Below are 144,179 nucleotides of genomic sequence, written 5' to 3' on the forward strand. Positions count from 1 at the left end.
ACTTTTTTTTTTTTTTTTTTTTGGCCATGCTGCACAGCATGGAGGATCTTAGTTCCCCAACCAGGAATCAAACTCAAGCCTCCTGTGGTGAAAGTGCAGAGCCCTAACCCCCGGACCACCAGGGAATTCCCTCACGTGTGACTTTTGAAGGAAGGAAACCAAGTCCTAAATTTGCACTGCTTGACATTTGCCAAGAAAGGTGAAGGCCAGCTGTCTGAAGGAGGAAAATTCCCAAGAAGGGCAGCAAGAAGATGCCAGGAATTGACGGACAGAGGGACCAAAACCCCTCATTTTCCCTGGACCACAGTGTATAAAGCCGGGGGGACAATATGGAGGGGCCCCCCACTCCCAGAACATGGGAAAAAGTTGTCCCCAAGTGCTCTGCTGGCAAGTCTATGTTCCATGTAAGAGGTTAGTCATCTGGTTAATCCAAGAGACTGTTGAAATGTGATCAGAAACACCCAAAACGCCAATCCAAGAGGACCTGAGAAGTATCACAGGAGGCCAACTTGGGGGTGTGACTGTAATTAGCCAATCAGGAGAATTAGTCAATTATATTGAACCCTACCTGGAGAAATGGTGAGCTTGAAAGCACAGCCAACTTCACACACACAACAAGGAAATGTGAAGATGTGCTGGGGGGTGGTACTCACACAAACTCTCGTAAAGGGAGTGGATAAAGCCACGCACAGACCCCAGCACTACAACTGGACTTGAAACCCAATGTCACTCCTCTGTCCAAGGGATTTCCCAGGCAAAAATACTGGAGTGGGATGCCATTTCCTTCTCCAGGGGATTGAACCTGTGTCTCCTGCGCCTCCTGCATTCTTTACCACTGAGCTGCCAGGGAAGCCCACTTTCTAAAGCTACCCAGAGGGGAGGGTCAAGTAAAGAGTTGGAAAGATAAATTCACAAACTTAGAAGAGTATAATTTTCTATTTACACAAAGAAAGAGGGGGTGTTTTTGTATGTACACGTGTCTGTTTTTCAGACAATGTTGTAAGACGATAGTGATCCTGAACGGATACCTCAGGATAAAGGAAGAAGTCCCAGACAAGAAGGAAATCTGCCTGAGGATGGGACTCAGGAGGAAAGGGATGCAAACATACAACCCCAGGTGTGGACTGGGGGATAACAAACCTGGGCCAACAAGAACCGGAAGAGGTTTAGCCGAGGGGCCTGCCTCTATCTGCAGCCCCCAAGGAGGACGACTCAGACCAGGACAGTACAGAAGCCTTTGCCGGACACTGTCCTGGGCTGTGCGCTGAAGACAAACTTGGTCTGAGAAGGACGAAGGAACACAAGATTGCACAACACAGTTCAGCTGTGTGAGCTTCCTTCTCCTACCAAGAAGTTGTCCGGATGCTCTTCACCATTGATCCTGCCTGTTAATAAGTACATGCATGTCTGGAAGTCCCTAGCCTTTGCCTCTTGGTCTATAAGTAAAGAATAACATTATTCACCATGGAGGAGCGTCGTGGGGATTTAATGTCATTGCAGATGTGAAGGACTTAACAGGGGATGTTTCTGACATGGGTCTTTAGGAAATACTTGTTCTTTCCCCAGACCTCCATATTTCTATTCTTTAATACAGATACACTATATTTTTTTCTACGTTTTATTTTGTATTGGACTATAGCCAATTAAAAAAATTGGAGGGTAGCCAACTGATGTTGAAGCTGAAGCTCCAATACTTTGCCCCCTTGACGTGAAAAACTGACTCATTGGAAAAGACCCTGATGCTGGGAAAGACTGAAGGCAGGAGAAGGGGACGACAGAGGATGAGATGGTTGGATGGCATCACCAACTCGATGGACATGAGTTTGAGCAAACTCTGGGAGTTAGTGATGGACAGGGAAACCTAGGGTCCTGCAGTCCATGGGGTCGCAAAGAGTCACGAACACTGAGCGACTGAACTGAACTGAACTTATAGCCAATTAACAATGTTGTGACAGTTTCAGGTAAACAGTGAAGGGATTCAGCCAAGCATATACATGCATCAATTCTCAATCAATGTCACTTGACATTGAAGCAGAGTTCCCTGTGTTATCCAGTAGGTCCTTGTTGGTTAGATACACTATATTTTTATGAAGAATTTTTGTGGTTAGGAAACTCTCCAGGTATCTAATCCGCCAAAAGTGATGTGACAATAGGTTTTCTTTAATATATATATGTATGTGTATATATATATATGTATATTTAATGGGATTTTTATTGAGCTGTAATTCATAGAAAATATTATATTAGTTTCAAGTGTACAACATAGTGATTAGATATTTGTATATATTGCTGAAGGATCAGCAGAGTAAGTCTAATTAACATCTATCACCTCACATAGTTACAAATATTTTTTTCTTGTAATGAGAACTTTTAAGATCTTCTTTCTTAGCAACTTTTAAATATAAATACAGTCTCATTTACTATTATCACCAAGTTGTACATTAATGTCCTGGATTTATTTATTTTATAACAGCAAGTTTGTACCTTTTGACCACCTTTTCCAATTTCGCCCACTCCCTACCCCCTGCTTCTATCAACTCCTTATTTCCCTAGACTCCATATTTTTAAACTAACAAAAAAAAGTATGTCCCCATCTGACAGAAAAGGAACCTGATGCTGGAAAGTCACAAAGCCGGTAGATATTGGAGCCAAAATGCAAAGACTAATTTTCTGATTATAAATCTCGCCTTCTTCCCACTAAACCATTAAAATCTTGCATTTCAATTCCCATACTTTTAGACAATTAAAAGCAGAGTGCTACAGGAGTGTGTGAAGCACTCTGAATCACAGTTCACAGATAACATTTTGGAAAAGTTTAATTGGAGTGATTTCTGAGGTATCTCTTTGGCGGTAGGAAGGAAAAGAAGTACTTATGCAGAAATGTGTACATGTGGTCCCCAAATATAGTGGATTTTGATTGTTTTACTGAGAAGCAAGGAATAAGTAAAAACAGCGATTCTTCGAGTTCACAGATGAACCTCAGTCCATATGTAATTAATCACAAGCTTTTTCTTATGCAAATACTTCAATGTGAAATCATATCCATAAGTACAACTGTGAAATCCTTGAGGAAATTGAAACAGAACACAGTTCAACTGTTGCAAGGGTGCCTTACTCTCCAGATTATTCTTTTTTTTTTGGCTGCACCAACAGCCTACAAGACCTTAGTTCCCCAACCAGGGATCAAACCCATGCCCCCTGCCTTGAAAGGGGGAATCTTAACCACTAGAGAGCCACGAAAGTTTCTAGCTATATTTGTATACAATGTTAAATGATTTCTGAAAAGAGAGTTGACTTTTCAAAGATATTTTCTGAGTGACTTTTATTACAGATTTGAAGATATTCTCCCATTTTTTTCGACTAATGCACATATTTTCAGTCACAGACTATGTCACAGTATGAATGACACTGTTAACCACCGTCCGAAAAAAGCACACGCCTGACCTATTTTATAATTAAAGCCAAGAAACACAGAATGTGGCTTTGTAACAGTGACTGTCCTACTATAAAGATTCTATGGATGGCTGCAAGAGTGGCTACCGTCATCATTTGCTAGCTAAGTGACCTTAAGTTTCTTAATCTCTTTTTTTTTCTACCTGGGGTAAAATTGCTTTACAATGTTGTATTCATTTCTGCTGTACAACAAAGTGAATCAGCTATAAGTATACACATATCACCTCCCTCTTGAGCCTCCCTCCCACCCCCTCAGCCCACCTCTCTAGGTCATCACAGAGCACTGAGCTGAGCTCCATGTGCTATAGAGCAGCTTCCCACTAGCTAGCTATTTCACACGTGGCGGTGTATATAGGTCAATGCTACTGTCTCAGTTTATCCCATTTTTAATTTTTTAATGTGTATTTATTTGACTGCATCTCATTTTAGTTGAGGTGCACATGCTTAGTTGCCCCATGGCATGTGGGGTTCCACTTCCCTGATCAGGGCTTGAACCCACATCCCCTGCATTGGAAGGAAGGCTCTTAATCACTGGACCACCAGGGAAGTCCCCACTTAAACTCTTTTAAGGCTTCATTTCCTTAACTGTAAAATGGGGATGGGCTTTCCTGGTGGCTCAGTTGGTAAAGAACCTGCCTGCATTGCAGGAGACCTGGATTTGATCTCTGGGTTAGGAGGGTCCCTTGGAGAAGGGAATGGCAACCCACTCCAGTATTCTGGAGAATCCCATGGACAGAGGAGCCTGAGGGGCTATAGTCCATGGCGTTGCAAAGAGTTGGACATGACTGAAGTGACTTAGCACAAATCTTTAGAAGAAGAAACATGTTAAAGAGGGAAGGAGGGAGACAACAACCAAACTATGACACCCTTGTCTTTTTTTAAAATCGGACAACCTAAGCACTTGCCTGGTAGTTCAGTGGTTAAAAAATCTGCCTTCAAATGCAGGGAATGTGGATTCAATACCTGGTCAGAGAACTAAGATCCTATGTGCCCATGTGCTATAACAAAGACCAAGCCCAGTCAAAGATTAAAAAAATAATAATCTATTTTTTAAAAAGGACAGAACAGTTAGGTTGACCACAGTAGGGAGGACCCAATACCTGAGTGCTGAGTACAGACTCAGCAAAAATGAAGGCAAGGAAGTGTTTCCCCACTGTGTGTTTCCCTCCCCTCACCCCAAGCCTGAGGATGCTCAAAATCTCTTGGGTTATAAGGCTGGAGTGAGATCAGAGATCATGAGGGAACAACATGGAGCAACAGACAAACATGGAAACAGCAATGCCACCACTTACACGGCCAAGAAAGGAGCCCAGAGTTACAGGACACAGAGGATGAATTCTGACTCCAGGGTTAAGAGTTCAGCCCAGAAGACCAGACAGTGAGTGTGAGCAGACTTTTGGAGGAGGAAGAGAGAACATTATTTAAATATTATTATTTTAAGTCTTTATTGAATTCGTTACAATATCACTTCTGTCGCTTCTGTTCTGGGTTTTTTTTGTTTTTTGTTTTTTGTTTTACCATGAGGCATGTGGGATCTCAGCTCCCAGACCAGGGATTGAAGCCTCACCCCTTGCATTGGAAGGCAAAGTCTTAGGCACTGGATCACCAAAGAAGTGTCTCTAAATCTTATTGTTGTCATTGTTGTTATTTTTCAGTCAGCAAGTCGTGTCCAACTCTCTGTGACCCCATGGACTGTAGCACGCCAGACTTCCCTGTCCTTCATCATCTTCTTGGAGTTTGCTCAAACTCAAGTCCATTGAGTCATTGATGCCATCCAACCACCTCATCCTCTGCCGCCTCTTCTCCTCCTGCCCTCAATCTTTCCCAGCATCAGGGTCTTTTCCAATCAGTCAGCTCTTCACATCAGGTGGCCAAAGTATTGGAGCTTCAGCTTCAGGATCAGTCCTTCCAGTGAATATTCAGGGTTGATTTCCTTTAGGATTGACTGGTTTGATTTTTTGCTGTCCAAGGGACTCTCAAGAGTCTTCTCCAGCACACAGTTCCAAAACATCAATTCTTTGGCGTTCAACCTTCTTCATGGTTCAACTCTCACATCTGTACATGACTACTGGAAAAAACTATAGCTTTGACTAGATGGGCCTTCAGTCTTTTTAAACTGTATTTAATGGTGGATATTGTTATATTGTTTAGAATATGTGACTGCTTCCACCAGCACCATGTGCTTTCTGCTTTGGAAAGGCACCCCACTCGTGGTATGTGGCCAGTCTGTCCAGTTTCCAGGGCTGGGGAGCGGAGTGAATGAATAATCACTGCTCTTTGTTCAACCCTTCATTCCCGAGACCTGGATAGACTCTTCCAAAGACAGCCTTTGAGGAACGGGGGATTAGATCCAATCTCCCCTGGCAGACGCAGGTGATGGAGCTCACAGACTAGGCTGGGGTAACATTCCAGGGCAGATTAAGAAGGAAACTCATCACTCCAGTTGAAAGCCAGGGGCAAGGGAGAGTGTGCCCTGCCCCCATGCTAGGAGACAGACACATAGGATTTCTTCCAGTGTTATTAGCAAATGGAGTCCTCAGAATTTAAAAGAATGATTTGAGGGAGTTGCATTGTTAACAGGAAAGAAAAACAAAAACCAAGAATACTCAGTCGTAGGGAAGGACTGATGCTGAAGCTGAAGCTCCAGTACTTTGGCCACCTGATGGGAAGAGCTAACTCACAGGAAAAGACCCTGATGCTGGGAAAGATTGAGGGCAGGAAGAGAGGGGCATGACAGAGGATGAGACGGTTGGATGGCATCAGCAATTCAGTGGACATGAGTTTGTACGAGCTCCGGGAGATAGTGAAGGACAGGAAAGCCTGGCGTGCTGCAGTCCATGGGGTTACAAAGAGTCTGACATGACTGAGCGACTGAACAAAAAATAAGTGAAGGAGGCCCCACAATTTCTCAGTTTCTAAACCACTCCCAAAGCCCAAGTATTTGCACCAACAGAAAGTGGGCTGCTTTGAACACACACATCATGTGCCTCCACGATAGGGTTGGAAGGGCACTGGACACGGGCACCCAGCAGTCAGGACCTGCTCAGGACCTCCAGACCCACTGAGCAGAGAACTCACACCACCACCAGCATGGAGGTGGCACTGATGTTCCTGAGACTCTGAGATCCTCTTATTTAGAGATAGAAGGCACAGGCTCTGGACTCTTTACCGGTGAAGGCTCTTCTTTTTCTGTGTTCTAAGTGGGAGGTTTTTTATTGAGGCTATTCCAATCTTGGGGCTTCCCTGGTGCCGTGGTAAAGAATCCGCCAGCCAATGCAGGAGATGCGGATTTGATGCCCGGGTCCAGAAGATCCCCTGGAGGAGGAAATGGCAACCCACTCCTATACTCTTGTCTGGGAAATCCCATGGACAGAGAAGCCTGGCGGGCTATGGTCCACGGGGTCGCAAAGAGTCAGATGCAACTTAGCAACGAAATAACAACAAAGTCCCATCTTCCCTCCTCCATTTTGTGCCAGATGCGTGCTCACTTCAGCCAGGCTCTCACCTGAATGGAGGAAACAAAACTGGACAATTTGACCGTGGCCATGCCCACACTTCCAATGTGGAGAATGAAAAGCAGCATAAACCAGTCGACAGAGAAAGGGATGAGCAAGAATGTAGACCAGCAAGGGCCAGTACAGACTGACCCTCGATGGACTCCATTCTCTTGTACCCACCCAAGTCCCAGGTTGCAGCCCTGCCCTTTGATTTCCCTCACCCTGAAAACAAAATCTCCTGTTGCCCAGGCTAGCTCTAATCAGTTTTTATGATTTTCAAGCAAGAGTCCTAAGTAACAAAGAGCTTCATTCCGGAATTTGAGACATTCCTTTTTTTGTAGAAACAAGCTCCATTTTGAGACTTTTAAGGCTACAGGAATGATTAGAAGGGCTTCCCTGGTAGCTCAGTGGTTAGAAAAAATCCATCTGCAGTGCAGGACACCTGGGTTCGATCCCTGGAGAAGGAAATGGCAACCCACTCCAGTATTCTTGCCAGGAAAATTCCATGGACAGAGGAGCCTGGTGGACTACAGTCCATGGGGTCACAAGGAGTCAGACACGACTGAAGCCATTCAGCATGATTAGAAACAGACTCACTAAAACGACAGGCGGAGCATGTTAGATCACTAATTAGGTCATAATCTCACTCTGACCATCTTTATCCCAACCTGTTTGTGTCATGGAACTACAATTTCCTCACTCGGTCACACCTTAAAAGCTGGTCTCAGTTTTCACCATGACTACCCTCCTCAGTGCTGACATAAAGAAAGGGTGGGATTTGGGGGTGGGGGGTGGGGTTGATGATTGGGAACAGACAGTGTGGGTCCCACAGAGTCATGAGCCTAGTTCCGCTCTTCGTTGATGTCCTGAGCAAGTCTGCCTGCTTCAGAATTGGATTTGAAGAGCTCCAAATCTCACAGGAAGAAGCAGTGAGGGAGAGTCATCCCTGAAAGCTGCAGATGTGATCTGTGAGGCAGCGTGGAACACAGGGACCCAGGGCAGTACCTAACGCCCCCAAAGACACGCAAGGCAGAGAGATGCTCTGATTGGAAGGGGTTTCATTTCTCTGAAGCAAAGGGAGACTTTGAACAGGTAAATTACAGCGAGTCAGGAGGAAGAAGAGTACAATTGCACAGGATTGAGGAGCAGCCCAACGCACCTCTCTACAGGAAGCATTCACTCCGTGTATCCCAAGGAGCGTTCAGAGGCGCGTTCATTCACGTGTGTAAAGTGTCATTCTTTTTCCCATCCTTAGAGCTCAGGGACCAATTCAAACGAGAAAAATGTAAGGAATTCCCCTGCCCTAGCTTATAAGGTCAGCATCTGTTTACTGCCTAACTTAGCAGAAAACCCTGCTTGATCTTTATCAAGTGATGAGATAAACATTTGTATAGAATGCATATGTTTCCTCTTTAAATACTTTAAATGTGGTACTTTAAGAACTAGTGAAGCTGAATTATTGACGTCCAGAGGTCCCTTCACCCCAATAATCTTGATTTGGTTATCATGTATTTGGGAAATTGATGGAGTATAAATGTTGAAGTGTCAAGTTCTTAGTTCAAAGTAAGAATGAATTAAATAAATAGGAGTCAGAATTCATCAAGGGAATTAAAATTAGATCTGTTTTTAAACAGAATATTATAAAACTGAAATTTAAATATAAGTGTACATGAACCTTCAAACTTATTACCACCTACCTACCTGATAAATACTGATTCAAGAAATTGCTGTGCTGAATCAAATCGATTCTCTTCAGGTCATCCAGTGACGGTTTAATTATCTTGGCATAGCTCTGGCTTTTAAGTGCAAACACTCCACTCATTTTCCCCACACATGGTACAAAACGTGACTTACTAGAAAGCTACTTGCAAAGGAGGTCCGTAGAATGAAGACTTCTCAGACATCTGTGATGACACTTTTGCCCCTGCTGTTAAAACATATTTTGTAGATTTAAAATGTATTCATAGAACCAAAACTTCTGAGTTTTCATCTTCGATGACTGGATTTCTGAAGGTGCCAAGTTTTTTTTCAAGTTGCTCATTTTAGTAAACCCTGCGTTCTCCAAGAAATGACACCTGCCCATCTGTTCATCTGTCGTCTGTCTTCTTGGTAAGTCCCCTGCTGTGTTGCCAAGGCAACACTACCTGCTACATCACCGCAAGGAATGGCTATCTCTTTGCTGGACTTCTGATATCAAATACAACACTTGACTTTCAAAACCATGGCTTTTCATCCTTAGGGTAAAGGTTTCTTCCATGGGAGGTGAGGCAACAGGCATTCTCAGGGGTTACCTCAACTATTCTCTTAGTCAAGAGCTCCTTCCACAATCAGGAAGCCAAGACCCCTAAGCCCACAGCCTCCTGTCTTTCACCCTACCAGACTCCATCTCCCACAAAGGCATCTGAAAGTGCTGGGGATAGGAAATCTCTGGCAGGAAGACTGACAGAAGCAGTTTTCAATATTCAGCATGACTCAGAATAGACCCTGACTCTTTGGAAAAGATCCTGATGCTGGGAAAATTGGAGGCAGGAAGAGAAGGAGACGACAGAGGATGAGATGGTTGGATGGCATCACAGACTCGATAGACATGAGTTTAAGCAAGCTCCAGGAGCTGGTGAGGGACAGGGAGGCCTGGCGTGCTGCAGTCCATGGGGTCACAAAGAGTCGGACACAACTGAGAGACTGAATAGCAACAGAATAGACCACAGGTTGCACAGTAACAATACAGCATCTGGACTCAACCCTTCCTTGCTTCTGACTCAGTGGCTGTGAAGTGGAATCCAAGCCTCTTCTCAACCAGCTCCTGGGCAGATGTACAATAGAGTCTGAGGAAGAGTGACCTAGATTTCCTCATCCGGGGACCAAGTTAGACAGTATTTTTGTACACATGGGACCTGGGTTTCCTGCATCTGCTCTGCTGGAATACTGGATTGAAAATACAGATTCCTGGGTCCCGTCTCCTGACTCAGAATCTGAGCACAGGATCCTGAGGTCTGAAATTTAACAAACATGCGGAAGAGGTCATAATGACACTAGAGACCAAACAGACCAGGAACCAAATCTCAGCTCTGCCGCCTAAGCAGCCAAGTGTGCATGCTGAGTGGCTCAATCATGTCCAAATCGTTGCAACCCCGTGGACTTCAGCCCACCAGGCTCCTCTGTCCATGGGATATTCCAGGCAAGAATACTGGAGTGGGTTGCCATTTCATCCTCCAGGGGGTTGTCTGGATCCAGGGATGAAATCCTCATCTCCTCCACTGCAGTCAGATTCTTTTCCATTGAGCCATCTGGGAAGCTGCTGCTGCTACTGCTGCTAAGTCGCTTCAGTCGTGTCCGACTCTGTGCGACCCCATAGACGGCAGCCCACCAGGCTCCCCTGTCCCTGGGATTCTAGAGGCAAGAATACTGGAGTGGGTTGCCATTTCCTTCTCCAATGCATGAAGGTGAAAAGTGAAAGTGAAGTCGCTCAGTCCTGTCCTGACTCTGAGCAACCCCATGGACTGCAGCCTACCGGGCTCCTCCATCCATGGGATTTTCCAGGCAAGAGTACTGGAGTGGGGTGCCATCGCCTTCTCCGATCTGGGAAGCTAAGCTATCGTAAATATAAAAAGCAGAGACATTACTTTGGCAACAAATGTCCGTCTAGTCAAGGCTGTGGTTTTTCCAGTAGTCATGTATGGATGTGAGAGTTGGACTGTGAAGAAAACTGAGCACCGAAGAATTGATGCTTTTGAACTGTGGTATTGGAGAAGACTCTTGAGAGTCCCTTGGACTGCAAGGAGATCCAACCAGTCCATCCTAAAGGAGATCAGTCCTGGGTGTTCATTGGAAGGACTGATGCTGAAGCTGAAACTCCAATACTTTGGCCACCTCAAGTGAAGAGTTGACTCATTGAAAGAGATGTAATGCTGGGAGGGATTGGGAGCAGGAGGAGAAGGGGATGACAGAGGATGAGATGGTTGGATGGCATCACCGACTCCATGGACATGAGTTTGGGTGAACTCCAGGAGTTGGTGATGAACAGGGAGGCCTGGTGTGCTGTGATTCATGGGGTCGCAAAGAGTCGGACACGATTGAGCGACTGAACTGAACTGAACTGAAACACATTTAAAGACAATTTCTCTGTGTCTGTGTCATCTGTAAAAATGAGAGTGATGCTGTTCACCTCTTGAAGGGATTGTGCCCATTACATCACAGAATCCACGCATTAGGGGCTGTTTCTGACCCAGCCCTGGTGCTCTCAGCTGGCAGGGACGGCCTATAGCATTAAGCAAAGTACACCATCTAGCCTGGTCATCATTTCTGAGTAATGGTGGATTCTTTAAAGGACAGATAAACAGGGGATAACTTCTTCCAACCAAAAGTCCAACATGCTTTATTTTTTGATGTGGACCATTTTTTAAACCTTTATTTAATTTGTTACAATATTGTTTCTGCTTTGTGTTTCCATTTTTAGACCTCAAGGCATGAGGGATCTTAGTTCCCTGACCAGGGATTGAACCCACACCCCCTGCACTGGAAGGCAGGGTCTTGATCATTGGACCACCAGGAAAGGCTCTCAACACACTTCTGAGAGACAGAGTAAGAAAGCTCCAGAAGTGAAGATACGATTGCAATCATTTCAAAAATCAATCAATCCATGAAGTATTTCTGAATTTCATAAAAAATCTGGACACTAGGGAATGCCTTGTATATATGTAATTCCAGAAGGGAGACAGGTAACAGAACCGCTGCCTTGGAGAATGGTGCTTGGACACCTGGGTCATTCCCTGTGCGGGCTATTTCCTGAACTTAAGAGCGAGGACATTTCTCCCTACCAGACTCTTGTTTCCTGAGCTTGGTCAAGTTAAAACTCTTGCTCCAGCTGTCACTGACCTTCCAGGCTCCCACGGCACTTCCACAGTGCCGTTCTAGTGATGCATCTGTAATCGGGAGTGAAGTTACTGCTTATAAATTTGCAATGACCATCTCATAGTTCGGGGTGTGCCGTCAAGGTGATGGGCTAGCCTGTCTGAAGTTAGTGTAGAAGCAAAGCACAACCGTCTGATTCCTCTGTTTCCAATGTCAGCATGGCAGTCAAAGGCTGCTGTTCATTTCTAAATGGTCCTCTGAAAGTAAACAACTCACAGGGAAAAAAAAAAAAAAAGCTCCTCAGAAGTGGCAGGGGTGACCTTCAACACCTATAACCCTTCACACTGATCAGCCCCCCTCCACTTGAGGTGTGCGGAGAACACAAAGCCTGACGTTGAGAGTAACACTAGGAAGACAATTGAATAATTGGAAAATAAAACCTTTGGGGAAGGGCTAAAGGAAATAAGATATTTAGCCTGGAGAAGAGAAGGCTGAGCAATGACCTAATTAGAGGCTTCAAGTACATGAAGAATTAATCTACAGCAGATGGTGACCAGCTGTTTTCAATTCCCATTGAATACAGTACAACAGAAAATTGGCTTAGAGGGTAATATAAAGGATTTGGGATAGATAAAAGAAGGAATTTACTGGTTTTTGAGGGTCACAAAGGTTAAGAGGAGATAGGCTCTATTACTTAGGGAGATGACAGCCACTCTGTCCCTGAGGTTTCCTGGTTTGGATGGGTTTGTTGAAGTGCATTGAGGGGTAAAGAGAGCTTTGTTCTGCTGTGAAGGCCGACCCCGCTCTGCGGCTGTTCATCACACCTGTGCCCTTGATTCATATAGCTTCTCATGGCTTTATTTTTGTTTTCACTAAGTCATCGCGATCACACCCAGTGATTTATCAAGTCCCAAGTATGTGCCGGGCATGGTGAAAGAAAACTACATAGATTCCACCTTTTAACCTTCAAAGCTTTGCCATTTGACGATTATAAGCATTGACTGGGTACCCCCAAGTGCCAGGCACTGTTTCAGGAATAGGGGACTATTCAGACGCATAAGACATGATTGTTTTCAAAAACAGCAGTGTGTGTATGTATAAGTGTGTGTGTGTGTGTGTGTGTGTGTGCATGCACACCCATGCCAGTGCTGGGGAAGTAGCAAGAGAACTATGTTATAATCAGGAACTTTACACATATAACAAACAACAAGGTCCTACTGTGTAGCACAGGGAGCTATATTCAATATCCTGTGATCAACCATAATGGAAAAGAATATGAAAAAGAATGTATGTATTTGTATAACTGCATCACTTTGCTGTGAGCATAATTAACACAACTTTGTAATCAACTATATAAAATAAAATACACGTACCTACCCCAATCCCTCCAGAGACTGATATGCCTTTCAGTTCAGTTAAGTCACTCAGTCATGTCCAACTCTTTGCAACCCCATGGACTGGAGCATGCCAGGCTTCCCTGTTCATCACCAGTTCCCAGAGCTTGCCCAAACTCATGTCCATCGAGTCAATGATATCATCCAACCATCTCATCCTCTGTCGTCCCCTTCTCCTCCTGCCTTCGATCTTTTCCAGCATCAGGGTCTTTTCTAACGAGTCAGCTCTTCGCATCAGGTGACCAAAGTATTGGAGTTTCAGCTTCAGCATCAGTCCTTCCAATGAATATTCAGGACTGATTTCCTTTAGGATTGACTGGTTGGATCTCCTTGCAGTCCAAGGGACTCGATATTTTCCCGATACGATCCACCAAATCATAATCTTCACCTGCAAGTTGAGAACCCCCATTTATTACTACAAAATATAATAAGAAACACATTGTGAATACACTCACACACACACTCAGGTGGCTCAGTGGTAAAGAACCCACCTGCCAATGCAGGAGACCTAAGAGACATGGGTTTGAACCCTAGTCTCCTGGCTTGCACGTGGATTCTTTACCACTGAGCTACCAGGGAAGCCTAGGGCTCTGCCTGGAAGCAATTTTTATGGTGGTGTCCCGTGGGAATTTAGGGTCTGTCATGGATGGCAGCAGCGTGGAACCTGGCTTCCTAATTTCAAGAGAATAAAGATGAGCCACAAATGTCTGAAGCTTGGAGGTGTCGATTCCCAAGGCTGGGGAGTAATAGCTGGTCCTGGGGGTGACGGATATAGCCAGTGCTTCCGGATGAATCATCTGCGTCTGGATGGAGGCAGTGTTTAGACAGGGAATGATCTTTCTCCATAACTCACAGAGCTTATGATTTCAACAACATGTTGATTTCAACAACAACCAGGCTCTGAGAAGAGCGTGGGGGTGAGAGGGGTGAACCAGAAGGCAGTGTTGGAATAGTCACATTAAGGGGAAAATAGGAATATCTTTCCTGGGACTTCCCTCATGGTCTGGTGACTAAGACTCAGCGCTCCCAGTGCAGGGGCCTTGGGTTCAATCCCTGGTCAGGAAACTAGATCCCACATGCCTCAACTGATTTTAGTTTGCATGCCACAAGAAGGATGCAGTGCAGTCAAACAAATAAATAAGTAAATACAAATAAATATTTTGACTGTAGCCCACCAGGCTCCTCTGTCCATGGGGTTCTTCAGGCAAGAATGCTGGACTGGGTTGTCATTTCCTCCTCCAGGGGATCTTCCTGACCCAGGGATTGAACTCATGTCTCCTGTGTCTCCTGCATTGCAGGTGGATTCTTTACCACTGAGCCAGAGGGGAAGCCCACAAATAAATATTAAAAAAAAAAAGACTGTCTTCAACTCCCAGGCTTATTACCCATGAATCACAGCAGTTGGCAGTGAAAAATTATTAATCACAAGAACAATGTTTAAAAGAAGCACTCAGTGGAAGACAGGGCTCAGAAGAAATGAACTTGTATGAGTCGTGAATGAACAACATTATCACTGGAAATATAACATATCTGAAGCAATGATTGCTCAGACCCATAAGTGGGGAAAACAGCTGATGAGCAAGTAAGATGTAAAGTAAATAATTCTTAAGATTTTTAGAGTTCATGAATTAATCTTTCACTGATAAAGTGTTTGAGAATGGAGTGTACTTTAGAGGGTAAAAATGATTCAACAGATGACTCACAAGTCCATGAACCTGTGGCTTCACCAGTATTGAGAAAGTTTCTATCATAAGAGATCTTTGTTGGTTGATTGGTTAGTTGGTTGTTTTGGGGGTTTTTTGTTTGTTGGTTGGTTTTTCTTGGTGGTGGTTTTGGTTTTTTTTGGCTGAATCTTGTGGAATGTGGAAACTTAGTTCCCCAACCAGGGATCAAACCCATGCCACCTACATAGGAAGGCAGAGTTTTATCCACTGAGTCGCTGGGGAGGTCCCACATTTGGGGGGTTTTTTAATCAGAAAAATCCAAGGACCCATATTTTCCAGTTGTCATGTATTTTCTTATATGTCATATACATGTCTATGCATATAACTGCTCAATCAATTCAAAGATGAAATTCAAAGAATATATTGACAAAATCCTCAATATAAATGTTTGAGCATATGCTATGGATTGGGATACTTTCAGAGAAGACTGTAGTTAGGAGGAATTTGGAGTCAAATCTGGGTTGTTTCTCAGTTCTGCCTCTTAACTCACTGTGTGGCTTCAGGTAGGTTCCTTACTCCATCTGAGCCTATTTATTCTTCTGTAAAGGGAGACAACAAGTGACCTTATCACACGGGATTATCACAGATATTAAGTGAGTAATGTGTGTCACGTGGTTAGTACCGAGCCTAGAAAACAGTATCTGTTCCCCAAACAGTAGCTGCTACCATTGTTGTGTTGTGTTGTTGTTGTTACATTAACAGCTAATTCTAAACCACCTTTCCCCGCCCCCTCCCAAAGAAAGGGGGACATTCCTACTCATGCTTCGAGTAAAAAGTGTTTTTTAACTTTTCAGAGGGATTGTGCCTGAATCGAATCAAATCAAAACAATGATTAGTTGAGGATCCCAGTTCTCCCTTTTATTTGCTTTTCCTCCAGTGGTTGAGCAAAAGGAAGCTTGAACACAGGGTTCTTTTCAAACAATAGATCCACCTTAAACCCAGCATAGAATCAGAAAACCCAACTGCCACCCAGGGTCTCTAATTCATGATCAGTGACGGGCAGTTCGCGGTCATGTGCCCTGTGTGGGAGACAAGGGGGAGCCCCTCCCCACAGCTATACCAGTTGCACGTTGTGTGATGCAGAGGCCCCCTCCATCCTTCTGAGGGCTGAACACCCCCACCTGACTTCTGATGACCCCTGTGTCTCTCCGTTCATACCCTCTAGATCGATTGGAAGGAGATCTGCATTACTTCTGCACCATGAGTCACTCTTTGCCCCAATCCTTTTAGCACTAAAAACCTTATGACATCACAGAACATGGATTATTGGTACATAAACCCGTATCGATAATAATTTTTAGAGGGGTTTATGACAGTCTCAGCAGGATCACATGCCATTTCTGTCATCATTTTGCTGTTTTTACTATGTCCTTTCCAGCAAACCACAAAGCTACCCGGAGTGCATGAGAATTAATGACTTGTCCTAGGCAGTAAGTTCATTAGTGTTGAGCCAGGAGTAGACTCACGAAATTGAACTTCTGGAACAATGTTCTTCTTTTTTTAATTATTCTCCAGTTTTATTGACAAATAAAATTGTAAGATATTTTAAGTGTACATCAAAACCTGATGTATTTACATTGTGAAAAGATTTCTCCCACCTAATTAATGAACATATCCATCACCTCATATACATACTTATATATTATTTTTCTTTTTCTGGAAGACAGTATGAACATTTAAGATCTACTCTGTAGCAAAGTTCAGTTATACAATATGGTATTATCAACCATAATCATGATGGTATATATTAGATCCTCAGACCTTATTTAGAACAATATACTTTCCACTATACTTAATTAATATATTTATTCAACAGGCACACACATAATCTGTACCTTATGTCTGACTCTGTACTGGGTGCCCAGGATTTAAAAGTGAATAATTAATTCCCAATTTGATAGGAAATTATTTGCCATTTGTTTCCTGCTACCCGTGTAAATCCCATGGACAGAGGAGCCTGGCAGGCTATAGTCCATGGGGTTGCAAAGAGTCGGACACAACTGAGCGACTAAATCACCACCACCACCACAAATGTGAATAAATATGTGCAAAAAAATATTTCAGGTGATATGATCAAAGGAAGACTGGAAACGTTTGGTTTTACCTGAAAATATTAGAAAAGGCTTGATGGCAAAGATGATTCGTGAGTCTTGTGAGATGAGTGAAATGTATTTTGTGTGAACAGAGAGCACATTCTAGGTAGATGAATCAGGTTAACAGTATCACAAAAATGCCAAGAACAGCCTTGTGTGCTTTGGTAGCTGCAAACGGCTGGGCACAGCACAAGCCTGAGAGGGAAGGGAGGCATTACCCTAAAGGGGAGCAGGGCTAAAGGAAGAGGGCAGATATTACGTCATCCTGGGCATTGAGGCTTTATCCTGTGGGCTGTAGAAGCAATTAAAGGGTTTAACTGTGGTCAGATTTGATTTTAGAAAATGGATCTGGCAAAACAGGGGAGATTGGATCGGGAGGGTAGGGGATGAGTAGGGGGTAGAGTTAATTACAACTGCCCAGGCTCCAGAGGTTTGGGGGTTCAGACCATGGCAATGGCAGTGGGGTGGAAAGATGGGGAAGATACAAAAGGTACTAAGGAAGTAGAGAAGCGGGAGGAAGGGTTTCAAAAGGACTCCCAGGTTCTTCCTTTAAATGAACAGATACATGTTAGTGTCCTTCACTGAAATAATGTTACAGGGACTTCCCTGGTGGTCCAGTGGCTAAGACTCCATGCTCTCAGTGTAGGGGGCCCGTGTTCGATCCTTGATCAGGTAACTACATCTCACGTGCCACAACAAAGATGGAAGATTTCAGGTGCTGCAACGAAGACCCAGTGTGGACAAATACATAAATAAGTAAAAATAAATATTAAAAATAAAGTGAAATTGTCAATTGAAAAGATGTTATAGGGGAAATATGAAAGTAGTCATCTCATAGACAACATTAGAGACAGGAGAATTGATGAGATCCTCCAGAAAGAGTATGCAGAGCAGTGTTTCTCAAATGTGACTCTCTCGCCATATGCATGAGAATCAACTAAGGAGACTGTGAAAATGCACATTTTCAGGCCCATCCCAGACTTACTGAAGCCAAACTGAGAGAGAGGGACTCACTGCATCTTTGGTATTATGAGAAAGACACCTTCCGTGAGTCTAACACACCTGGAATTTGAGATCCCCTGCTGTTGGTTCAGGCTGTCCAGAGAAAGGGAAAATCCCCTGGAGAAGGAAATGGAGAGGGAAAGCAGAACCAGTAGGCTTAATCCCTGGGTTGGGAAGATCCCCTGGAGAAGGACATGGCAACCCACTCCAGTATTCTTGCTTGGAAAATTCCAGGCTGCAGTCCATCGGGTCATGAAGAGTCAGACACCACTGAGTGACTAACCACACACGCATAGATAATCGATAGATATATAGCTATAATTTGGCTCAACCTCTTGTGGGACAAATAAACATCCACAAGCCACAGTGTATGCATGCTAAGTCACTTTAGTCGTGTCCAACTCTTTGCGACCCTGTGGACTGTAGCCTGCCAGGCTTCTGTGTCCTTGGGATTCTCCAGGCAGGAATATTGGAGTGGGTTGCCATGTCCTCCTCCAAGGGATCGTCCTGACCCAAGGATTGAGCCCACGTCTCTTACATCTCCTGCATTGGCAGTCAGGTTCTTTAACACTGCCTGTTCTCATGGGCTTGGTTGTTTAGGAGAAAGTTATTAGAAAGAGATTCAGTTCAAGGACAGGGCTTTTTTGGTTTATTTGTTTCGTTTTTTATTTTAAAAGGAGGCTTTGCTGTCAAGAAAGAATGAGAATAAGATGCCCATGCAGTCAAGGGCTGACATGATGCTCCTTGGGAGACAGTCATGGAGCAGGACTGGGAGTAAGCCTCAGTTCTGTTCAAAAGCCTCAATGACTCAGCTCCCTCTAAACAATGCTTTCCACCATGCCGCCCCAGATTTCTGTTGAGTTGTTTTGCTTGGTGCCCACCTGCATATGCTCTGTGCTCTAGCCAAAGGTTTCATCATCCCCAACCGCAGCCTGAACTCCTGTTCCATGCCTTACTTGTGTTCCTTCCACCTGGAATCCTCCCCCCATCCCTCTTGCTTCTCAGATGAGAAGCAGCGGTTAATTCCCTGCACAGGGCAGCAATCCTGTATCTCTGTGACACAGTCACCTGGCTCACTGCTCGGTTGTCTGGACTCCTCCCTGCCTCATTCATCTTGACTTCCTAGGCTCTTCATATGCTACACAGGATGGAACATGGTGCCTTACCGACATTTGCCAGATTTCACTGAAGATGACCTTAGACGGAGGGTACCAAACTGTGTCACGTAGCCACTAGATATCCAATGTTTACATTAAATAGAATCATTGGTTAAAAGGGATGGAACCAATAGAAAAGCAAAACCTCTCTATTTTTCTACTCCTTGCAGCCAAAACCATCCTGCCACAATGCAATGATGTGACATGTATGTGTAATGCAATCATACACATGCATGTATATGTAAGTCAAGAATACTTAGAAGCTACATAACAGAAAAGCACAAGGATATAGAAAATTTGCCAAGAGTCAAATAATATTTATATTTTGTCTTATTGATGTAATTTTATTTATTTTTATTTTCACCTGTGCTGGGTCTTCATTGCTGTGCGGGCTTTTCTCTGGTTGTGGTGGGCCTCTCTGTAGTGGCGGTGCATGGGCTTCTCATTGAGGTGGCTTCTCTTGTTGTACAGCACAGGCTCTAGGGTGCGGGCTTCAGTAGTTGGGGAGTATGGGCTTAGAAGTTGCAGTTCCCGGGCTCACTGGTTTTGGCGCACAGGCTTAGTTGCCCGTCAGCATGTGGGATCTTCCCAGACTAGGGATCAAACACATGTCTCCTGCATTGGCAGGCAGACTCTCTACCTCTGGGTCACCAGGGAAGCCCCCTTTATTTTTTGTCTTGAATGGTATTAGTAGGATTTCATCAGGCAGGGAAGTCAGGGAAGCATAATGCAAATAATCTAGGCTGTGTAAAAAGGCTAATTAGATGAAGAAGATGGACTGTTTGGGGATCAGTGAAAAGTTGAATATCACTGAAGCATTGTCCAGAAGCAGGAGCAGTCAGGGAAGGGAGGCTGAGAATGGGGCAAGACTGATCAACAGTAGAAGCTTGTAAATGTAGTTTCAGATCTGACTCTGATAGGTTTCATGGACCATGATAAGGAATCTAAACTCTCATATAGGTAATATGTAGGAGTTATAGATTATTTTACTGTTATAAAATATACATAACATGAAAGTTATAATTTAACCAGCAGTCAGATTTTAAATCACTTGTTCAAATCTGATAAAATAGTAAATGAATGTCAAGATAATTTTTGTTAAAACATAAATGCCAATAAGGTATAATTTTAAGTCAAAAAATAAAAATGCCACAAATGAATAGCTCAGATGTGTGGTAGACGTGGAGATGTGCTGCCAAGTGCAGGAAGGACGAGCTGCCAGCTGTGGGGTGTGCAGATAGCAGATAACACCCCTTGTCGGGCACTTTGGGGCTGGTCTCAGCTGCAGAGAGAACCCTGCCTGAGGACAGGTGTTTCCTGGGTGTATTAGAGTTCTCTAGAGTAACAGAGTCAATAGGTTATAGAGATAGAAAAAGATTGTTGTTTTTGTTCAATCGCTAAGTTGTGTCTGACTCTTTTGGGACCCTCCTCTGTCCATGGGGATTCTCCAGGAAAGAATACAAGAATACTGGAGTGGGTTGCCATTTCCTTCTTCAGAGGATCTTCCCAGACCAGGAATCAAACCCGCGTCTCCTGCATTAGCAGGCAGATTCTTTACCACTGAGCCACCAGAAAAGCCCTGAAAAAGACAGAAATTACACAGAGAGAGATTGACTTATTACAAGACATTGGCTCACATGATGAGAACCCCATGATCTGCCATCTGCAAGCAGGAAAAACAGCGGTGTCAATTCTAGTCCAAATCACAAGGTCTGGGAACCAGAAGAGGTGATGATGTAAGTCCCAGTCCAAGTACGCAAGACCAATATCCCAGCTTCACCACCAGGCAGAGACCTCAAATCCACCCCTCACCCACACCTTTGCTCTATTCGGGTCCTCAATTGATGGGACGATGCCCACCCACATGGGGAAGGCAATCTGCTTCACTTACTCTACCAGTTCAAACGCTAATGTCATCCAGAAACACCCCCACAGACACATCCCGAAATAACATTTAGCCAAGTATGCGAGCTCCCCATGTCCCCATCAAGTTGACAAAATTAACTATCACGTGGGGGCAACACGCATCCTGTGCCTGCGTAAGGCAGAAGTATCAGGTCCAGTCTTCCAGCCAGAAGGACGGCACACAGTGTGCACTACGTGTAAGCTGCTACATGGTCCTGATGCCTGCACTTATAGGCACTGATCCCTATCAAATATACCCCAAACTTGTCCTCCATGTCAGCCTTTGAAGACATGTGCCAGACCTCCCTGATGACCCAGTGGTGAAGAATCAGCCTGCCAAAGCAGGGGACACAGGTTTGGTCCCTGGTCTGGGAAGATCCCGCCTGCCTCGGGGCAACTAAGCCCGCACACCGCAACTACTGAGCCCACACATAAACCCCAGCTAGAGAGTAGCCCTGCTCAGCACGAGAAGCCATGGGAACAGAGCCCATGCCAATCTCAATTTGCTTTCTCATCTGTAAAACATGAATAAAATCTACATACCTTGCAGGGTTGTCCTACACATTAGAAAAGAATGTATGTGATATCCTGGAATGAGAAGCACTTGATAAATGCAGCTAATGTCTTTTGGTGCATCAAAATTCAAGGATCACACGTTAAGTTCTCCAAATAAATTTTGAAATCCTTCTCCCTTGGCTTGAGATGAGAGGGAACACAGAATACCTACAATTATCCTCGAAATAGTGTGGTGGGAGGTGACCAGCTACAGGACTTCTGCAGGGCTTCCCTGGTGGCTCAGCTGGTAAAGAATCTGCCTACAGTGCAGGAAACACAGCAGGAATCCATGCATGCATGTGCTTCAGCAAATCATTTCAATTGCATTTAAGGTTCTGTTCCACAATAATTGGCATATACATATATACATGATTGCAAACAATGATGAGTCCTACGAAGGAAAGTTTCACTGTATGTGGCAGACTTCCGCCCCCAGTGAACCGAACTTTGTGCAGACTTCTTCCATGTTGACATTGGTATGGCCACATAATTAACTGTGACTGTTGGGACATTATATACATGGAACCAGCAGGGGTTTGATGAGTACTTGCTCAATGGGACTGGGCCTCTTAGAATGCACTTTCTTAGAATCCAGTTGCCATTCTGGAAATGCACGGTCCCTACGGAGGATCACCAAGGGCCTTGATCAACAACTCCAACTGAGCTCCCAGCTGGTGTCCAGCGTGATAGGCCGGCCTCGGGACCTTCCAGCTATCTCTGCACTACAGTCAAAGTGTCATAAAGCAGAAGAACCACCGGATCAACCCAAAGAATCATGGGAAATAATAGCCTGTGAGTATTTAAACCACTGAATGTAGTCGTGGTTTAAATACTCATGCGAGGCTATGAGAACAAAAACAGAAGCTCCTCCTAGTCTGGAAAATCAGAAGGACTTCCCAGAGGAACTGATCATTCACGTGGACTCTGAAAGAAAAATAAGGGTTCTCTTCCAGACAGGGAGGTCAGGCTGCAGCGTGCACAAAGACTTCTGTTTGAAGGAAAGAAGATGCCTTCAAAATGGGAATGCTATACTTACAGCTGATTCATGTTGTTGTACAGCAGAAACCAGTGTAACATTGTAAAGCAATTATCCTCCAATTAAAAATAAAATGGAACCAAGGTCATTTTCCTATGCATCTTCACCTGATTATGAAACATATAGAGGGAATTCCTTGGCGTTCCAGTAGATATACTCAGAGCTTTCACTGCTGTGGCGTGGCTTCAACCCCTGCTCAGAAAGTTAAACATACGTGTGCCATTTACCTGGCTTTTATAAAAGGATGCTACTCAGGAACAGCCGGATGAAAAAGGGGCACTCTCTCCATGCCCTACCCTCCCAGCATCTTCATGTGTTCACCAACCCAGAAGCTCATCAATGTCTCATTGTTCAAAAGGTTGGGATTGACATATATATACTATTACTAATACTATGTCGGAGAAGGTAATGGCACCCCACTCCAGTACTCTTGCCTGGAAAATCCCATGGACGGAGGAGCCTGGTGGGCTGCAGTCCATGGGGTCGCGAAAGAGTCAGACATGACTGAGCAACTTCACTTTCACTTTCATGCATTGGAGAAGGAAATGGCAACCCACTCCAGTGTTCTTGCCTGGAGAATCCCAGGGATGGGGAGCCTGGTGGGCTTCCGTCTATGGGGTCGCACACAGTTGGACACGACTGAAGCAACTTAGTAGCAGCAGCAGCAGCAACTACTACTATGTATAAAATCTCCCCTGGTGGCTCAGCTGGTAAAGAATCTGCCTGCAATGCAGGAGACCTGGGTTTGATCCTTGGGTTGGGAAGATCCCCTTGAAAAGAGAAAGGCTACCCACTCCAGTATTCTGGCCTGGAGAATTCCATGGACTGTATAGTCCACGGGGTCACAAAAGTCAGACACAACTGAGCGATTTTCACTTCACTTCACTTCAGGTATAAAATAAATGACTAATCAGAGTCTACTATATAGCACAGTGATCTCTACTCAATGTTCTGTGGTGCCCTAAATGGGAAGGAGACCCCAAAAAAAGTGGATATATGTATGCTTCCCAGGTGGCACATTGGTAAAGAATGCACCTGCCAATGCAGGAAATGCAAGAGATATGGGTTCAATCCCTGGGCTGGGAAGATCCCTGGAGAATGAAATGGCAACCCACTCCAGTATTCTTGCCTGGGAAATCCCATGGCGGGGCTACAGTCCATGGGGTTGCAAAGACTGAGCGACTGAGCACATGCACACGTACCTGTATGCATACAGCTGATTCACTTTGCTGCACAGCAGAAACTAATACAACTTTGTAAAGCAATCTCTATTCCAAAGAAAATTAACAACAACAACAAAAATTTATATAGAACTTAATCTGCAGCATCCCCTCCCTTTCCTAGAGATTTGTGAGTGGGCCTGAAAGTTCCAACCATTCTAACCACTCAGTCTTTCTGGTGACCAGCCCAATTCTGAAGCTATGTAGGGACACAGCTTTAAGTCATCGCATTAGCTTAAAATCCCAGGGGATCAAAAAAGGAGTTCTTTATGAATAACAACAGCTTCCCTGGTGGCTCTGATGGTAAAAAATCTGCCTGCAATGCAGGAGACCTGGGTTCAATCCTTGTTGGGAAGATCCCCTGGAGGAGGGCATGGCAACCCACTCTGGTATTCTTGCCTGGAGAATCCCCATGGACAAAGGAGCCTGGCAGGCTGCAGTCCATGGGGTGGCAAAGAGTGTGTGCGTGACTAAACACACACACACACACACACACATGAATAACAAAGGACTCTCTGATCACTCAGGAAATTCCAAGGGTTTTAGGAGCTATGTGCCACGAATGGAGACAAACCAAAAGTATTTATTATACCACAGCTCCATAAGAAGCCAGTGACATTCAAGGGTGGTATCTACAGCAGTATTTCTTAGCTCAAGCACAATGGTATCTGGGGCTGGGCAACTCTTTGCAGAACTGTCCCAGGCATCTTGGGGTGTTCTGCACCCCTAACTTCCTCTTGCAGTTGTTCTAGCAACCTAAAATGCCCCACACACTCCTGAATGTCAAAGCTCTGCTTGAGCAACTGGTTCAGAGGGAGCACGGTGCTTCCTGTGAATGACTGTTCAGGAACTCACCCAGTGGTTGGTAAGCCAATGGAATGGAATTTCTCTGCCACAGGGCATGGTCCAGGAATAAGTATGCAGTTTGGGTCAATGAAGTGTAAACGGAGGTTTGCTAGGGAGCTCTCTGGAGAGAGTACATCTGGAAGAAATAGATTTTTTTACCCTGGAAATTTTCATGTAGAACTTTTTGCTCCTCTCTGGAGTTTTTCTGTTGAGCGAGGGCTATAAATCACCTGTATTCCTTAAGTCAATAATAAATCTCAAAATGTTGGATTTTCTGTTGTTTACCACAGCAAGTAACCTACCTGATATAATATCTTTCTTAGGCTCTTAGGTCCTGCTGTCTCTCTGTAAAGAACATGCCCCTTGGATGAGGGGATCTTTATTTGTATTAACTGTAGTTGAAATTCAACATTTTATTCAGTTATGATTGTTGCCAACACTATGGTATATTAGCAGTATCTATGGCTTTGTCACTAACAGGAATATGCATGTTGTCATCTAACAGTACAATCGATACAAATATCTTGTATCATTTACATACATCCCAACTGCTGAATTATGGTCATTATTAGATCTCTTCTTAGATCTTGGTTTTTAATATAGTCATAAAGAAGTGCACATATTACTCTAACGGAAATTTATTTGGGGAATATTTTAATATAATTCTAATATAATTTTTTTCTGTAATCCTTATTTTTTTTGTACCTTTTAAAGATTTATTCTGAGCAGTTATCCACAAACTCTACTTGAATACTAATGGGATCTACTGCTAAAAGAAAAATGAAAACACCAAAACACCATGTTTCCTAATTTTAAAAATCTTTCTGATTACTGCTTTTCTGTTCAGTTTTGAAGCTCAAGTTACAGAGCCCACTGTGCCATTTTTTTCTTAGCATCAGAACTACATATGACTGACATTACAACCATTGGGTTTTACAGCAAGGATTCACCTAAGAACTTAGGTGTAAGTTTGTGCCCTGAGAATTAATGTTAACGATTCAACATGTTAACAATGATGACAACCATGCGGTGATAACACACAGGTAGTTTCACATGAACAAGGCACTGCGCGGTCACCCTATGACTCTGATACTATTTTTCCCATTCTACAGACTAAGGAACTCAAGCAGAGACGGGATCATGTCTTTGGTAGGTCAGATGGCAGGTAATTAATGAGTTGGGGGCTTAATATACTGCAAAAGGAAGTTACAGGAGAGACTTAAAAATACAGGTTGAATCCTGGGGACAGAACTTGATGATAATTTGATTGAATTGGCTAAGTCCATCAGAAGGAGGATTAGTCAGTCTTAGAGGCTCAAAAAATGAAAATCTTGGAGACAAAAATTGATATTCTCTGTTGAAATATTATAGCTTCCCTGGTGGCTCAGAAGATAAAGAATCTGCCTTCAGTACAGGAGACCCAGGTTTGATCCCTCGGTTGGGAAGATCCCCTGCAGAAGGGAATGGCAACCCACTCCAGTATTCTCACCTGGAGAATTCCATGGACAGAGGAGCCTGGAGGGCTACAGTCCATGGGGTGGCAAAGAGTCAGACACGACTGAGCAACTACACTTTCACTTTCACTGAAACGTTACTTAGGGGAGTTTTTTACTCATCTAAGTATTTGGTACTTGAGTAAGGCCATTAGGGTTGAAAAGAGTTGGACACAACTGAGAGACTGAGCACCCAGGCAAAAGGCCATTGGACCAGGTTTACAAATGCTTTTGGAGGCCAAACAGATACAGCTTTCCGATCAGAATGAGACATCAGGGTATAGTCGGGCTGATGAAATGAGTGAGGGAATGAAAGGCACTAGGAGTCACAGATTCTTGTCCCCAGAAAGGCCATCCCAAATATAAGATGAATGTTTGATGTTCCCTCTGCTTAAAGTCATCAAATATTTCCATACATTTCACTCTTTGTCTAGGATAAGAAAAAATTAGTGGCATTAATTTTATGTATTCCCATCTCTGGGAGAGTGATTTCTCGTTGCAATTGACATTCTACTTTTAAAAATCAGATTCATAAACTAGGTTAATGTGAGCCATTTCTGAAAGATGGATTCACTCTTGATGTGCAGAGAAATCAGGTTTCTAAGCCTGATTTACTATATATACCATCCTGTGAGTTCTCTTGGGACAGTGAATATAACCCTTTTTCATGGACATAAAGCTTTCATCAATTCCTTGTGGAGGACAAATATGTTTTTCTTACGTGTTATATGCTAATGACTTCTAAATTTGTATGCGGAGGTCAGAACTCTCATTAGACCCACACAAGCAGCTTCCCCCAGCACTGTCACTTACTAGCTATCATGATATGAGAAATTACTTAGTCTCTTTAAGCCTCAGTCTCTTTTTCTATCAAAAAATTTTTTTCTCTGTATATTTATTTTGTATTTTTTAGCTATATTATCAGAACTTTGAAATTTAGGTTAAAGAGTTTGTATATATTAAAGCATTATGATACTCATTTCACTATCTTTGTAAAAATCAATTTTCCCTTTCAAGTTTTACAAAAGAATTCTCACTTTCTCACATTTTTTTCATTTCTGATTATTATTGTTTTTCTTTAAATAAATATTTAAATAAAAAAATAGTATCAGTGGGATTAACATATACATACTACTATGTGTAAAACAGATAACCAACAAGGAACTATTTAGAACAGGGAACTATATTAATATTTGTAATAACTTGTAAGGAAAAAGAATCTGAAAAAGAACATATGTATGTATAACTGAACCACTTTGCTGCACACCAAGAACTAACACAACATTGAAAGTCAATTATACTCCAATTTAAAATAAAACTCTCAGGGTAAAATGCAAAAAATAAAAATACGTAAATTAAAAGCTACCAGATTTGTTAAGATTAGATGATTTGGGTGGTTTGTTACACATTTTCAATTGCATTAGATGTATGTGAAGTTTAACAATAATTGTCAGATACTTAATAGATACACAGAGTATACATATAGATAACATATAATAGAAGACCTGGTTCTCTTCTAACATCATCGTCACCTTCCTCGGCATGAACTAGCTAACTTGGATCTGCCTGGGAGAAACCACCACCATCCACCAACATGGTGAACTTCACAGTAAACCAGATCCGGCCCATCATGGACAAGAAGGCCAACATCAGGAACATGGCCTTCATCACCCACGTGAACCATGCCAAGTCCACTCTGACGGACTTCCTGATGTGCAAGGCGGGTGTCATCGCCTCTGCCCGGCCTGGGGAGACCTGTTTCACTAACACCCAGAAGGATGAGCAGGAGCGTTGCATCAGCATCAAGTCAATGGCCATCTTCCTTTTCTACAAGCCTTCAGAGAACAACTTGAATTTCATCAAGCAGAGCAGGGATGGCTCTGGCTTCCTCATTAACCTCATCAACTCCCCTGGGCATGTAGACTTCTCCTCAGAGGTGACAGCTGCGCTCCATGTCACCGACAGCACCTTGGTGATGGTGGACTGCATGTCGGGCATGTGTGTGCAAACACAGATGGTGCTGTGCCAGGCTGTCACCAAGGGCGTCAAGCCGGTGCTGATGATGAACAAGATGGACCGGGCCCTGCTGAACTGCAGCAGGAGCCCAAGGAGCAGTACGAGCCCTTCCAGCACATTGCGGAGAACATCAACGTCATTGTCTCCACCTATGGCAAGGGCGAGAGTGGCCCCATGGGCAGTGTCATAATCAACCCTGTCCTCAGTACTGTTGGCTTCGGGTCTGGTCTCCACAGTTGGGCCTTTACCCTGAAGTAGTTTGCAGAGTTGTATGTGGCCAAGTTTGTTGCCAAGGGCGAAGGCCAGCTGGGGCCTGCTGAGTGGGCCAAGAAAGTGGAGGACATAATGAAAAAGCTGTGGGGAGACCGGTACTTTGATCCACCCACCAGCAAGTTCAGCAAGTCAGCCAACAACCCAATGACAAGAAGCTGCTGCTAACATTCTACCAGCTCATCCTGGACCCCATCTTCAAGGTGTCTGATGCAATCATGAACTTCAAGAAAGAGGAGACGGCAAAACTAATTGAAAAACTGGACATCAAGTGGGACAGTGAAGATAAGGATAAGGACGGCAAATCACTTCTGAAGGTTGCGATGCGCCGCTGGCTGTCTGCTGGGGACACCCTGCTGCAAATGATCACCATCCATCTGCCCTCCCCTGTGATGGCCCAGAAGTACCACTGTGAGCTCCTGTATGAGGGGCCCCCAGGTGAGGAGGCAGCCATGGGCACTAAAAGCTGTGATCCCAAAGGCCCTCTCATGATATACCTTCCAAAATGGTGTCAACCTCTGACAAAGGTCAGTTCTATGCCTTTGGCCAGGTCTTCTCAGGGGTGGTGTACACTGGCCTGACGGTCTGCATCATGGGACCCAACTCCATGGAGAAGGAGGACCTGTACCTGAAGCCAATCCAGAGGACAATCCTGATGATGGGCTGTTATGTGGAGCCCGTTGAGGATGTGCCTTGTGGCAACATCATGGGCCTGGTGGGCGTGGACCAGTTCCTGGTGAAGACCGACACCATCACCACCTTTGAGCATAGCCACAACACACGGGTGATGAAGTTCAGTGTGAGCCCTGTTGTCAGGGTCATTGTGGAGGCAAAGAACCCAGCAGACCTGCCCAAGCTGGTGGAGGGCCTGAAGCAGCTGGCCAAGTCGGACCCCATGATGCAGTGTATCATTGAGGAGTCCAGGGAGCACATCATCATTGGGGGCTGGGGAATTGCACTTGGAAATCTGCCTCAAGGACGGGGAGGAGGATCATGCCTGCATCCCCATCAAGAGAAATCTGACCCAGTTGTCTCGTACTAGGAGACTGTCAGCAAGGAGTCAAACGTGCTCTGCCTGTCCAAGTTCCCCAACAAGCACAATAGGCTTTATATGAAGGCACAGCCCTTCCCTGATGGCCTAGCTGAGGACATCAACAAGGTCTGCCCACCAGTAGCTCAAGCAGGGGGCCCGCTACCTGGCCGAGAATTATAAGTGGGATGTGGCCAAACCCGCAAGACCTGGTGCTTTGGCCCTGATGGCATGGGCACCAGCATCCTCACGGACATCACCAGGGGCATGCAATACCTCAATGAAATCAAGGATAGTGTGGTGGCTGGCTTCCGGTGGGCCACCAAGGAGGGGGCGCTGTGTGAGAAGTACATGTGGGGCGTGTGCTTTGACGTTCATGATGTGACACTGCATACCAATGTCACCCACTGTGGGGGTGACCAGAGCATCCCCATGGCCCGGCACTGCCTGTACGCCCGTGTGCTGACCGCCCAGCCCCGGCTCGTGGAGCCCATCTACCTTGTGGAGATCCAGTGTCCAGAACAAGTGTAAGAATTGATGCTTTTGAACTTTGGTGTTGGAGAAGACTCTTGAGAGTCCCTTGGACTGCAAGGAGATCCAATCAGTCCATTCTGAAGGAGACCAGCCCTGGGATTTCTTTGGAAGGAATGATGCTAAAGCTGAAACTCCAATACTTTGGCCACCTCATGCGAAGAGTTGACTCATTGGAAAAAACTCTGATGCTGGGAGGGATTGGGGGCAAGAGGAGAAGGGGACGACAGAGGATGAGATGGCTGGATGGCATCACTGACTCAATGGACGTTAGTCTGAGTGAACTCCGGGAGTTGGTGATGAACAGGGAGGCCTGGCGTGCTGCGATTCATGGGGTCGCAAGAGTTGGACACGACTGAGCGACTGATCTGATCTGATCTGATGGTGTCCTGAACAGGAAGCTGGGCCACGTCTTCGAGGAGACCCAGCTGGCTGGCACCCCCATGTTTGTCGTGAAGGCCTACCTGCCTGTTAATGAGTCCTTTGGCTTCACTACTGACCGGAGGTCCAACATGGGCGGCCAGGCCTTCCCCCAGTGTGTGTTCTGGGGGACCCCTTCAACAACACCAGCTGCCCCAGTCAAGTGGTGGTGGAGACGCGCAAGCACAAACGCCTGAAGGAAGGCATCCCAGCCCTGGATAACTTCCTGGACAGGTTGCAGGCGGCCTCCGCGCAGCCAGCCGTCTGGTGGGACTCGGCGCGGCCCCCGCGCCCAGGGACAGGTGACCACAGCAACAAGCCCCCACATTCTCCACGCCACCTCGAGGCTGTCCAGACCTGGTAACGCTCTGCATCACAGGTTTCTGGGGCCCACTTTGTGCCATCACTCAACTTGAAGACTTGATGCCATTTCTTTCGATATTTATTTCCAGATTTCAGGGGCAACAGAAGTGCCCTTGCAGCAGGGACTGATCTGGCCAGTGGGGATGGGGGAGGGGATGGGACAACCAATACTTTTTTTTTTTTTATTCTTCCAATTTTATTTTATTTTTAAACTTTACATAATTGTATTAGTTTTGCCAAATATCAAAATGAACCCGCCACAGGTATACATGTGTTCCCCATCCCGAACCCTCCTCCTCCTCCCTCCCCATACCATCCCTCTGGGCCGTCCCAGTGCACCAGCCCCAAGCATCCAGCATCATGCATCGAACCTGGACTGGCAACTCGTTTCCTACATGATATTTTACATGTTTCATTGCCATTCTCCCACATCTTCCCACCCTCTCCCTCTCCCACAGAGTCCATAAGACTGTTCTATACATCAGTGTCTCTTTGCTGTCTCGTACACCGGGTTATTGTTACCATCTTTCTAAATTCCATATATGCGTTAGTATACTGTATTTATGTTTTCCTTCTGGCTTACTTCACTCTGTATAATAGGCTCCAGTTTCATCCTCCTCATTAGAACTGATTCAAATGTATTCTTTTTAGTGGCTGAGTAATACTCCATTGTGTATATGTACCACAGCTTTCTTATCCATTCATCTGCTGATGGACATCTAGGTTGCTTCCACGTCTTGGCTATTATAAACAGTGCTGCGATGAACATTGGGGTACACGTGTCTCTTTCCTTCTGGTTTCCTCAGTGTGTATGCCCAGCAGTGGGGTTGCTGGATCATAAGGCAGTTCTATTTCCAGTTTTTAAGGAATCTCCACACTGTTCTCCATAGTGGCTGTACTAGTTTGCATTCCCACCAACAGTGTAAGAGGGTTCCCTTTTCTCCACACCCTCTCCAGCATTTATTATTTGTAGACTTTTGGATCGCAGCCATTCTGACTGGTGTGAAATGGTACCTCATAGTGGTTTTGATTTGCATTTCTCTGATAATGAGTGATGTTGAGCATCTTTTCATGTGTTTGTTAGCCATCTGTATGTCTTCTTTGGAGAAATGTCTATTTAGTTCTTTGCCCATTTTTTGATTGGGTCGTTTATTTTCTGGAGTTGAGCTGTAGGAGTTGCTTGTATATTTTGAGATTAGTTGTTTGTCGGTTGCTTCATTTGCTATTATTTTCTCCCATTCTGAAGGCTGTCTTTTCACCTTGCTAATAGTTTCCTTTGATGTGCAGAAGCTTTTAAGGTTAATTAGGTCCCATTTGTTTATTTTTGCTTTTATTTCCAATATTCTGGGAGGTGGGTCATAGAGGATCCTGCTGTGATGTATGTCGGAGAGTGTTTTGCCTATGTTCTCCTCTAGGAGTTTTATAGTTTCTGGTCTTACGTTTAGATCTTTAATCCATTTTGAGTTTATTTTTGTGTATGGTGTTAGAAAGTGGTCCAGTTTCATTCTTTTACAAGTGGTTGACCAGATTTCCCAGCACCACTTGTTAAAGAGATTGTCTTTAATCCATTGTATATTCTTGCCTCCTTTGTCGAAGATAAGGTGTCCATATGTGCGTGGATTTATCTCTGGGCTTTCTATTTTATTCCATTGATCAATATTTCTGTCTTTGTGCCAGTACCATACTGTCTTGATAACTGTGGCTTTGTAGTAGAGCCTGAAGTCAGGTAAGTTGATTCCTCCAGTTCCATTCTTCTTTCTCAAGATCGCTTTGGCTATTCGAGGTTTTTGTATTTCCATACAAATTGTGAAATTATTTGTTCTAGCTCTGTGAAGAATACTGTTGGTAGCTTGATAGGGATTGCGTTGAATCTATAAATTGCTTTGGGTAGTATACCATTTTCACTATATTGATTCTTCCAATCCATGAACATGGTATATTTCTCCATCTATTAGTGTCCTCTTTGATTTCTTTCACCAGTGTTTTATAGTTTTCTATATATAGGTCTTTAGTTTCTTTAGGTAGATATATTCCTAAGTATTTTATTCTTTCCGTTGCAATGGTGAATGGAATTGTTTCCTTAATTTCTTTCTGTTTTCTCATTATTAGTGTATAGGAATGCAAGGGATTTCTGTGTGTTGATTTTATATCCTGCAACTTTACTGTAGTCATTGATTATTTCTAGTAATTTTCTGGTGGACTCTTTAGGGTTTTCTATGTAGAGGATCATGTCATCTGCAAATAGTGAGAGTTTTACTTCTTCTTTTCCAATTTGATTCCTTTTATTTCTTTTTCTGCCTGATTGCTGTGGCCAAAACTTCCAAAACTATGTTGAATAGTAATGGTGAAAGTGGGCACCCTTGTCTTGTTCCTGACTTTAGAGGAAATGCTTTCAATTTTTCACCATTGAGGATAATGTTTGCAGTGGGTTTGTCATATATAGCTTTTATTATGTTGAGGTATGTTCCTTCTATTCCTGCTTTCTGAGAGTTTTTATCATAAATGGATGTTGAATTTTGTCAAAGGCTTTTCTGCATCTATTGAGATAATCATATGGTTTTTATTTTCAATTTGTTAATGTGGTGTATTACATTGATTGATTTGCAGATATTGAAGAATCCTTGCATCCCTGGGATAAAGCCCACTTGATCATGGTGTATGATCTTTTTAATGTGTTGTTGGATTCTGATTGCTAGAATTTTGTTAAGGATTTTTGCATCTATGTTCATCAGTGATATTGGCCTGTAATTTTCTTTTTTTGTGGAATCTTTGTCAGGTTTTGGTATTAGGGTGATGGTGGCCTCATAGAATGAGTTTGGAAGTTTACCTTCCTCTGCAATTTCTGGAAGAGTTTGAGCAGGATAGGTGTTAGCTCTTCTCTAAATTTTGGTAGAATTCAGCTGTGAAGCCGTCTGGACGGGGCTTTTGTTTGCTGGAAGATTTTTGATTACAGTTTCAATTTCATGCTTGTGATGGGTCTGTTAAGATTTCTATTTCTTCCTGGTCAGTTTTGGAAAGTTGTACTTTTCTAAGAATTTGTCCATTTCTTCCACGTTGTCCATTTTATTGGCATATAATTGTTGATAGTAGTCTCTTATGATCCTTTGTATTTCTGTGTTGTCTGTTGTGATCTCTCCATTTTCGTTTCTAATTTTGTTGATTTGATTTTCTCCCTTTGTTTCTTGATGAGTCTGGCTAATGGTTTGTCAATTTTATTTATCCTTTCAAAGAACCAGCTTTTGGTTTGTTGATTTTTGCTATGGTCTCTTTTGTTTCTTTTGCATTTATTTCTGCTCTAATTTTTAAGATTTCTTTCCTTCTACTAACCCTGGGGTTCTTCATTTCTTCCTTTTCTAGTTGCTTTAGGTGTAGAGTTAGGTTATTTATTTGACTTTTTTCTTGTTTCTTGAGGTGTGCCTGTATTGCTATGAACTTTCCCCTTAGGACTGCTTTTACTGTGTCCCACAGGTTTTGGGTTGTTGTGTTTTCATTTTCATTCGTTTCTATGCAAATTTTGATTTCTTTTTTTATTTCTTCTGTGATTTGTTGGTTATTCAGCAGCGTGTTGTTCAGCCTCCATATGTTGGAATTTTTAATAGTTTTCTCCTGTAATTGAGATCTAATCTTACTGCATTGTGGTCAGAAAAAATGCTTGGAATGATTTCTATTTTTTTGAATTTACCAAGGCTAGCTTTATGGCCCAGGATGTGATCTATCCTGGAGAAGGTTCCATGTGCGCTTGAGAAAAGGTGAAATTCATTGTTTTGGGATGAAATGACCTATAGATATCAATTAGGTCTAACTGGTCTATTGTATCGTTTAAAGTTTGTGTTTCCTTGTTAATTTTCTGTTTAGTTGATCTATCCATAGGTGTAAGTGGGGTATTAAAGTCTCCCACTATTATTGTGTTATTGTTAATTTCTCCTTTCATACTTGTTAGCATTTGTCTTACGTACTGTGGTGCTCCCGTGTTGGGTGCATATATGTTTATAATTGTTATATCTTCTTCTTGGATTGATCCTTTGATCATTATGTAGTGACCTTCTTTGTCTCTTTTCACCGCCTTTGTTTTAAAGTCTATTTTATTTGATATGAGTATTGCTACTCCTGCTTTCTTTTGGTCCCTATTTGCATGGAAAATCTTTTTCCAGCCCTTCACTTTCAGTCTGTATGTGTCCCTGTTTTGAGGTGGGTCTCTTGTAGACAACATATGTAGGGTCTTGTTTTTGTATCCATTCAGCCAGTCTTTGTCTTTTGTTGGGGCATTCAACCCATTTACATTTAAGGTAATTACTGATAAGTATGTTCCCGTTGCCATTTACTTTATTGTTTTGGGTTCGAGTTTATACACCGTTTTGTGTTTCCTGTCTAGAGAATATCCTTTAGTATTTGTTGGAGAGCTGGTTTGGTGGTGCAGAATTCTCTCAGCTTTTGCTTGTCTGAAAAGCTTTTGATTTCTCCTTCATACTTGAATGAGATCCTTGCTGGGTACAATAATCTGGGCTGTAGGTTATTTTCTTTCATCATTTTAAGTATGTCTTGCCATTCCCTCCTGGCTTGAAGAGCTTCTATTGAAAGATCAGCTGTTATCCTTATGGGAATTCCCTTGTGTGTTATTTGTTGTTTTTCCCTTGCTGCTTTTAATATTTGTTCTTTGTGTTTGATCTTTGTTAATTTGATTAATATGTGTCTTGGGGTGTTTCTCCTTGGGTTTATCCTGTTTGGTACTCTCTGGGTTTCTTGGACTTGGTGATTATTTCCTTCCCCATTTTAGGGAAGTTTTCCACTATTATCTCCTCAAGTATTTTCTCATGGTCTTTCTTTTTGTCTTCTTCTTCTGGAACCCCTATGATTCGAATGTTGTAGCGTTTAATATTGTCCTGGAGGTCTCTGAGATTGTCCTCATTTCTTTTAATTCGTTTTCTTTATCCTCTCTGATTCATTTATTTCTACCATTCTATCTTCTAATTCACTAATCCTGTCTTCTGCCTCTGTTATTCTACTATTTGTTGCCTCCAGAGTGTTTTAATTTCACTTATTGCATTATTCATTATATATTGACTCTTTTTTATTTCTTCTAGGTCCTTGTTAAACCTTTCTTGCATCTTCTCAATCCTTGTCTCAGGCTATTTATCTGTGATTCCATTTAGTTTCAAGATTTTGGATCAATTTCACTATCATTATTCGGAATTCTTTATCAGGTAGATTCCTATCTCTTCCTCTTTGTTTGGTTTGGTGGGCATTTATCCTGTTCCTTTATCTGCTGAGTATTCCTCTGTCTCTTCATCTTGTTTAAATTGCTGAGTTTGGGTGTCCTTTCTGTATTCTGGCAGTTTGTGGAGTTCTCTTTATTATGGCGTTTCCTCACTGTGTGGGTTTGTACAGGTGGCTTGTCAAGGTTTCTGGTTAGGGAAGCTTGTGTCGGTGTTCTGGTGGGTTGAGCTGTATTTCTTCTCTCTGGAGTGCAATGAAATGTCCAGTAATGAGTTATGAGATGTCTATAGTTTTGGGGTGACTTTGGGCAGCCTGTATCTTGAAGCTCAGGACTGTGTTCCTTTGTTGCTGGAGAATTTGCTTGGTATGTCTTGCCCTGGAACTTATTGGCCCTTGTGTGGTGCTTGGTTTCAGTGTCGGTATGGAAGCATTTGATGAGCTCCTGTCAATGAATGTTCCTTGGAGTCAGGAGTTCCCTGGAGTCAGGGTTTGGACTTAAGTCTCCTGCTTCCGATTATCGGTCTTATTTTTACAGTAGTTTCAAAACTTCTCCCAACCAATACTTTTTTGTTGAAAGGGAAACTTAATGTCCAAAAAAAAAGTTTAAAATAAACGCATTAAAAAATAATAATAAAATAAAATAAACGCATTAAGAGGTTTAAAAACAAAAATAGAAGAACCAAAAGTCTCTACCAGACACTTGAAAAAACATTTGGCCACAATAACCATACCAGCTATATGGTATTTCTGCCTGGAGCTCAGACCACTCCCCCAAGCTCCAGACCCAAATGTCCAGCTGTTCATTTGAGCAACTAGGATACAGCAGAAGTGATTTTCAAGGATAGGTCATAAAAGATACTGAGGGTTTGGCCTCCTGGTCACTCTCTCACCTCTCTCCCACTGGGAGAAATCAGCTTCTGTGTCACGAAGATACTAAGCAGTTCTCTGGGAGGTCCACACTGTAAAGAACTAAGGCCTCAGTCATGTGCGTGAGCCACCTTGGAAATAAACCATCCAGCCCTAGTCAAGCCTTCAGGTGTCTGCAGTCTACAGCTCTGGCTGAGAGATTAAATGCAACCCTGTGAGAGACCTCCCAGAGAAGGCAATGGCATACCACTCCAGTACTCTTGCCTGGAAAATCCCATGGATGGAGGAGCCTGGAAGGCTGCAGTCCATGGGGTCACTGAGGGTTGGACACGACTGAGCGACTTCACTTTGACTTTTCACTTTCATGCACTGGAGAAGGAAATGGCAACCCACTCCAGTGTTCTTGCCTGGAGAATCCCAGGGACGGGAAAGCCTGGTGCGCTGTTGTCTATGGGGTCACACAGAGTTGGACACGACTGAAGCAACTTAGCAGCAGCAGCAGCAGAGAGACCTCCAAGCCGGGGCCACTGAGCTAAGCTGCTCCTGGATTTCTGATGCACAAACCTTGTGTGAGAATAAATGTTTATTGCTGTTTTAAGGTTATACTGTAGTTTTTAATAATCTATTTATTTGAAGAAATTGTTGAGAATTGATCCCCAGATTCCTTAAATTGAGACATTTAAAAGAGTAGAAGTGCAGCAATGATTCTTAGGCAAATCTAAATTAACCTTGCAGATTTTTAAATGTGAGTCTTTAATCTCAATTTTGGAAGAAAAGATTTATTCTTTTAATAACTTTTTAAATCAAAAAGCTGGAAAAAATAGACTTCTATTTTCTCCATTTTAGAAGTGAAAATGTGATTCTTTGATATCGTTTTCCTCTCTCACTCCACGGGTTGAAAATTCTGATAATGAGATCGCTAGATGCAGAGATAAAGAGTATACAGGAGGATAGTGTTAGTCACTCAGTTATGTCCAGACTCTTTGAGACCCCAAGGACTGCAGCATGCCAGGCTCCTCAGTCCATGGAATTCTCCAGGCAAAATACTGGAGTGGGTTGTCATTCCTTTCTCTAGGGGATCTTTCTGATACAGGAGGAAGGGGAGGTGGAAGAAGGTTGAAATGTGATCTCATAGTTCCTGGCACCCATCTCTAACAAAAGATATCAGTGACAGAAGGTTTTGTGTGTCCACACCTCCCACTGGGACATAGCTAGCTTATCATGTCCTCAAAAATGGAGAGAAATGGTTTTCCCTTTATCAAAATTTAAAGACCTTTATGGGTAATGATTAAAATAAATTGAAGTACTCATGGGAGTGGTAATTGGTTCTCTCTTCACTCTACATGAGGTATTCACCTCATGGTTCCTCATCCTTATAATGATCCTGACTTTTCCAAAATAAGGGTCCCTACCAATACACACAGGACATAGACCATAGCAAGGATAAGTGGAGGGAAGGGTTTGAAGTAACTGCATGGTCTAGTCTCTGCTGACAAAACCCAGCAATGCAGAGAGTAAAATATTGCTGACATTAATGTGGTTCTGTAAGGGTCAGTCTTCTAATGTACTTAGATACATTTGCAGAAAATCACTCAACTGAGATTTGGTATGTAGACTTTCTACCAGGAATAACGTACTTTTCAGAGTTCCCTCACATCTACCTGCCAGCAATTCTGTTAGCAACTGGAATTATTATATCTATTGAGTATATGACAAAAATTCTCAGGGTCAGCTTGTTAGTGGCAAGAAAGACTATAATTTAGACCTTTTGGAATCCAATATAGGGCCTTTCCCCAGGCCACTGTTAAGGACTTAGAAAAGTGGGTAATTTAAGAACACAATTTTGGTTTTTAATTTGCTTTTAAATTTTGTATTAATTCAAAATAGTTTATGTAATATTTTTAATCCATGATTTTATAAAATGAGCTTATTATTATTCTAATATTCATTGTTTCTCTCATTCACGCACCTACAGAGATTCCATTCTATCATTAATGTTAAGTCCACTGATTTAAAAAACTAACCTACATACAAAGTTTGAGCAAGCTCCGGGAGATGGTGAAGGACAGGGAAGCTGGGTGTGCTGCAGTACACGGGGTCGAAAAGAGGCAGATACGACCGAGCAACTGAACAACAGCAACATATAAAAGAAAGTTTCTTCACTTACCTGCACACACTTTGATTAAGGATGTGAATTTGCAATCATTCCATTTTGACTCTTCAAGTAAACCTTTGAAGAAGGAGCAGAATGGAATGGAAGAGAGAAAACAGTCATCTTTGGCTTTGACAAGTGGTCAGAAATAGGTCACAAGTAGAAAAGTAAGATAGGGAGTACTAAGTGTGTTACCCGGCAAGAATATAAATGGCTGGTGAGATGGGTAAGGTGAATGAAGTACAGTGGAGAGGGCTGTTGAAGCATTTAGAATGATTAGGTTTAAAGCAGTAACCATGAAAGATAATGTCCTTTGAGGCTCAGTTTAGATGGCTGTCCTGTAAAATATACCCTTATTTCCCAGAACAAAATTCTGTCCTCTAAGATAACACTGTAGCTCTCCCATTAGCCTTCATCAAGCCAAAACTACCCATGACTTAGCACAAAGAGACTCTAATCTTCTTCCAGGCAGTGTCTTTGTTGGGCTTATTTAACTCCTACAGTTCTTAGCGACGAGTTGGAGGTGAAGGACAGGCAGAGGATGAAGGGAAGGCAGAAATGACTTCAGTGTTGACTTAGTGTCTCCATCGATCTTGACACTTTGCTAGACACTGCACTTGTGTTATCTTATGAGGAATCTAAGGCTTAGAGAGTTTAGTAATTTACCCAAGGTCACTCAACTGATAGGAAGTAAATTCAGGATTTGAACCTCTTTCTGCCTCCAAAACTGGTACTGAGCTTATTAGTATTTGCAGGAAAATTAGTTCTGGCATGGTGTTTAGAAATGGCTGAAAGCATTTTACCATGGTTCTTAATTATTTCTGGGTCATGGGCTCATGCAGAGATCTCTCCCATGAAATTACATATATGCAAATACATACAACATTGTGCATACCATTTCACAAGGATCACAGGGCTCCCAGAGCGCATCAAGGGCTAGCCAAGGAAACCATGGAAACCAAAGTAAGAACCTATGATGACAGTATTCCAAACCACTCTTCTCCTATCCCATTCCCCGCTACCTCTCTTCCCACAGACTGAGAGCCATCAAAACCAGAGAAAGTTTAAACACATGAAAAGTTTGATTGGGAAGAGCAAATTCAAAATTCTAATATAATGCTTTACTTAAAAATGTTGTGGAAAATTTGAACAAGGAGACCTTGGAGAATGTAGACTATCTTTAAATTTCACAGTCATGATCTTCAGACCACATGTGAGGTAAGACTGAGAGATGAGGTTATCAGCATTCATCCTCAGGGGAGTGAAATAGCTGAAAATAAACTGAATGGAAAATCCTATGATTTAAGGTAAGAAAGGTTTATTTCTATCATTTTTGCCAATGAAATTTTTCTTGAAAAATGTCTTTGGATTTTGGGGGCTAAATAAAATGTTTGAGATGAAGTTTGTGTGGTTTTTATTTATATTCTGTATTATTTCAAAGAGAATTCAAGATAGCGTATAGGCTTAGAGAAAATAAAATGAAATATGAATTACACATAGAAAAAAATAAACGTAGAGACATAAACTAGAGAGACAGGAGTGGAGCTGATTTTACAACATGAATTTGTATACTGATAAGGCCTCTACTTCCTCAAGGTAATTTTTAAAAATTATGCAGCACTAAGGGTTTCTCCAGCACTTTGGCCATCTCATGCGAAGAGTTGACTCACTGGAAAAGACCCTGATGCTGGGAGGGATTGGGGGCAGGAGGAGAAGGGGACGACAGAGGATGAGATGGCTGGATGGCATCACCAACTCAATGGACATGAGTTTGAGTGAACTCCGGGAGTTGGTGATGGACAGGGAGGCCTGGCGTGCTGCAGTTCACAGGGTCACATAGAGTCAGACACGACTGAGCAACTGAACTGAGCTGAACTGAAGGGTTTCTCATATTAAGTATATATTTTTCAGAATTCACAAAATACCTTCATATGCATTATCTCATTTGATCCCAAACTGAAAAGGCAATAATTTTGAGGCAATTATTCTTTACATTTTTCAGAAAAGAAAACCAAGGCTCAGGGAGGGACTTGGAAAATCTAGTCCTTGTTATTTTCAACGCCACTGTTACAATTCCTGTGAACCAATAACTGATGCCTCTCAGTTCTGTGGAAGAACAATAAACACTTGATTCCTGTGGCCATGACATCTTCATGAGAGGATTACTACCTCTTTATAGGTGCTTTAGATCTGGAGATGGACAGACATAAAATTGAAGGACCTCAGACTTGGAATAGACCTTTCAGGTAACTTGATCACTTTATTGTGATCACATCAAAACTCTCTAGGAAGCCAAACGATTTGTCACAATCATTCTGTTTGTAGCAGGGCCAGGGTCAAAGGCAGGTTTCCTGAATCCTTCTCTTTACACTTTATTCTCTATAGCTCCATACATACCCTTTCTATAATTTTTTTTACAGACACAATTCTAACGTTTCTTTCCCCAGTTCCTCTCGTGTTCACTGAGTAAACTGCTGCATGCCAACTACCCAGCTACCAACCCCTGGTAGCCCCCGCATGACCTGACACCAGTGACTCTTCCCACTGCTCACTTCCTGTAACTGCATGGGAATGCTTTTGATTGCAAGGATGCTAGTCCTTTGGGTAACATCCTCAGAGTGGTCTCGTGCAGACTATGGATAAAGAACATACTTTTGGGAACAGCAGGGAACTGAGTCTCTTCTGGAAGGAGGGGACTTTCTAGGTGTCTGTCGTCAGGAAAGATTTGGGTGAAGGCACTCAGATGGGAGGGACAAAATGACCTTTGAAATTCTGGAGGACTCGGGCAGAAACCCTCTCTCCCACCTCCCAAACCAAAGATAAGTGAACCAGGTTATGAAATGCCTGGTAATTTTTCATGTCAAATTTTTGTGTGCTATCTTTGAAAATCACTTCCAAACACTGAAGAAAAATCCCTCTGAGCTGACGTTTGGAAAGGCCATTCAACCACATACCAGCCAACCACTGCCAGCCCCGCATGAAGGTGACAGTAGAATGACAGATTTCAAAAGGGAGAGGAAAGTGTTAGGCAACAGGAACCAGGGCCACTGTCTCCCAGTCACTTCTGCCCTAACAACTCTCCTTCCACTGCCAAGGTCAGAAGCCGCGGGTTAGCAAATGAGCTCCCTTAGGCAACTCTGAATTCCCTCAACAGATTCCGGACCCTGCACATTGTTTCTTGCGCCTAAATTTCAGTTCCCTTCCCAACCTTTTGTCCTTTTGACAAACTTACTCATCCTTCCTACGTCTAGTTCAGAGATGATCTACTTTAGATAACCTATTCTGACACTATCCTGTTCTCCATCTCCTCTTCCAAAACCTGTGCTCTTTTAGAACAGACTTTGCTTTCAGTTCCAATGCCCAGCAGTGCAGGAAATATAGTATGTACTTGGTGTTAGTTGAATGAATGAAGAAGTCACTGTGTTCTTTTGAGTGCATTTTTCAATAGGTAATTCATGAGCACTGAAAATCCAAACTGCACTCGAAAAATTCAGTGAAAAGTATATCTCCCCCCAACTATATTCCCTCTGACCCTTGGTCCCAGTTGTGTCCTTTCAGACTATGTACATAAGGGTATTTAAGTGTATTCCTGTCATTTTTCTACACAATAGTAAAAAGAAATTTATCTTTATTTGCATAACAATACAGCTTATATACAAATATGTATATTATATATATATATCACTTATTACATATATATAGCAGAAGTATGTATTTATAGACTGAGTCCTGTGCCTTATTTTTACTTGGCAGAAGACAGGCTTTCTTTTCTTTCCTTTTAATTAAGACCACGCAGTATTCCACCGCAGGGGTACACCAAGGTTGCCCTCACATTCCCTGATTTAGGGTTTCAGATTTACACTTCCATTATTTTCACTGTCAAAGCCCCGTCCCCCAGCGCAGAAATACCCTCACCCTCCAACCCCTCCCCCACGCCCGCCGTCCCAGCGGCTCCATCATTTTCAAACCCCTTGTCACGAGCCCAGGGCAGGCCCAGCGCCGAACGCGACCTCCGCCTTCCACCACGTACCCCGCGTCCCCGCCGCAGAGCGGAAGGACGCGGCACCGCGCGCGTCGCGGCGACGGAGCCGCACGGCCCCTCCCCTCCCCTAGCGTCTCCCGGCCGCCGGCGCCACCCGCTCAGAGGGCCCGGAACGACCGGCGCCTGGCCTCGCCCGGTTCTGGGTGGACCGGGAGGATGGGCGCGGCCGGCTAGGCGCGGCGCTGGGCGGAGCTCCGGCGGGGGCGGGGCTCTGGCTGGGCGGGGCTCCGGCAAGCGGGGCGGGGCGCGGCCGGCGAGCAGGGCTCCTCCCCTTTCCTCCGGCGGCGCCGGCGGCCGCAGCACTTCCGGGTCGGCGCGGAGGCGGGGCGGAGGAGCCGCGGCGGCTGTTATTGTTCGAGTGTGCTCGGCCGGGCGCTGTCTCCCTTGGCTCGGTCGGTGTCAGTTTGTTCAGCTTCCCCTTGGACCCTCACTCCCGGCGGCTTACGGCGGCGGCAGCGGCTGCGGCGGGCGGGGCCTGGCTTTTCGAGGCCGAGTGGCGCCGGGGTGAGGGGCGCGGAGGAGGAGGAGCAGCAGCAGGAGGAGGAGCCGTGTGCCCTGGCACCGAGCGGCCGCGGCCATGGCGTACGCCTATCTCTTCAAGTACATCATCATCGGCGACACAGGTGAGGCCCGGGGCGCGGCGGCCGGCCGGGCGGGAGGCGGCGGCCCGGGGGCCGGGGCCGAGGGGCAAACGGCGTCGGGCGGCGGCGCAGGCTCGGTCGCCGCCGGGCGCCTCCCCGCCGCTCCATTTCCGCAGTGCTGGAGCTGGTGACGTGGGCACTGCGAGCGGCCGCGGCCTGGCCCGTCGCCCCCGCCCCGGCCCCGGCCGGGCCTGCAGCCGGGGGCCGCGGCAGCCGTTTCACCACCTGGTCTGGGGAGTAGATGACAGGGGAGCCGGCCTGGCTCTGAGGGTTGCACGCCCTGCCCGGAGCCTCTCACCTTGGGCCTCGCCGCCGCCCCCGAGAAAGGAAAAGGGGGGCCCGGGGAGAGCAGAAGGGGATGGAAGGAGGGTCTTGGCTTCCCTGACACATCCCACCTTCTCCGACCCGTTCACATCTGCCATGGCCTGGGCAAAGCGCTCCCCGGCGTGGGACAGCTAGCTGAGAAGGAGACATTAAAAAAAAAAAAAAAAGATATATGTGTGTATATATGTATTTTTATCACTCTCAACTGCTAAGCCAGAATAAGTAACATCCCATTACTTGACGCTTGGGGAATGCTTTTCGAGGTCATTAAAACACGGAAGAGTTCTGTCCCTGTCGACTTTTGCCACGTGTAAACTGGCGTTATTTGATAGTAATGCAAGGCCGTTCAGTGCTCTCTGGTGCGTGTGCGTGCTGGGGACACTGGCTTTTTTTCCGATACATGAAATCCAGGCCCACAACTGCCAATTAATCAGGTGACCTGATGTCCATTTGAAGCAGAAAGACATACAGCTGTTTTTCACTTAAAATGACATCCCAGTGTATTTTGCAAAGTAGTCAAACTCATTGAAAAAATATATTTTTAAATTATTTATGGATTTTATGGCATTACTGTGAATCTAATAATAAAACTAAGACGTGTTCAGGTGTTAAAACTATTAATATACCAGAGTCTGATTTCAGTGATGACTCTTGCACAACTTTGGACCCTTTGCACAACTTTGGAAATGTAAGCGGCAGCTTGTGGTTGTACTAGTGATATGTCAGGTTGAATAAGTAACACTAGAGGCATGTTGATTTCTGCCTAAAAGAAAGATTTTCTGCTGTAAATAGTGTTTCAGCAATGTTTTTTGGCGTGCGCGTCGAAACTTGGTTCTCTATGCAGAATCCTAGATAAAGCAATGTTTTGCACATGTTCAGTAGCAAATTTATATACTTTTTAAAATGCTGAAGGAAGTGGCCTACTGGTTCATTTTAATTTAGGTTGTAACAGTGAGATTGGAAGAGGAAATTCACAATAACTATAATAGGAATGGGTTTGGGAAGTAGCAGGGTGATTATGGACATCAGCAGTAGTGACAGTTGAAATTAGCCTTTGCAGGTTTCTCTCTTTGAGCATACCTACTGAACATCTACTGTGGGTGAAGAGTTCTGCTGGGAGTAGTGGGGCTGCAAATACTAGCAAGTTGGTGCTGGGTTCTTCGGAATTTGCCCTCATGCCAGAACAGTGTCCAGGCAGTTCAGAGGGAAGACATTCATCCTTGCCCTTGCTGCTGTTGCCACCTGGTCCAGGTACACTTGGCAGTAGACTGTCCACCGCGCCGCCTTCTCCCCCCTCCAGTAACTGTCGGGTCAGCCGTCTGCACACTGGGCTCTTAGGGGCCATTCCTCCATTTCCATTCATTCGTTTGACCTTCAGGGACCTCCACGTCTAGGCATGACTTCCCACGCTGGTCTTCTTTCCCACTGTCACTAGTCCCTGCCTTCCTCCTGCCGCTGAGGCCCTGTGCTTTTACCTGGTCACTGCTGCTCCTGCACTCTGTTTGGAGTGTCTCTCTGTCCAAATTTGTCTGTCCTCAAAGTTTGACTAGAGTCTTCCATAATGGTTTCACAGTCAGCGTTTATTAAGTTCTTTTGATGTGTTAAGCATTCCTGGTATCCCAACTGGAAGTGACTACACCTCCTTATCTGGATGTATCCCCCTTTGTATTAATTCCTGTTTTGTAGATACTTGGGTGGGCATTTGTGTTTAATTACTTATCTTTTATGGGCAGAAAAGGTGTTTTTGCATGGTTTTGTATGCCAGGAAGATCTTAGTAGAAGGTAGGCCCCGATACTTAATTACATTATTGAAAGAATAGCCAAACAGGCCATAATGTTCCTATTAGTATACATTGATAACTTGACAGAAGAATTTTTTAGCGGAGTTCTGCCACTTTCTATTGATATCAACTTTGACCAGACCCCTTTGCCATGTTTTCTTAATTCAAAGTAGACCCACTTAATGTGCCCTCCCCACACACGCAAGAATGACAGTAAATCAATAGTGGGAGAGCCATCCTAATTTTTTTTTTTAACGTCATAGTGTGGAAAACATGCATTTTTAAAATGAAGAAAATCACTCCTTTTCCTGGTTTTCAGTTTTCCTACCTATTGAAACAGTCATTATTAGCGTGCCCCCCCCCCCCATAGTGAGATTAAGTAAGGACAGATATAAAAACACTGCACGTGATCAAGATACTGCTGAAATGTTCCTTTTCTTACTATATGGCCAAGTGCAGTTAAAATATAGCTTTAAAATTTTTCATGGGTAATGTCTTATTCCTGAAAAATCATTTAGGAAAATGTGTCACTTAAACCTAGATATAAAGTGGAAATTGGTTTTTAACAAGCCTGGACTAATATCATAAGCAGATAATTATCAAATGCAGAAGGAGAGAAAAATTATAATAAAACTATAATTGTTGCTTCTAAATTCTGGCATCTGCCTCCCATTTAATCTCATCACTGCCCTCCTTCTCGTTTCCTGCCTCTCATCTTGGTATACAGAAGCACAAACCTAGTTGTGTTCTATCTGAAATACCCTTTCTTCTGAGCTCCACTCCCCAAAATCCCACTCCGGCCAAAGTGAAAATCAGGTCAGAGTTTTTGATTACCTTAGCAGCTCCTGTTCATTCATTCATTTTTTCAAGGTGATAACAAACCCCACCCTTGCCTAGCTCCCTGTACTAGTTCCCTCCTCTCTTCTTTCTTTATTTAACCACCCCCACAGTTTGGTTTGCCTCTTTTTTGCTTAAAAACTTTTAAGGACAAGTGTTGTATGAGAAGGGATTCCCTCGTAGCTTAGTTATTAAAGAATCTGCCTGCAATGCCGGAGACCTGGGTTCAGTTCCTGGGTCGGGAATATCCCCTGGAGAAGGGAATGACAACCCACTCCAGTATTCCTGCCTGGAGAATTCCATGGACAGAGGAGCCTGGTGGGTACAGTCAGTGGAGTCGAAATAAACAAGACAAGGCTGAACACACGTTATCCTAACATCTGAATGTATTTTTTTATTTGAGATATGATTGACGTATAACACTGTTTTAGTTTCAGGCATATGATTTGGTAAGTAAGTGATTTGGTAAGTAAATATGTTGTGAAATGATTACCACAATAAGTTTCGTTAACATCCATCACCACACATAGCAAGAAAGTTGTTCTTTCCTTGTGATGAGACCTTTTAAGATACACTCTCCTAACTTTCAGCTGTTCCATACAGTGTTGATGACTATATTCATCATGCTGTACATTACATCCCTAGGACTTATAGCTAGAAGTTTGTACTTTTTGATCACCTTTAGTACAGCCTCTTAAATAATCTTTTTGTTTGTTTGGAATGGTTTTGACTTTGTTTTAAAAGTGAGGGTAGGCATTCCGTATCAGACATGTTCAATAGATAAGTGGATGGGCTCTTGGGGGAGGTGCTGCACTACCTGGAAGATAATACTTGATTTGCCAGGTGGGCAAAGGGGAAATATCTAGTAGATAATTGCAAGTACATGTTTGTAGCTCAGTCGTTGATGTTTTTAAAACATAGTGATATTTGTTGTTGTCTGACTCTTTGTGTCTCCATGGACTGCAGCACGCCAGACCTCCCTGTGATACTGGCAAGTTGAAAACAGAGCTGTACCATGGACCATTTTATTGAAGACTTTGCATGTGAAAGAGAAGGAGAGAGTGAGAAGTTTAAAGTTGATTGCAAGATCAAGTTGGCTGGTGTGTGTGTGTGTATTAGGATAGGGGAGACTTGAGGTCGAAAGTTTGAAATTACTAGAGAAAGGGCAGGGGCTAAATCCCAGAGGATTCCGGGAAAGAACAGCCTTTGATTCTCTGTAGGTTTGGAACTGTAACAGCTGGAAGACTTCTTCCTCTGGGACACTCTAATTTGAGTTTCTTTACATTCTTATGAGTCACCTGGTGTATTGGTTTTTTGGTGTTTTGGTTTTTTTTTTTTTTTCTTTTAAAGATTCACTGAGGGCCTAACCCTCAGTGATTTTGAGTCACTCGATCTGAAGTGGAGCTTCATGTTGCAAAACCTAAGGCCAGAAACAATGATCATTTTATATAATTATATGAGCAAGTTTGTTAGACTGTTTCGGAAAACACACAGTAGGAAAACAAACTGGGAAGTTGGGAGGTAGAAAAATTCCATTAACTTTTTAAAAATTATAAGATATATCATTCATGTAAAACAAATTCAAATATATATGTTAACACAGTTTAAGGAATAGAGTTGAATCAAATAACCCATGTGAGAGAAATACAGAGCCTCATCACTTGAGTCTCCACAAGGCTTTCTCTCACCTGAATTCCGTATTAGTCCTTCCTTAGCTTTTCTTCATAGACGTCTCACCTAACACATCCCTGAACTACAGTGCCTAGTTCTGCCCATTTTTGGATGTGTTTAGTTGTTTTATTAAATGAGAGAGCTATGTTCCTGAAACATATCTTTTAATGTCACCCAGAATTTACTTGAAGTTTTCGCTTTCTGCATGTTATTTCCTGTCCTTCAGGATTTTTGACTCCCCTTCCCCTTTCCATCCCAGCCGGAGTATTTGCTGCCTGCTTCCCCTAATATTTATATTGCTCCTGAGACTGCCTTTTGAGCCACAGAGGCCGCGGCCCTGGGTTTCTCATCCCTTTGCCCCTTTCTCCTCTCCTGGTGAAACTGCCTCCTCATCTCCAATCATGCCCCACTCTTCTCTCTGGTGCTCGTGTCCTTTCTGTCCCCACTCCATTGCTGCTCCCACTCCAACATGAAATTAATTTTCTCCTTTATCTCTCCCCCTGCTCCCCCTCCCCCATGTTATCTCCACAGCTCTCCTCCTCTTAGCCTGTCGTTTTGATGTTTGACTTGAGCAGATCCTAATTTTGCCAGCTCAGCTGTTTTTCCCTCTCACTCTGGCCCAGCTGTGCTTGCTGCATTTTGTTATTCTGTGCTCATCCTCAGTCTGGGAGGCTGTGTCCTTTTGCCACAAAAGATACAACCGCGTACTGACTGCCCCCGTCCCTCTCTCAGACTTCTCGTTTTCTGTGACGCTTCCCCATTTGTTTTCATCAGTCGCATTCATTTGCAGGTTTTAAAATACTCCACATTCTAGCTGTTATTCCTCACTTGTAAGTAAAGGACACCCAGCAAAGAGATGCAGAGTTCCCTCTGCTGTCATACACTCATACACACCGAAGTCGCTCAGTCATGTCCGACCCTTTGCGACTCCATGGATTGTAGCCCACCAGGCTCCTCGGTCCATGGGATTTTCCAGGCATGAATACTGGAGTGGGTTGCCGTTTCTTTCTCCAGGGGATCTTCTTGACCCAGGGATCAAACCCGGGTCTCCGGCATTGTAGGTAGACACTTTACCGTCTGAGCTACCAGGGGATCCCCATAGGCACCCTTTTTAATGCCTGCTGCTGCTAAGTCACTTCAGTCGTGACCGACTCTGTGCGACCCCATAGACGGCAGCCCACCAGGCTCCCCCGTCCCTGGAATTCTCCAGGCAAGATCACTGGAGTGGGTTGCCATTGCCTTCTCCTTTAATGCATGCAGTGTTCCTCAACTCAGACAACTTGGGTCTCACCTTTGGAGATACTGTTTTAGTGGATCTGCAGCGAGTCCTGGACATCTGTATTTTTTAAAAAACATCCTTTGCAGTGGTGTGTGGCACTCCCCTCTGTGTCAGTTGTGGGCTCTCTGCCTGACTTTTTCTAAAATTAATTCTTTCCTGCTTTCAGGTTTTCTGCTCTCTGGGATTTTAAGTAATTGCTGAGGCAGCAGTTCAGTTCAGTTCAGTCGCTCAGTTGTGTCTGACTCTTTGCGACCCCATGAATTGCAGCACGCCAGGCCTCCCTGTCCATCACCAACTCCCGGAGTTCACCCAGACTCACGTCCATTGAGTCAGTGATGCCATCCAGCCATCTCATCCTCTGTCATCCCCTTCTCCCCCTGCCCCCAATCCCTCCCAGCATCAGAGTCTTTTCCAATGAGTCAGCTCTTCGCATGAGGTGGCCAAAGTACTGGAGTTTCAGCTTTAGCATCATTCCTTCCAAAGAACACCCAGAGCTGATCTCCTTTAGAATGGACTGGTTGGATCTCCTTGCAGTCCAAGGGACTCTCAAGAGTCTTCTCCAACACCACAGTTCAAAAGGATCAGTTCTTTGGCACTCAGCTTTCTTCACAGCCCAACTCTCCTTCATATCCAGGTTTAATCCCTGGGTTGGGAAGATCCCCTGGAGAAGGGAATGGAACCCACTCTGGTATTCTTACTTGGCGCATGGACAGAGGAGCCTGGTGGGCTACAGTCTGTGGGGTCACAGAGAGTCAGACATGACTCAGCGACTAACACTACTTCTACTAAGGCATATCCTGGGTGAATTTATACAGAAATCTCTATCACATTAGTTTTTGGCACTCGATGTCTACCTAGTGGATTCTTAGGAAGAATTTTCCACACTTTTTGTAGTTCATCTGCGATATCGAAAGCTTTTAATCCTTTAACTGGTTTGTGCGAAGTAACCATTTCATAAATGAAGAAACTGAGCTGTGTCCTTTGGGAAAAACTATTTCTTCTCTCCCACAAGCTCTTCTACTTTTCATAGCTATGATGTACCTCTAAGTTTCTCCAGTTCTTTCTTGAAAGTGTTGCCATTTTCAGGGGTAGCTGACTGTTACTATGTTTCTGGTCCAATCTGAGGGAAAAAACAAGAAAATGAATGTTGATGGATGATGAGTGAAGTTCTTGAAGGCACAGAGTTAGTGCCTCAGAACATGATGAATGTACACTAGGTAGCCTCTGCTGGTTAGGCTGCACGCATTGACCAGTTTATTTCTCCTTTCAAAAAGGATTTAATTGGGCTTCCCTGGTGGCTCAGATGGTAAAGCGTTGGCCTGCAATGCGGGAGACCCGGGTTCGATTCCTGGGTTGGGAAGATCCTCTGGAGAAGGAAATGGCAACCCACTCCAGCACTCTTGCCTGGAAAATCCCATGGACGGAGGAACCTGATAGGCTATAGTCCATGGGGTCACAAAGAGTCAGACACGACTGAGTGACTTCACATACAAATTTTGTACAGTTTTAAATGCAAGTAAGAGAGAGTGTATTAGTTTATGTTGCTAACATAAACCACCATATTCTTAGCAGCTCCAGCAATGCAAATCTTAGAGTTCTGAAGTTCTGCATAAGTTCATGTACATGGCATTACATGTCTGAAGTCCGATGTATGTCTCAGTGCGCTATCATCAAGTTCTTGGCAGGTTGGGTTCCCTTCTGGAGGGTCCATGCTCATTCAGGTTGTTGGTGGAATAGTTCCATGCTGAGGTCTCCATTTTCTTGCTGGTGTCATCAGTTCCTGGCTTCCTGAGTCTACCCACCTAGTCATGTGATTTGGCCCCCTTCCTTCATCTTCAAAGCAACAGTGGGTTAGGTTCTTCTGTGTGTTTCTGACTCTTCTTGAATCATCCAATCTCTCATTGAAGCCGGGAAAGGTTTTATGTTTTAAAGACTTACATAATTAGATTGGGTTTACCTGGATAATCAAGGATAATCTCCTCATCTCAAGGTCTGTAATCTTAATCACATCTGCATGGGCCGCCTTGCCTTGTAGGGTAGCATACCCATAAGTTCTAGGGATTGATTAGAGTGTGTGTATCTTGAAGCAGGTCAGTGGGGGAGTTTATCCTCCCTACCACAGCAGGCTGAGGAGAAGCAGTAGGTAGAAACAATAAATTGAAGTCAGAAATAGCATTAATATCCATGCTGTGTACACTTTTTTGAAGTGGACACTGTATTTAGCACCACTGCAGAAGGAGAAGAGGATGTCAGAGGATGAGATGGTTGGACAGCATCACCGATGCAATAGATGTGAACTTGGGCAAACTACGGGAGATGGTGAGGGACAGGGAGGCCTGGCGTGCTGCAGTCCATTGGGTCACAGAATCGGACACAACTGGGGGGCTAAACTAAACTGCACTGCAGAGAACTCTCTCTCATCTACTTACTTACAGTAATCATCAATTTTTTAAAAGTATGTGTACTCATATACTTATTCCTTAATTGAGTCTTGAAAGACATTTTCTTCTGGTTCCCTTAAAAAAAATACAGTATGGTGAAAAATGTAAATATACAAGTAGTATATTTGAACATGAGCTTCCCAGGTGGCACTAAGGTTAAAGAACTGCCTCCCAATGCAAGAGACATAAGAGATGCTGGTTGGATCCTTGGGTGGGAAGATCCCCTGGAGGAGGGCATGGAACCCACTCCAGTATTCTTGCCTGGAGAATCCCCATGAACACAGGAGCCTGGCGGGCTACCGTCCATAGTATCTCACAGAGTCAGACACAATTGAAGTGACTTAGCATGCACACACGCATATTTGAACATATGGGACCTTTTCTAGGGGTATAACTCATTGAATCTGAACAATTATATCCATGAGGAAGGCTCTACTTTACAGTGAAGGAAGGTGGACTGATTGTCACATCACACAGCTAGTTAACTAACCAAGCTGGAATTTGAGCCCAGATCTTTCTGACTCCAAAGGCCATGCTCTCTCTCCCATGTCATACACATTTCTTAATTCCCACATATTCCATATCATACCTCTTGTGTTGGCTTATCAGCTGCTTGGTCTGTGGAGTTGATGTGGAAGTACACAGTCCCTCAGTTCGCTTTTCTACTAAAACAGAAACTACCTCCACTCTGCAAAACTGAGCAGAAATATTCTATCAATAAAACAAGGATAGTCTGTTTACTGCTCCTCAGCAGCTCTGAGAGCTTGGGCAGCCTCTTCAGTCTCTGAATCTCAGTGTCTTCATCTATAAAATGGAATAAATAAGTGAGATTTTGTGTGTGACTAAATAAATGGTTAATAATTCATGTTCTTTTTTTATCTTTTTTATCATTTTTATACTTCTTTGAATGTCTTCAAGAATTTCCCCATATGCAGTTGAAAAACTAAACCAAACTTGACCAATGCTATATAGTGTTTGAATTATGCTGTTCATAGCAAAAATCATTTCTTTCACCCTCCGTGTGAACTAATATGTTAATATGTTGATTTTTTTTTTTTCTTCACTTTCTTGTGTAGCTTGCTCATTTATGGCCAGTTGATAACTTGAAAGAGTCTACCATCTTTGACTCTCATTTCTCCAGAGTGGTTATCCGGCAACTGTCATCTTTGTTTCAGCCCTACTGTGTCACTTTTTTTGAAGTCTATTTTTTGTATAGCCCAGTACTCTTTTTTTTTTTTTTTAAATTCAATCTGAGAGGCTGTCTTTTACCAGGAGAATGTAATCATTAGTGAATTTGAATTTTTTCCTGCCATCTGGCACCGGCCTAGTTCAGTCATGAGCAGGGGTCAAGGCCTAGGTCCCAGGTTGTCCCTTTACTCTGGACTTCCTGGGGAGGCACACTTGTCCCACACAGGAAGCAGTATGGTAGACAGATCTCCCAGGCTTGTGTAGTGTCCTTGTAGGACAATCTGAAAGAGGATGCCTGCCCATAACTTACTTGTGCAAATAAACAATTCATTTAAATTCCTGCGTTTTCTCTCTGTAAGATGTGTGTAGTACTCCTGGCTTAGTGCACTCTATAGAGGTGTCCACCAGTGTTGTAAGTTTTTGGGGTTTTTTCCTCTAACTTTGGAGCTGTCTTTGAAACTCAAGTGTCAGTAGTCTGTTTCCCTTCATTTATGTACAGTTGATAAACCAGTGTAAGTGGTGCATTTGTACCTGCTCTGCAACCTCTGGCATTATTAACATTGATGGATAGCTCCCCCTTAACATTTGTCCACCTTTAGCAGTAACTACTCGGAGAAGGCAATGGCACCCCACTCCAGTACTCTTGCCTGGAGAATCCCATGGACGGAGGAGCCTGGTAGGCTGCAGTCCGGGGGGTCGCTGAGAGTCGGACATGACTGAGCGACTTCACTTTCACTTTTCACTTTCATGCATTGGAGAAGGAAATGGCAACCCACTCCAGTGTTCTTGCCTGGAGAATCCCAGAGACGGCAGAGCCTGGTGGGCTGCCGTCTTTGGGGTCGCACAGAGTCGGACACGACTGAAGCGACTTAGCAGCAGCAGCAGTAACTACTATGCATCTAGGAGGCAAATAATACGTTATTCTAAGTTCTCTTGGGTATTTTAGCTTAGACTGCATTCTTGAAAATTTCTTAAGGGCCTGCTGTTTGTGATTAGAAAAATATCTGGATTGGCATGGTGGCTCCTGCTTACTCATTGCTTTGGTAAAGTTCAGACATCTTTAGCTTCAGTTTTCTCATCTAGAAAATGTCAGTAGTACTAAGTTACCTACCTCACAGGATTTTTGTTAGCTTGAAACAAACATTGTACACAGATGTTTTGAAGCTGCAGGGTGCTTTATTAATGGCAGTATTTTAGAGATAATTTTTCTTATATGTTGAGTATCCTAAAATTAAGTTGTGGGTTTGGACGGGGGTGGTTTTTTGCTTATGGAAAAAGGTATTCACTATGCTGACTTTAAAACTATAATTACTTGAGTTCAAAGAAGCAAAACAACATGTTAACCTGCAAAATGGCAGTTCTTTGATCTTGAAATTCTCTCTGGACTCTATAAAAGAAAAAGTCTTTTCCAGACTCGGATGAGAAGAATATTGGGTAGAAGGTGCTCTTTTTCACTGGTCTCCAGAAAAGAGGTTGTAAGACGGAGAGTTGTTTCCTATACTCACTCATGGTGTCTTCAGGTTCCTTGCCAAAGTTTCTCTTAATTTTGAACCCCTTTGGAAAGAGGCGGTTCTATAGATCTGCAGGAGTCTTCAGTATAAATGAATCTATTGATCAAAAGTTATCTTCTCTGTTTGGCCCAAGTATTGTTGGTTCAGTTTTAACCGTTTCAAAGGGCAAAGTAAAAGTACATTTGTCCACAACTACTTATGTTAAAAGCTTTACTTGATAGAAATATTAATAAATAGGGAAATTAGTTACTAGGTTATAAACTGAAGCAGTAGTAGTTGTTTGCCTGGTGAGATAATTGACCAATCCTTTAAGAAAAATATTTGTTACACTTTTCCCAGATGACCTTTGGTATGGGGTGAAGAATTTCTTCTGGTTTTGCAGCTAAGTGGATTTTTAACTGGTTGAATAACTATCCTTAAGTACTGTCCATGTAGGCCACCTGGAGAGAGCATGCTGCTATATTCAATCCTAGATTTTTACATTTTATATTGGCAACAACTTGGATAAACTCCACTTTGGTTGAAAGAGCTAATGTGTGGATTACACCAGACAGAATCCAGAATGGCTGACTAAATTTAGCAAAGTGGAGTTTAATAAAAATGAAGTGAAAGCCCTATATTTACTTTTTTCTTAAAAAAAAAAATATATATATATATATAAGATGGAGGTAGCTGGTTAAATAGCAACACATGTCTAAAAACTTAGAAGTTTTACATAACTAGGTCCAGTAGGAGTCCACAAAGGAAGAAATGTGACTCTCAGGAAAAGTGTAATGTACAAACAAGGCAGGTAGTAGTTGTGTTTAGTCAGGACTCAACTGCAGTCCAGTTATGGGAACTTGTTTCAGAGGGACATCTGCGCATTGGAATCTGTGCTCAGAGACCAGTCAGGGTGGTACAAAGGTGTGTCAACCATATTTCCCAACATATTTAGGAAAGGAAGAATAACTGAAACATTTTAACAAAAAAAGACTTAAAGGAGAATATAACAATGACCTCAAATACTTAGGTGACTGTCATATTAAAAGGGGGCTTCAACTTACCCTTTGTGGCTTTTTGCAGACAGAATCAGGACTACAAGTAGACGACTCGCTGTGAAATGGAAAGAGTATTAAGTGGTGAGTAGGTCGGTTACTGGGGTGTTCAGGCAGAGGTTTGATTGACACATTAGGACATGGAAGATGAAATTTATGCAACCAGTAGGGGATTGGATTCGAATATTTTTTTCTTTTTAAAGAAAGTTAAGGTATTATGTGGGCATTCCCGGTGCTGGAGTTAAGAAAAATGAGCAGGACTGCCCTACCCTAAGGGGGAGACAAGTTTGCCACAATGACAAGATGGTGTAATAGAGACTTGTCTATGCAGAGTACTGAAGGAGCATGGAGAAGACTCATTCATTCTACCTGGAGTGAACAGCTCATGACATTCAGATTTTCAGTAAACATTTATTGAGGACCCACTGTATGCTGAGGACTGTGCTATAGCTTTCATACATTTCTAGCAGTAGTCCTAGATAGCTCTTGACCCCGTTTTATAAATGATAGATCAGATGTGACACGATCAGACGCTTTGAGAACTTCCCCACCTGATAATCCTGTAGAATCAGTTTGTGCTTTTGCCTCTGTTTGGGTATTTGTTGTGTATGGAGAACAGAGAATGGAACTGAGCTCCTCAGTCTTTGATTTTGCCAAGAAGGTGGGATGACTTTATATCAGGAATGTTCTGCAGAGTGTGGTCCTATGGAGTTTTTTGTTGGGATTTGTGGAGGCTCAGGAATACAGGAATCTTGGGACCACACTATGAAGAGCATTGTGTGGTATAAAGAGTTGGTTTCATATGCTGTGGGTACAGCTTCATAAAAGAAGCTTTATTCCCCATCTCTGAATGGGATAACTAACTCTTCACTCAGACTTCTGACAGAAGTTATTGAGGCCTTTCCACCATTTAACCTTTTTTTCTTTCTTAATCTCCCCCCCCCCCCCATCCATTTTGGCTTACAGTTTCCTTTCTTGGAGAATTTACCCAAGAAATGGAAAAATCATATTGGATTTGAATGTGAATCTGTGAATGTTGAGCCTTAGCCATAAAGTAAGTCTTGTTAAAAGTACTGCTGCTGCTGCTACTGCTAAGTCGCTTCAGTTGTGTCCGACTTTGTGCAGCTCCATAGGCGGCAGCCCACCAGGCTCCGCTGTCCCTGGGATTCTCCAGGCAAGAACGCTGGAGTGGGTTGCCATTTCCTTCTCCAGTGCATTAAAGTGAAAAGTGAAAGTGAAGTCGCTCAGTCGTGTCCAACTCTTAGCGACTCCATGGACTGCAACCCACCAGGCTCCTCCACTGTGGGATTTTCCAGGCAAGAGTACTGAAGTGGGGTGCCATTGCCTTCTCCATTTAAAAGTACTACTGATTAGTTATTCTTTAGTGGCTTTTAGGAGTTAAAAAAGGAAATAAAAATCTTCAGTTTCACAGCACATTATTTTACTTTCAGGCTTCTAATTTTCTTAGCAGACCAGTATTTAATGTGACTATTTATAATCACACTAGAAGTTTTGCTAGTTATTTAAATGCCACATCACACTGGAGGTTGTTGGATGGGGCTAGTGAAAGTATTGCTTATATAGTATTTGATGTTAAAATAGATCCTTTGAAAAACACAGATTTTTTTTTTTATAAAAATGATGAATGTTTATGGTGAAAAATGAAAATTTAAATACTCCACCATTTTACATAGTATAGTAATGATTTGTGTATCCTTTTGGAAATTTTCTGTGCATCTTTAAACATGTATGTGTGTGTGTGTCCATCCGTCCCAGCCCCACCAATATGATTGCTGTTCTTCACCTTTTTTTCGCTTAAGGGTAAATCTTGGGTGTCTTAACATATCACAAATAAATCTATCTCATTCTTTTAAAAAATCTGCATAGCTGAACCATTATTACTTCAGTCAGTCCTCAGTTTTCTTAGTCCTGATCTGTGCTAGCAGACAGCAGAAACCTGCTGTGGTCAACTTAAGCAGAGCAGCGTTTTATTGGAAAGATAGGATGCTCCATAGAATTGATAGGAATGCAGTATAATCAAGCTTGAAAATGGCAAAACCACGGAAGGCAAGACACAGCCAGACTCCTGCTGTCAGTACAACCTGCTGAAGCAGATGCTGGTGCACGCCAGTCGTCCGGCACCTCCCCTGTAGCCACTGTGGATTCTTTCTTTCTGGTTCCTGATATTGACGCATTCCTTCAAGATTCCAAATTCTGAACAGGCGCATCTGATTGGCTCAGCCGAGGTCAAATGTGACCACAATGGAATGTCAGAAGTCATCTTCTATTAAGAATAGGAATTTAGAAAGAATATTAGTATTTAATTGTGAATTTAAGTATTCATGTATCAATACTTAAATTCAACAGGCTAGTCTTAACATTGTCTGTGTTGACTGATACCAAGTCTTCAGGGATTTAAGGAGCTTGATTTAGTTACTGTTATCATGTACTTCTTATTAACCTAGCACTGCAAGAAATGGATCGTTCTGCTTACAGTCTTAGATTTTGATACTCATTTACATCATAACATACTACTTAGACATCATGTGCAGTAAACTTACTGTATGGTGATTATAGTGTACGTTTATATCCAGACACCTTCTTCCTTTTATAACATCCTGAGAAAGTATCCTCTTCAAGCTACTTCATTGAAATTTACTTGTGAGATGCTAAGTTCTTATTTGGAATCTTTATGAAACAGTCAGGAAAATGGTCAGGTTAAAATATGTTGACACACCTGATCTATTATTTTTTTAAAACCTTCGTTTGTTAAATTTCTGCTCCGTCAGAGTCTTTAAGCTTATAGAATATTTCTTTTCTTTATCTTACTGTTGATGCTAATACATGGTAAGTGAGATAGCTTCTTTTTAGTTAGGGGAGGTGTTGTTTGCAAGTAGTAATATGTATCTGAGAAGAACAAACTCAGGAGGTTGGGTGGTACAGTGGAAAAATATGACTTATATTGTAAATTTAAAAACCTTATTTTGAGTTTCAATTCTGCTTCTCACTGTGTTTTAACTTGAGGCATGTCATTTAAGCCTCCGTTTCTTCATCTTTAAAATAAGGTTATCAGGAATTCCCTGGCAGTCCATGATTAGGACTCAGTACTTTCACTGCTGTGGCCTGGGTTCAATCCCTTTTTGGGGAACTAAGATCCCACAAGCTGTGTGATGTGGCAAAAAAAAAAAAAAATGAGATTATCATTCCTGCTTTACTGATGTCATAGGCTTACTGTTATGGTCAAATAAGATTGTATGTGAAGAGAGAGCTTGTTTTCACCTTCAAAATGTCAAAAGTCATGCATATATTTTACATAAGACAAGAGTGTGTTAGCTTGAACTCAATTATAGAAGTCCATAGCTGCAGTAAAAACTACTTGTTCATACTGAAGTGGGTCCTTTGGGTATTAGGCAGGTATCAGGTAGTCTCACTATTCTAAGCTCAGTGATCGCCAGAGATTCTAAGTGGAAACCAGGATAACCGTGTTTTGAACTTAACCTGTACCGAGGTGCAGCAGCACATCTTCACTGTTTTCTGTTACTTATCTGTTACACCAAGCAGGTAATGGTGTCATATTAGTTGTAGCTGGAAGACTAAAGAGGATCGGAGAATGAGACCAGCATTTTAGTCGACTATAGCTAGGCCAGTGATTCTCAGACTTCAGGCAGGGCACATGAGGATCACCTGAAGAGCTTGGTAAAATACTGATTTAAGGACTCCACCCCAGAGTTTCTGACTCATTAAGTTTGGGGTGGAGCTGATAATTTGCGTTCTAAAAGTTTCCAGATACTGCTGATGTTGCTGTTCTGGAGAGCACACTTTAGAGAATCAGCGCTTTAGTGAAGGCGTGTAATTCATCATCCAGGGTGATCCCTAATTCATCAGGACACCAGGGATAACTAAGCCTGTCCCTGGCAAACCAGGATACAGTGTCATCCTCATTTTACCTATTCGAAAAATCATTTTACAAAGAGGGTTATGCAATAGAATTGTCACCTAGCAGATGACTCAGGGTACCCAAGGTTGGTTGGTTGGTTGGCTGGTTGGCTGGTTGGCTGGCTGGTTGGTTGGTTGATTGATTTTTATGTTAAATTCCCAACTGTGATGATTTAGTCTGGTTTTTTCCTTGATCCCTGTCCTTGTAAATATTCATTAAAAGAGAACAGAAGTGTTCTAGATTCTTTAGCTGATTTGTTTGCCGTGAATCCTAGCATAAATGATGTGGATGGGTTCTTTCACTGGGTGTGTAATTGGATGAGATTCTGGAGAATAATTTCCAAATTTGTGTCTTATCAGCACAATAATAGGTACATCTTCTTACATTGCAGCCCAGGGTTTAAATATGTATGTAAGTGCATACGTGTGTGTGTGTGTGTGTGTGTGTGTGTGTGTGTGTAAGGCAATAGCTTGCATAGCACTTGTCCTATCTTTATTGAGTCCCTGCAGTCTAGTATTTGCTATTTTGTTCTAGTTCATTTTTTTAATGCTAGTTGTAACCGAGTAAATTGATTTCACTGGTTACAGCCTACTATTTAGAGAACATTGCGCAGAGGACCCCTTTGCTTCCTACGTACTGTGACTTCCTAAAATTCTGAGAGGTATACTTCAGTTTCCTTCATTCTGATTTTTCTCACTCTAAGCCATTTTCCACCATTAAAACAAACTAGTTCGAGAAAATCCCAAGAATGGGAGGAGAAAAAGGAAAGAGATGCTATTTTTAACCACATTTCTGCTATGTTACTTGCTATTAAATTTAATATTCTGTCATTTATTCTCTATGTAAATTAGGTAGTGCTCCATTTTATTTTTTAAATTTTAAAAAGTTATGAATTGCACCTAGCTTTGTTTTCGTGAAAATACTGTACAAGCTAGGTCTTTCTTAAGAATATCTAAACTCAGCTTATATTAAAAAACCCTCAGCTTCACCGAATTAAATTTTTCTTCTGATGAAGAATGTATTCATCACACTAGTTCTAAGAGTCCAGGTAGGAGATGGAAATTAGAAACAGAAGTTTGAACAGGGAAAGTCTGGTGTAAAGAACCACTGACTCTGATGTGGGGTTAGAGTAATGGGGAAGTGGACTAAGAGTATTCTAAAGAATACAGAACAGCAGGTGGAGGGCCCAGCCACTGTCCCTAAGACAGAGGCAGAATGTGGAAGGAAGGAACACTCCCTGGAGACTTAACGTTTTCAGAGGGAAATTACACTTAAATCAGGGGCCGATAGTGTCAGAGACGCAGTTCTTAATGTCACGTGGTCATGATTTCATTCTTCAACATCATTTTTCTACCTGAAAAACCCACTGTTGGGAATAAAAATTTTTTTGAGAAATTGACTTTTTAAAATGTAGACTTGTTTGTCATTATATAGAAAATACAAGTGTGTCACTGTTAGATCTTTTCAGCAAGCATTCAGTACATAAATTCTGCATTCACTGAGCATCTATTAATTCTAAGCCAGGCCACAGAGCAGAGTGGTTTTCTAAATGCAGAATGTTATTGCTCCTAAGGGAGGCAGGTAGATGTGTGAATTGATAACAGAAGTATGATACAAGAGGTGCTTAATGAAGTGTGTAGAGAGCACTATGGCCAAAGTGTGCAATGAAGTGTTAGTCGGACTTTGTGCCAGGAAAGGGAAGGAAGCATAGATGTGTTTTTTACCTTTTATTCTTTACATGCCGTTTCTTTTATTCCTTGCAGTAGCCTTCTTAGTAAAGTGAATGTATGATTACCGTGATACGATAAGCAACCAAGGCCTTGAGACCTGAAACAACTTTTTCTACCATTGTCACACATGGGATCCAAATATAGTCCAGTGTTTCTCTCTTAAATTGGTGGTGTACATTGAAATACAGGAGGCTGCAATGGTGAAAGTTTACCAAATATAAAGCACATTTCTGAGAAGAATTTCAAAAGTGAATTAGATGTGTTCCTGTGCTTAGGGGTTGCTGGTCTGGCAGTGCTGGTAGAATCCATCAGAGCTCTGGAGATGGAGAAGGCTTGGCCATTTCATAGAAGGGTCCAGAGTGTCTTCCTCCCTGCCCTCTTAGCCTTCACTGAGAGGTTTCTCAAATAAATGCTCTGTCTTCCTTGTTTCCTCTTCCCTTATTTTAATATTTCTGGTGTTTGAGTCTCTTTATTTTTTACTGATTACAGTAGGAATCATTAGAGACAGAGTCAACAAGACTGAGAGACCAATGAGTCCAAGGAAAAGGAGGAAGGAAAAATTGCTCCTCACAAGTGCATTTTTGTAGGTTTTCTTGGACTGCTTAATAATTTTAAGAAACTTGTCTCAGAGCTCAAAACAACAAAAACCTATTCTCTCACAGTTCTGGAGGCCGGCAGTCCAAAATCTAGGGATGGGCAGGGCCTCTGAAGGCTCCAAGGAAAATCCTTGCTGCTCTTCCAGCTTCTGGTGGCTTCGGGGGCTCCTGGTTTGTGGCAGTGCAAGTCTAGTCTCCTTTGTCTTCAGACAACCTTCTCCCCTGTGTATCCATTTATCACTGGAATTAGGCCCAACCTGAATGTAGGCTGATCACATCTCAGAACCCTTAATTATACCTGCAGAGATCTTTTTCCAAGTTAGGTCACATTCAGAAGTTCCAGGAGTTGGGATTTAGACGTGTCTCTTTAACCCACTCGAGTCAGCAACAGATGAGTATCTAATCGCAGTAAATGAGAGGATTGCTGTCTCAGATGCAAGGGGGATGATGTGTGGGAAACCAGCAGCATGGAAACAACTCTGAAGTCATTTTATTTAAAAGATAATTATAGATTGTGAATATTTTCTGCAGTTGTAGAAACTAGATATTTAAAAATGTGAACTCAAGGTCAGATCAGTTTGGTTGGAGATTTTGCTCCTCAACTGTATTCATCTTGAAGAATCCTCTAAAGTTTTCATTAAAAATTTTGAATATGCAAAACTCAAAATTTTAGAATTTTAACCTTATGATATTCCTGTGAAGTAGAAATGCCATGTTTTTCTTTTTCCCATTTTACAAATGTGGAAACGGAGCTTAGTTTCTATAATAAATTTTGTCTGAGGTTACAAGTTATGAAATAATACAGATGAACACTGGTGTCACAACTGTAAAGCTTATATTCTTTTTAACTTGAGTATCTTGCTGAGTTTATTAATTTTCTATTTAAAAGAGCAGACCTCATTGTTTTGTCATGTTTCACGGGTTTCTTGGTTTGGACTGTGAACATGAAGAATAAAATTTTCTCTTTGCAAAATAAGCCACAAATAATTTATACCACATTGCCATCTCTCTCGGGGAATGCAGTGGCACCCCACTCCAGTACTCTTGCCTGGAAAATCCCATGGATGGAGGAGCCTTGTAGGCTGCAGTCCATGGGGTCGCTGAGAGTCGGGCACAACTGAGCGACTTCACTTTCACTTTTCATTTTCATGCATTGGAGAAGGAAATGGCAACCCACTCCAGTGTTCTTGCCTGGAGAATCCCAGGGACGGGGGAGCCTCGTGGGCTGCCGTCTACGGGATCGCACAGAGTCTGACACGACTGAAGCAACTTAGCAGCAGCAGCAGCAGCATACCAATACTCCTTGTGGAGAAGGCGCCATTGCCTAAAAACATCGCTGGCGGTGTATTAATTAGATTCCTGGGCCTAACCAAAGACTGAATCAGAATCTTTGGGGTGAGGTTTTAGGAATCTACATTTTTAATGAGTGTTACTTGTAATTGTTTGGCATTAATGTGGTAATCAGGTAGTCAGTTCTCACCACAACACTTAGGCCTACTGAGGACAGTGTATTGGACCCTGAGTAAAGGAAGAAGGTAAGGTGACTTCACAGTAGAAACTCTTAACAGCTGTTAAAGAGTGGTTGAGTAGCTAAAGCAGTCTTTAGAAAGAAGAACAAATTTGGAGGCACCATGCTCCCTGAGTTCAAGCTATATTAGAAAGCTGTTGTACTCAAAACAGTATGGTATTAGTATTGGCATAGACAGAGGTCAATGGAACAGAATAAAGAACCCAGGGGTAAACACATACATATGTGGTCAATTAATTTATGACAAAGAAGGCCAGAATATACAGTAGGGAAAGGACAATCTTCATTAAATGATGTTGGGAAGACTGGACAACCACATACAAAAGAGTGAAACTTAAACCATATGAAACTGAGGGTGGACTTATAATTATATCTTAACCAAATGCCTTCACAGCAGCACCCAGTAATTGGAAGGGCCTAGTCAAGCTGATGCATCAGAAAGACCCATCACAGTGTTTTCATTTTTATTGAAGTATATTGTACTTATAGAAAAAGGCACATGTCCTAAATATATAGCTCAGAGAAGGTTTGTAAACTGGACACAGGTAACTCTTACTATACAGGGGCCCTCTTACATTTATTTCATCTGATTCTTGTAACAGTGCACCAAAAATAGTATAGGAATTTCCCCAATTTTATAGATAGAATTTTGAAGCCCAGAAAGGTCAATTTCCTTGCTCCATGTTACAGCTCATAAGTGACAGAACTAGGATTCTAACCATGGTTTTGAGGCATAAAGGAAATACTATGGAAACCCAAGGAACTAATCCCCACATTAATTCTGCATGGGGATTGATAGCATCTTTGGAACAGGAAGGCTTTAGTGAAGAAAGCATTGGAATCTCTAAGCATGAGTTTAGAGTTGCCAAGGAGTGACAAGTTCCTTGGTAAGAGATGCCAGAGGAAGAATGTGGTGTCATTTCAGAGGACAGAAGGTGATGTGTTGTGCTTCACCACAGGCTCTCTAGACCGTGGTGTGATAATATGATCTGTTAGGATAACAATTTCTCAAAGAACGTTGTTTACTATTTCGGACAGCTTAAATTTTATATATGTGCATTTTAGCAAAAATTTTCAGAGGTTTATACAAATAGATTTGAGGCAAAGGTTGAAGGCAGAAAGACCATATCTTATTGAGAGCCAGAACTGGAGCACTGAGGATTAAGAGGGGAAAGCATGGAATTCAAGGTATTTCTGAGGAAACTGATGAGATTTGTGAGCCATTAGCTGTAGGAAGAAAAGGAATTACGAGATTTTCTTGTTGATGTGATCCATTGGGAACCAACTTCAGAGATAAAGAAATACTGAAGGTGACTCTTTGAGTTGTTGGGAAAATGGTAGGCAGGAACATGAAACAGAATGGATTATGTTTTACAAGTTTGCATTCCCAACCTGAAAGAGTTAAAGTGGACATGTTCAGAAGGCAGTTGGATATAATGAGAATGAAATTAATTAAGATGGTGGCTAGAGAGATGGGTTTCAGTTCAGTTCAGTAGCTCAGTCGTGTCCAACTCTTTGCAACCCCGTGAATCGCAGCACGCCAGGCCTCCCTGTCCATCACCAACTCCCGGAGTTCACTTAGACTCACATCCATCGAGTCAGTGATGCCATCCAACCATCTCATCCTCTGTCATCCCCTTCTCCTCTTGCCCCCAATCCCTCCCAGCATCAGAGTGTTTCCAATGAGTCAACTCTTTGCATGAGGTGGCCAAAGTACTGGAGTTTCAGCCTTAGCATCATTCCTTCCAAAGAACACCCAGGGCTGATCTCCTTCAGAATGGACTGGTTGGATCTCCTTGCAGTCCAAGGGACTCTCAAGAGTCTTCTCCAACACCACAGTTCAAAAGCATCTTTCTTCGGCACTCAGCCTTCTTCACAGTCCAACTCTCACATCCATACATGACCACAAGAAAAACCATAGCCTTGACTAGACGAACCTTTGTTGGCAAAGTAATGTCTCTGCTTTTCAATATGCTATCTGGGTTGGTCATAACTTTTCTTCCAAGGAGTAAGAGTCTTTTAATTTCATGGCTGCAGTCACCATCTGCAGTGATTTTGGAGCCCAGAAAAATAAAGTCTTGACACTGTTTCCACTGTTTCCCCATCTATTTCCCATGAAGTGATGGGATCAGATGCCATGATCTTCGTTTTCTGAATGTTGAGCTTTAAGCCAACTTTTTCACTCTTCACTTTCACTTTCATCAAGAGGCTTTTTAGTTCCTCCTCACTTTCTGCCATAAGGGTGGTGTATGTCTGCATATTTGAGGTTATTGATATTTCTCCCGGCAATCTTGATTCCAGCTTGTGCTTTTTCCAGCCCAGTGTTTCTCATGATGTACTCTGCATATAAGTTAAATAAGCAGGGTGACAATATACAGCCTTGACGGACTCCTTTTCCTATTTGGAACCAGTCTGTTGTTCCATGTCCAGTTCTAACTGTTGCTTCCTGACCTGCATACAGGTTTCTCAAGAGGCAGGTCAGGTGGTCTGGTATTCCCATCTCTTTCAGAATTTTCCACAGTTTATTGTGATCCACACAGTCAAAGGCTTTGGCATAGTCAACAAAGCAGAAATAGATGTTTTTCTGGAACTCTCTTGCTTTTTCGATGATCCAGCGGATGTTGGCAATTTGGTCTCTGGTTCCTCTGCCTTTTCTAAAACCAGCTTGAACATCTGGAAGTTCACGGTTCATGTACTGCTGAAGCCTGGCTTGGAGAATTTTGAGCATTACTTTACTAGCGTGTGAGATGAGTGCGATTATGTGGTAGTTTGAGCATTCTTTGGCGTTGCCTTTCTTTGGGATTGGAATGAAAACTGACCTTTTCCAGTCCTGTGGCCACTGCTGAGTTTTCCAAATTTGCTGGCATATTGAGTGTAGCACTTTCACAGCATCATCTTTCAGGATTTGAAATAGCTCAACTGGAATTCCATCACCTCCAGTAGCTTTGTTCGTAGTGATGCTTTCTAAGGCCCACTTGACTTCACATTCCAGGATGTCTGGCTCTAGGTCAGTGATCACACCATTGTGATTATCTGGGTCATGAAGATCTTTTTTGTACAGTTCTTCTGTGTATTCTTGCCACTTCTACTTAATATCTTCTGCTTCTGTTAGGTCCATACCATTTCTGTCCTTTATCGAGCCCATCTTCGCATGAAATGTTCCCTTGGTATCTCTAATTTTCTTGAAGAGATCTCTAGTCTTTCCCATTCTGTTGTTTTCCTTTATTTCTTTGCATTGATTGCTGAGGAAGTCTTTCTTATCTCTTCTTGCTATTCTTTGGACCTCTGCATTCAGGTGCTTATATCTTTCCTTTTCTCCTTTGCTTTTCGCTTCTCTTATTTTCATAGCTATTTGTAAGGCCTCCTCAGACAGCCATTTTGCTTTTTTGCATTTCTTTTCCATGGGGATGGTCTTGATCCCTGTCTCCTGTACAGTGTCACGAACCTCATTCCATAGTTCATCAGGCACTCTATCTATCAGATCTAGTCCCTTAAATCTATTTCTCACTTCCACTGTATAATCATAAGGGATTTGATTTAGGTCATACCTGAGTGGTCTAGTGGTTTTCCCTACTTTCTTCAATTTAAGCCTGAATTTGGCAATAAGTAGTTCATGATCTGAGCCACAGTCAGTTCGCGGTCTTGTTTTTGTTGACTGTATAGAGCTTCTCCATCTTTGGCTGCAAAGAATATAATCAATCTGATTCGGTGTTGACCATCTGGTGATGTCCATGTGTAAAGTCTTCTCTTGTGTTGTTGGAAGAGGGTGTTTGCTATGACCAGTGCATTTTCTTGGCAAAACTCTATTAGTCTTTGCGCTGCTTCATTCCGTATTCCAAGGCCAAATTTGCCTGTTACTCCAGGTGTTTCTTGACTTCCTACTTTTGCATTCCAGTCCCCTATAATGAAAAGGACCTCTTTTTTGGGTGTTAGTTCTAAAAGGTCTTGTAGGTCTTCATAGAACCGTTCAACTTCAGCTTCTTCAGCATTACTTGTTGGGGCATAGACTTGGATTACTGTGATATTGAATGGTTTGCCTTGGAAACGAACAGAGATCATTCTGTGGTTTTTGAGATTGCATCCAGGTACTGCATTTCGACTCTTGTTGACCATGATGGCTACTCCATTTCTTCTAAGGGATTCATGCCCGCAGTAGTAGATATAATGGTCATCTGAGTTAAATTCACCCATTCCAGTCCATTTTAGTTTGCTGATTCCTAGAATGTCAACGTTCACTCTTGCCATCTCCTGTTTGACCACTTCCATTTGGTAATCACTAATTTATAGATGTATGTTGGGCCTATAGGACTGGGTTAGTTCTGTCAGTTGAAGAGAAAAGATAACCAAAGATGAAATGGTTGTGAAACCTCCAGTATTTAAGAAGAGGAGCAGTTGTCACAGAATTAAGTGACCAAGGAGATGATTACAGCCTGAAAAAGCCAGAAGTGGTCATTTTTAAGAAGGTTGTAGGTAGATAAATTTTATAGAAATATTTTATGGCATAAATAGATCATGTTTCTGGGTCAAATAAATGAGGACTGAGAAAAAGCCTAGCTAATTCAAATTGGCAGTTTAGAAAAGTGTTCGTGATTGTGAGCCAGAACCCCCAAGTATTTTATCCAGAATTAAAATAGTATAAGTCAACATATATTGAATAAGGTAAGCTATCTGGAAACTTAACTGATCCTGACAAATGATCAATAGGTGGGTGACTAAGGAGACCTGGGAAACACCATAGTGGCACTTGGATATATTCTCTGCTTTAAAAGATCCTTTGATTACCTGAAGAAAGAATGTGGTGTCTTAAAAGTGAGGTCAGTACTTGGCCAGAGTAAGTGGTATTGCTATTACCAGAGCAGTCCATACTCTGTTGTGAGATAAGAAGAAGGTTTCAGGTTCTTGTATCACTGAAGTAATTACCAGACTGTGAGATGATTCTTGAGCTCCCTCAGTAATAAAATCTATGATTTCTAATTATAACTTTTTTCTCTACCATATGGGGAAATTTTGAATGCTAAAAATAGAAATGAAGAAAAAAGAAGAATCTTAAGTGCATATTGCTAAGTGAAAGAAGCCAATCTGGAAAAGCTACATACCGTATGATTCCAGCCATACGACAGTCAGAGAGAGGCAGGACTATGGAGCAGTAAAAAGATGAGTGGTATGGGGGCAGGACTGATACAGCATTGGGGATTTTTAGGGCAGTGAAAGTTCTGTGTGACACTGTAACCGTGGATACATGATACATTTGTCAAAATCCATAGGGTGGAGAACACCGAGAATGAACCCAGATAGGAACTGTGGACTTTGAGTGACGGTATGTCAAGGCAGGTTCATCAGTTGTGACAAGTGTTACCGCTCTGGTGCAGGAGGCTGGTAGTGAAGGGGGCTGTGCTCCCGTGGGGAGGGAGGCTATGGGATCTTGTTGTACTTCGTGCTCAGTTTCGCTATGAACCTAAAACTGCTCCTAAAAATAAAGTCTCTTTTTAAAAGCAGAACGGAAGATTCATATCTCAGTTGCTCACCTATTTTGTACTTTAATACTTACTAATTTTCCTTTCTCTCCTAGACCTGCAAGGCTGTTGAAGTGGTATTAGAAATCTGATGGGTTTGTGCCTTCTGTAATGTAAAAGAGAATTGGTGAATACAAGAGAAAAAAAGTCAAGTGTTTTGAAATTCCAACTTATTTTCAGTCAACTAGAATCTTAAAAGATTCAAAAAACTTTGAACAAATAAAATACTTCCTAAAACACAGCCACATGGGGCACTTCTCTGGTGGTCCAGCAGTTAAGAATTCGTGCTTCCACTGCAAGGGGAACTGAGATCTCATATGCTGCCCCTTAAGGCCAAAACAGTTTTTAAAAGAAACAAAAGTTAAAAAAAAGGCACTATACACACACACACACACACACACACACACAGAACTTATATAACTTACACACACACAGAATTTATCTTTGATTTGTTAGTGTTCATTTTGACACTTGACACTAGGGCCAGTCATTCAGCAAAATAATTGAGTGACTTCTCTCTGCCTTAAGACAGGTAGCAAGTGACAAGGTATTCATTGTCCTTCTCTCATTGAGTGAATAACATAGAAGACATTGAACCATTCAGTTTGTCACTTAAGAAAGACCTTCTTCAGCCCTTCAGTCTAAATGAAGTCTGTTCTGTTACTCTTCTTCATAGTACTTAATTTTTTTCTTTCAGATGGCAGTTATTATGATTATTCTAAGTTACGGTTCATACAGATTATTTGGGCATTTGTTCTGCTTGATTTCTCTCCCTGTGCTAGACTGTAAGGAAGCAAGCGAATCAGTTTTCCATGTGCATAGTTAGCATTCAGCAGTGACTTTTTGAATAAGTGAATGGATGAATGAATGATGACTGCCTTTGTGTTTCATAAGTGCACTATGCTACCAAGTAAGCAGATTTGGTCTCCTGTAAGGTTATAGGCCTGAAAATGAGTAGGAAGTGGTGTGAAATTCAGTTCTCTTCAGAGGGCAAGTAACATATATATATAGAAATTTTGCCTTTAATTTGAAAATTGAGAAGTTATTCAAGACTTCAATGATAAGAGTGAAGAAATGCCATTCAGATTAAAGTCGATTCCAAAGTGAATCAGCGCTTCCCTAGTGGCTCAGCTGGTAAAGAATCTATCCACCATAATGTGGGAGACCTGGGTTGGGAAGATCCCCTGGAGAAGGGAAAGGCCACTTACTCCAGTATTCTGGCCTGGAGGATTCCGTGGAATGTGTAGTCCATGGGGTTGCAAAGAGTTGGACCCGACTGAGCGACTTTCACTTTCAAAGTGAATCAGCCAGAAGGTAGAACAAGCAGCTTTTCCCACTAAAGTAGATCCCAGACACTTACTTCTTGTTTCTTGTTTTCCGAGACCAAGGTAAAATAAACTATAAAAAGAGGAAAGTGCTGTGTTTTTTAAATGTTTTCACTACTACAGAAAAAGCAAGAGTGCAGGAACACTTCCCTGCATGAATCCTGGGGTAGGGGCTGCTTGGTTGTCTTCCGGGAGTTCCTGCCACTCCCATCTTTCAGGTTGAAATGCTGAATGAACATGAAGGGTGCAAAGGCTGTTCTGGATTGGTCACCACCTTTCACTCAGATCAGTGGTAGAGCACTGAGAAAGCATGGCACGTTGCTCTCAGAGCACTGGGAACCCTGAATGTCTCTCTTCCAAGTGCTTTTATGAAATATTTCTTAATTTCTGTGAATTTTTCTCTTAACTTTTTTTTTTTTTTTTTAATTTTCAGGTGTTGGTAAATCATGCTTATTGCTACAGTTTACAGACAAGAGGTTTCAGCCAGTGCATGACCTTACTATTGGTAAGTGTTGTAAAGAGATGAGATGCATTCACAAGTTTGGGGTAGTGGACATGGAATATGCTAGAGGGCTCATTGCATTAGTAAGGAGTCAGAAATCAGTGAAGCTAGGTCTGTTGCTGTACTGGAGTCTAGTCTCCATCACTGGGTTTAAAATAACTGTATCTACAGTAAAAATAATACTACACAACTCTATAAGAGTGGTTGGAATGCAGCAGACAGTCATACTTATCTTGATTGTATTTGACGATGGAACAGAAGATTGAGAGACAGTGTATCTCAGTGTATCTCAAGACGGGTGGGTAACAGCAGAGACTGTGGACCGGTTTGTTGGAGTTCTGATCAGGGCTCTGCCACTAGCTGGACACACCCCTTCCCCACTCCATGCCTCGGCTTCTTTGTCTGTAAAATAAGAAAAGTAGTAGGACCATCTCACAAAATCGTTAAGAACAGTAAGTGAGTTAATAAATGTGATGCATTGAAACAGTGCCTAGCAGTGTGGTAAGTGCTCCAGGGCTGCCTGTAATTATTAACCCAGAAAAACTACCATCAAGCAATTTTTAGTTTCCTCATTTGTGAAGAATACATGAGAGTTCCTGGTAAGAGATGGTCAACAAATTTTAGCTATTATTACTGTTAGCTCTACTGGTTGTTTTTAGTGATATTATTCATTAATATGCAAAAGTATAAAATTAAGTGAAAAACTAAAAACTTTAAGTAAGTGTGCTCTTTCAGGGTTCTTAATCTGTTTTTAAAAAATTACACCCCAAAAGCTAAAGAGTCTAGATTTCTTCTTCTATGGCTGCAATAGAGATTAGTCAACTGTGTATAAATAAGGTAATTGGAAATCCAGTTAAAGTTTGCAACTGATAGCTTAATGTGTATTTTCAGCCAGTGTCTGCTTGTTTTCTATAGGTATCATTAATTCACTATTCATAACAAATTGATTCTCATGTCCTGTGTATTTTTAAAGTACCAAATCGAAGATACAGTTTATAAATCAGATTATTAGATCAGTTGATGGTATTCACCCAAGCCTAATGTACTTTGTGCATATATTAAACATTTTTCCTTACTGGCTACTTATAGTAAGAACATGCAGATTCCATTTTCATCTTGGTAATTTTAATTATATCTGCTAATGATGGGTAGGGCAGGTGTTGCTCTTTCATGCTGGTTCTCATGATACTCAAGTTTTAACTTGGGTGAGCTCCTTTTTTGTAGAATCTGTTCTTTAATAGGTCTGCACCTTGAGGCCACCTCTTAGGCATGACTCGGTCTTGAGACAGCTGGCCGGTGGTTTTTTTTATAGGGTGCTGTCAAAAGTGTCTTCCTTTTCATTGAAGCACCCTGTAGGGAGGATAGGCCTGAGCCTCGCTGCTGTCAGAGGATAGGCTCTGCTGCGAAGAGAGATGGGGAAGTAGGTCGGAGGGAGTTCTCAGCAAACCATAACTCATGTAACTGCACCGGCCGGCTTTCCTCTGGGCTCGCTGATGGGAGGCCCTGGGAGTTCAGAGGAGAAAAGCAAAAAAGCCGAGGGTCTTCTCCCCTCTCTGCCAGGGTTTACTGTGTGTCCTCCATGGCTTCAGTACAAGCCCCTGCCTGTCAGAGTCACTGGTGGTCGGGTTCCTGGGCTCTGGAAATCCTGGTTTTCTCTCTCTGCCCTCCGGCTTGGGAACAGCAGCAGCTTCCGGCTGTTGCTGATCTCTGGGTTGCGTTACCTTCTGCTCCTTGGGTTTCTCAGCCCTGCCTTCAACTTAACCAATTCCCCACTTTAAATCCCCTCTGTTTTAAATGCTTAAGTATGGTTTCTATTTTTCTGGTTGGATGCCAACTACTATACTCAAGACACCCATCACAAGAATTTATTTTTCTGACATAGAAATCATTTAGAAGGTCCTTAGTACATACTTTTTCTAGGAGTGTAGAATGATTGCTAAAGTAGGCATGAGGCAGTGTCTTGATCCTGCTGCACACTTGCCTTTTGCTTGATGAATAGAGGAAGGTGACAAGGTTAAGTTTGGGTCGTGATGAAGAATTATTAACTGATAGCAAAGAGGAAATAAAAGGCAAGGGAAGACTATATAAAATGTTCCTTACCCTTTGCCTGCTATCTCAGTGAGAATTGTTATGCTGGGAATCAAAGAGCCATCTATAAATAGCTTCCTGGGCACAATTTCACTGAGGATCCAGACTCCAGCCTTGCCATCCAGAGGATGGCTCAGGGGCTGTTCCTCTGGACCAGCAGCATCAGCATTGTGTGGGAGTTGTTATAGAATCTACTGGCTCCCATTCTGCAGCTCAACAGGGTCTCCGGGTGATTCACATGAACCTTCAAGGCTGAGAATCACTGGATCAATGGCTTTTGTGAGTATGTATGTGGATTCCCCAGGTGGAAATAGGCTTCATATTGTTGACCCTGTGCACACGCCCACACACATCCTGGCCCCTCACTTCCTTTACTTGCACTTCTTCTGAGATCCTGCTTCCACTGAGCTCCTCACCTGCACAGTCCTGCCCAGGACCTGTCACCAGAGTCTGGAACTACTCCAGAGTCTTGGATTCATGTGACTGGCTATCTGTCCACCCCTGCCATCCTTTCAGCTCACACACCTGGTTCCTAATGCTAAAAGTTTATTTACCCTATCAGGTGTAAAATCCATTGATTCTGCCATCTTTGTACTCTCACCTCTCTTGCTTTCTTACTTCTCCCCTTACCCAGCTTTAATTCTAAGCCTTATAGTTATGTCATTATAATTACTCCTGTGTATACCCTCAGCTGCCTTGTCCCCGCTCTTAGTTATAGCCCACTCATTCCCACTGTGTTTATTTTACTTCCTACTAGTGGACAATTTGACAAATACTGATCCAGAAGCTAGGCTATTTACATGTTCATTACACCTTGCTTCCTCTCTCCCCCACTTTAAACCATCAGCCTCTAAGAAGTGACTGCTGAAAGTGAAAGTATACTCTTGGAGAAAAGGTGGTGTTGTTTCCCATATCACGTGCCCCACAAGAGATCAATTAAAAGCATGCCTCATTTATTTGGGGTTCACCTTTCTGATAAAGTTATTTAGAATGTCATTGCCGAGAACTAGGAAGATAGCTTAAAAGACCTTGTGAAACATCCGGCTCAGATCTCACAAAGACCCTTTTCCTGATCTTAGAACATAAGCATACTTTACTGACAGGTTGTGATTGTTAATGTTGCTGCTGCTAAGTCGCATCAATCGTGTTCGACTCTGTGCAACCCGATAGACGGCAGCCTACCAGGCTCCTCCGTCCCTGGGATTCTCCAGGCAAGAACACTGGAGTGGGTTGCCATTGCCTTCTCCATGTGATTGTTATGAAAACACTGTAAAAATCCAAAGAAAGTTAAATTCCCCATGTAAACTTGCCTTTGGCCCTCCAGCAACCACTGTGAAGAATTTGGTATGTGTATCACCTTCTAGAGTTTTTAAATATATTATAAACACACATGTAAAACTGTTCTCATTTGCTTTTCCTCCTCAGATATACTAAAGTACCTGTTCTTTCTTACCTTTGCCTTGACTGCGGCTTGTGAATGACGTTAATATTTGTGAATTGGAGGGAGAAAAGTCGCTATTTGACTTTTTAACTCTTTAGTTTTAAGTACGGCTGAACTTTTAAAAATATGTTTAAGAAACATTCTGTGTCTTTGCTTTGAATTATGTGTTTTTATCTTTGCCCTCTCCACTGATAGTTTTCTTTAGTCAAATTCATTGATGCTTTTTGTTATGACTTTCAAGTCTTACTAAAGAAGGGATCCCCTTTAGTGTGTATGAATTATATACATATTCTTTAAAATATTCTTTTCATACTATAAATTTATACTTCATCTGGTATATGGCCATGTAGGTTATTTTCTTTAATCCCTACATAACTTGTGGCCCCACACCATTAATTAAATAAGCCATTCTTTCTTTCCTATTTGATTTAGCCTTTCTTATCTGCTAAATCTCTGTATATATATCAGCCTGTTTGGGGACTCTCTGTTCCTTTTTTTTTTTTTCCTATTTCATGAGGCAGTATCATACTGGCATTTACAGTCACTTTCTAATTACTTAATGTGTGGTTGACGGTTTTCCTTTTCTAAAAATTTTCTGAATTTCTAAAAAATTTTCTGAATTTTCTTAATTATTTTTGTATATTTGTTCTCCAGTTGAACTTTAGTCTCTTTGCCAAATTGCAAAAGTTTTAGTGAGGCTTTTAAAATTTGGTAGGAAATATATTAATTTATGGACTAGTTTGGAGACAGTTTATGTTTTTACCATATAAAGATTAGCTATTCATACACATAAGATGTTTTCTTTTATTCCAGCTTTTAAAATGCTCTTCAGTAAAGTTTTACATAAGGTCTTGTGCTTTTACATTATTTTTGTATTTTATGGATTTTGTTGCTATTGTAAACAGGTTTTTCCCACCATTATTATTGTTTAATCATTTTGCATATTCTAGGTAGACATTTTGGCCTTATCTGTAAGTCATAATATTTTCTTAGCTAATATCTATACCTTTTGTTTTTGCTGGTATCTATAGTTTTGTTTCTAGGAGTATCAGCCTTCTTCCCCACCAGTCTCTGTTTTGAACTTCTGCAGTTTCTGAGTTCCAGGAGTAGATCCTTTTTTTTTCTCAAGACGGTCTAAGGAGGGCTCCTTATGGCTGTTAACTTGATACCAGCCCTGCTGTCTGCTTTGGCAGTGCCATCTCGGGGGAGCAGCCTCACCCTGCCTCCGCACCTCCACGTGCCCTGGCTCTGGCAGTGGGCCCCTTCTCATTGGGATTGCCATCAGTAGTCACCTCATGAGTGACGTGTCATCATTAGTTAGAAATCTTGGAGTATAGTATGAAATAATAATGGATCCATAAAAATACTTAACTGTGTGCCAGGAAGTAAGTAGATGGTAACTAAGGCACGTGATAACTTTATTTTAAATTGAAGTATAACTAATTTACAATGTTAAGTTAGTTTCAAGTGTACAGCAAAGTGAATCAGTTATACAAATATATGTTCTTTTTCAGATTCTTTTCCATTATAGGTTATTACAAGATCTTGAGTACTGTGCTATACAGTAGGTCTCTGTTGTTTACCTATTTTATGTATAGTAGTGTGTCTGTGTTTATCCCAGACTCCTAATTTATGTCTACCCGCCATCCCCTTTCATAACCATAAGTTTGTTTTCTGTGTCTGTATTTCCATTTTTATAAATAAGTTCATTTGTATCATTTCTTAGATTCCACATGTGTAATAACTCTTAATCTTGAAGAAATTTTGAGATGGGTATCATTAATACGATTTACAAATAAGAAAAACTAAAACAGAAGAGGTATAGTAACTTGCTCAGGGTCACACAATTAGTTGGTATCAATTGTTAAATACTAAATAAATGTTTACTATGCAAGGATGCAAGCACTTACTCTACAAGGATGATCACAATCCAGAGGTAATTTAGAAAGTGTGTATTTACGCTCAGAGTGTTTTGTCCTGGAAGGTTCAAAGTGAGTAACATTTGAAAAAATAAGCATCACTCCCTGACAATGTCAGGTAAATGAGGCCTGGCCTTTGGCTCCACGGATAATTTCTCTGGCAGCCAGAATTGGCTGTTAATTGAAAATGTATCTGGGAAGAGAGGCCCAAGGGCATAGGGGATGATGGTTTATCTCATAAAAAAAAAAAGAAAACTTTCTAAATAAGCTTCTTAAGCACACACACACACACATGTACAAATATATGCTTAACTAAAACGATTTAAAATTTTTACAGTCCAGTGGAGATGTGTAAGGTTTTGGGTTTTTGTTTGTTTCTAAAATTTCTAGGACACTTCAGCTTTCAGCATTTTCTTTTACCACATAGAATACAAAGGTAAAGCCTGCACTGAATGAACCCAGTTATGAGAAGGTAAATTGGAAAGAGTTATGTTTTTGAAGCGAAACTTGAATTCTTTGTTTCTATTTCACTTGATAGGAAAACAGAAATCATGGTTTTTCAGTAATCCACTGTGCTTGTCAGTTTTTTCTTATCTCATTCCTGGATAATATAGTAGTAGCCTTTTAAAACTAGTTTCTCGGCCTCTTGTTTTTGTTCTCTGTCCTGATCCTATTAATAAGTGAAGTTAAAATGGCAATCGTTCTGTATTTTCATGCTTTAGTCTTGATTTAGTCATGCTTTAGTCTTGATTTTCATATAACATGGTTTTCAAATTAGGTATGTTTTTAGAGGCAAAATCTTTGAAGACTTTTTAAGCCTCAGTAGTCTCCACAAATCTAGTGGAGGTGATGGAATTCCAGTTGAGCTCCTTCAAATCCTGAAAGATGATGCTGTGAAAGTGCTACACTCAGTATGCCAGCAAATTTAGAAAACTCAGCAGTGGCCACAGGACTGGAAAAGGTCAGTTTTCATTCCAATCCCAAAGAAAGGCAACGCCAAAGAATGCTCAAACTACCACATAATCGCACTCATCTCACACGCTAGTAAAGTAATGCTCAAAATTCTGCAAGCCTGGCTTCAGCAATACGTGAACCATGAGCTTCCACATGTTCAAGCTGGTTTTAGAAAAGGCAGAGGAACCAGAGACCAAATTGCCAACATCCGCTGGATCATCGAAAAAGCAAGAGAGTTCCAGAAAAACATCTATTTCTGCTTTATTGACTATGCCAAAGCCTTTGACTGTGTGGATCACAATAAACTGTGGAAAATTCTGAAAGAGATGGGAATACCAGACCACCTGACCTGCCTCTTGAGAAACCTGTATGCAGGTCAGGAAGCAACAGTTAGAACTGGACATGGAACAACAGACTGGTTCCAAATAGGAAAAGGAGTCCGTCAAGGCTGTATATTGTCACCCTGCTTATTTAACTTATATGCAGAGTACATCATGAGAAACACTGGGCTGGAAAAAGCACAAGCTGGAATCAAGATTGCCGGGAGAAATATCAATCACCTCAGATATGCAGATGACACCACCCTTATGGCAGAAAGTGAAGAGGAACTAAAAAGTCTCTTGATGAAAGTGAAAGTGGAGAGTGAAAAAGTTGGCTTAAAGCTCAACATTTCAGAAAATGAAGATCATGGCATCTGGTCCCATAACTTCATGGGAAATAGATGAGGAAACAGTGGAAACTGTCAGACTTTATTTTTCTGGGCTCCAAAATCACTGCAGATGGTGATTGCAGCCATGAAATTAAAAGATGCTTACTCCTTGGAAGAAAAGTTATGACCAACCTAGATAGCATATTCAAAAGCAGATACATTACTTTGCCAACAAAGGTCCGTCTAGTCAAGGCTTTGGTTTTTCCAGTGGTCACGTATGGATGTGAGAGTTGGACTGTGGGGAAAGCTGAGTGCTGAAGAACTGATGCTTTTGAACTGTGGTGTTGGAGAAGACTCTTGAGAGTCCCTTGGACTGCAAGGAGATCCAACCAGTCCATTCTGAAGGAGATCAGCCCTGGGTGTTCTTTGGAAGGAATGATGCTAAAGCTGAAACTCCAGTACTTTGGCCACCTCATGCGAAGAGTTGACTCATTGGAAAAGATTCTGATGCTGGGAGGGATTGGGGGCAGGAGGAGAAGGGGACGGCAGAGGATGAGATGGCTGGATGGCATCACCGACTCGATGGATGTGAGTTTGAGTGAACTCTGGGAGATGGTGATGGACAGGGAGGCCTGGCGTGCTGCGATTCATGGGGTCACAAAGAGTCGGACAGGACTGAGTGACTGAACTGAACTGAACTGAGTCTCTGTCTATATACTTTGAATAAAGGGCTAAATATGCCAAAACTCAACTGTGGGTTAAGTTAAGCAAAGGGGGTTATTAGAGTGTCTTGATTATTAGGGATATTAGAGTGTCTGGAGTTTTATGTAGACTCCACAAGAGGGTGGGGACGTGGACTTGGAAATGGGCAGGAGTGAAGCATCCTAAGAGGCTGGAAAGCAGAAAACATAACAGCCATCCTCCCGTCAAAGGACGGAATGGTTTGCCAGTCAGTTTGAGTACCTTCATCCCTCTGCTCAGGGTGCTGGTCCTTGCTTGGCTTGCCTACCCATCCATGGTGTCGGTCAAGGGTCTGTTTCTAATTTGCCATTGTTTTTCATCAAATTTGACGTTACATATTGAATTTAAGAAATCTTAAATCCCACTGAGCAATGCAGATGTTTTTGGATTGTGGTTAAAAGCTTTTCCATGACAGTGGGAGGTAAAACAGGATTTCTCTCTGTGGCTACAATAGATTCTTGAAAAGGCTTCCAATTTGTCAACTATCTTGCTGATTTGTAGAATTTTATACTTTAGGACATTCCTTTTAAATAGTGGGCATTTCCAAGAGCATTTGTACTGTCCTTAGCTGCTAGTTTCTTTCCTCAGCCACTCATTTTCATGTCACTGAGTAAGCTGGTGGACTGTTGTTTTGGGTATCCCCCCACCCTGTGGCATAGACGGTATATGACTATATGCATATAGATAGGTAGATGTGTAAACACTGTAGTGGTTTTTTATGAGGTTAATTGTACAGTTTTGCATTTTTCTTTCTAGTACATCCTGACTCCTAGGTCTTCTCTCTGTGCTTTTCCTGTATTTCTGAGTCTGAGAAACATACCATTAGTTTCTTTGTATTGACTTTGCCCCTAGTATGGAATAAATAATAAAATACAGAATAAAAACTCATTCAAGTTACATATCCTGAAAGGGTAAATCACCTTTCTATCTCACCTTCCTGATCACAGTTGGGGGAATTATAGGAGATGCTGAAGTGAAATTCTGGCACTGGGCAATGTGCCCTTCCCTGGGCAACTAAAAGCTGTTTTTCTGCCAGGATGACATCTGGTTTCTGGGGACCATGTGTGTCTCCCCGTCACCCTGACTCTGATCTAAATACTGAAAGAACACACTCCAAGCAGTAATGATTTGGTGTAATGTAAGTGATAGACTTCTTGCCGAGTCTCCTTCACAGCTGTTTGCTCTTCTGAAATTATACCCTCTTTTTCTCCTCCTCCTATTTTGATGATTGAATGAGTATTTTCAAAAGATGGTAAATGCAAGGGAAAAAGCCAAAGTTGTAAGCTAGCTGATAAGTGTAAAGTTTGTATTCCCTTAACCTGCAATCCTGTCTCCTGTAATTTGCCAAAAATCATAATCATAAGTTGAAAAATATATACAGAAAATTCGTTTCAGCATTAACTACTTAGTGAAGATTTGGAAACAACCAAAATTTGTAGCAGTAGAGTACCAGCTTAATAAAATGCATGTATATCTAAAGATACATAATACACAGGACTATTATGTGGCCATTAAAAATAATAGTATAGTTTTATATAATTTTTTAATTGAAAAAGTACTTTGTGGTATGGAATAATGTTTATGACATAGTGACTGAAAAGCAAATTGCAGGACAGCATTTGTGTATTCCCATTTATATAAAACTGTATGCTTCTATGTGTATTTATTCATGGTGAGATTTCTGAAAATATGTTTAAACAGTGGTCATCTCTAGTGAATGAACTTGGAGATTTCTTTCCTAGTTGATAACCCATGATGGAACTAAGACTATGATGTTGAAATTCATCTGTCCATTTTAGTGATTGTTAAACCACATTAACAGTTTTTAAGAAATTGGTTCTTGAATCTCATTTCTAATTATTTTTAACATTATTGAGCCTGCAAAACATGCAGGGCACAGTTGATGTCTTGACTACACAAGACTCAGATATCTTAGTATTTAATTATATTCTTAGCCTGTGTCTTATGAATATCTCTGCCTTATACATTTTCTAAGGATGGGAGCTGTATTTGTTAATCTGTGTATTATTTGGCATAGCATGTCCTAGAAATACCCTTTTTTAAAAAAATCCTTAAATGTGAAGTATATTCCCACTAATTTGCCTAACAAAACACTTTCTGTTTTATTCAGGTGTTGAGTTTGGTGCTCGAATGATAACTATTGATGGAAAACAGATAAAACTTCAGATATGGGATACGGTAAGTATAGCGAAAATACCTTGTATGACCTCAGTAAAGTCATTTTATAAAAGTACATTGTTGTGTGTGTGTTCAGTTTTCTTGTTATCTTATGACTGTTATGGTTTGTTAGACACTGACGTTCTTGCAACCATGACATAAAATGTGGTAACAGAAAAGATTCATTTTTATCATGCAGTATTTTCAACAGAGGTACCCTAGGTGTCAGGTGTAGGGGAACATATTTGAGCAAATTCTCAGGCTGTGGGACCTAAATAGAAATGCTCCAGAAACTATGTTTTTAAGAAAAACAAGCAGTATGTCTAAAGTATACATGTGAATTAAAATATATGAATGTCAGTACCATAGTCACTTGATCTGATAGTTTATTAGTTTATTCTAAAAGTATGATTTAGTCCTGAGCACTTGACGCTACCTTGCTCCCGATCCTGTCGTTTACGTTCATCGAATGCCAGTTCAGTATCCTGTCACATAGTTTTTAATGGCAGTTTCTCATCTGAACCACGGAAAGTTATTTGCATGACTGTTTTTCTTTATTTTCCCATCTTCTGCATAAAAGATAAGTACTTTATTGTATACATTTGATATGTAGAGACCTCAAAGAGCCTTTGCTTATGTGGCTTATCACTAGAGATAAAAGCTGAGAAACTTATTAAACAGTTCATTATTAATTGATTGTAGAATAACCCTGATAAACTCATTGTATATTGGCATAAACAATGCAATTTTTATGGAAATTGACCGTTTTCCCAAGACAAAAAGCTATTTTCCAGTTGAAGAGTGTCATTTTGTTACATTTTGAAAATTTTTACACTCTGCTTAGTAGAAGACAGCTGGATTCTTGTGTCGCCCTCTGCATCAAGTCTTTTGTGTGTTGTTTTCTTGAAGTCTATGAAGAGAATGACCCTGCCCATCAGAACAAGAACCAGTTTCCCCCCAGTCAGTCCCTCCCATCAGGAAGCTTCCATAAGCCTCTTATCCTTCTCCATCAGAGGGCAGACAGACTGAAAACCACAGTCACAGAAAACTAACCAATCTAATCACATGGACCACAGCCTTGTCTAACTCAATGAAACTATGAGCCATGCCATGTAGGGCTACCCAAGATGAATGGGTCATGGTGGAGAGTTCTGACAAAATGTGGTCCACTGGAGAAGGGAATGGAAACCACTTCAGTATTCTTGCCTTGAGAACCCCATGAACAGTATGAAAAGGCAAAAAGATAGGACACTGAAATATGAGCTCCCCAGGTCGGTAGGTGCCTAGTATGCTACTGGACGGCCTCACCAACTCGATGGGCATGAGCTTGAGTAAACTCTGGGAGTTGGTGATGGACAGGGAGGCCTGGCGTGCTGCAGTCTATGGGATCGCAAAGAGTCAGACACAGCTGAGCGACTGAACTGAACTGATGAAGAGAATACAACCTCACACAGATAGTTGGGGAATGGAGGACCTCATGGACCCTTCAGGAGTCTCAGGGACTCCCAGGGGTCCAGGTCAGTGTAAGCACCACTACCTTAGGGCAATTAGGACTTAATTCTTCACTGAACCCCAGTTGAGAAAACCCAAAAGGTTTAGGACGACAAATAGCATAACTCTAAACTAGTAAATGAAATGGAAAATACAGGGAATTTTACTGCCACGTGCCTCTGGTCTTTTTTTTTCTTCCTAATCTTGCAGTCTTACTGTCTCACCTGTCACCTTTAATGCCATTACTGAAGGAAGGTACCTTGAAGAATATTCAGTCTCACAGACTGGATTCTCAAGAATGCTGAGCGAATTTCTGAAGGCTGTTGTGAGACCTAGGTTTCCTCATGTTTCCTATGTGCCACACAGTCATCCCAAAATGGGAAACCCTAAATCTGTCTTGCTCTGTTCCAGAATCATACATGGGACTCTGTGTTTTTATGCTTTCTTGTTTCCTCTTTTTGCAGTGCAAATTTATGCATTCACCATTTCTTAGTGTTTCCCGCACCCCCAACCTGTAGCATCTCATAACTTTCAGGATTTATGTTCTGTCAAGCAACGAGACTTCAAAACTGCATAGAAAAGAGAAAGTAAAATATGAAAACTCCCTTCTTTCCTAGAGATTTTAATTAATGATCTCTAACCAAAAGGAAATTTTTCTACTTCTGTATTAATAGTTTCTCTTCTTTTCCAGAAGTGATTGTTTTACAGAAACCAGTTGGCTTCCTTAGCTAATAAAACATTTTTGTGCAACCCAAATCCTTCACTGTAGTGTGAACTAAACTATTTACTATTCTTTAATATGTTTTTCATACATTGTGCCTTGCATAAATGCTTTGCTTGAGGTCACTCTACATTAATGTCTCCCTCCCACCTGTGTCTCCCGTTTTTCTTACATGACAGTGTTAAAAGAATCTGAAGTCAGCACTTACATCCTCTTAAGTCTTTTTGCAAAGTAAATATGCTTAGATTTGTTAAAGCATCCAACATCTCTTCTTTCCTAGATCTTTGCAACCTCTGTTTTTCTTCTCAGAATCTTCTTAAGTTTCTATATGAAATTCCCTTAAAAAACCTAGAATTAAATAGTCCTGGTTGACTTTTTCTCCATCCTTGCTGTTGACACTTAAGACAGCCTAAAAATTACTGTGATGCTTGTTAATCCTGCCATCATCCAAACCAGTAGTCTTCCTCTTGCATGTAAACTTCAGAATCTTTTTCCTTGATAACAGCAGTCCTTGATCATGGGTCTAGATTTTTAAGTTGAGTAAAGTACCTGAGATTCCATGTTTGGGCCCTGGACAGCTCAGTTGGCTACTTAGAAATCCTTTTTTCTTTTTGGCTCTCAGCTGTGTTCCATGTAACTAGAGTTGTAAGATAAATGACTAACAGTGAAACTAAAAGGTATTACTGTAGTATTGATTCTCACAAATTTTAATTTTCTAACTTTATTGGCTGTTTGGGATCATTCAAGGTGACGTATTTGAGTGTCTGCTATAAGTAAACTTCAGTATTCTGAATTGGGCTATCCCTCAAGGAGATCTAAGGAGGAGAAAAAGATAAGCATGTGAGTAGTGTGTTCATTCTATCTAATCAATAGTATTAGACCCAAATGATCACATGAAGTTGCTTTTGGATTTGTGAGGGGAAAAGGCTAAGTATAGGTTCTGGTGGACAAGCTTGCTAGCTTGTGAGAGGATTATGGAGCTTGAACTGGTCCTCAGAGGGAATAGATATTGGGGAAGTAGAAAGAGGAGAAAAATTTTCAGACAAAGAGTTAAAACAGAGGCACAGAAGCAGGAATATTCAGAATATGGATAGAATACCAGTAGGAAAAAAAATGGCTGTAAGACTTTTATTGAATAATAATATAAAACTCTAGAGAAACAAATAGAAATCAGATGCCCAAGAGGTTAGGATTTACATTCAGGGTAAAGATTTTTGAATAATACTAGCTTGATGCGTGTAGAGTTGTATATTAATGGAGGTAACAGAAGAGGAGGAGGTTTTGATTTGCATTTCTCTGATAATGAGTGATGTTGAGCATCTTTTCATGTGTTTGTTAGCCATCTGTATGTCTTCTTTGGAGAAATGTCTATTTAGTTCTTTGGCCCATTTTTTGATTGGGTCATTTATTTTTCTGGAGTTGAGCTGTAGGAGTTGCTTGTATATTTTTGAGATTAGTTGTTTGTCAGTTGCTTCATTTGCTATTATTTTCTCCCATTCTGAAGGCTGTCTTTTCACCTTGCTAAACTGGAGCCTTTTATACAGAGTGAAGTAAGCCAGAAGGAAAAACACCAATACAGTATACTAACGCATATATATGGAATTTAGAAAGATGGTAACAATAACCCTGTGTACGAGACAGCAAAAGAGACACTGATGTATAGAACAGTCTTATGGACTCTGTGGGAGAGGGAGAGGGTGGGAAGATTTGGGAGAATGGCATTGAAACATGTAAAATATCATGCATGAAACTAGATGCCAGTCCAGGTTCGATGCAGGATACTGGATGCTTGGGGCTAGTGCACTGGGACGACCAAGAGGGATGGTATGGGGAGGGAGGAGGGAGGAGGGTTCAGGATGGGGAACACATGTATACCTGTGGTGGATTCATTTTGATATTTGGCAAAACTAATACAATTATGTAAAGTTTAAAAATAAAATTTAAAAAATAATTAATTAAAAGAAAAAGAAGAGGAGGAGGAGTTAAATTACCAAACGGGTTACTACAAAAATTGTTATCAATGGAAAGGCACATAGAGAAGCCAATTTGGGGGAATCTTTATATCCTTAGCTGCTATTAGGAGTCCCTTTCTACAAATAATGCTATATCTTGTTCAGTTTCAAACTTCTAAAATCTCTTTAAGCCACCATCTTATAGTGAAGAGGATGAAAAATATCTATATATCATAAATTGATTTTCTTTTCACTTAAAACATATCAGTTGATCATAGTTCGAACAGGTTTATATTAAAGTGTTTTTTAAAGACTAGATTATTTTGCTTCAGTATGATCAAGATAATTAACTATTGGGCTAGCTTTCTGCAATTAGTTGTTTAGTAGGCCAGAGTATAGAATGTTGTTCCTACAAGTCAGGTCTCAAAAAACTTCTGAATACTGATCTTTGCTTATTACAAAGTAATCATAGATTTTAAGATGCATAGCTGTGCTCATAACAATCACTTGGAATGTTGTCGTTTTTTTGCTTGAATTTTTGTTTGATTTTGTAATTATGGCAAGATCCAGATTCAGTGGATTTAGTATAAAGTGATGCATAATATACATTATTTCCATATTGCAACATGTTTGTTCTTTGTAAAACAATTCAGGAGGAATGGGAATGATATACAGATATGTGCTTTTCCTAAGTTTGTTTCCGTTTTACTATTTCTTATTTGAACTATAAACCCTGAAGTTTTAGATCTCAGAATAGTTCTTCTGTATGGTCTGTAGCAATGCACAGTTAACCCTTGAACAGTGTGGGGTTAGGGTTGACAACCCTCCACGGTCAAAAATCTGGATATATAGTTGGCCCTTCTCCATGGTTCTTCCTATCCCTGGTTCTTCCATGTCTGTGGATTTAACCAACCTCAGACTATTCCACATATAAGTGGACCCACACAGTTCAAAACCATGTTGTTCAGGGGTCAACTATATTCATTTTAATTCATCCCACAAAAGATCCCACCAAGATCAGTTTAAAGAACTTTCACGTTTGCTCTTTGTATAGACTTGGGAGATAGAAGAGCTCTAAACGTGATTTTTGTCTTGAACACATAAAATACTTACCTTTTTTGTATTGTTTACCACATAATCCTTCCTTGGTATATATCATTCACAGTGAAGTAAATCTGTTAAAAATCTAGTCCTTAGTTTTCCCATGCTAAGCAGTTAAAGAGGAAATTCCCATAAGGTTTGCCTTTTGAACTTGGATTTGAGAGAATTTTTTTTGAAAGCTGTGTCCCAATAAATTATGTAAAAATAATTTTAAGTAGTTTCATACTTCCAGCTAGTATCTAGTGTTTTAACCTCAAACTCTGTGAAATGAGCTGGCTCTTTTTACAGCCCTTTGATGTGATGGCTTTCTCAGTATCTAATTTATCGCAAGACATAGTGCCAGAATTACTTTCAAGTTACCAAAAGAAGGTCTCATTCTTTAGTTTCCACTGGGAGGAGTTCTTTTTTACTGCATCTTAGTATGTCAAGACCTACTGATGTCCACTCATTTAGGTGGACATCAGTATGGATGTGACAGCAGGATAGAGTGATAATCGTTTGGTGCATTTGCCTGAGACATTAGAATTCAGCTTTCTCTGCATGTCTGGTGTATGCCAGACCCAGTGCTAGGCCCTGGGAGGATAGGAAGAACCACAGTAACAGCACTTGAGTATTACTACTAGAACAGGGCAGAACCTGAGCTGTCTGTGTGCATTCTGAGGGTGGGAAGGACTGAATATTTACGCTGGAAGATCAGAACTCAGAATGCAAGGAGTTAGTAGATTTTTAATTTAAAAATTATGTAAACAGGCTTTGTTGTGTACTTAATTTACATGCCATTTTTTTCTCAAAGGTTGAAATGATTAAAAATGAAAAATTATTTTCGATAAGAACTGCCTCAGTTTTAAACCCAGAGGCAAAAGGCATATCCCACACCAGCCTCTTAAAGAGCAGAACACTAGTGCCACTACTAGCGGAGAGAGATTAACTGTATCTCTGAGGTCTGTTTTCACAAGTGGGTGTTAAGATGACTTTCATGTCCTCTTGCCTTTTGACAAGCATTATATATCAAATACAGAGAAAATTGATTAAGTGTAGAGAAAAGAATTTCATAAATTCAGAGCCATTTTCTGTTTTTCATAATAAAATGATTGCTCAAAGAATTCCATCTGATCATTGTTGAAAGCTCACTGCAGTTTATGATATAACTGATAAAATCTGCATCCTTGGCCTTCCAACAACCTTTACACCAGCAGATGGTGGGCGTAAAGATGTCATTCATCATTTATTTACAATGGACTTTATTTATTCTAGTGTCAACAGCTGCCCCAGGGAGTGGGTTATTGAATTCAAATGTGAGGCTCTGGGTTATTTGCTTCCTTTCAAATTTGTCTTCAGAGCTTAGTTGCTAGGAGTCCATTCTGTGTTCTAATAATGATTCATGTATTGTGAAGCCATTCAGTAAATTGGGTTGTCAGGGATTGCCAAAAAAGGTTTCGAGGTCTTGTTTTGGGGGGTGGGGGGTTGTGGATTGCATGTGCGTCTGGTTGACTTGAGCAGTAGTGGTATTAATGTGACTTTTTCCTAAGACTGGTGAAGTTAGGATTTCTTCTTTTCCTTAATGTACTCATTCTCTCCCTGTCCATATATTCCACATATGAATAATAAGAAAACGTAGAGAGGACTGCTTATTAAAGGGAACTCTCAACCTTTTCTTCTTTCCTCACAGGCAGGGCAAGAGTCCTTCCGTTCCATCACACGGTCATATTACAGAGGAGCAGCAGGGGCTTTGCTAGTGTATGATATTACAAGGTGAGAACTTGCAGATTGTTTGGCTCAGTGGTCAATGCAGAGAATTTTTCTAAGTATCAGTAGTAAAAGTATAACTTTGCCTTTATGTCCTGACTGCTTGCCTTTAAAACCTGTGTATCTTGAATTAAATTTAAATTTCCTACAGAAATCTGTAACTGAGTTTCTCTCTTATATAAATAAGCATCCCAAGTTGATCAGTTTGGTTGGTAATGATATTTATACATTGGAATTTCCTGAAGTGAGGTTACATTTAATTCTTAAACTGAACTATAGTCATTGAGCTATGACTCCAGATATTGTACTTAAAATCTGTTTCTTGTTTCATTGCATATGGCTAAAAATAATCTTTAATGGAATGTATACTGTTCATTGTACAGCACTAGGGAAAATACTTTGAAAATAGTCATCGGATTATCACTTATGTTTAGGAGAGACACATTCAACCACTTGACAACCTGGTTAGAAGATGCCCGCCAGCATTCCAATTCCAACATGGTCATTATGCTTATTGGAAATAAAAGGTAAAAAGACTATATCTTTAAATCTTTATTGCATAATTGTGAAGACTGGATAGCTGTTTATGTGGTAACTGTTAAAGTGCCTGTCTTGTACATTGTCCAAAATGTAAGTTATTGATTTCTTAAATTATGAAATTTTTAGAATATTAAGAGGTTTCTTTTGGTTTTTAAAATACAGATCATAAGCTTTATTGGAATTTATTATTATTTGAAATAGTCTTTGTTGGAAGCTGTATTTTAAAGAATATTTTTATGGCATTTTATCTGATTGAAAGTGAAAGTGAATTCACTCAGTTGTGCCCGACTCTTTGCAACACCATGGACTGTAGCCTTTTACGCTTCTCTGTCCATGGATTTTCAGTCAAGAATACTGGAGTGGGTTGCCATTTCCTTCTCCAGGAGATCTTCCAGACCCAGGGATTGAACCTGGGTCTCCTGAATTGTAGGCACATGCTTTACCGTCTGAGCCACCAGATCTGGTAAGTAATTTAAAATAAAACCCACTGATTTGTTTGGTGGCTAGGTTCATTATTATCCAAAATACTTGGCAGTGGAAATAAGAATCTATGCAGAACCCAGAAAAACATTTTTCCCTTTTTCAGTTATTTAATATGTATTATATGAATTAATGCAATACATGGATTAATCAGGTGTATTTCTACTTGAAGGCCGAAGCACTTTTATTAATAATATTGTTTAATAGATACCATATTTAGTACTTTTAAGCTTACCTCTAGGACTTACATATTAGTGTCATCTTAATATTGTTTTTACAATCTTATTTTACTTTATATTTCTAGATATTGTAATTGCAGTGAATGTCCTTGGGTTTCTGTTTTAAATGATAGTATAATACATCAGAAAAGTTTCTTGACCATAGTTTCTATAAAGTTTAAGAGTATAGGAAAGTTTTCACTAATTTAGTAGAAAATTACAGTGGTAACAATTAAAACTAGTATTTTTAAATTGGCAGATACAGAATTCATTCATTCTTCAGGTTTATAAAATAGTATTAAAAGATAATATTTTAAGAAAAGTAAAAGCATGACTGTTATATGGTAATGAACACAACAAAGCTTTTATTTATTTCATCCATTAATGAGGGAACCAGTAAGATAATACAGTTGTTTCAAAAGAAAACTCAAAATACCACACGTTGATAATCAAATAAGGAATGCTGAAATGAATTTACAGATGGACACAAAACTGAACAAAATTCACAGACTGATAGCTGTATTCCACCAGGGCTCAGCTTGCATGTCCATGGACAAGAATTACTTGCATTAGTATCTGTTTTTCATAAGTTAGTTTCTCTTTACTATATCTACAATCCTTGAAAACTTGAGGGGTGCAGTTAAAGCAGTGCTTAGAGGGAGATTACAACACAAAACACTTTTATTAGGGAAGAGTTTCAAATCAGAAACCTGAACTTTACCTTAAGATTAAAACTAGAAAGATAAGAGCAATTTAAGCCTAAGGTAAACAAAAATAAATAAGGAGGTTAATAAAAAGAAAACCAGTAAAACTAAAAGCTAGCTCTTGAGAAGACTGAGAAAAGAAGACATACATTATTAATATTGGGAATAAAAGAGTATCATCACCACAGATCCTTTAGATATTAAAGGGATAGTGAGAGAGTAGTGTAAACAAATGGACTGGGGAGATGTTGGTCAAAGGAGTGCAGACTTGTAGTTAGAAGATGAGTAAGTTCTGGGTTCCTCATGTACAGCACTGTGATTATAGTTAACAGTACTGCACTGTGTACCAGGTGCTGTGAAAGGAGATCTTAAACATTCTTAGCATAAAATAAAATGATACATGATGTGATGGAAGTGTTAGCTGATGCTACAGTGGTAGTCATATTGTGTTATATAAATGCTTCAAATCAACACATTGTGTCCCTTAAACTTACAGTGTTATAAGTCAGCTGTGTCTCAAAAAATAAGTAATCCCTAAACAATTTAAAAAATATATTTTTTTCACAGCTGTTTGATTTCCCAGTTCTAACTGTAGTTACCATAGTCTTTGTAAACTTCCTCTATTAGATGACTGCTTTCTTATCTGTAGAATCTTTTAGTCCAAAAAATAAATCTAAATAAATGGAGAGATATACCATGTTCATGGATTGGAAAATAAATATTTTTAAGATGTCAGCTTTTCCCAAATTGATCTGCAGATTCATTGTAATCCCAATCAAAATGCTTCAGTCTTTTTTAAGCAGGTAGAAATTGACAAGCTGATTTAAAAATTTTTTTTGAAAACGTGAAGGTCATAGAATAGCTAATATTGGAGGATTTGCTGGTTTCAGTAAAGTGACTTCAAGATTTATTGTAAAACTACTGTAATAAGTCTGATATTGGCATAGATAGACATAGATCAGTGAAACAGTGAGAAATCAGAAGTCAGTCTATATGTATATAGTTTGTTTTTTGATAAAGATGCCATGGTTCAGTAGGGGAAGAGGTAATCTTTTCTTCAAATGGTGCTGGAACAATTGTATAGCCATGTGCAAAAAATTAACCTTGATCCTTACCTCACACCATATACAAAAATTAACTGGAAATGGATTATAGACCTCAATGTAAGAGCTAAAGGTATTAAAAAAAAAACTCTAGAAGAAAGCATAGAAATTTTAGGGATTCTGATTTTGTCAAACATTACTTACATAGAGAATGATCAACTTAACAAGTATTGTCAAGGATTTAGAGGAAATTGAAACTCTCTTACTGCTGGTGGGAAAATAAAATCATACAATGATTTTGCAAAACAATTTAGGAGTTTCTTTAGAAAATAAACACACATTTGTTATACCACTTAGCCATTTCACTCTTAAGTATTTACCCGAGAAAAAAGATGAAAAAGGAGACATGTTATGTTGTTCCATTTATATAAAACCCTAGCAGATGCAGACTATTCTTTAGTAGCAGAAAGCAGATCATTAGTTGCCTAGGGCACAGGGGAAGGAAAAGGTGAATTACAGTGGGGAATGGTGGCTTCACAGGGTATACACATATCAAACTCATCAAGTTTTCTATTAAATGTGTGTTTTTTTAATGTTAGTTATATTGCTATAAAGCTGTTTTTAAAAAAGTAACATAACAAGTAAATATTATACTGAGTAGATTAAATTTTTTTAGTGTTATTTTAATTGAGGTTTGCTGTTAAGAGAACATACAGTTGTCCCTCCGTATCCATGGGGGATTGATTCTGTCATTCCCCTCAAATATCAAAATTCTTTTAAGATTAAGGCTATTGGAGGGAAGCTTTGGTCTTTGTATTCAGTAATATGGAAGTTTTCATACTACCATTCAGTGGTGATGTGTGAAATAATAAGAGGAGAATATTTGAGGAACAAAGAAAATTTTCACACTTTTATCTTACCAGTGTTTTCCTTGTGTCTAAAACGAGACTGGGGCAGCTTGTTGTTTAGTTAGTAAGTCATGTCCGACTCTCTTGGGACCCCATGGACTATAGCCCACCAGGCTCCTCTGTCCATGGGATTTGCCAGGCAAGAACACTGGAGTGGGTTGCTATTTCCTTCTCCAGGGGATCTTCCCAATCCAGGGAGCGAACCCTGCATTGGCAGGCCAGCTTTTTACCACTGAGCCACCAGGGAAGCCACTTAGGTGGCTTAAATTTGGTTGCTGCCTGTAGGTGAGTTGTGAAAAGCAAGAGCAAAATATAGTGTATACCAAACATGTTTCTAATGATTGTAGAAGGGTAGTTCTTTAGGATACACTAGCTGTGGAAAGACATTTTAGGGAAGAAACTAAGAAAAAAAAAAAGTATGACATTTAAAGAGTGAATGGGCAATGAACAGAGATAAATGGGATTATTATCAGATAAGGGGAATTGGGGTAAACCTGGAGACAGAGAGTAAGCCATTTTTGAGTTAGGTGAATTAAGCTGTAGGGAGCCAGTGGAACCATTTGAGAAAGATAGTGACCTAGTCAGAATGACAGATGACATAGATTTTTCTTAACTGTGGCATTTGACATTGATTATACAAGAAATTAGAAAGCAGAGTATAAAGATGAAAGTTTTTAATAGTTAAAGGATTAGAATACCCTAAACAAGAAAGCATAAATTAAGAAAATGGTTTAGGAAAGAAAGATACTTAAGTAGTAAAAGTGATTTGAGTGGGTTTAATGGGATGAAAAGTCGAAGACAACAAGATGATTTTATGCCTGGAAAACTGAAGAAATGAGTGCTAAAACAGAACTGAACACTGAAGTGCCACTTTCTTTCGTTCCAACAACCTCTTATATGTACACATCCTTAACCCTCTGCTAATATAACATTTGTAAATGTAGACATCATCAGAGATACTGGTAGGGAAAACTTGTGAGTAACTTGAAATATCCCCAAATAAGGGATTATTTAAATGAAACATGGCATATACAAACATTCAGAAACGTAAGATCATGGCATCCGGTCCCATCACTTCATGGCAAATAGATGGGGAAACAGTGGCTGACTTTATTTTTCTGGGCTCCAAAATCACTGCAGATGGTGATTGCAGCCATGAAATTAAAAGACGCTTACTCCTTGGAAGGAAAGTTATGACCAACCTCAACAACATATTAAAAAGCAGAGACATTACTTTGCCAACAAAGGTCCATCTAGTCAAGGCTATGGTTTTTCCAGTGGTCATGTATGGATGTGAGAGTTGGACTATAAAGAAAGCTGATCACCGAAGAATTGATGCTTTTGAACTGTGGTGTTGGAAAAGACTCTTGAGAGTCCCTTTTGATCCCACCAGTCCATCCTAAAGGAGATCAGTCTTGGATGTTCATTGGAAGGACTGATGTTGAAGCTGAAACTCCAATACCTTGGCCACCTGAAGCGAAGAGCTGACTCATTGGAAAAGACCCTGATGCTGGGAAAGATTGAGGGCAGGAGGAGAAGGGGACGACAGAGGATGAGATGGCTGGATGGCATCACCGACTTAATGGACATGGGTTTGGGGGGACTCTGGGAGTTGGTGATGGACAGGGAGGCCTGGCGTGCTGCGGTTCATGAGATCGCACGAGTAGGACACAACTGAGCAACTGAACTGAACTGATACACATAAAATGGGATGAAGGGCAGTTAAGGGAAAGTATTTGCTTGAAGATTTTGTGTAATTTAAGGCTAATTTCAGATAACAAGAGTCTTAAGGATGATTGTCAGATAAGGGAGCTGAATTTCAGTAGCACACTGCCGTATCACTGTTGAGGGTGTACCCCAACCGTTATTTTTTATTCCTGCTAGAATATAAGCTCCATGAGGTGGCTGGGGTGGGTGGGGGGGGAAGTGTTTTATGTCTGATTTGATGAGTGGTCTGTCCCCATATCCTGGAAATGGCTTCGCACATAGGAGGGCCCCAGATTTCAGTTAGATAGATTATCTTCATCCAGTTATTCAGACTGAGTTTAATTTTTTTTTTAACAATAAAACATACTTGAAGAAGAGACAGCTACTTTTTACCCCTGCCTTAACTAATAATACAATTCCAGTATGATAAAAATGAATACCGTACTTTTGTCCAAAATTTCTAAATTAGACTTCTATTTTTCTCTCCTTTCATTAACAGTTTTATTGGGAATTAAACCAACTAGGATAAATAATTAATGTTTCAGTAGTACTTTGAATTTTATCAGTCAACTTTCTGTAGTTTCTGAGGATTGTGTGACTAATTTTTAATCATATTCAGACTCTGAGTCTGGCTGAAGGATGAGGAGTCTAGTGTAATTTTGCTCTCTCATTATGTTGAGTAAGACGTTCCCTTCTTTCGGAACCTGCTGTACTCAAAGGTGGGATTTGAGGCTTGATGTTCCCTTTGAGTTTCTCTGGTTTTAGCATTCTAGGACTCTAACTTAGAATCTTTCTGCTTGGATTGTTAGTTCTTTGAAGCTCAGCAGTGTGCACTTTGACTTTCATAATATGAAGGATAATGCAGTTGATTATTAATGTGTGGAAAAATTAATTGGAAAAATGGTCAGCATAACTTTGAGTCTAATTGTACTGTGATGGTTGATAACTGAGCCCTTTCTTTCCCATGTTCAGTGATTTAGAATCTAGAAGAGAAGTAAAAAAAGAAGAAGGTGAAGCTTTTGCACGAGAACACGGACTTATCTTCATGGAAACTTCTGCTAAGACTGCTTCTAATGTAGAAGAGGTAAATAAAAGGCCTTTTAAAAATGTTTATCATTCTACATAATAGCAATCATTTGTTAATCATTTGTTGGTTATACCCCATAAGCTTTTTACACACAGATAGTTGTTGAAAGTAGAAAATTTCTTTCCTTTGAAATACCTTGTAACATTCATGTTATATCAGATTCTTAAATTATATTCTGACCCTTCTCTTGAAGTCAGAATGATTTAACAGATACATACTTTGTATATACTTTGCCTAAAATCTTCTTTAATGTGGCTGAAGAGGGAAAAAAAAGAACAGTAATGAAATTTGGAAGTGTTTCAAGACACTAAACATTTGTAGCTGTTTGCATCCACTTCCGCTTAAATAGAGGAAGCATTATTGCTATGTAACATTATATACAACATGGGAATTCTGCCGTATTTAATAACTAAGATTTGTGGTATCTCAATTATTTCTGTTGTCAGCCTGAACTGTGGAAGTTTTCTGAACACACCATATTTTTCTGTGCTTTGTGTATGTGGGATATGGCATTTATTTACTACACATGCAGGAGTAGGCAGTTAATCCTCTCTAAGGTAAATGTATGACTACACTCTAGTTCATAAAAAGGAGAAATGAGACTTAAGAAAATATGTAGTTTGTACAGAGTAATGCTGCAGTTTCCGCCTTCTGCATAAGAATTTTAAAAGCAGCTGCAGAAAGGGATTCTGCAAATGATTGGAGAAGCACTTGCTTTAAGGATAGGGGTCCTAGGCCACAGCTAGCACTGTGCCTTCCACATAGTAAACAGTGAGTACATATTGATTAGGAATAATACTCGTCTAATTACCTGTTGAACTCGGAAGTTGACCATAGTAGTTCAGCAGCATTGGTATTTTCACTGAAGAATTCTTGGGTAAGATATCCTGTTCATCTCCACTTAGTGAGGTGCTCTGTGATTGTCCTTAATATGTTTCTTACAGGCTCCAGCTAATGCTTTACCTGTGTTACCAATTAATTGCAACTTGAAGACATATGAAAATGTTTTACTTTACACAGCAAACCCAGAGAGAAATCCATTCTGTCCTCTTGTTTAACTTAAAATAGACAGAAAGTTGCCTGTTTCAGTGATGCATTCCTTTCCTAGAGGTGTTGGATTTGAAACTGGAGGGGCTAGTGTGTTGTGGTGGTTTCAAGACATATGAAACATGTCCTTATTGATTATTAACAGTGTATTTTCTGTTGATTTTGAGAACCTTAAAACCAGAACTATCTGTATTTTATGAAAGAGCTGTCCTATGAAGTCAAATGACAAGACAGCCACTACCGGAAAGTAATTCTGAATTTCTCGTTTTAACTCTGAAGCCTTTGTGTTCATTTTCTTATTTTTAACAAGTCACAGTAGGTATTTATTTATAAGTAAAAAATTACTGTTCATTTGACTGAACATTTAAATGAAGTATATTTCATTAATGTTTTGGCAGCATTATTACAAAAATTCTGTATCTGTGGTTAATAATGAAAATAATTGTTTAAATTTGATCAGGGCAGGAACTGTCCATACTCTTGAGAGAACAGCACTTTTCTTAATCACGTAAATTAATTTGCCTCTCAGAAGCGAAGGATATTAAGAGATAATCTTTTTAAATTCCATTTTTAAAGGATTCATAGATAAGCATTGCATAATATAACATGTGAGATCTTACCTAAAAGCTAAAAATGTTTCATGACAAAATAAGAATATGGAAGTCCATTCTATGATCCAAAGGAAATCAAACTTGAATCTGTACACAACTTAGAAACTAATTGAACATGGAAATAATAACCAAAGGACTCCTGCATCTGGGAACATGGAGTAGACTGACTTCCCACCTGCTTTTCCTAATGAGTACGACTAAAACTCTGAGCATTATATGTAAAACAATTATAAGAAGACAGAAGGGTGGCAAGAAGAAGGCCAACCAGCTAGAGACCCTGGGATCTGAGGAATGATGCAGCAGGGGTTCCCTTGGTTTATTTTTGCCTCATATACCTCAGATTGGGTTCGAGAGTAAGTGGCAATCCAGAAAGTTGTGTTGTTCTTCTGTTTTGTTCCTTCCAGAAGATGTAAGTACATGGCGTAAAGGCATACAGCTCACAAAGGAAGGAATAAGTTGTTTATATTTGTGGATGATATGATTATCTCTGTAGAAATCCCAGGAATTTGTTCTTGTTCAGTCTCTCAGTCGTGTCCGATTCTTTGTGACCCCCTGGACTGCAGCATGCCAGGTTCCCTTGTCCTTCAGTATCTCCTGAATTTGCTCAAACTCATGTCCCTTTTTTCATTGATGCCATCCAACTATCTCCTGCTCATCCCCTTCTCCTGCCTTCACCTGTCCGTTGTTACATGTCTGGTTCTAACTGTTGTTTCTTGACCTGCATACAGGTTTCTCAGGAAGCAGGTAAGGTGGTCTGGTATTCCTGTCTCTTTAGGAGTTTTCCACAGTCAGAGGCTTTAGCATAGTCAGTGAAGCAGAAGTACGTGTTTGTCTGTAATTCCCTTGCTTTCTGTGATCCAACAGATGTTGGCAATTTGATCTCTGGTAGCTCTGGTTCCTCTGCTTTTTCTAAATCCAGCTTGTACATCTGGAAGTTCTCTGTTCATGTACTGTTGAAGTCTAGCTTGAAGGATTTTTAGCATTACCTTGCTAGCATGTGAAATGAATACACTTGGATGGTAGTTTGAACATTCTTTGACATTGCCCTTCTTTGGGATTGGAATGAAAACTAACCTTTTCCAGTCCTCTGGCCAAGGGATTTACAAAATAAATTAGAGCTAGTAAGTTAGTTCAGCAAGTTCATAGTATACAAGTACTGCATCTCAAACTCTTTTGTTGACCATGATGGCCACTCCATTTCTTCTAAGGGATTCCTGCCCGCAGTAGTAGATATAATGGTCATCTGAGTTAAATTTACCCATTCCAGTCCATTTCAGTTCTCTGATTCCTAGAATGTCGACATTCACTCTTGCCATCTCTTGTTTAGAGATGGCACTTCCAATTTGCCTTGATTCATGGACCTGACATCCCAGGTTCCTATGCAGTATTGCTCTTTACAGCATTGGACCTTGCTTCTATCACCAGTCACATCCACAGCTGGGTATTGTTTTTGCTTTGGCTCCATCCCTTCATTCTTTCTGGAGTTATTTCTCCACTGATCTCCAGTAGCATATTGGGCACCTACTGACCTGGGGAGTTTCTCTTTCAGTATCCTATCACTTTGCCTTTTCATACTGTTCATGGGGTTCTTAAGGCAAGAATACTGAAGTGGTTTGCCATTCCCTTCTCCAGTGGACCACATTCTGTCAAATCTCTCCACCATTACCCACCTGTCTTGGGTTGCCCCACGGGCATGGTTTAGTTTCATTGAGTTAGACAAGGCTGTGGTCCTAGTGTGATTAGATTGACTAGTTTTCTGTGATTATGGTTTCAGTGTGTCTGCCTTCTGATGCCCTCTTGCAACACCTACCGTCTTACTTGGGTTTTTTTTACCTTGGGCGTGGGGTATCTCTTCACGGCTGCTTCAGCAAGTGCAGCCATTGCTCCTTACCTTGGACGAGGGGTATCTCCTCACCACCCCACTTCCTGACCTTCAATGTGGGATAGCTCCTCTAGGCCCTCCTGCGCCCGTGCAGCCATGGCTCCTTGGACGTGGGGTTGCTCCTTCTCGCTGCCGCCCTTGGCCTCGGGCTTGGGGACGTTGGGTAGCTCCTCCCGGCCACCGCCCCTGGCCTCAAACGCTGGGTCTAGTAATCTAAGTCTATGCCCAACCAGTAATGCTGAAGAAACTGAAGTTGAATGGTTCTATGAAGACCTACAAGACCTTTTAGAACTAACACCCAAAAAAGATGTCCTTTTCATTATAGGGGACTGGAATGCAAAAGTAGGAAGTCAAGAAACACCTGGAGTAACAGGCAAATTTGGCCTTGGAATACGGAATGAAGCAGCGCAAAGACTAATAGAGTTTTGCCAAGAAAATGCACTGGTCATAACAAACACCCTCTTCCAACAACACAAGAGAAGACTTTACACATGGACATCACCAGATGGTCAACACCGAATCAGATTGATTATATTCTTTGCAGCCAAAGATGGAGAAGCTCTGTACAGTCAACAAAAACAAGACTGGGAGCTGACTGTGGCTCAGATCATGAACTCCTTATTGCCAAATTCAGGCTTAAATTGAAGAAAGTAGGGAAAACCACTAGACCACTCGGGTATGACCTAAATCAAATCCCTTATGATTATACAGTGGAAGTGAGAAATAGATTTAAGGGACTAGATCTGATAGATAGAGTGCCTGATGAACTATGGAATGAGGTTCGTGACACTGTACAGGAGACAGGGATCAAGACCATTCCCATAGAAAAGAAATGCAAAAAAGCAAAATGGCTGTCTGGGGAGGCCTTACAAATAGCTGTGAAAAGGAGAGAAGCGAAAAGCAAAGGAGAAAAGGAAAGATATAAACATCTGAATGCAGAGTTCCAAAGAATAGCAAGAAGAGATAAGAAAGCCTTCTTCAGCGATCAGTGCAAAGAAATAGAGGAAAACAACAGAATGGGAAAAACTAGGGATCTCTTCAAGAAAATCAGAGACACCAAAGGAACATTTCATGCAAAGATGAGCTCGATAAAGGACAGAAATGGTATGAACCTAACAGAAGCAGAAGATATTAAGAAGAGGTGGCAAGAATACACAGAAGAACTGTACAAAAAAGATGTTCATGACCCAGATAATCACGATGGTGTGATCGCTGAGCTAGAGCCAGACATCCTGGAACGTGAAGTCAAGTGGGCCTTAGAAAGCATCACTACGAACAAAGCTAGTGGAGGTGATGGAATTCCAGTTGAGCTGTTCCAAATCCTGAAAGATGATGCTGTAAAAGTGCTGCACTCAATATGCCAGCAAATTTGGAAAACTCAGCAGTGGCCACAGGACTGGAAAAGGTCAGTTTTCATTCCAGTCCCAAAGAAAGGCAGTGCCAAAGAATGCTCAAACTACCGCACAATTGCACTCATCTCACACGCTAGTAAAGTAATGCTCAAAATTCTCCAAGCCAGGCTTCAGCAATATGTGAACCGTGAACTTCCTGATGTTCAAGCTGGTTTTAGAAAAGGCAGAGGAATCAGAGATCAAATTGCCAACATCTGCTGGATCATGGAAAAAGCAAGAGAGTTCCAGAAAAACATCTATTTCTGCTTTATTGACTATGCCAAAGCCTTTGACTGTGTGGATCACAATAAACTGTGGAAAATTCTGAAAGAGATGGGAATACCAGACCACCTGACCTTCCTCTTGAGAAATTTGTATGCAGGTCAGGAAGCAACAATTAGAACTGGACATGGAACAACAGACTGGTTCCAAATAGGAAAAGGAGTTCGTCAAGGCCATATATTGTCACTCTGTTTATTTAACTTATATGCAGAGTACATCATGAGAAACACTGGACTGGAAGAAGCACAAGCTGGAATCAAGATTGCCGGGAGAAATATCAATAACCTCAGATATGCAGATGACACCACCCTTATGGCAGAAAGTGAAGAGGCACTAAAAAGCCTCTTGATGAAAGTGAAAGTGGAGAGTGAAAAAGTTGGCTTAAAGCTCAACATTCAGAAAACGAAGATCATGGCATCCGGTCCCACCACTTCATGGGAAATAGATGGGGAAACAGTGGAAACAGTGTCAAGACTTTATTTTTCTGGGCTCCAAAATCACTACAGATGGTGACTGCAGCCATGAAATTAAAAGACGCTTACTCCTTGAAAGGAAAGTTATGACCCACCTAGATAGCATATTCAAAAGCAGAGACATTACTTTGCCAACAAAGGTTCGTCTAGTCAAGGCTATGGTTTTTCTTGTGGTCATTTATGGATGTGAGAGTTGACTGTGAAGAAGGCTGAGCGCCGAAGAATTGATGCTTTTGAACTGTGGTGTTGGAGAAGACTCTTGAGAGTCCCTTGGACTGCAAGGAGATCCAACCAGTCCATTCTGAAGGAGATCAGCCCTGGGGTTTCTTTTGAAGGAATGATGCTAAAGCTGAAACTCCAGTACTTTGGCCACCTCATGTGAAGAGTTGACTCATTGGAAAAGACTCTGATGCTGGGAGGGATTGGGGGCAGGAGGAGGAGGGGATGACAGAGGATGAGATGGCTGGATGGCATCACTGACTAGATGGACGTGAGTCTGGGTGAACTCTGGGAGATGGTGATGGACAGGGAGGCCTGGCGTGCTGCAATTCATGGGGTTGCAAAGAGTCGGACACGACTGAGTGACTGATCTGATCTGATCTGATTTGATAGTATACAAGGCATATTTTTAAAATCTACTGTATTTCCATATATCTACAATGAACACCAAAATTTAAAATACAGTATCATCTATAGTCACACAAAAAGGGGTCTTCTCTGGAGGCACAGTGGATAAGAATCCACCTGCCAATGCAGGGGACACAGATTTGATCCCTGGTCTGGGAAGATTGCATGTGCCATGGAGCAATTAAGTCTGTGTACCCCAACTATTGAGCCTGTGTTCCGGAGCCCAAGAGCTGCAATTGCTGAAGCCCATGAGCCTAGACCCTGTGCTCTGCCACAGAGAAGCCACTGCGGTGAGCAGCCTGCGCACCACACTCTGTTGCCTCATTCTTTTTCAGAGCTAGGTTCCCAATCTGACTTCAGCCATCACACCCGGGGTCTTGCTGGGACCTCCTAGTTGCCTCACCTAACAACTCCTTTTTCTTCTTACCTTTAACAGTCCCTGAAGGGTATGTGGTACTTCCGACCACTCAGTCTTCTGTAAACTTTCTTTTTTCTTAGCTCATGATATCATAATCTTCTTTTTATCTGTGCCTCCCAGACTCCTTTACTGTCTGTTATTTCCATGTTGAAATTATCACCTGAATCCAGGAATACCCTTCTTAGACTGTGTGTCCAGCTCCACTGTGACCGCTGCTGCCCCTTCTCTCCTCTAGTCTGTGAAGTCTGCTTTCCTGTATCCCAGAGCACCCCCCTTCCCTGCCTCTTCACACTCAGTTACTATGTGTTGCTCTCCACATGTGTATTACTATTTCTGCCTGTTAATTTAAGTATCTCTCCACACTGTCCTCTTCTATGATCGCTTCCTAACTGGACTCCCCATCTTCATTTTTCAGTCCTTCACACTCTTGCCTGTAACACCTTTCTAAAAAAGGAAAATTGAATGTCACCCTCCAGCTTTATTAAAACCCTCCAGTGGTTCCCCACCACTTCAGAATCAAACTCCTTGGCTTGGAAGACAGGCCCTTCATTTGCCAGTCCTTCCCTCCTCGCTCTTCATGTTAAAGTGGGAGTGCATCCACAGAAAGTTTTCTCAGCACTTGAAATGCCCTCTTTCCAACCTGAGCCTTCAATTATGTCATCGAGTCTCCTTGCCCCTCATGGAATGCTGTGACACAGGACACACACACACACCCCGCCCCTTCCACCATCACCCACCATCCACACAGTCCCTCTTATGTGCTTGTTTCTCTGTGCTTATTCATTCCTGTGTCATTCTGGTCATGGCTTTATCTTCACACTCTCATGACTCTGTCATGACTCTTGTTTTTCACACTGGGTCAACATAAGGACAGAATTCCTTGAAAACCTAGACCATCTTTTTATCTTGGCATCTCCAGATATCTAGCACAGTCTTTTCCCCACACAGTAGGTAAATGTGGATGGTTAAGTATTTCCTTAATTTCTTTAGCCCTTCCCCTCTCACTGCAGTCTTTAGTCAACTTCTGCTTTGGTCCCACTTGTTAATCTGTAGGTGGAATTCTGTCCAAAACCTTCTTTGCCCTAAGTGTTCTAAAACCTGTGAGATTCTTGAAAACACTGATGAATAGACTGGCTTATCGTTCGATTGGGAGCTCCCTCTGGTAGTTACCTGGAGTCTTTGTGGTTTGAAAGGGTTTTTTATAGACCCAGGAATAACTGCCTCAAAGATTACAGCAGGCGAGAGAAAGTACCCCTTCCCAGAAGCAGCAGGCCAACTTTGTAAAGATGTCCAAATGCTCTAGAAGTGATATATTTGTTTCTGTTAATTCCTACCTTGTTTTTCTCATTGTATTTCCTCTCTACACTAAAATTTATTTTTCTCAGAGTTGTAATTACCAAAACTTGACATTATTGCATTCCCTCTAGGACCCAAAGGTGATGGTGTTGTCAATGAAATATTGTCAAACTGTTGTCACTGTGTCAGATATTCTTCCCAGTCTCTTAGACATTTGATGGGTGATTTTCCCCTATATTCATCAGTTTTGCTTAAAGTTAAGATTGGAAATTTGTGGGAAACCAGGAAAAATACATAAATGTGAAAAAAATTGAGGCAAAAATTTAGTAATTAAAAATATCTTAAACTATTGAAAAATCAGGGCTGGAAATTCCTGACTTAGCTGCTAAAGTACTAAAGATAAGAGCCAAGATGATAACTGAAAACACGGCATGCTAACCCAGAGACAGGTGGTAGTAATCTGCCAGGACATCTAACCTGAAGGATCAGTGGATTTCTGTGTCTTGCGGGGAAGCATGTGACGATAAGACTTCAGTAACCAAGAAGACCAGTTTCAAGGCCTCTTGTTAATACTGGTGTCTGCTCCTGGTACTTGGAGATCTACAGACTGAATTCCAAATGAGATGACACCTTCCTTGCCTTGGGCTGTGTTGCAAGTGGCAGAACAGGTGTTTCGTAGAGCTGGAATGTGGGTGTAAACTGAGGGGTTTGCTGTCCCCTTAGGCCTGTACTCAGTGTCGTGAGTTCTACAGGGTCGTTCAGTTCACTTCAGTCTCTCAGTCATGTCCGACTGTTTTCGACCCCATGGACTGCAGCACACCAGGCTTCCCTATCCATCACCAACTCCCAGAGCTTACTCAGATTCATGTCCATTGAGTCAGTGATGCCATCTGACCATCTCATCCTCTCTTGTCCCCTTCTCCTCCTGCCTTCAGTCTTTCCCAGCATCAAGGTCTTTTCCAGCATCAAGGTCTTTTCCAGTGAGTCAGTTCTTCGCATCAGGTTGCCAAAGTATTGAAGTTTCAGCTTCAGCATCAGTCCTTCCAGTGAATATTCAGGACTAATTTCCTTTCGGATTGACTGGTTTAATCTCCTTGCAGTCCACGGGACTCTCAAGAGTCTTCTCCAACACTACAGTTCAAAAGCATCAATTTTTTCGCGCTCAGCTTTCTTTATAATCCAACTCTCACATCAATGACATGACTACTGGAAAAACCATAGCTTTGACTAGACAGACCGTTGTTGGCAAAATAGTGTCTTTACTTCTTAATATGCTGTCTAGGTTGGTCATAGCTTTTCTTCCAAGGAGCAAGTGTCTTTTAATTTCCTGGCTGCAGTCACCATCTGCAGTGATTTTGGACACCCCTCCCCCCCAAATAAAATCTCTCACTGTTTCCCCATCTGATTGCCATGAAGTGATGGGGCTGGATGCCATGATCTTAGTTTTCTGAATGTTGAGCTTTAAGCCAACTTTTTCACTCTCCTCTTTCACTTTCGTCAAGAGGCTCTTTAATTCTTCTTCGCTTCTGCCATAAGGGTGTTGTCATCTGCGAATCTGAGGTTATTGATAGTTCTCCCAGCAATCTTGATTCCAGCTTGTGCTTCATCCAGCCTGGCACTTCGAATGATGTACTCTCCACAGGGCTTTTCACTGTAAATCTGACCTGACCTTAGCAAGTTTCCAGCATCGTTCTAGGGGGGTTTAGTGTAATAAATGTTTACTGCTCCCTTCCAAAGATTAGAAGGTTTCTCCTCTTTCCCCCACTCCCCCCACCCCTCACCCCCCTGTTTGGCCATCATCCTAGGGAACTTCAGGAATGATCAGAACCAGACTAACTTTTCAAAGTTACATCCAATTTCTCTACTTCTAAACCAGGGGAGCTAGACATTTCTGAAGACAGTCATGCTGCTATGTGCATGTCACACACTTACACATTCACACAACTCTATAGATCACCAGCTCTCAAGGCTTTCCCATCAGCGGTAGAGTTCCATGTGTCTAAAATACACTTTGCATCCCCTCCTTAAAACCTGATTCACGATATACCCTTCCATCTCAGTCACTTAAGCCAAAAATGGAGTCATCCTTAAACATCTTATCATCTTATTCCTGTTCTTTATCAAGTCCTATTAATTTCTCAAGAGAAGATATTAAGTTTGATCTTTGTTTTCTATTCTGGTTGCCGCTGTTACAATTTGTCAGGCCTTCACATCTTACCTTGATTATTGTCCTAAACTCCTTACTGGCCTTCCTGTCACCAGCCTTGCCTCCTCTTAACTCCTCCTCTAAATTACCCTCTGATTTTGTCCCCAGACTTCTTCACTTTTAAGAGTTCCCTGGGTACCTCTTTATCCTCATCTCCCATGGCTCACTGTCCCCAGCTTCCACGTTAACTAAGCTTAAAATCTGCCCCTCTGTCCAGGGTGGTCTTTCCTCCCCTGATTTTTCTAAAAAATGAGTGGGAGTTTACTTATCCTTCAGGCCTTCGTTCAAAGGGCTTTCTCTCTGGACAGTTTTTTGTTTTTGTTTTTTTTTAACCAGTAGAAGCAGTCATGCCACATTACCCTTCTGAACAACTGTTGTGGAAGTTTCTGTGCTGTGTTCCAATCTTGGGTTTACATCTGTCCTGTGTTACCACATCCTTGAGATCAAAACATGCATGTACCTGAGGATGCGACTGCATGCTCAGTGCCTGGTATAATTCAGGTGTTCAGCATGCTTGTTGAATGGAAGAACTAAATTAACCACAGAATTAAATATATCTCTGTGTTATAAGTAACACAGAAACAAACTTAGCCATCCAAAACAACTTCTAGCTAGCTAGAAGGTTTTTTTAAGGATATGAGAAGTGTGTGCTTTTTATGTTTAGTTTTAATGGCCATGTAAGCAAAATAAATGAAAATTCCTTTGAGTTGTAGTGAAGATAAGAAATCGTAATAAAAAGAGGATAAATGTGGGCAGGATCTTCATCCTGCTTCTGTTCCAGTGTTGCCTGCCTGTTCTTGGGCAAGTCGTTTCTCCTTTTGCAGCTCAGTCTGTGGTGTTTGTACAGTGAGAATTATTACAGGTCAGTAGATCCAGCAGCTGTTCTCTCTTCTAATAGAACACAGGAAACTAGATGAAGGAAAGAAGAGCAGAATGGCTCTACTGTGGAATGGGGGCTGTGCCCTGGTTCTCCTGCCAGTGGCCGCCTCCTTCCTCACTCATCCCCCGAGGGGTGGCCCCTGCGGGGGGTGTCTGTGAAACACAGGAGTCATTGTGTGTGGGAGGCCTCTCCCCTTGAAGCGAAAGCAGACAGAATCAGTCACAGGATTTGAAGAAGCTTCGTGTGTAAACTGCCCCATCTTGAATTCTAGTCTGATATCCTTTTCACAAGACTGTCCTATCTCTGCATAATACCAGAGTCTTATCTCAGTGCACTTTCTTCTTGAGGGCTCACTGTGTACACATTATGTGTTGCTAGTTTACCTTTCGATACTTAGTTTTATTTAATCAGGATGTTTTAATTCACCAGGGGTTCTGCTGCTATGTACCTGCTATTCCTGTGGTTCCCATAGCTATCTTGCCCTCATATCCTTGTGGTGGTGGGAGCTGCGCCAAGGTCTGCCTACAAGCCAGGCGCTGGTCTCAGTGCTTAACCTTCTTCTTCCAACAAGTCTATGGCATAGGCATCGTCGTGGCCCCCGTTTTACAGAGAGGTCGCATGTGGTAAGAGGCGACACTGGCCTTTGACACCCATCCCCAAGCCTGCTTCAGAGCCCCACCTTCTGTTCTGCTAACAAGCTTACAGGTACAGATTCAACCCACAAAATTAACTTCCTCATTTTTACACATATTTTGAACTTCTTTTCAGAAATAATGAGAACCTGTGTAAATCACTTAGCATAGTTACCGACCCATACAGTAAATACTTGGTAAATATGGGTTAATATAAGCTTTGGCAAATGAACACCAGTATCGTCCATGGCATTGATTAAGCAATGGAGATGAGAATTCAGCAACACTCTAGTTCCTTTTCCCAGTTCTCAGGGAGAACCAAAGAGTCGCTTATTTTACAGGGCACTTTGCCCTTCAACGTCTATTCTGGATGTCTAAGTAAAACTGAGATCAGTTCAGTTCAGTTCAGTCGCTCAGTCGTGTCCAACTCTTTGCGACCCCATGAATCACAGCACGCCAGGCTTCCTTGTCCATCACCAACTCCCAGAGTTCACCCAAATCCACGTCCATCGAGTCGGTGATGCCATCCAGCCATCTCATCCTCTGTCATCCCCTTCTCCTCCTGCCCCCAATCCCTCCCAGCATCAGAGTCTTTTCCAACAAGTCAACTCTTTGCATGAAGTGGCCAAAGTACTGGAGTTTCAGCTTTAACATCATTCCTTCCAAAGAACACCCAGGACTGATCTCCTTTAGAATGGACTGGTTGGATCTCCTTGCAGTCCAAGGGACTCTCAAGAGTCTTCTCCAACACCACAGTTCAAAAGCATCAATTCTTCGGCGCTCAGCTTTCTTCACAGTCCAACTCTCACATCCATACATGACTACTGGAAAAACCATAGCCCTGACTAGACGAACCTTTGTTGGCAAAGTAATGTCTCTGCTTTTGAATATGCTATCTAGGTTGGTCATAACTTTCCTTCCAAGGAGTAAGTGTCTTTTAATTTCATGGCTGCAGTCACCATCTGCAGTGATTTTGGAGCCCCCAAAAATAGTCTGACACTGTTTCCACTGAGATACTTCTATTTATTTTGAATTCTCACCTAACAGATGCTGTAACTTTTATCTAGCCACCAGGTGGCAGCATGTTACACAAGGAAATAATTTAAATGTTACTGTTATAGACAATTTATTTTCAATATTTTGCCTTAAAAACTGTAAAACCCCTAATGAAAACAAACCAGGATTCCGTGTTCCCCTTTGTCTGTGCTCCCTCTTGTTGGCTGAGAAGGCACTCTGGGCACACTGTCCACAGCCGGCCCTGCCCCCGTCCTGCCCTGCACACACCCTCCCTCTGTCAGTCAGGGCAGAGCATTTACGTTTCCTGCATCTGCAGCTGAAATATCAGCACTCGTGCTGAGATCCTTTTGACTAACCTGGTTCAGTTCAGCAGCAGTAGTATCTATCTACATCATCCTTATCCCCGAACCTTTTCATCCATACCCTGAGAAGTACCAGCTCAGTCAACAATGGAGTAGGTACCCTTGGATAATTTGGAGAAGGAAATGGCACCCCACTCCAGTATTCTTGCCTGGAAAATCCCATGGACGGAGGAGCCTGGTAGGCTACAGTCCATGGGGTCGCAAAGAGTCCGACGCGACTGAGCAACTTCACTTTCACTTTCACCCTTGGATAAAGGCCAGGTGGTTGGTGGGATATACACTTTATTTCTTGTGGTTATGTATATTTTAATTTGTGCTATAGAAGTCCCTGAAAACTTAACCTCAGTAAGGCAAGGTATTATCAAGCATCACTCAGGTAACTACTGCCAGGGGTTGAAAGATTAGTGTCTGAAGTGGAAGGCAGTTAATGGCTAATAAAGGTAAGGAACTGGACACGGCAATTAATCAGAGAGCAGAGCAGAGAGCTAATGGGAAACGGAGAGAGTTGGGCTTCAGGTGCCGGCATGGGCGCTGCATGGGAGGCCAGGCCTCGCCAGGGTAGGTTGGCTGCAAGGAAATCTGTTTATACTTCTTAACCATGGATGTGCCTGGATTGTCTCACAGGCCTAATGAAATCCTTTCACATCAGTTTCTCAGCTGGTTTTTTTTTCCTGTCTTGTAACCTATTTATTCATATTCGACTATTTGAAACATGGAATAGAGATGAATGTAACATTTGTGGTTCTGACTTAATGTGTCACAGAAAGCTGCAATGATCTTTAGGATGTCATGTTTTCAAAGTATTATGTTAATTAACCAGTGCTGAAAAATTTCTGGAGTTCTGCCATCATCTTGCTTCATTTTTCTGAGAGTAAGGAAATAACTATTCCAGATAAGTTAATTGTTACACAGTCTTTTCCTGGTAACATTGAAATCTGTAAGAATGATGAAGGTATTTCAAAAATGTGTTTTGTTTTATGTTAAATCCTGAGCTTCTTTCTCCTTGATGACTTGGGCCATCTTGGTCAACAGGTATCCTCTTCCATCAGGAGCTGTGAGCCTGGTCTGCACAGGCCCATGGCTCCGCAGCCAATCCAGAGTGCGGCTTGGTCCCCAATGTTGTGCATGCGCATCCCCACCGGCCACTCAAGACACACCCTTCTCACTCATTCACTTTGCCAGTCTTCTTTCCCCTCCTTTTCATAATTTGCTTCAGTAGCCTGGGGAATAGAAAAAGTAAAACTAGTTAAAATGATGTCTAAAATTGGAAGGAATTTCAATTTAAGACTGTCCTATTAAAGCATAAGCTTTAGGGAGTTCCCTGGTGGACCAATGGTTAGGATTTGGCGCGCTCACTGCCGGGGCCCCGGGTTCAATCCCTGGTCAGGAAACTAAGATTGTGCATGCTATGCAGTGCAACTGAAAAAAAAATAAAAGGCAAAACATGAGCCTGGTGTAAAGGCTTTGTAATGATTTTATGTTAATTACTTCGATTTTTTTTTTTTCTGTGTTCTAGAGGTATTTCAGACTATTACATCTGTTCCTTAAAAAATATATATGAAGGGGTGGGATGAGGGATGGAGGGAGGTTCATGAGGGAGAAGGTATGTGTATACATACAGCTGATTCACGCTGCTGTACAGCAGAAGCAGTGTAAAGCAATTATCCTCCAGTTAAAAAAAGGAAAATATATGTGGAGATTGATTTTTAGTGACTGGAGTGAAATGAGCAATAAAAGAAAATTCTAGTCAATTATTATAACAGATATGTATCTCTTGTCTTACTGAGTTTTGAAATGCTTTGCAGCTTTAGTGGACAGTTACTGTCTGTGACAGACAAGGCTCTTCTCTTAGAAGTTTTGTTTTGTCTCTACTAAACCTTAACAGTATTTGGTTAATGTGTCATTATATTTGGGAACTCAATTTCAGTGCATAAAAGAGTATACTACTGCCTACATCTGTTACATTGATTTTAAACTCTTAAGGTATCGTTAAAATTAATCATTAATCACTTAGTAATATATATTAACTATTAATCATTGCTATGATGTAAATGAACCAATCCATTTATATAGTATGCTCTCTATAATGTGCTGAAAGAAGTGGAAAATATTATTTCAGTGTTTTTAATATGTAATCAGAGTTGGATGACAAGTAAATGTTGTTTTGTCCAAATAGTATTTCATTGAGATGATGGGAATTATAAAAGATAACTGTTATATTTAATTATAATTGAGTTAACTGCATATCTTTCAGATATAAAATACATCCTACATCCACTGGGTACAACTGTTCTTGAAGGTGCTTGCTTAACGTACTGTTTAAGTGATAAAATTAATAGTGATTTAGAAAATTTAGCATAAATAAAAATGTAGCTATCTTAAGCCAGTTTTTTAAGTAATTGATCAATAGATTGGCAAAAAAGTCAATGTATTTACATCCATCGGCATGTGTAATGATCTTCATAATAAAAATCCTTGTTTATATGAAGTTATAGCTCATTTATGTGACCTTGTAATTCTGTCTGATGTTCTAATGAAACGTACACAGTGTGGGTGCCCCTGAAAAGGATTCCAACCCTGTGAATTTATGAATCTGTTGACTTTCAATGTTTGGTTAGCCCCGCTATCACTGTAATTGACATGTTATTGGAAATAGAGTTAGGTTTTCCCTTACTTATAAGGATAACCTCCATTTTGAGGAATGTGAATCAATTCATAGTTGGCTGAAAGCCAATTTCTCCTTCACTTTAACTCCAATGTGCACACATGAAAAGCACATTGGTTTCCTGAGTGCCTTGTGAATCTGCAGTGATTAATTCTTCTCATTATTTTGCTGCAAGTTCTCATGACCCTCTCTGATGATTCGATCAGCCACTTAGAGCTGATGCATATTCATACCTCTGTGCCCCCGCCACTGTCGCGCACGTCCCGGCACCGACTGGTGTGTTCTTGGTGCAGTAATTGAGCTGCAGGAGATTGATTACTCTGGGGAGCTGTAAGGCCTTTAAAGGTGAAAACATATCAGTCCTGTTAATTAGGAAACAAAAGCTCTGGTGGCAAGTTCAGCAGTCAGTTGTTTCCAGTGTAGAAAAGATGGAAGGTATGATGTGTTCTGCTCCGTGGACCTGTTTACTTTTTAAATTTTGAATTGTCTGTATCAGTAGTAGTGAAGAACAACCTTCTTTTATGAGTTTTCATAGACTGCTAATTGAATATAATATTAACACTATTATCTCTCAAATCTGGTGGTTTAAAAGCTGAGTTTATATACATCTTCTGTAGCACTGGGAATAATGTGTAAAATATCTTATTATCTTAACATAAATATAAACTGTTTCTGAATTAATTTGGTAGTATGCTACATGGGAAAAGGATGAAACTTGATTCAACATGACATAGAAGTTGAACTGCCTTTATCTCTTTCTAATAAGCACCCTTTGATCCTTTCCCCCCTGAACTGTATGTTAAGTAACACGTTGTCTGGCAAACAGCATACTATGTGGAACGGTGACCTCCAGGAATAAGCTAGTTACATCATGGGTGTCTATGCAGCTTACCTAGTTGATGTGTTTTTCACATGTGTGCTGTTCTTATGTTTTGGTCTCCCCTTTCCCCAGCCATGATTTTTTTTCTTTTGAAATATAATTCACATATCATAAAATTCACCCTTTTTTAAAGGGTATGATTCAGTGGATTTTAATATGTTCAGAGTCCTGCGACCATCTCCACTGTCTTCCAGAATATTTTCATCACTCCATTCCTCCCTTCGTGTAATCCCTGGCAGCCAATAATTATTTTCCTTTTGTGGGTTGACCTCTTCTGCACGTTTGACGTAAATGGAATCGTACTGTGTGACCCCTCATACCTGGCTTACTTTACTTCACAGAGTTCATCCACCTTGTCTCATGAATCAGTGCTTTATGTTTTTAGGGCTGAATATTATTCCGTTGTATGAGTTGCACCACATTTTGTTTTCGTTCACCAGCTGGTGAACAGGTGTATTGTTTCCACTTTATGACTGATTGTGTTGGTTCCCACACATCCTCGTCTTGTTCTGAATCTTAGGCGAGGCTTTCACACTTCACCACTGGGTCTGATACTGGCTCTGGGTTTTCTTAGATGTGGCTTATCGGGTTGAGGAAGTCCCCTTCAATATCTAGTTTGTTGAATGCTTTTATTGTGAAAAGGTGTTGGATTTTGTCAAATGCTTTTTCTGCATCTATTAAAACAACCATATGATTTTTGTCCTTTATTCTATTAATATGATGTGTTACATTGGTTGATTTTCTTATGTTGAACATTGTGATATTTTATAGACCTTTTTATATAATGTTCTTTTACTATGTGGTTTTAAATAATTTAAATTAACTTCTCTATCTTATATTTCAGGCATTTATTAATACAGCAAAAGAAATTTATGAAAAAATCCAAGAAGGAGTCTTTGACATTAATAATGAGGTATAAACATATAATTGGCTAATAATTAATCTAGAATTTAATTTTAATTACTTGGAGTCAAGAATTTATATTTTTAAAAATTCCTAAAATGGATCTATGCTGTCATTTAAACATTAGTTTATCATCATGTAACTGAAAGTTTGTTGTATGTTGTTTAATAGCTGAATCTTTATGTTTTGTAAAGCATCAGTTTATCTATGAAAACAGATTAAAGTAAGTGACCCTATCCATTTTTTGCAAGCAGTGCAAAATAATAGAAATCCTCCAAAGAGAAGAAAATCCACTTTGATCCACACATCCATGTGGTGTCACCTGCTTTGGGGAATAATTTCCTAGTGTGTAAATGTGCATGTGCAGTGTTCCTAGTGCAGGATGCTCTCTGGTGTCTGGTGCGGAAGAGGGAGATGCCCAATTTGGAAATTACTCCCAGTTCAGCATAGCGTGTTTTCAGGAGACCGAGTTAATACATGTAATTGGCAGTTGGCGCTGGTTGTTTGGTTTTTGTGGGTAGCTTTTCTTCTCTCTTTTTGTAAAATATTCTGAGCCAGATTTGATCAACATGATTAGGATAAAATATAAAAATTTGAAGCAAATAATTCAGAGTGTTACCAGAAGCCATCATTTTGACCTAAATCCCCACTGTGCATTTATCCTTATTTATTTTAGAATTTTTATGTGAACAGGGTATATTGCTTTTACAGAAATGTTTTTGCCAGTCCATGTTAGGATTTCTTGCTTCTGAGAGAAAACCCCTTCTACCTCCCCCAGGTGCAGTGAGGAAGGCCCTGTGTTGGAAGGACATTATATGTATGTCTCTGCTGGCCAGGACACAAGAGGCTCTTTTTATTTGCCTCAATATTCTTTGCTAAAACAAGCAACAGTTCACCCAAGGTTTCCAAAAAGTACTTGATTTTTCAATTTCTTTTAATCTGTAGTGATAAAGTTTAATCTGTAGTGATAAAGTTTCTATGGCAGTAGAGCTTGAGTTAATTTCGCGGCGACACCGTTCAGAGACTAATGCCGTATAAATTGAACAGTAACTGGGCCTCTATGAAAAAGGGCACGTTCATCGTGTCTGTCTGGTTTCATATAGTAGCTGACTGCTTTACTGTGCCTGGTGCGGCTTTGATTGTAACGTGCTGTCAGGAGCCAACAGGCCGTGCGATTTATTTGGCCTACTGCCAAGTCTGACTCCTTGATTCCTCAAGAAGTTGCTACCAGCCCAGAGGGGGCAAAACCAATGAGCCATAGGGCATGCTTTTTATTAAAGAGGAGTCAAAAGAGCGAAAAGAAACCACATCAGCTGCTGTCAATACTGAGCCAGTGCCAGAAACCCCAAGGCTACTACTGTTGCAGAACAACTGCCAAGCACTATAAATCTGAGATTTACTGTGACGTCAAGTTTCCTTAAGAGCTTAATTTCTGAAGCTACTGTATTACTTTTCTCCGTGCGTTGTATTTTTAGGTAAAATCCACTTGAGGGAGTGAGGGTTAAGACATAAGTGTGAGTTTGATGAATGAAAGAACCACTCTGTGTGTGGGTTCCTGGCAAGCTGCCATGTCTTTGGGGATCATAGAAATTATTGATGACACAGAACACTCATGTGCCCTTAGCCTGTACAGCTGATTCAACATGGAGCAGAAACGCTGTCTAGAGGAAAGGTTGTCCGCTGTGTGAGAGCGGCATAAGATTTGCACATTTTCCTCCTTTAATGCTTTTGTTTTAAACAGTCTCTCCATTGTGAGAATTCCCTTAAAAGCAGCACTCCGGTTTTTGTTAACCTAGTACCTGACCATGATAAGGAATTGTCTTCAGGAATATTTCCACAGTATTACTTTAAAAGAAAGAAACATTCCCTGAGAGATACTGTCTTAATTGTTGCCAAAAATTTGCTTAATAGATGTGTTTTAAAAATATATTTTAGTTGTTTGGTAATATTGTATCATTAAGAAACCAGAGGATTTCTTAAACTCTACCTTTATATTATCATTTTCTCTTTTATTGCAGGCAAACGGCATTAAAATTGGCCCTCAGCATGCTGCTACCAATGCCACACACGCAGGCAGCCAGGGAGGACAGCAGGCCGGGGGCGGCTGCTGTTGAGTCTGTTTGTCTCGCCTTGCTGCCCGAAAGGGGCTGCTCACCTATCCTTTCACCCTCTCCTCCTGCTCCGCTGAGACATGAAACTGTTTGAAATGGCTTTATGTCACAGAAGACTTTAATCCTTCAAATTCTTGTATAACTTTGAATAAATGGTTAATGTTCACTTAAAAAGACAGATTTTGGAGATTGTATTCATATCTATTTGCATTTGATTTCTAGGTCAATTGATGTGATTATTTTTGTTAAATGTTGTCTCGTGCCCCTACCAACGAACTGAATTGTATGAAACACTACAGAGTCATACTGAGTATTTTAAATCAGTTTGTGGAGTTAGGTTTCCCCACACGCGTGGTTACCTAATGTTTAATATTATAGAACTGTCCTCAAAAGTTTGTCAGTTTTCAAGGCTCTAAGGAAAACAGAAGGACTCTTTTAATTCTGTATTTATCATTTACTTTCTGTATATATAGTTTAATAACCTGCTTGGGTGTAATTTGCCAAGCTTGACTTCTTTAATGCATTTGCATAAATTCTATACTGTTTAGAGCTTAAAGCTACAGAAGCATCATTAGGAATTGCTTGGACACTGATTTTAAAACTTTTTGACATTGTTAACAAGCATGTTCATTTTTCCTTGTCACTAGTCCAAGAGAAATATGCTTAAATGTACATTATTACTAAAGGCTGTGTGTGTGTTAACCTGTTTAATGCCAAAAGTTTGCTATTTGTCCACAGTTTCTGTAAGACCTCTTCAGAGAAGGATTTGTTTGCCTTAATGTATCCCATTGGGTAGAAACACAGTATGATGAGAGAGCTGGGCAGAAGCAAGGACTCCTCCACCCGAGTGACTCCAGGAGGATCGAGCGTCCACGTGTAGATGGCACGTTTCGAGGACTTTAATCTTTCTTTCAACAATAATGTTTTCTTTTCCTTTTATTCACATGATTTCTATTTTTCATGCAGGACAGTTTTTCAACCTTGATGTACAGTGAACTGTGTAAAATTTTTCTTTCAGTGGCAACCTATAATCTTTAAAATATGGTAAGCATCTTGTCTGTTTTGAAGGGGATATGACAATAAATCTACCAGATGGAAAATCCTGTTAAATGTAGAAAAGCTTTAGTAATTTACTCAGTGTGGTGGTTTTACCCTTTTTCTTTTATCTCCCTTGGTCTATAATGAAATTGTTATAGCAGTGCAAAATAAAATCCTATGTATAAAAATGTTCTTTTTTTTATTATGACCACATCCTTTTTTAGAAGTTAATTTTTTAGTCCATCCACAGCTTTGATGTGTATTTAAGCATATTTTTTAAAAGGGTCAGAATGTTTTAACACTACCCTTTTTAAAAATTTTGCTAGAATGTGATAAAAATCTTTTCAACAGTATTGAAATTCATTGTCATTGATGACGTATATAAGCAAGTATTTTTAAGAATGAAACCAGCTACTTTCAATCTACTCACTGAGTTCAGCTTTCTGCCCGTCTTTCTGGAAGATTCAGCAATACTCTGTCAAAGCTTTGACATTGCTCTTCAGAGAAATCACCTAATGCTATCTTAGTTTTAACGAGCTCCTCGAGGGCAGAGGGGAAGGTGAGGGGAAATCGAGGTTCCTGAGTATTCTTACTATGCTTGTTTTTCCCTGAAAGTGGTCTTACCAAATTCCCAGTCTTCCCATTCACTCATCGGTGGTGGGCAGGACTAGTTGAAACAATGAGGACTTGTTCCCCTCAACCAGGAAGAGGATGATTCTTCAGCTGCCATTAATTTTTCCAGAAGCTTAACATATTCCTTTTCCACACTGTCTCCTCTAATTCTTCTATAAATCAAGTATAAAAACAGAAAGTAATGGTAAAAAACAACAACAAAGCACATGTATTTTAATAACCTAAGAAGAGCGTGCATGTGCGCTCAGTCACATCTGACTTTTGTGACCCTATGGACTAGCCCACCAGGCTCCTCTGATTTTCTAGGCAAGAATACTGGAGTGGATTGCCATTCCCTTCTCCAGGGGATCTTCCTGACCCAGGGATTGAACCCAAGTCTGCTGCATTACACGCGAGTTCTTTACCATCTGAGCCACCAGGAAAGCCCTAAGAAGAGCTGGAGCCCTCAAATGCAACCCCTATGCACAGCCTTCCCTGCCTCGGGACTTGGGCAGCAGGGGCATATAGGGGCTTCTCTGTAGTTAACACCACTTAGTCTGCACACCTCACCTGCCATTAAGAAACGCGTGGTGAATCCTTTACTTCAATCGACAAAGCAGCATTCCTGTCTGGCTTCTGCTCTCCTGTTTCACAAATAATGTAATCCTGATGCCTGGAACCGAACCTTTTAAAACTTTGAGTCTTCAAATGATCTTTGATCAATTTTTGTAGCATCCATGGACATGTTTTAAGTGCTAGAAAATAAATCGCTAAAAAATATAACTTTTAATGTCTCAACATGTAACATCACAAAGTGGGAACCTTCATAAAGACAGCATTATAATTTGCCTTCTGGATTTAACAAAACTGAATTAAGACCAAAGTTTTGAAAGAGTAGCATATAATTAGATACACAATTCAAGCAATACGTGAAAGCAAAAGTATATCTTCATTCCCTTACTAATTTTTTATTGATGTATAGTTGATTTAGAATATCGTTTTAGTTTCAGGTGTGCAGCAAAATGATTTGGTTATATATACGTGTGTATATATACTTTTTAAAGTAGCTTAGTAGTCACAGGAAAATAGTCCATAATTTTCTTCTAATAGAGTAGGAATGTATATGATACTAAAATATCTAATCACTCCAAAAATTCTGTTTGGCTTTGGAAAACATTAAACATTTATTTTCTCGTAGCTAGTGAAGCCTCATCTAAGCACAGTACTAAGGTTGGCAGCCCAAGGTTTGTGAACTAAAAAATAATACAAAAAGGAAACCGTAATAATGGAAAAGATGACCCTCTTCCATGATATGTAATTGACTATACCTCCCTGTGTTTCTTAGAAAGCGTTCACATTTGCTTTGGTGTTCAAAGAGAATAGAGCCTAACCCCAGAAGCAGAGTTTATCATGTTGTGTTGGCATATACTAGACAACAGGGCTCACTGGCTTGGAGTCAGGATAGGGAACAAGGTGCCAGTGTATATACTTAGTGTTCATTCATTAGCTTTGGAAAAATCATCAGGCAGCTCTTAAAAACTGAAAGACAAGAGGCAAAAACCTGCTAGGAAAAGTGCACTAAAAAAAGATAAACAGAAGTGCCCCTAAAATGTATTTCAAAATTAAAACAACTTATAACTTCCTTGGTGGTCACTGGTTAAGACTCTCTGCTCCCAACACAGGGGACCCGGGTTTGATCCCTGGTCAGGGAACTAAATCCCATGTGCCTCAGTGAAGACCCATTGTGTCGAAGCATCGTAGCCAAATTAAAAAAAGACCACGCTTCCACTGTAGGGGACACAGGCTTGACCCCTGGTCAGAGAACTAAGGTCCCACATGCTGCATGGTGCTGCCAAAAAATAAACTTCAAACAATTAGAGAAATGCAAATTAAAACATACCATTTCTCTCCTATGAGATTGGAAGAAGTTTAATATACAAGTATGACAACACATTTTGTCAGTGAAATGTCGTGTTTCTGGTTAAAGTGCAGACTTAACGTTCCCTTTCTGGAGAGGAACTTGCAATCCCTATGGAACCAGGAGAAACTTAGCTGTTGACCTGGCCTTCGCACTTCTAGGAAAATACTGGATGATACCTTCCAGCAGTGCAAAAGCCCATGTGCACAAGGTTGCTCAATGCAGCATTGGCTGTAATGACAAGATAATTGAAAATGACCTATATGTCTACACATAGTGATTCAGTGAACTGGAACATCACACGATACAGTCCTCAGCTGTATAAAGTGTGTGGGAGAGCTGTACGCACTCACGTCGTCATTCCCAGGATATATTGTTAAGTGAGAAAAGCAACATGTATGCATGTCTGCAGTTTGCCGTCCTTTAATAAGAAAGGCAGTAGAAGAAAATACGTATGTACTTGCTCGTCTGTGCAGAAGAAATACAAGGATAAACTCAAAACTAAAGAGACTGGAGAATGGCTGAGTTCAGAGTAAAAAGTAAGGAGGAATGGGAATGGGGTATTTGGGACAAGTAGCACCTTTCAATATACATTTTTGTTTGACTCAAAACTATAGTAATATTTTGCATACTCTGAAAATAACCAAAATCAAGCATAATGTACCAGGAACCCGAAATAAAAAGTAATGATTGGACCTCTCTATAGTATGAAAAAGTGACATGACCACCGGTGCAATGCTGTGGAATCCTTTCCCAAAATGTATAACCTCAGCCATGGGGAAACCTCAGACAAACCCAAATTGAGGAAAACCTTACAAAGTAAGTGGCCAATACGCTTCAAAACTATCAAGGCTGTGGACTTTCCTTGTGGTACACTGATTTATAAAACTCCATACTTGTGCTTCAGGGGGTGCAGGTTTGATCCCTGGTCTGGGAAGATCCCACATGCCATGTGGCATAGCCAAAGAAAAAATTCAGGGCTGTGAAAGATAAGGAATAGTCACAGATTGGAGGAGACGAACATGACAACTAGATGCAGTGTGGGGTGCCGGATGAGTCCTAGACGGGATGTTGATGAAGGAGGGGTGTGCGGGGCATCTCTGGTGTAGCAGTGTTCTGTTTCTTGGCCTGAAAGGGAGTTACAGGGGTACTTGGTTTATAATTCTTTGTGCCTGTGTGCAGTATGGGCTGACCTGGTTGCTCAGTGGTAAAGAATCCACCTGCAATGCAGGAGACATAGGTTCGATTCCTGGGTCAGAAAGACCCCCTGGAGAAGGAAATGGCAACCCACTCCAGTATTCTTGCCTGGAGAATCCCATGGACAGAGGAGCCTGGCGGGCTGCAGTCCATGGGGTCGCAAGGAGTCAGGCACGACTTAGCGACTAAACAACAGTGTGCAGGGTGCCCTTTCTTGTCGATAAGAATTTGTATCCATCAAACAAAAATGCTGCCTTATGAATTGCCCTCAGAAGTTACATATGTGAAGTTTACTCTATCCCCTTTCAATGGGTTGAATCATGCTCCCTATCCCTGCCCGCATAAAATACTGAAGTTCTAGCCCCTAGTCCCTCAGAATTTGTCTTTTTCTGGAAATAGGATGGCTGCAGATCTGATGAGTTAACATGAAGTCATACTAAAGCAGAACTGTGGCCATGTGAAGACACAGGGAGAAGGCTGTGTGATGAGACAGCCTCAAACCCAGGAGCCCGAGAGATGGCCACCAAGCCACTGGCAGCCCAGATGAGTCCCCTGTGGCTTCAGAGGGGTTACAGCCCTGTCCACTCCTGACTTCAGGGGTTGAGCCTCCACAGTTGTGAAGGAATAAGTTCCTGCTATTTCAAGTCACTCAGCGGCACTCTGTTACGGCTGCCCTAGGAAATTAATACATCCCTTATATCCGATGAATAAAGACATTTTTTGACGGGTTGTCTGTGTCCCTTCGGTGAAAGTTGATGTTGAGGCTTTGGATTCATGGAAATGTACCACCTGCTTCACTGTGTGGCACATGTGGAAGTCATTCTGAGAGAACCGGAATATTTTTACATTTTGCTGCTTTGGAATAATTTACGCATCCAGCTTCATTCAAAATATGAAACATTTGTACATTGAGATTGCATGAAAAATCAGATACAACGCAGGACTTCCTTGATACAGTGTTAAAGATACAGTTTTTAATGTTCCTTAAGCCCAGAATTCAGTTTAAAATTGAAGTAGGTGTCAAATGTGTATAAGAGTGATCTTACGAGTGTGATGCTGACGCTGGAAGTGGAGATAAAACAAGTTCAGCAATGACATCCTTCCTGTTGTGAAAATAAGCAAGGGAGAACAAATTAAAAGGGGGGTGAAAGCCGATCAAGAGGGGTTGTTTGAGATTCTGGAATCAGTTTTGACCATTTGAATATTGCCAACAAGATACAGGGCATCCAGAAAAAGAGTGAAGACAGCTAGCTGGAGGGCGAGGTGGTCACTAGGGAGAAGACCGCTGCAGTCTTGTATTTGACAATCGATTTTGCATTCAAATTGCCATGTTCCAGTCCCCAGGAGCTACTATACCGAATTCACATAAGAACGTGGAAACTGGCCGCAGAGTGAGCCCTTGGCTGTGTCTTTTCATGCACCTGTGTGTGTGTTGGGAGTGGCCAATACAAATATACATACCTCGTGTCATACCTGGCTTTCAAGCTGGTGGTGGTTTATATTAAAGCACTGAAATGCAGCATCCTCTTTGCAATCAGAATTATGAAAGCCTTTGCTAAGGACTGCAGTCAGAGACGGTTCTGTCAGGGGCTTTAGCCACAAAGCTACCTGTTCATGGGACCTGTCCACTGGAAACTTACTGTCTCAGGGGACCACGAGTTTATTCCATGCAACCAGCCATTACATGATAGGTGACATATTTATGCAACTAATGTGCCTTTTAAGGTAAAAAGGATTATTATACAATGTTTTGTTAGTTTGCTAGGGCTGCCATAACAAAGTATTGTAAACTGGGGGGCTTAAATGACAGAAATGTATTATCTCACAGTTCTGGAGGCTTAAAAATCCAACGTCAAGGTGTCAGCAGAGCTAGTCCCCTTTGAGGATTGTGAGGGAAGGTTGTTCTAGGCCTCTCTCCTTGGCTTGTAGATGGCCTTGTCATCCCTGTATCTCTTCGCATCATCATTGCGTTGTGTTTTTCTTCGAATCCAAACTTCCTCCTTGCACAAGGAGTCCATAAGACACACCAGTCTTATGGATTGAGGCCCACCCTAATGACCTCATTGTAACTGGATGGCTTCTGTAAAGATTGTATCTCCAAATGAGGTCACACTCAATCTTAAAACACTGGGGTTTAAGATTTCAACACGAATTTGGGAGGGGAGCTACACAATTAAGTCCATAACCAATGTGGTTTTGGATTGTGGATTTTAGATAATAAGAAAGGGAGCCAATTGGCCCTTTAATAAGCCTCGCCTGTGTTTATGATGAAGCTAGGCTTTGACTGTCACATGGGGCGTGAACAGGCCAGTACGATCCCCAAAGGATACCCTATACCTATTCATCTGTTATTCTCCCTTACCTCTCCACCCATCCCCTGGTGACCGTTTAATCTGTGTCCTATGGCTGTGGATCTACCTATTCTGGACAGTTCATATAAACGGAATCATATGATATGTGGCCATCTGTGTCCGATTTTTTCACTAAGCGTGTTTTTGAGGTTCACACATGTTGTAATATGCATCAGTACTTCATTCCTGGTTGTGATTGAATACTGTTCCATCGAGTGGCTCAACCACAGTTTGCTTGTCCATTCAGTCACTGGTGGGCATTTGGCCGGTTTCCACCTTGTGGCTGTTGTGACGACATCTATGATGGACAAGTGTGTGTGTGAATCAGTCTGATGATCTGATAGTCCTTGGCGCCAACCTGGTTCTGATTTTCCTGCATTTAAATAACAAAAACATGGCTTCAACATTTTATTAAGTATTAAAATGATGCTTGCATATAGATTTTTAAAAAGATGAATAGTCAGACTACCCTGGTGGCTCAGTGGATAAGAATCCGCCTTCCAATTCAGGGGACACGGGTTTGATCCCTGGTCTGGGAAGATTTCATATGCTGCAGAGCAACTAAGCCATGAACCACAGCTACTGAGTCTGTGCTCTAGAAGAAAGCCACAGCTACTGAGCACATGTGCCACAACCACTGAAGCCCACGTGCCTAGGACTTGTGCTCCGCAAAAAGAGAAGCCACTGCAATGAGAAGCCTGAGCACCGCAGCTGGAGCAGCCCCCACTTGCTGCAGCTAGAGAAAAGCCCGTGCAGCAACGAAGACCCAACACAGCCAAAAATAAATAAACTAATTAAAAAGGAAGACGAATAGTATTAGAAGGCGTAAGGTAAAAACAACCATCCTTCATCCCACCCGTCCCCTTCTGATAATCCCCTCCCTGGAGCTCGCAGCCCTGCTCCTCGCCTGCTCTGTGGTGCCTGGCATCCCTGTCAATCTCCAGGTCCTGTGCTCAGAGGGATGGAGATGGGCACCCTGGCTCAGCATCAGTGGGAGATGATGGGAGCCAGCCTCGTGCCTCCAGCTCCCCTTCCCCAGTGACTGGCTCCCTGCTCACAGACATTCCCTCTACTCAGTGAGAGTACTATGGACATTTTTTGTACACGGCCAATTTCCTCTCCTTTCCTCTTTGCCCTGTGTGCTTGTCCATTTATCTTTAATGCGATTTGCTGAGACCTTGGGGAGGAGGTAAGGCTTCCCTGGTGGCTCAGAGGTTAAAGCGTCTGCCTGCAATGCCGGAGACCTGGGTTCGATCCCTGGGTCGGGAAGATCCCCCGGAGAAGGAAATGGCAACCCACTCCAGTATTCTTGCCTGGAGAATCCCATGGATTCTTGGTGGGCTACAGTCCACGGGGTTGCAAAGAGTCAGACATGACTGAGCGACTTAACTAACTGGGGAGGAGGTAAATGCATATATTCAATCTATCTCATTTGACTAGAAGTCCAGTGAATTCCTTTTAAGATTTTTTTTTTTTCTGATGTGGACCAAGTCTTTATTGAATGTGTTACAGGTTGTTTTTTGACCTCGAGGTATGTGGGATCTCAGTTTCCCAACTAAGGATCAAACCCACCCCCCCTGCATTGGAAGGTGAAGTCCTTAACACCTGGACCACCAGGGAAGTCCCCAGTGAATTCCTTTTTTTCAAAAAACTTTGCCTTCCTTTATAACTTGTTAAAGTGCAATCTATTTGCTGCAGAGAATGTAAACAAAAGAAGAAAATTGTGAAACTATTCTCCAAGTTTGGATACCCCACAAAGAAGAGATTTGGGTACAAGAGAGTTTTAAGGAAGAGGATGTCAGGGGTACAGTGAAGACCTGCAGAATCGAAGGGGAGAGGACACCATGCCTGCGATGGGCAGCGATATCAGAGGTGTTGCTGCTGCAGGTGCCCCAGGCTTGTTGCCCACCCGGGACCCTCTGAGAAACAGAAGCACACGCCCCATCCAAGGGCCCCTCCTTCACAGATGAGCACTGCTCCCAGGACCTCAGCTCCCAGGCCTGCCCTGGACGAGGCACACTCGCCCTTAGGCAGAAATTCTCGTTGTTCAGTTGCTCAGTCGTGTCCGACTATTTGTGACCCCATGGACTGCAGCACACCAGGTTTCCTTGTCCTTCACTGTCTCCGGGAGTTTGCTCAAACTCTTGCCCATTGACTCAACAATAGTATAGATTTTGTTAAAGCTTTTCTATAAATAATTTCCTTCCAGAAATGTGCCAATTCGTATTCCCACCAGACCATGAGAGCTCTGTTTCCTGAACTCAGTTACTGACAGTGGGAACTTTCATTTAAAAAATACACTTTTGGCAACTTAAAATCTCTAGTTTCAGTGTTATTTATTAAGCAGTTCTTCTTTCTCTCACTCCATTTAACTGCTTTGACTTCAGACAAAAGTTTTTATGTGCATATTTGACTTGTTTCTGACATTTTTATCATGTCACAGATGACTACATTTCTGTGTTAGCACCATCTCTCAAAACCTCCCAAAATTCTATGGGGAATTTTTAATTTTTTTTAAATTATTTTAAATGTACAGTTTAATTTGGGGAGAAATCCACATTGTTATGATATTAAATGCTGTCATCCGGGAACAAGATATGTCTATCTGTGCAGCAAGGACTTTTATGATAATGACATTCATTCCAGAAACAGAAGTTTAAGGAGCTCAGTTTGTTTTCAAAAATCTAAAATTAATCTGACTTCTGCATTTTTAAATTCAGTGCATTTTAGGGAGGAAATTTCTGCTCATTTTGCTTTTTATTTGACCAAATCTTAGGCATTTTATGATTTCCACTTATTTTAATCATTTCTCATTTATGTTTATTTTTCGACTATTTGTTTTCTCTTCTATACTTCTTTTGGTTCATGATCCTAAAAAACAGCCTTTCATTTTTTTTTTAGCTATGAAATGTCATCCAGGAATAAACAGCAGATATTCACTCAGTGTGCACCTGATTCAATTCAATGTAAATGAACATGCAGCAAATACTGGGTATTTGCCAAGTAAATAGAGTGAATCATATGAATGTGCTACTAGATAATATAATGAGATATTCTTTCATATTTAGCATCCAAATCATTGAAAAATAATGACTATGGGAGTCCTTGCTTATGGCCTAATTGAGTTTTCCACATGGTGTCCTGCCCAGCAGGTGGGCTTTTTTAGTTCTGTCACCAAGACAAATTGCACTGATTGGTTCCATGGCCCATCCTTCTACCTTAGAGACAATGTAAAGATGGGTTCTCTTGGGACTTCCCTCGCAGTCCAGTGGTTAAGACTCCATGCTCCCACTGCAGGGGGCATAGGTTCGATCCCTGGTCAGGGAACTAAGATCCTGAATGATGCACGGTGCAGCAGAAATTAAATACAAATTTAATTTCTTAGTAACATCTACAATTAAAGATTTACTTGTTCATAAAATGATGAAGGAGGAAATTTTATTTCTAGCTTTATGTTGTGATATCAAATACCAACACACTCATATCAAGGAAGAGATTGCATGCAACATAATATTTTAAGATAAAAATGTGATGCTGCTATTTTTGGGCATTTGAAATTTTATATAAAGGAAAAAATTTCTTGAAAGAAAAACATAATGGTGAAACATAACCTGATCATATGATCCTGCAATAACTCTCCTTAGTATTTACCCATATAAGTTGAAAACTTACGTTCATACAAATACCCTACACAAATATTCAGAGCAGCTTTATTCATAAATGCATGAACTTAGAAGCAACCAGGCTTCCCTGGTGGCTCAGACAGTAAAGAATCTGCCTGCAAAGCGGGTAAAAAGCTGGCCTGCCAATGCAGGGTTCGCTCCCTGGGTTGGGAAGATCCCCTGGAAAAGGAAATAGCAACCCACTCCAGTATTCTTGCCTGGGAAATCCTCTGCACAGAGAAGCCTGGTGAACCACAGTCCATGGGGTCGCAAAGAGTTGGATACAGCTGAGTGACCTACACACACACACACACACACAGAAGCAACCAACATGTCCTTTAATAGATTAATGGAAATGCAAACCATGAGACATCCAGACAATGGAAGAGTATTCAATGCTAAAAAGAAATGAGCTATTAAGCATGGAAAAACATTGGAAGAATTTTCAATGTGTATTGCTAAGTGAAAGAAGACAATCTGAAAAGCCACATATCTGGATGGTCCCAACTATAAGACATTATGGAAAAAGCAAAAACTACAGAGCCAGTGGAAAGATCATTGATTGCCAACGGTTTGGGGAGGGAAGGATGAATGGGTGGAGCACAGGGGATTTTTAGGGCAGGAAAATTATTCTGTATGACACTACCATGTTGGATACATGTTACACATTCATCAGAACCCATAGAATGTACAATACAAAGAGTGAACCCTGATGTAATCCACTGACTTTGAAGTAGCAGTAGTTACTCAGTCATGTCCAATTCTTTTTGACCCCATGGACTGTAGCCTGCCAGACTCCTCTGTCCATGGAATTCTCCAGACAAGAATACTGAAGTGGGTTTCCATTCCCTTTTCCAGGGGATCTTCCCAATCCAAGGATCGAGCTTGTGTCTCCCACATTGCAGGCAGACTCTTTACTATCTGAGCCACCAGGGAAGCCCCCAATACACTGACTTTAGTTAATGATAAATATATCAGTATGCATTTTTCAGTTGTAACAACTTATCACACTAATGCAAGATGCTAATAGGGTATATGGAGATGGCTGAGGAAGTACATGGAAACTTCTCTATAAACCTAAAATTGCTATTTAAAAAAAAAAGTCTATTTCCTTAAAAAAATGGAAATAGAACTGCCATATGACCCAGCAATCCCACTGCTAGGCATACACACCGAGGAAACCAGAATTGAAAGAGACACAGGTATCCCAATGTTCATCACAGCACTGTTTATAATAGCCAGGACATGGAAGCAACCTAGATGTCCATCAGCAGATGAATGGATAAAGAAAGCTGTGGTACATATACACAATGGAATGTTACTCAGCTATTAAAAAGAATGCATTTGAATCAGTTCTAATGAGGTGGATGAAACTGGAGCCTATTATACAGAGCGAAGTAAGTCAGAAAGAAAAACACCAATACAGTATATTAACGCATATATACGGAATTTAGAAGGATGGTAATGATGACCCTATATGTGAGACAGCAAAAGAGACACAGATGTAAAGAACAGACTTTTGGACTCTGTGGGAGAAGGCAAGGGTGGGATGATTTGAGAGAACAGCACTGAAACATGTTTATTATCATATGTGAAACAGATCGCCAGTCCAGGTTCGATGCATGAGACAGGGCGCTCAGGGCTGGTGCACTGGGATGACCCTGAGGGATGGATGGGGAGGGAGGTGGGAGGGGGGTTCAGGATGGGGAACACATGTACACCCATGGCTGATTCATGTCAATGTATGGCAAAAACCACTGTAATATTATAATTAGCCTCCAATCAAAATATTTTTTAAGTCTATTAATTTTTTTTAAATGTGGAGAGTGAGGTGCATGCTTCTCACCAGATCTCCTGATGGGAGAATCACAGGCAGAGCCTAGTAATCATCACAGTTCAAATGCTCCCTAGATTAGAGCCCCACCCAGATGCTTGAAGAAGGAAGAAGGAAGCATGCAAATGGCAGACAGATTTAGCTGGTTTCTTTGCATGAGCAGAAACCCCATCAAAACATTAAACATCACTTTCTTCTCGGCCCCATAATATCACTCCAACCCCCGCCTCGACACCCTGCATCTTCACTCACCTGGACCGATGCTATTGCCAGACGCTGTTCCTCGAGTCTGTTCAGCACCACACATGAAGACCCTCAGCTGGCCCACCTGGCCCGGCGCTGACCCGTTCTGGGCAAGGCAGGGGGGCCATTTCTACACTCGCACCGTCCTCATGTCACGTGGGCCCGCAGGACACCAGGCAGCTTTTGGCCACAAAGACACACTCTTTCTATAGCCTCATCTACCTGAACTCCTGTGTCTCAATTTCAGATTCAGTTTTCACCAAAACATAAAGTCCAAGAGGGCAGGGAATGCTATTTTAACTGTTTTAATCCCTGATGTATCTCCTGCATCTAAAACAATGCCTCATTCTAAGAGGAGTGTAAAAAATATTTGTAAAAAAAAATGGATGAAGAAAAAAGGAAAAAATATATATGTATACATATACCTATTGTAAAAACATGTATTGAAATATATATTTTGTATATATACAAGTATGTTGTAAAAATAATAATTCACAAATATATTGTAAAAATAAATATATATTGAAAAATATATTTTTCCCTTTTTTATTCATCCACTTATATTTTTATTCATCCATATATTTTTTCCAACTGTTTCTTTTTTGAAAAATCTCTTTTTCTCTAAGATTAGTTTCTTCCTATCTCTTTGCTGTTGAAATGGCTTTTTTCAAGAAATAGTGTTTGCCCCTGTGGGGAGGTACATTTATTTTTCATGATCATCCTTAGTACTTTTTCCTATCACCTGTTCAAAGAGATTGGAGGCAGGAGGAGAAGGGGACGACAGAGGATGAGATGGCTGGATGGCATCACTGACTCGATGGACATGAGTGTGAGTGAACTCCGGGAGTTGGTGATGGACAGGGAGGCCTGGTGTGCTGCGATTCATGGGGTCGAAAAGAGTCGGACACAACTGAAGGACTGAACTGAACTGAACTGAATTGTTCAAAGAAATGCAAATTTTAAATAAAAATAAAGTAATTGAAGTCCTTGCTTTTATGATGGCAATTTTTAAATATAATTGCCAAAATTAAAAAAATTATTTGCAACCTTGGATTAATTTCCCAAATTTATGTAATTTGATGTTTGTTTTTAATAGCAAAACCCTCGAATCCCGCAGCACTGAATACAAGGCTTTGCACCAACTCGGCATCAAATATTTGATGAGTGTGGGAATTCCTGGCGGTCCAGTGCAATCCCAATGCAGGGTCACGGGTTCCATCTCTGGTCGGGGAAATACATCCCACATGTGACATGGAGAGGCCAAGAAAAAGAAAAATATTTGATGAGTGAGTGAATAGCCTCTAGCTTGAAACTCCTGAGGTTGGTGTAGGGACCTCAGAACAATGAAAATGTGCGTCGTGATGCGGTTAAGCAACCTTGTCGCTGGCGCTATACTCTAATGATTCCCCACGAGGCAGTGCCCCTGCACCCCTGGGGCCTCCCCAGCTGGGGGGCAGTGCTGGCTGGCAAGGTGGGCCCCCTGCCAGGATCCTGGAGCCCATGGCGCTGGGTGGCAAGTGAGGCTGTGTCTGCGTCAGGGTCGCTTGGGGCTTGTTCCAGGGCCACGGGATTGAAGTTGGGGTTGGGGGGGTATCATAGAGTCCGGCTGGAAAGACATTCTGCGAGACTTTCAGGCTGCTCTGCCCTCTCCCCCACAACCCCCTCCCCTGTATTCTCACCTACGCATCCCCGAGGCTGGCAGAGGGTGACCTTATTTAGAAATGACATATTTTCACGTGAGGTCACACTAGGGTTGGGGGGTCGGGAGGGGAGCTTAATCCAACACGACTGTTTTTTTCCAGAGGATGAAAACACCCTGTGAAGAAGCACACCCCCAGGAGAGGCTACGTGCCAGCCAGGACCGAGCGGTGAGCGCTGGGGCAGCGAGCCAAGGACCGCCGGCACCACTGTGCTGGGCCAGGCCGCGCGCATGCGCCCAGGGTCCAGGGCGGAGCGGCCCCGCCCACCAGCGCCTCGGCTTCAGGAAAGAAGCTGGGCTTGCTGGGTCACCCAGTTCTTTGTTAAAACAGCAACTCTAAGAAATGGGTGCAGGTTTGAAATGTTAGATTTCTCCACTGGCTGACAAGCGAGCCTGCCAATTCTTTGTTTTGTCTTATTTTTGACCTTGCGGGTGATGATATAATTTGAACTCCATGTATTGATGGGGCGCTGTGAGGTAAGTATCCCTTTATTGCTATGTTTTATTATTCCCCCTCAAATCTCCCACACCTGGGCCACGGCTGCTCGCATGACACCCACAGGATCTAAGGCGGGGGTGGGGGTGGGGTGGTTCCCAATTGACCAGCTCTTTCTTGGTCTTCAACTGGGAGGTGGGGGGTACCCCGCAGACCAGGTTCAGATGCAGGCTCGGATTCCACAGGTCGGGGCACCTGAGCCTCTGCATTTCCAGTGAGGTCACTGATCACCCCGATGCTCTACTGTTGGTCACTCCCAACAGGCCTGGAGTACCAGAGGGCTTTTAGTTCCCGGCCCATTGGGGTCAAACAGGAAACTTTGGGCTCCTTTGAGAACAGCCAGGCTGGATGGAGGAATGTATGAACAGGCTTCCCTGACATGCATTGGGTCAGGGGGTACAGAACCCTGCCAGCTCTGGGACACTCCATGCCTCAGTGACAGGGGACAACGTCCCTTCTCCAGGGTTATTTATCTTTATTGCCAGTCTTATCTTTTAGATTCCAGTTTACTGATGAAGACCGAGTTAGAATCCCTTGCATGAGATGGAGGAGATTTTGTTATCAGCGCCACAGTTTCCAGCTTGTCATTACCTCTGATTCCTCTCTGGGATTTCAAAGCCCTTCCTAAATCCAGCTCCTTGGAGCACTTAAAATAAAGATGCTTTAATAATAATACAACTTGCAATATTTCAATCAAGTCATAATTGATAAAGAAATCTACATTGTTTTCACCTGTCCAACATCTACTTGTTGTAGGGACGTTTGAACTCCCTTCTTAGGAGTGATGGTGGGTGGGATCAAATAGAAGACAGCGTTGCTTTTTTATGTTAACATTTGACAGTGTGAGAAATGGACTTTGTCAAATTAAGGACTGCCTTACCAATGCATCAGAAGCATGCATCTCAAACAAGTTTTAGTTCCTTCTGATGACACAGCATTAAATTGAACCGTAACCCCGCTTCATCATTACGAAGAAGGGCAGAACAGTGAGAGGCCCTTCTGTCCCGGACGGCCTCTGTGCAGACAGCCCTCGGATGGCATTTCTTTTGGGGCTTTTGTTACTGTGAAGGAAGCCTTTTTACTTCTGTCGCATGATTTGACACTGAAAATTATTGAAAAGAACAAAACCAAAGCCATGATGAAAAAAAAAAAAACAACCCAATGTGTTGTGTATGTGTATCATTTGTATGGCTGGGACCGGTTTTATTGTTTTTGGAACTATTACAAGACTTCTGTTAAACATGTTAAATGTTAAGAGGAAACAGACTCTTGGCAAATGTGGAAAACCAATTACAGAAAACGTCTCTGCTGGAGATGGAGAAGCACAGGGAGGGACAGAGGAACACGTGCCCCCGCCCTTCTCCAACTGCTCAACACACACAGATGATGCGGTGTCTTGAGAGAAAATACAACTGTTACGTCGTTGCCTTTACTTTTACATTTACAGTAAAATGACACTTCTCAGTTCAATCTACTTGTAGTGTTGTAGAGTATCACATACAGTTACTTTTCTTAAGGTAAATCTGATGTAAGAGAAGTAGTGTTTCCGAAATAAATAACTAGAGTATGACTATTTGCTCTACAAAAGAAAAATAAAAAGCCTCACCACTAATAAATCAAATTATCTTAAATTTTAAACGTTTGAATTAGAAATATTAATTTACTCAAGTTTTGAGAGCATGTCTGTTGTATACAGTGTGAGCATGCTATCATGTGAATATTAATTGTAAGATATAATTGGGCTTCCCAGGTGGCGCTAGTGCTAAAGAACCCACCTGCCAATGTAGGAGACAAAAGAGATGCGGGATCAATCCCTGGGTGGGGAAGATCCCCTGGAGGAAGGCATGGCAACCCGCTCCAGGATTCTTGCCTGGAGAATCTCATGGACAGAGGAATCTGGCAGCCCATGGGGTCACACAGAGTCAGACACGACTGAAGCGACTTAGTACGCATGCACACATACTTATACTTGAAATAAATGATTCTTCAATTTTGAATTGATTAAAATTTGAAGAGCTAGAAAGCTGATATCCCGAATGGATCAATCAAGGAGACAAAACCTTTTCATCTGGGATCTAGCAGCAGTTTCTTGATGTTCTTCATGCGTTCCACACTCTGCTAAGCTCCAAGGTACACAGGTGAATAAAACGTGGTCTCTTGATTTCAGGGAACCTCCATCTTGGAATGGTAGGACATTAATTCAAACGTGATGCAGTCAGTGAACAGAAGAGACAGCCCAAGTGGAAGGCACCCAGAATGTATTCATAGTGTCTTTGGGACAGAGCGGTGGACTTGAGGGTCCAAGTGTGTGGGGAAGAGGAGGAGGAGGAGTTTACTGTGGGAGAGAGAAAGGATACAGAAAGGGCCAGGTACAGGCTACACTGAGGAGTGGGTTGGGGCCAGGTCCTGATGGATGTGGGAGGCGGGAGAGAATGGAGGGAAAAAGAAGCACACTCATTTGGGCTTTTTGGAAAGACTTTTAAGAAGTACGTGCAGGGGGCTTCCCTGGTGGTCCAACAGTTAAAAAGCCGCCTTGCAATGCGAGGGACACGGGTTCAATCCCTGATCCGGGAAGACCCTTCATGCTGTGGAGCAACTAAGCCTGTGTGCCACAACTGTTGCGCCCACACCGTCTAGACCCCACACTCCGCAACAAGAGAAGTCACCGCAAAGAGAAGCCCGTGCACCGCAACTAGAGAGGAGCCTCCTCTCACTCCAACTAGAGAAAGCCTGCATGCAGGAATGACGACCCAGCACAGCCAAGAATAAATAAATAAACAAATAAAAAGAAGTGTGGGCTGACTGAAAGGACTTGCCGACAAGGAAAGGCACCCGGGGACTAGCATCCCCGTGTAGGCTGCGGGTCCCAGGGAGAAGGCGGCATTTCCAGAATCTGGCTGTGCGCTGGAGCCCAGGAAGAGACAGTGGCCATATGTGGAATGCTAAGAAGTACTAGGACAGGAAGAAATGAGAAAGTAGGTAGGGCTTCCCTGGTAGCTCAGCTGGTAAAGTATCCTGCTGCAATGAAGGAAAGCCCGGTTCGATTCCTGGGTCAGGAAGTTCCTCCGTAGGGAACTTCCTTCTATCCCTATAGAAGGGATAGGTTACCTACTCCAGTATTCTTGGGCTTCCTTGGCAGCTCAGACGGTAAAGGATCTGCCTGCAATGCTGGAGACCTGGGTTGGATCCCTGGGTTGGGAAGATCCCCTGGAGGAGGGCATGGCAACCCACTCCAGTATTCTTGCCTGGAGAATCCCCATGGACAAAGGAGCCTGGCAGTCTGCGGTCAATAGGGCTGCAAAGAGTTGGACACGACTAAGCACAGCACAGGGACTTGTTAGTTATCTAACAACAATTGTAATGTGTAAAATATTTTTCTTAATACTTGGATTTGAGAAATATCAGACAGTAATAGCTTAATTATGGACGTTTGTTAAAAAAAAAAAAAAAACGTAAATAAAAAGACAAGCACTGGCTAATAAGAAGCCAGATGATCTCTGTGGGGCCTGCAGAGGGTCTCCCCTGCCTCTCTGGGCACCTGAGCTGTTGAGACACTGATGGTAGCCGTGCCTGTCACCCGCTGGTGGCAGTGAGACTCAGTGGGTTGGGCTTGTCGGGCACTGTGCTGCCCTGCATGCTGCTCACTTGGGGGGCTTCCCTGCCAGCATTTCGCTGGAGACAAAGGAGGCCTGGTGACCAAGGACGAAGAGTGGGGAGTGCTGCCACGGGTGCTGGGGGGGAGTGGAGGACAGCTGAATGCAATCTTTTTTATGCCGCTCAGCCCCCAGGTACATCAAATCCTAACACTGATCCTTCATCACAAAAGTTAAACAGACTTAGCCAACTCAATTTCCTGTGATAATGAGCATCAGAAATCACATGGATTAATGAACCACAAATGATCCCCTTCAGAATAATTTTATTGCTAATTTCTTAACCCTCCTGATACAAGCCCTTGGAAGGAGTGATGGCCAGAATTGAGGCAGGCTGCCCACTCTCCCCGTCCTGGGCAGAGCTACAGCTGAAGATAGCAATGGCCACTAACCATGGAACCAGTGCCTTCACAGAGCAAGGTAAATGTGAGGACATTTGATTGTCTTCTGCATCCTTGATTGTCATTAAGGATATGCCACTTTTCAGCTAAAGGTACAGACTGAAGAAAAAAGGCAGGGAAAAAAAGTCTTAAAGGTACAGCCCTTTGCTTCAGCTTTATGCTACTGAATCCCCCACATTCCTGTCTTGCATTCTTTTTATTTAAAATATGTTTCTACTTCTTACTTTTGGCTGCATCGAGTGTAAGTTGCAGCACTCAGGCTCTTCATCACAGCACAGGGGCTTAGTTGTCCCGTGGCATGTGGCTCTCAGTTCCCCGACCAGGAATCGAACCTGCATCCCCTGTATTGGAAGGTGGACTCTTCGCTGGACCACCAGGGAAGTCCCTGTGTTGCATTCTTGATTCCTTCTCCCTTCACTATCTTCTGAAGGACTGGCTGATTTGTAAGCATTCAGACACTAACTGAATGACTGAACACCCTAGATCTATTCTGAGACTGACCAGTTAGATGTAGCTAACACAGCCAATAGGTATTAAGGGGGTCCTCAAAGAATTCACCTGCCAATGCAGGAGATGCAGGAGATGCCAGTTCGATCCCTGGGTTGGGAATATCCCCTGGAGGAGAAAATGGCAACCCACTCCAGTATTCTTGCCTGGAGAATCCAATGGACAGAGGAGCCTGGTGGGCTATAGTCCATGGGGTTGCAAAGAGTCAGACATGACTGAAGCCATTTAGCACACAGCATGAGAAGCAGTATGTCTGAAAGAAGAAAGAAGAAAAAGCAAAAGACAGAAAAGCAAGAGGGTGAGGGGGCTTGCTCATGTGCTATGTCCGTGTCTGTCTGTAAGAGAACAGGAGATGGAAATCTGAGTGAAGTTTTCTCTTTAAAAATGACAGGGATGCTTGACTTTCGGTAGCAAAGTAAATACGGGTGGCAATGTTGTATCTACATGGCCACCCAAAAGATGAATGAAAGGGCTAAAGAAAAAGTATTTAAATGTATAACTGTCAAAAAGAACTGATAAAAAATGAATAATAATATTCATAGAAATAATTAAGCCTATCTAGTGAGTGACAGAGCCAGCAGCTTTGAGCAGACTCAGGATTTTAGGCCTGAGTCCCAGCTCTACACCCACCAACTACCTGACTTTGGACAAGCTACCCTACCTCTAGAGCTTCAGTTTCCAAATCTTTAAAATGGGGGTAATTATACCTGCTCCCAAGGTTTTTGTGAAGAGGAAAGAAGATATTTAGGACAGGTTTGGCATAGACCAAGTGTTCCATAAACATTACCGCTCTATACAGACGAGCCTATAGTTACACATCAAATATCAAAGCAAAACTCTGAAGGAAGAAACTTGCTGGAAGAGTCTCAAACATCTTTGGTAAAACATTTCACGCCTTATAGACTGTATCATATTATTTGCTGCTTGTGTTGCACTCAGTTTAACCTTTAAATTTTAATAACTTTTAAAAATTTTTGGAGTGTAGTTGCTTTATAATCTGTTAGTTTCTGCAATGCAGCAAAATAAATCAGCTATGCATATGTATATATCTCCCCTCTTTTTTAGTTTTCCTTCCCATTTAACTCACCACAGAGCAGAGGTCCCTGTGCTACACAGTATGTTCTCATTGGTTATGTTTTATTCCTAGTATCAATAGTGTATGTCAATCCCAGTCCCCCAGTTCTTCCAGCCACCTCTTCCCCCTTGGTATCCATACATTTGTTCTCTCCACGCCTGTATCTCTGTGTCTGCTTTGCAAATAAGATCATCTATACCATTTTTCTAGATTCCACATATATGCATTAATATATATTTGTTTTCCTCTTTTCTAGCTTACTACAATCTGTATGATAATATCTAGTAAAATTTAGTAACTGTTAAGTAAAATTCATTTAATTAGAAAAATCAACAAATGCTAGAAGTTTAAATGATCAAACGTAAATTTGCTTCACTGACAGACATCCACACAGTTATTCATGTTTAACTTCTGGAGACAGCTAGAGTCTTTATACTGATGATTTTTACTTTTTCATTTCTTTTTTACCATGGGTGAGGGTGAGGAGCCTGCAATAATTGTCATTTGAGGAAGCTGCAACAATGTTTCAATATCTTGCTTTTATTTCTTCCTTTCTCAATATTTCTTCCCTTTTCCATACCAAAAGGGAGGGCAATATCAAATTAATATAATTTTGAGGAAAGTCTGTAAACTAAATTTATTTAACATCAAATCTGGTTTAGTGGAAATCCCTCTATTAAGGAATGAGGTCATGTCTCTTGCAATGAATCATGCCCATTAAATTTATCTTCTTTTCTGGATACCTTCCTTTCTTCATTTTGTTATTTCCAAGTCTCTAATTCTTGTTGATTGCTCAATTAAATGGAAGCACTGATTTTTTTTTTTTTTTTTTAGTTTTGAAAAGGGCATGAAACTCAAGCTACAAAATATTATTTGTATCAACGTATCTGCTTTTAACTCTGCAATAGTATTTCCTATCCAGTTTTTTTAAAAGCAAATACTGATTTTATTCAAAACTCTCCAAATGTTTTCTTTTCTGCATTGATTTTTTCATGTGTGTCTTCTTTCTTTTGCCTTCTTCTGACTGTTTTGATACTGAAAACAAAATAGGAAAGATGGTTGTTCCCTACTATAATATTCATTGCCCAGAAAACTTACGGAGAATGAAAGGAAACCCTGCTCTTCACGTTGGCTAATAACTGACTCATCTCCATACATTTCTCTACTGCTCATTTTCCTTGATGTCAAAATTACACACTAAAAGATTACAGCTCCACTTAAATAACTCCCACTTATTTTCATAGACAGTCCGAGGAGAACTATAATCTTCTCAAGGATTCTTCAAAAGGTCTAGTCTATTCCCAGGCCTTGAAATATGTTCCAGTACATAGAATATATCAGGATTTTACGCCTGAAATCAGTTATTTTAACAATGGAAGCAAACTTGGAAATCTACCAGCCCCATATCCTCTTTTTAACGTGTAAGGAAACTAAGACCCAGAGAAGCTGTACTGCGTAGAAAAGAATTATTTCACAAATATATGTGTATATATCATCTATACTGCTTACATTTTTATAAAGAATATCACATGAATCGTCATAGATACTAATTAAGGGGATCTTGAAGACAAAACTAAGCGGTTTTTTTTATAACATTTGGCCCTTTTCAATTAATATTTTTAATCTTAAAGGAAATCTTTATGGCAACACAAATGATTTTATTTCCTAGAGGAGATGATTTTGTGTTTTGAAACAGCGCCTTTACTCCAGATTCAGATGCCGTGACCTCGTATAAGTTCGGTTCCCCCCCGGGCGGGGACTGCGGGCCGCCCAGGCCCCGCTCGCACCCATCTTGCCCAGTGCCCGGGCGGCGGCGGGGACAGCGACGGCCGCGACCAGACAATGTCCTGCATTCACGGCGGCCTCGGCCAATCACAGGCCGGCGCCTCCCGGCCCCGCGCGGCGCCACCGGCCACGCTCGGGCCGGAGGAAAACCTGGCCTCCGGGCGGCCATCTGCGGCCATCCTGGGGCCGGACGCCGTGCCCCGCCTGCGCCCCGGCCTGGAGCAGCGGGCCCGGGGCGGCGGACCCCGGGGCAGGGGTCGCACTCGGAGCGCAGGACGCGCCTCCCCCTCCGGCTCGAACGCGGTGCTGTCCCTTTAAGACGAGCCTCCTCCCGGGCCGAGGAGCGCGTCGGCGGCCCTGCCGCGGGGGGCAGCGACATCCGGGCTACCGGGCTGGCGACGACGACGGCCCCTCGGGCAGCTCCCAGCCTCTGCGGGACGCCCGGCTGGCCGCGGCTGGGGGGGGGGGGGGCGCTGCCGGGGAGGGAGGGGCGGGCTTCAGCGCCACGTAAGGCCCCGGCCCGGGTGAGCCTCGCCGCCGCCCGCCCCCACCTCGCGGTCGCCGGAGCTTGGACGCCGGGGCCCGGCACGCGGGTCACGGACGCTTCGCCCTCGGGGCCGCGCTTCGCGCGCCCACGTCGGGCCCGCCCCACCTCCTGCGCGTGCACGGGGGGCGGGGCACCGAGAAGTCAGCCAATCAGCGGCGGCCGACCCGGGACCGCCCCTGGAGTCCTCGCGGGGGGCGGTGCGGGAGGCAGAACTTCATGGGGGGCGCGGCGCGGGGCGGCTGGCGGGCGACCCGGGAGTGCGGTCTGGCGGAGGAGCCGGACACCGAGCCTACCGTCTCCAACTCAGCAGCTCCGCGGAAGTGAAAGGGAGGGAGCGGCGGGGAGGGGCGCGGGCGGCGCGTGAGAACCGGCGCGGGCGGGAGGAGGGGGGCGGTGCCGGGAGCAGGTGGTGCTGCCGGAGGCGGGGGAGGAGAGGGCGGGCGCGGGGGCGAGCAAGCAAGTCCCAGAGATAGAGAACTAGGGATGGACGTGCAGAGTTAATGAGCGTGAAGCCAGAATCTGTCAGGGCTTATTTATGCAGCACGGAGAACTTGAAGAAGTTGTGCACTCACTGGTGAGATGCGTCCTAAGATTTTCCTCTGTCCGCGTTTTTCTAAAGTGGGTACAGATTTTTGATATCTGGTAAAGTTTATTAAAATTGAAAGTTGATCACTATTTTATCATGGGAGTTGGGGGCGGGGAAAAAGAACAAAAGGCATTTTAAAACTAATTTCTGCAATCTCTTCTACCGAAAATTTGAGAAAGAATGTATGTTTCTGCAGTCAAGACACACTGAGTTAGTTTTTAGGGTAGAATAGGGGGTGTATGCCGACATGAACAAACCCACACCTCGAAGTCTCATTTTCCTCACCTGCAAAATGAAAGCCATGACCTCTACTTAATCTCGTAGATGTTTTGTCGTTCGATGCGATCGAGGAAAAGTGGAATTTTGTCCGGTCGCACTGGAGGGACCGCCCTGGGCAGCTGTCCCAGGCCACCTTCTCCCCCCAGATGGTCTCGTCCCCTCGCAGAGCGTCGTCCTGCTCCAGCCCACCTCGTCCTGAGGTCCAGGTGTGGGTAATCTGGGAGCCTCAGAAACGTCATCTGGGTGTCCTACAAAGAGCTCGGCATCTCCCCTCCAAACATGCCGCGTCTCCCATCTCAGCAGCTGCATCGCTGCAGCTCGGTCGTCAGCCCCTCACCCCATCGGCGAGTCATTAAACCCCTGGGCCCGCTTTACTTCCGTACTTCTTGACGCCTGTTTGTCGCTGCTGCCCTGCTCTGGCTTCCTCCACGCAGGCCACCGGCGTCTCCCACCTGGGTTACCGTAGTTACCTGCTCACTCATTTTCCTGTCCGGTGGTTTTGCCCCACCCACATCTCGATATTGCAGCCACATAGATGTTTTATTGTAAAGTGCCACGTGTAATCTCTTAGGGGATGTTTGTCACCCTCAGGATAAAGTCCTATCTCCTTAACTTCTCTTTATAAGGCCCTCCTAATCCTGTCTCCTGCTAGATCTCTCACCACCGGCCACTCTTCCCACCCGTCCCCAGCTCCAGCCTACATGAACTGCTTTCAAATTCTCTAAATGTGCCCAGTCTGCTCTGGTTTCTGCAGCCCTCCCTAGTTTCCTTCTTTTCTGAGAGCTGGCTTCCTGCCTTTCCCTCACCTCCTTCCCCAAAGTGTGAAATAATTAGGGGCGCCCACTGCACCCCTGTCTCTGCAACAAACTATAGCCCTTTCCTGTGGTGGCTTGTCGTCCTGCCCTTCAGAGCAGGGGCTGTGTGGTGCTCAACATTGTTTCCAGTTCCTAGGAAGATCCTGGCAGTAGTGGTCGGAGCCAGTGACCCTTTTAGAACACACAGTGAGGGGCACAGGAAGCCGATAGCCTTAGGTGTCTACTGACTGATTCATTTTATATTGCTGAGTTTTTCAGTTTTGAATTCCTCTTCTCTTAGTTAAAGGTTTCTTTATAAGAGTAACATTTAAAAAAAACAATAGATTTTACTTAAACCGTGATTTTTTTGTCACAACAATAAATCTCTTTCAGCAGAAATAGTGTGTGTGGTTTATGAAATGAAATTCATGGCCAGTGGCTGCCGTTCAATGCAAATAGGCAGAAATGGGTTAAATGGACTCATTTTACACTCAGACTCTGAATCTAAGCTGAAAGTAATGCCCCAGTAATGATTGAGGGAAGGCATGGAAAGAAAGAGTATTAAGCTGAGAGTTTTGGTTCCTTGTTTATTATTATTATTAATTAAAAAAAATACCATTAGCCATATATTAAGAAATTACTGATACTGACTTAAAAAAAAACAACTCCCGATACACCTAATATTTTTCTTTTGCTTACAAGAAATGTCCTCATAAGAAACTGAAATTCTCATTTCCTTGTGCTTGAAGCTCACAATACTAACATATGTATGTTTAGATATGTAGTATTTCTGAACCCCGCCCTGCCACACACTTTCCAATAAAGCTCAACAAGAATTCTTTGTTGAGAGATGTAATATTTGGAGGGGAGGATAGGGGAATAAATCTTAAGTACTGCAGATTGTTTCCCTGCAGCCTTACTCTGAAGGAGATCCTTGTTGGTTTTCTCATTACTGTACAACTAGTCTGTTGATTCTGTTACACCTTGGTGGGAGGGAGGGGCGTTCAGTAAGAAATAAACATTTTTCAAAAGAAGGGAGGGTAAGCTTATTTCTTTAATAAAATAACAACAAAAAATCAATGAAATTATATAAAAATAAAAGTAATGTATTTAAAGTATTTAAAGGAGAAAAAACATGTATTATAATTATTTACTATTTCTACACAAAAGTATTCTCTCAGCATGTATCAGATCTGTTTATGGGACTCACCAAATAATTATTATAAACAAATGATAAGGGTTTAAAAAATGTGAGAGAAATGGCTTCTTTTGCATATGTCAGCTTGGGTAATTTTGAGTTTAGAAAACATTTTATTTACTGTGATTTAGTAAAAATCCTATATTTTACTTACATTTTAGTTAGTTCTGTTTTTCAGTTTTTAAACCTTAAAAAAAAATCTTATTTCCAAACTATAGAATGGTAAAGGATTATTAAGAAATGGTTTATAGTGAAACATTTTTTACAAATAGCTACTTTTAAGAGGGGATTCCCTGCAGTGGTCCAGTGGTTAAAGGTTCTGCATTTTCACTGCTGAGGGTGAGGGTTCAATCCCTGGTTGGGGAACTAAGATCCTGAAACCTGCACAGCATGACCTAACAAAAGTAAATAAATAAATATAAAGAACATATCTACAACAACATACATTTCAGCCTTATTTAAAAATGTCAAGCCTGATTAAGTGACGCCTTGAGAGAATCACACATTGAGGCTGAGATCTAAGATTGCCATTTGCTACATTTGTTGGTTTTAGCAGAGATTTCAAGCTGATTGGGCAGTCAGCTCAGCAGAGATATGCAGACAGTGATGACCAACAGGTAGCAAAGAGGAGAGAGGGTGGGATTTGGAATTAAAAGACTCAGGTCTAAATCAGATAGCCTTGTACCTTCTGCAAGTTACATCTGAGACCAAGGGTCTACATTTATAAATTAAGCAACTATTTGTCATTTTGACCACTGTGTCTGTGAGGATCATGTGAGGATAATGTATCCTGCCAGCCTTGAAATACTAGATAACTCATAGTTCCTGCTACTGTCCTATACATTCTGTTTTGTCATTGGAGACATTTGATTTTCACGGAAATAATAAAATTATATATGAATTATGTATGTGTGTGTATGAAAGTGAAAATGTTAGTCCATGGAATGACCTCATGGACTGTAGCCCACCAGGCTCCTCTGTCCATTGGATTCTCCAGGCAAGAATGCTGGAGTGGGTTGCCATTTCCTCCTCCAGGGGATCTTTCCAACTCAGGGACTGAACCCGGGTCTCCCATGTTGCAGGCAGATTTTTTACCATCTGAGCCACCAGGGAAGCCTATATATATATGTTGCATGTTAAGTCACTCCAGTCGTGTCTGACTTTGTGACAGTGGACAGTAGCCCACCAGGCTCCTCTATCCATGGGATTCTCTAGGCAAGAATACTGGAGTGGGTTGCCATGCCTTCCTCCAGGGGATCTTCCCGACCCAGGGATTGAACCCATATCTCTTATGGCTCTTGCATTGACAGGCAGGTTCTTTACTGCTAGCGCTACCCGGGAAGCCCCTCTCTCTCTGTCTCTCTCTCTATCTATCTATATATATATATATAATGCATGTATATACATATATATGTATATATATATATAAAGGAAATAAGTTACTTTTTCATAAACTATGACTCCTCAAGGAGGATTTATATATGCTTGCATTTATCTGTGGGTAATAGCTGATATCAGAGACAATTGGGATACCCTGTATAAAAAACAATCCTTGTAGTAAGGTACAGAGGATGCTGGTGTGTCTAGAATTTGTGGTACTCTATGTAGAATGCAGGAGCAAGGTGATATGTGTGTGTGTGAAACTAATAAAAATGGACAAAGGAAAATAAGGCAGATTATTAATTAAGTTCAGTTCAGCTCACTTCCTCAGTCGTGTCTGACTCTCTGTGACCCCATGGACTGCAGCATGCCAGGCTTCCCTGTCCTTCACCAACTCCTGGAGCTTGCTCAAACTCACGTTCATCGAATTAGTGATGCCATCCAACCATCTCATTCTCTGTCGTCCCCTTCTTCTTCTGCCTTCACTCTTTCCCAGCATCAGGTCTTTTCTAATGAATCAGTTCTTCACATCAGGTGGCCAAAATATCGGACCTTCAGCTTCAGCATCAGTCCTTCTAATGAATATTCAGGATGATTTTATCTCTCTCTTTTTTTTTTTCTTTTGTGGAAGCATGAAGTCTTAACCACTGGACAACCAGGGAAGCCCCAGTGAAGCTATATCTTGTCTGGTGTTCACTGTCAAAGGCTAAAGAAGGAAGATATTCTTCAATGACAGTATTTATTTATTATTATTTACCCATGATAAACCTGGAGAATAAAGTAGCAAAATGGCAACCAAAACACTTCTATATCCTTGACTCCTTCACCCAAGTTTGAAATATTTGGCCAGTGGTTAATTATCCTAGGTTTGACTGAAAACTTTCATGCAGAAAGCTATAGTGCATGTGATGTGGGTGGTTAAATAAACACAAGATGTATTTTCTCTCAAGGAAGAATTCTGAGAAAGAAAAGAAACAGAGACCTAAGATGTTTGTGAATGAGCCTGCACTCTGCCTGGGAAGGAGGCTGGGTGGGCAACTTCCCGCTGCTTCTAACGGAGCTCCCCACCCCCCCCACCCCCCCCACCCCCGCCCCCACCAAGCAGAGGAGGCATCTCCTACATGAATACCCTACACTCGCCCTGTATTGTTCCACCCTCAGAGTCTCATTCTCTTGGGTCCTAACACTATCCATTTTCTGAAGTTGCCTGTTAAAATATAAATCTCCCTGAGAGGGGTGTCACTGGAACTGGGAGCTAACACCTACATAATCTTTTACCTGCTCAGCAGAGATGGTTCTTATCCTGCTGAGAGCAAGGAAGGGAAGAAGATGGACACATGAGAGCATGTGAACAGCCAAGGTGGAGAGGAAGGTCCCACAGAGAGGAGACCGAAGCATGCTGACAGTTTTACTGGGACAGTCCCTCCAGCTCTGTTTCTGTGCAGGTGTGACATCCTGCCATGGGGTTCCGACCTCTGCCCTCAAGCTTTCAGATCTCTGCATCTGGCAGTACCCATAGCTCTCGACTGTCATGAGGTTCAGCTGGATTCAGACTAGCTTTGTGGTAAAAATGGCACTAGAAGAAAAAGCAGTCTGAAGGTCAGAAGACCCTAGTTCTTTGGGACTTTGAGCTATTCAGACTTCAGTTGCCACATTTGCAAAAAAGAAGGAATGGATTCTGTTCCTATTCTGCTCTGGGTTTCATCCTCTCCCTGCAGACTTCTCTCCCAACTCTTTTTACTGTAACTAAGCCTCCACCACAGGTGGTAACAAACAAAACAAAACAAATGTGGTAGCTCCTAAAAGGTGGAAACAACCCGAATGTCCGGGGATGTGTGGATGAACAAATGTGGTCTCTACATACAATGGAATATTACTCAGCCTTAAAGAGGAAGGAAATTCTGACCCGTGCTACCGCATAGATGAAACTTGAAGACATTATGCTGAGTAATGTCTCATTCCATTTCACTGGAGGCCTCTGCTAATGCATGTTTTGGGGCTCTGTTTTGTCATGTCTCAGCCTTGTTCTGCATGAACAAACCTCATTTTTAACTGCTCTTTTTGCAGCCCTCCAAAAGTGCTATACTGCCTCAAGTCCAAGTGTTTGCACAGCAGATCCTGCTGCCTGGCACCCTACTTCTTCCCTCTTCTTTGTCTAACAGATCCTACGTGTTCCTAAGGGCTCAGCTCTGAGAAAGCTGGTGCTGACCCCTCCCTCAGGCTGTAGGAGGAGCCTATGTGCCCATGGCACCCCCTGCTTATTCCTCCCATCATATGTGTATTATGATTTTCCCACAAAAGGTCAGGGATTTTGGCCTCTTTATGGCATGCTCCCAATCTGATGCAGGCCTGACACAATAAACCTGTTGAATAAGTCACTGAATATACTTTTAAAAAATGCTTCAGTTCAGTTGCTCAGTCATGTCCAACTCTTTGCGACCCCATGGATTGCAGCACACCAAGCTTGCCTGTCCATCACCAACTCCCAGAGCTTACTCAAACTCATGTCCGTCAAGTTGGTGATGCCATCCAACCATCTCATCCTTATTTTTGATTTATTGCTTTATTTGGCTGTGCCAGGTCTTTGTTTCGGCATGCAGGATC

The 144,179-nt window shown here is 41.9% G+C and overlaps 1 protein-coding gene, 2 long non-coding RNA genes and 1 pseudogene across 5 annotated transcripts in view; 2 read left to right on the forward strand and 2 right to left on the reverse strand.

The window, feature by feature from the left end:
* Positions 1–27,482: 27,482 nt before the first annotated feature.
* LOC133260457 (elongation factor 2-like) lies at positions 27,483–31,017 on the forward strand (annotated as a pseudogene).
* A 12,412-nt stretch (positions 31,018–43,429) lies between these two features.
* On the forward strand, positions 43,430–115,546 carry RAB2A (RAB2A, member RAS oncogene family). 3 transcript variants are annotated; one of them, XM_061438811.1, is made up of 9 exons: positions 43,665–43,754; positions 55,867–55,922; positions 70,901–70,972; positions 80,893–80,960; positions 87,874–87,956; positions 88,334–88,477; positions 94,523–94,634; positions 112,151–112,219; positions 114,228–115,546. In XM_061438811.1, the coding sequence occupies exons 2-9, from the start codon at positions 55,904–55,906 to the stop codon at positions 114,321–114,323; spliced, it is 663 nt and encodes a 220-aa protein (XP_061294795.1). In that variant the 5' UTR covers positions 43,665–43,754; positions 55,867–55,903; the 3' UTR covers positions 114,324–115,546. The 3 variants fall into 3 exon arrangements, with proteins under 3 accessions (XP_061294796.1, XP_061294794.1, XP_061294795.1); XM_061438812.1 differs by lacking the exon at positions 55,867–55,922 and having other exon boundaries at positions 43,430–43,754; positions 88,385–88,477; XM_061438810.1 differs by lacking the exon at positions 55,867–55,922 and having other exon boundaries at positions 43,610–43,754.
* LOC133260461 (uncharacterized) lies at positions 50,519–58,030 on the reverse strand. Its single transcript, XR_009740818.1, has 4 exons — positions 57,941–58,030; positions 55,848–55,896; positions 52,695–52,909; positions 50,519–50,784 (listed from the first exon to the last, which is right to left on the reverse strand). It is a non-coding gene; the product is annotated as an uncharacterized LOC133260461 (long non-coding RNA).
* A 28,570-nt stretch (positions 115,547–144,116) lies between the features above and the next one.
* The window catches only part of LOC133260462 (uncharacterized), a 4,621-nt gene continuing 4,558 nt past the window's right edge, over positions 144,117–144,179 (reverse strand). Inside the window, exon 2 of the long non-coding RNA XR_009740819.1 lies at positions 144,117–144,179. This exon is cut by the window's right edge and continues 748 nt beyond it. This is a non-coding gene — a long non-coding RNA (uncharacterized LOC133260462).

Source organism: Bos javanicus, chromosome 14 (assembly GCF_032452875.1).
Source record: "Bos javanicus breed banteng chromosome 14, ARS-OSU_banteng_1.0, whole genome shotgun sequence".
Lineage (NCBI taxonomy): Eukaryota > Metazoa > Chordata > Mammalia > Artiodactyla > Bovidae > Bos > Bos javanicus.

What these genes read in the sequence shown, in the direction of transcription:
- RAB2A (XM_061438810.1), top strand. Translation starts at nt 43,709, where the DNA reads ATGGCGTACGCCTATCTCTTCAAGTACATCATCATCGGCGACACAG. An exon ending in AGTGCATGACCTTACTATTG is followed by an intron (nt 70,973 to 80,892) that starts GTAAGTGTTGTA and finishes TGTTTTATTCAG; the next exon opens with GTGTTGAGTTTGGTGCTCGA. An exon ending in AACTTCAGATATGGGATACG is followed by an intron (nt 80,961 to 87,873) that starts GTAAGTATAGCG and finishes CTTTCCTCACAG; the next exon opens with GCAGGGCAAGAGTCCTTCCG.